General features: G+C 33.1%; 1 long non-coding RNA gene across 3 annotated transcripts; it reads left to right on the top strand.

Annotated features, from left to right (window-relative positions):
• Positions 1-66,321: 66,321 nt before the first annotated feature.
• On the top strand, positions 66,322-130,207 carry LOC139874242 (uncharacterized). 3 transcript variants are annotated; one of them, XR_011767853.1, is made up of 3 exons: positions 66,322-66,505; positions 69,416-69,577; positions 130,057-130,207. It is a non-coding gene; the product is annotated as an uncharacterized lncRNA (long non-coding RNA). The 3 variants fall into 3 exon arrangements; XR_011767855.1 differs by lacking the exon at positions 130,057-130,207 and adding an exon at positions 90,591-90,729; XR_011767854.1 differs by lacking the exon at positions 130,057-130,207 and adding an exon at positions 82,151-82,221.
• Positions 130,208-144,179: the final 13,972 nt, after the last annotated feature.

The raw sequence follows: 144,179 nt of genomic DNA, 5'->3' as shown, positions 1-144,179 counted from the left end.
TTCCAAAGAGCATCAAACAAGGGGTGATGTCATCCAAACCCGCTAACCTACAACAAGCTTTGAACATGGCCCGCCAATTGATCGAAACGGTTGACGAAATCGTAGTACCGGCGCCTAAAGCCGAGGACAAGTCGGGTAACAACAAAAGAAAATGGGAAGCCCCTCAATCAAGCAACAACTACAACAACAACTTCACCAAAAAGCCTTTCACCTCCGACGCCAAGAAAAGTTATGGCGGAAATAAACCCTTTTGCAACAAATGCCACAAACACCACTATGGTGAATGTAGCAATCTATTTTGCCACCGGTGCCAAAGGGGTGGTCATGTGGCCAATGATTGTAGAAGTGCCGCCCCCGTCGCTCAAAAGGTGCCCAATGCACCAAAATCGGGTACTTGTTATGAATGTGGCCAAACGGGTCATTTTAGAAATGCCTGTTCGAAGAAGAAAGCCAACCCCAACACAAGCGGCCGAGCTTTCAACATCAACACCGAGGAAGCCCGAGATGACAATGAATTAGTCACGGGTACGTTTCTCCTCAACAACACTTATGTTACTTGTTTATTCGATTCGGGTGCCGATAAGAGTTTTGTATCCAAGACTTTGACTCATTCTTTTAGCACTCCACCACTTCCACTAGATACCACTTATACCATTGAAGTGGCTAACGGGAAACTATTAAGTGCCGACACATATTACCGGTGGTGTACGTTAAACATTTTGGGTAAGGAATTTGAAATTGACTTGATACCCATGGAACTAGGAAGCTTTGATGTAATAATCGGTATGAATTGGTTAGTCAAAACGAAATCTCACATCCTTTGTGATCTTAACGCAATCCGAATTCCTATCGAGAATGGTGAACCTTTGATTGTTTATGGCGATAAGAGTTGCACCAGACTCAACCTCGTTTCGTGCCTTAAAGTTAGAAAACTACTCCGTAAGGGTTGTTTTGCGATCCTTGCCCACGTTAAGAAAGTCGAGTCCGATGAAAAGCATATCGATGATGTGCCTATTGTTAGTGACTTTTTCGATGTATTTCCCGACGAATTGCCGGGTCTTCCACCCTATCGACCGGTTGAATTCCAAATCGATCTTATTCCGGGAGCCGCACCCGTAGCACGTGCACCATATAGACTCGCTCCATCCGAAATGCAAGAATTGCAAAGTTAAATCCAAGAACTACTTGATCGTGGTTTTATCCAACCTAGCCATTCACCTTGGGGCGCTCCGATTTTGTTTGTTAAAAAGAAAGACGGATCCCTACGAATGTGCATTAATTATCGTGAACTAAACAAATTGACGGTTAAGAACCGATATCCTCTTCCTCGCATCGATGATCTCTTTGATCAATTACAAGGGTCTTGCGTATATTCAAAAATCGATCTCCGATCGGGTTATCATCAATTAAGGGTTAAGGGGGAAGATGTCTCCAAAACCGCTTTCCGAACTCGTTATGGTAGTTATGAATTTATTGTAATGCCATTTGGTCTCACTAACGCACCGGCGGTGTTCATGGATCTTATGAACCGCGTGTGCAAACCGTATCTTGACAAATTCGTTATCGTGTTCATCGATGATATTTTGGTCTATTCAAAAAGCGAAGAAGAACACGAGGAACACCTCCGACTTGTGCTTGAACTTTTAAGACAAGAAAGACTCTATGCCAAATTCTCCAAGTGTGAATTTTGGTTGAAGGAAGTTCAATTTCTTGGTCATGTTGTAAGTGACCAAGGTATTAAAGTCGATCCATCAAAAATCGAAGCCATTAGTAAATGGGAAACTCCTACTACTCCGACTCACATTCGTCAATTCTTGGGTCTCGCCGGGTACTATCGTAGATTCATCGAAAACTTCTCTTTGGTTGCACGTCCTCTAACCGCATTAACTCACAAGGGAAAGAAATTCATTTGGGCGACCGAGCAAGAATCCGCGTTCCAAATCTTGAAGACAAAGCTTACCACCGCTCCTATCTTGTCACTTCCTGAAGGCAACGATGATTTTGTTGTGTATTGCGACGCCTCGAAACATGGTTTTGGGTGTGTGTTGATGCAACGAACGAAAGTCATTTCTTATGCTTCTCGACAACTCAAAATTCATGAACGAAACTACACGACACATGATCTCGAACTCGGAGCCGTTGTATTTGCACTTAAAATGTGGAGACACTATCTTTATGGAACCAAGAGTACTATCTTTACCGATCACAAAAGTCTCCAACACATCTTCGATCAAAAGCAACTAAACATGAGACAACGAAGGTGGATTGAAACCTTAAACGATTACGATTGCGAACTTCGTTACCATCCCGGGAAGGCAAACGTAGTAGCCGATGCCTTAAGTCGCAAAGAAAGAGCGGTGCCTCTTCGTGTCCGAGCCTTAAACATCACCATCTACACCAACCTTAATAGCCAAATTCGGGTAGCCCAAGATGAGGCTCTCAAGGATGAAAACGTTTCACACGAGCTCTTGAACATTCTCGTCTCTCGATTTGAAACTAAGGAAACCGGACTCCGATATTTCGCCGGAAGGATTTGGGTGCCTAGTTATGGGAACCTACGAAGTCTCATTTTAGATGAAGCCCATAAGTCACGATACTCAATCCACCCCGGTGCCAATAAGATGTACCACGACCTTAAACAACAATATTGGTGGCCGAACATCAAAAGGGACGTAGCTACTTATGTTTCCAAGTGTTTGACATGTTCCAAAGTCAAAGCCGAACACCAAAGACCGTCCGGACTACTTCAACAACCCGAGATCCCGCAATGGAAGTGGGAAAGGATAACGATGGATTTTATCACCAAACTACCAAAAACGACGGGCGGTTATGATACCATTTGGGTTATTGTTGACCGTCTCACCAAATCCGCACACTTTCTTGCCATGAAGGAGACCGACAAAATGGAGAAACTTGCGCAACTTTACATTAAATAAATCGTAGCCCGACACGGTGTACCTTTATCGATTATCTCCGACCGAGATGGCCGTTTTGTTTCTAGATTTTGGCGTACCTTGCAAGAAGCGTTGGGAACGCGTTTAGACATGAGCACCGCATATCATCCTCAAACCGATGGACAAAGCGAACGTACAATTCAAACCTTGGAGGACATGTTACGAGCTTGCATGGTTGATTTTGGAAAAGCTTGGGACAAGCACTTACCTCTCGCCGAGTTCTCTTACAACAATAGTTATCACGCGAGTATTAAAGCCGCACCTTTTGAAGCGCTATACGGCCGAAAATGTCGTTCACCTCTTTGTTGGGCCGAGGTAGGCGACGTGCAAATCACCGGACCCGAACTCATTCACAAAACCACCGAGAAGATCGTACAAATCCGAGATAGGCTCCGGACGGCCCGGAGTCGTCAAAAGTGCTACACCGACAAAAGACGCAACGACCTCGAATTTCAAGTCGGTGACCGAGTAATGTTAAAAGTTGCACCTTGGAAAGGTGTAATCCGTTTTGGGAAACGCGGGAAGCTAAATCCGTGGTATATTGGTCCTTTCGAAATCTTGGAGCGTATTGGAAACGTTGCTTATCGTTTAGATCTTCCGCCTCAATTGAACTCCGTTCATCCTACCTTCCATGTATCTAACTTGAAAAAGTGTCTTGCCGAACCCGATATCGTCATCCCTCTCGAGGAACTTACTATTGATGACAAGCTTCATTTTGTGGAGGAACCGGTTGAAATTGTGGACACCTCCGTCAAGACATTGAAACAAAGCCGAATCCCGATTGTTAAAGTCCGTTGGAACGCAAAAAGAGGACCCGAGTTTACTTGGGAAAGGCAAGATCAAATGCAAAAGAAATACCCTCATTTATTCCCAATTCCGGAAATGCAGGATTCCGAGGAAGAAACAACGACTACTATGCCTACTTAAATTTCAGGACGAAATTTCTTTTAAGGAGTATGTAATGTAACATCCCGCCTTTTTTCCGTTTACTTTTCCGTTTAACTATTTAAATCCCGTTATATGTTTATAACATCTCCCGTTAATACGTGTTTTAAAAATATCTCGTCTAGGTAATTCACGCACCTACAACCGAACTTGAGGGACTAGTTTCGCCAAAATGCCAAAGAGGTGACTAGCCTTTGACTAGTCAACCCCCACCCCCACCCCCATCTTTTCTTTTTTATTTTCCCTTTTCTTCTTCTACTTCCATATTTTCTCTCAATTTCTCAAACAAGGAATCATCATCTAAATCCAAGCTAGCGGGTGTCTTGCAAAACAAATTACATATTTGAAATCCTTGCAACTTCCTCTTCGATTCCATACCGACTTCATCAAGTTTGGGTAACTTTCTAAAATCACTAGATTTTGTGTTCTTGATATTTTTGAACTTATAAAGTTGTTAATTAGTGTCTATGGCTCAAGTCTAACATGAATATATGATTTATATGCTCGATTTCATTATTTGAAGTAACTAGCTTGAGTATGAACTTTGGTGTGTTTGATTTGGTGATTTGGTTGTTTGAATGTTGTTAAATGTTATAAATGCATGTATTAAATGTGTTCCTAGTATCACTAGCTTGAAATTGATGTGTAGGTTGCTTGAGAAAACTCCATAAACTTGATTAGTGATTTTGGTGAATTCGGGTTAGGGTTTGATAAGCTTGAAATGAATATTTGATGCATTGAATGACATGAATTGTAGTTAGTAAGTAGTTAGTTGTATTGTATGCTCGATTACCTACAAAACGGCATGTTATATGTATGCATTAAATGCCCGAATCATAAATGTGCACTTATCAAATTTGTGTATTAAATGTGTGCATTAATTGATCATTTACTTTGGAAAGCCGATTGTTACAAATAACATTTTTGGTTGGTGAAATGTATTTAGTTGTGTTCTTTGTCAAATTACCTTTCTAACGATATAAGATACGAGTTCTAAGTATTAGCGGTTTGCGAGTTATGCTTGAAAGTGTTTGGAATTGAGACTTGGACATTTGAGACTGACCAGGTACCAGTTCCCGTGTATTGTCGCGGCGCGACAATTTGGGGCCGCGGCGCGGCCTAAGCCGTGTCCAGTTTCTGACCTCTTTGGTCAAAATACGAAAAATGTTTGGCACACTATGGACCTCCGATTCACATGAGACTTGTTCTAAGATGCTTATATATGAATAAAAACCTCAGAAAAATAGTTCGGGACCCGACCCGAACGTGTTGACTTTCATTGACTTTGACCGACCAAAGTTTGACTTTTTGTCAAACTTAACCAAATGATTATGCAACCTTCCTAACTTGTTTCTGTACTTGTATCTTGCATGATACTTGACAATTTGATTCACATGCTACATAATCGAGTCGTAACGAGCCATAGGACTAATTAAACATCTTTAACCTATCGTGTTTATCGTTATTGATACGACCTATTAGTTTAGGTCAAGACTAGCACTATCCTTCGCACACGTTACTTTGTGAAGTACTTTTCATACGTGCACTCAAGGTGAGATCATAGTCCCATCCTTCAAACAACTTTTATGCTTTAAACTATGGGATGAGAAACATATACGTATCATACTTTTACACTTTAAACACAAGTACGAAAACGAACATTCCACGTACGGGTTTGAACAAAAAGCCTCAATTTAATTATCATTAGTTACACTTGCAGGGTGTAAACGTGAACTTATATTATGTGATCACATGGGCTTGACGAGCCTCATTCGGACGGTTCGCTACCGTTAGCGGATGAAATATATTTTCGGGTCTAGTGTATGTTCTAACACTACGCGAAGGGTGCAAAACAGTTAAGTTTGATAATTGGGTGCCCGCGAAACAAATAACAACTTTGGAATGCAAATGATTTAGATAATCATATTATATTAAATCTTGTGGTTCAAATGCAACGTTTACTAAAACACCTATGATTTCACCAACTTTTTCGTTGACAGTTTTCTATATGTTTTCTCAGGTCCTTGAAAGCTACTTGATACATGCTTCCGCACTCTTTTTTTGATACTTGCTTGGATGTCGAGTATACATGCATAGATGGAGCGTCTTTTGACTACTTTAAATTGTGTCGCATAGGTTTCATTCGTACGTTAAACATTGTAATGTAACTAGTCTTTCGAACTACAATTGTAAACTTGAAACATCCTTTTTCTTATAAAATAAATGCGACATATTTTGGTCAAAAGTCATAATAAAGACTTATGACCACGCAACGGGACCGAAGTAGTCGGCGCCGTCAAACATGATTTGGTCGGGTCGCTACAATAGCTGCTTCTGATTGTTGTTGTTGTTGCGGTTATTATTATTGTTGGGATGATTGTTGTAGTTGCTGTTGTTATTGTTGTTGTTGTTATTGTTGTTGGGCCGTTTGTTGTAGTTGCGATTGATGTTGCGATTGTTGGGATAGTTGTTGCGATTATTGTTGTAATTGCTATTGTTGTTGTATTGGTGATTCTTATCACCGTTTTCCTCCCACTTTCTTTTGACTTGCTTCACATTGGCCTCTTCAGCAGTCTGTTCTTTAATTCTTTCTTCAATCTGGTTTACTAGTTTGTGAGCCATTCTACATGCCTGTTGTATGGAGGCGGGCTCATTTGAACTTATATCTTCTTGGATTCTTTCCGGTAATCCTTTCACAAACGCGTCGATCTTCTCTTCCTCATCTTCGAACGCTCCCGGACACAATAGGCACAATTCTGTGAATCGTCTTTCATACGTGGTAATATCAAATCCTTGGGTTCGTAACCCTCTAAGTTCTGTCTTGAGCTTATTGACCTCGGTTCTAGGACGGTACTTCTCGTTCATCAAGTGCTTGAATGCTGACCACGGTAGTGCGTACGCATCATCTTGTCCCACTTGCTCTAGATAGGTTATTCCACCATGTTAACGCAGAACCTGTGAAGGTATGTGTAGCGTACTTCACTTTGTCCTCTTCAGTACACTTACTTATGGCAAACACCGATTCGACCTTCTCGGTCCACCGTTTCAATCCGATCGGTCCTTCGGTTCCATCAAATTCCAAAGGTTTGCAGGCAGTGAATTCTTTGTAGGTGCATCCTACACGATTTCCTGTACTACTAGATCCAAGGTTATTATTGGTATGTAGCGCAGCCTGTACTGCGGCTATGTTTGAAGCTAGAAAAGTACGGAATTCCTCTTCATTCATATTCACGGTGTGTCGAGTAGTCGGTGCCATTTTCTTCAAAATAGTCAAATGGAACAAGTTAATCATACAGAATATTAAGAGTAGTTAATAGTATTTCGTAGCATAATATGAACTCATTTATAAAAGCTTTTTCTTCATATTAGCGTTTTATAAGTTTAAATTCGGGTAGTACCTACCCGTTAAGTTCATACTTAGTAGCTAATATACAATTCAACTACTACAATTCTATATGAAAAACTGATTATAATAATATTTCGCGTTCAAACTTTTATACAATATTTTACAAATTTACAATACCGCTTATTTTACATAAAGCATGAAATATAGCACACAATAACTTTGATACAAGATAGTTGTGAAGATAATTCTAGCTAGTACACAAGTCGTTCAGCAAAGGCAATAAAGACACGTAATTTATACGTCCAGAAACAAGTCATGCATTCTGGTTTTACTAGGACTACTTCCCATCCTTGGTCTTGTGGAACATAACCGTTATGGCCGTTGATAAGACAGCGTGTTGTAACGTCGTCAAAGGGACGAGGGTTACGTAATGATCAACAGTCTCGTAATAACCTAAAAACCTCATTTCTTACCCCAATTACCGACTCCGTCACTTGTGGGAACGTTTTGTTTAATAGTTGTAGCCCGTTGTTCTTTTTCTCACTTTGGTGAGAAGCGAACATTACTAACCCGTAAGCATAGCATGCTTCTTTATGTTGCATGTTAGCCGCTTTTTCTAAATCATGAAGTCCTATATTCGGATATATTGAGTCAAAATAATTTCTTAACCCGTTGCGTAAAATAGCATTTGGGTTCCCCGCAATATATGCGTCAAAGTAAACACATCGTAACTTATGGGTTTCCCAATGTGATATCCCCCATCTTTCAAACGAAAGTCTCTTATAAACCAAGACATTCTTGGAACGTTCTTCGAATGTCTTACAAGCTGATTTCGCCGTAAATAGTTGTGCCGAATAATTCTGACCGACTCTAGACAAGATTTCATCAATCATGTCTCCGGGTAGGTCTCTTAAAATATTGGGTTGTCTATCCATTTTGTGTTTTTATACTGTAAAATAGACAAGAGTTAGATATAAAAAAAATACTTATTAATACAAGCAATTTTTACATATATCATAAAGCATAAGCACACTATATTACATATATTACACCACACGAATACAACTATCTTATTCCGACTCGCTCGTTTCTTCTTCTTCGGTTTTGGTTCGTTTTGCCAAGTTTCTAGGGATATATGATGTTCCCCTAATACGAGCTGTCGTTTTCCACAACGGTTTAGAAAAACCTGGTGGTTTAGAGGTTCCCGGGTCATTGTTACAATTTAAGGGCTTCGGGGGTTGACGATCCATATAAAGTTCATCGGGGTTGGAATTAGATTTATCTATTTTTATGCCCTTTCCCTTATTATTTTCTTTTGCCTTTTTAAATTCAGTTGGGGTAATTTCTATAACATCATCGGAATTCTCGTCGGAATCCAATTCATCGGAGAATTGGTAATCCTCCCAATATTTTGCTTCCTTGGCGGAAACACCATTGACCATAATTAACCTTGGTCGGTTGGTTGAGGATTTTCTTTTACTTAACCGTTTTATTATTTCCCCCACCGGTTCTATTTCCTCCTCCGGTTCCTCCTCTTCCGGTTCTGATTCTTCTTCCGGTTCTGATTCTTCTTCCGGTTCTTCTTCGAGAACTTGTGAATCAGTCCAATATATATTCGACTCTTCGTTATTATTAGGTGAGTCAATGGGATTTGTGCTAGAGGTAGACATCTATCACATAATATCAAACATGTTAAGAGATCAATATATCACATAATATATACATGTTAATAATATATAGTTTCCAACAAAAATGTTAAGCAATCATTTTTAAAGAAAACACGGTCGAAGTCCAGACTCACTAATGCATCCTAACAAACTCGATAAGACACACTAATGCAAATTTTCTGGTTCTCTAAGACCAACGCTCGGATACCAACTGAAATGTCCCGTTCTTATTGATTAAAAACGTTCCATATTAATTGATTTCGTTGCGAGGTTTTGACCTCTATATGAGATGTTTTTCAAAGACTGCATTCATTTTTAAAACAAACCATAACCTTTATTTCATAAATAAAGGTTTAAAAAGCTTTACGTAGATTATCAAATAATGATAATCTAAAATATCCTGTTTACACACGACCATTACATAATGGTTTACAATACAAATATGTTACATCGAAATCAGTTTCTTGAATGCAGTTTTTACACAATATCATACAAACATGGACTCCAAATCTTGTCCTTATTTTAGTATGCAACAGCGGAAGCTCTTAGTATTCACCTGAGAATAAACATGCTTTAAACGTCAACAAAAATGTTGGTGAGTTATAGGTTTAACCTATATATATCAAATCGTAACAATAGACCACAAGATTTCATATTTCAATACACATCCCATACATAGAGATAAAAATCATTCATATGGTGAACACCTGGTAACTGACATTAACAAGATGCATATATAAGAATATCCCCATCATTCCGGGACACCCTTCGGATATGATATAAATTTCAAAGTACTAAAGCATCCGGTACTTTGGATGGGGTTTGTTAGGCCCAATAGATCTATCTTTAGGATTCGCGTCAATTAGGGTGTCTGTTCCCTAATTCTTAGATTACCAGACTTAATAAAAAGGGGCATATTTGATTTCGATAATTCAACCATAGAATGTAGTTTCACGTACTTGTGTCTATTTTGTAAATCATTTATAAAACCTGCATGTATTCTCATCCCAAAAATATTAGATTTTAAAAGTGGGACTATAACTCACTTTCACAGATTTTTACTTCGTCGGGAATTAAGACTTGGCCACTGGTTGATTCACGAACCTATAACAATATATACATATATATCAAAGTATGTTCAAAATATATTTACAACACTTTTAATATATTTTGATGTTTTAAGTTTATTAAGTCAGCTGTCCTCGTTAGTAACCTACAACTAGTTGTCCACAGTTAGATGTACAGAAATAAATCGATAAATATTATCTTGAATCAATCCACGACCCAGTGTATACGTATCTCAGTATTGATCACAACTCAAACTATATATATTTTGGAATCAACCTCAACCCTGTATAGCTAACTCCAACATTCACATATAGAGTGTCTATGGTTGTTCCGAAATATATATAGATGTGTCGACATGATAGGTCGAAACATTGTATACGTGTCTATGGTATCTCAAGATTACATAATATACAATACAAGCTGATTAAGTTATGGTTGGAATAGATTTGTTACCAATTTTCACGTAGCTAAAATGAGAAAAATTATCCAATCTTGTTTTACCCATAACTTCTTCATTTTAAATCCGTTTTGAGTGAATCAAATTGCTATGGTTTCATATTGAACTCTATTTTATGAATATAAACAGAAAAAGTATAGGTTTATAGTCGGAAAAATAAGTTACAAGTCATTTTTGTAAAGGTAGTCATTTCAGTCGAAAGAACGACGTCTAGATGACCATTTTAGAAAACATACTTCCACTTTGAGTTTAACCATAATTTTTGGATATAGTTTCATGTTCATAATAAAAATCATTTTCCCAGAATAACAACTTTTAAATCAAAGTTTATCATAGTTTTTAATTAACTAACCCAAAACAGCCCGCGGTGTTACTACGACGGCGTAAATCCGGTTTTACAGTGTTTTTCGTGTTTCCAGGTTTTAAATCATTAAGTTAGCATATCATATAGATATAGAACATGTTTTTAGTTGATTTTAAAAGTCAAGTTAGAAGGATTAACTTTTATTTGCGAACAAGTTTAGAATTAACTAAACTATGTTCTAGTGATTACAAGTTTAAACCTTCGAATAAGATAGCTTTATATGTATGAATCAAATGATGTTATGAACATCATTACTACCTCAAGTTCCTTGGATAAACCTACTGGAAATGAGAAAAATAGATCTAGCTTCAAAGGATCCTTGGATGGCTTGAAAGTTCTTGAAGCAGAATCATGACACGAAAACAATTTCAAGTAAGATTTCCACTCGAAATAAGATTGTTATAGTTATAGAAATTGAATTAAAGTTTGAATATGATTATTACCTTGTATTAGAAACATAACCTACTGTAAGTAACAAAGGTTTGTTGATCTTGGATGATTACTTGGAATGGATTTAGAAAACTTGGAAGTAAACTTGCAATCTTGGAAGTATTCTTGATTTTATGAAACTAGAACTTTTGGAATTTATGAAGAACACTTAGAACTTGAAGATAGAACTTGAGAGAGATCAATTAGATGAAGAAAATTGAAGAATGAAAGTGTTTGTAGGTGTTTTTGGTTGTTGGTGTATGGATTAGATATAAAGGATATGTAATTTTGTTTTCATGTAAATAAGTCATGAATGATTACTCATATTTTTGTAATTTTATGAGATATTTCATGCTAGTTGCCAAATGATGGTTCCCACACGTGTTAGGTGACTCACATGGACTGCTAAGAGCTGATCATTGGAGTGTATATACCAATAGTACATACATCTAAAAGCTGTGTATTGTACGAGTACGAATACGAATGCATACGAGTAGAATTGTTGATGAAACTGAACGAGGATGTAATTGTAAGCATTTTTGTTAAGTAGAAGTATTTTGATAAGTGTCTTGAAGTCTTTCAAAAGTGTATGAATATATATTAAAACACTACATGTATATACATTTTAACTGAGTCGTTAAGTCATCGTTAGCCGTTACATGTAAGTGTTATTTTGAAACCTTTAGGTTAACGATCTTGTTAAATGTTGTTAACCCAATGTTTATAATATCAAATGAGATTTTAAATTATTATATTATCATGATATTATGATGTACGAGTATCTCTTAATATGATATATATACATTAAATGTTGTTACAACGATAATCGTTACATATATGTCTCGTTTCAAAATCATTAAGTTAGTAGTCTTGTTTTTACATATGTAGTTCATTATTAATATACTTAATGATATGTTTACTTATTATAATATCATGTTAACTATATATATAACCATATATATGTCATCATATAGTTTTTACAAATTTTAACGTTCGTGAATCACCGGTCAACTTGGGTGGTCAATTGTCTATATGAAACCTATTTCAATTAATCAAGTCTTAACAAGTTTGATTGCTTAATATGTTGGAAACACTTAATCATGTAAATAACAATTTCATTTAATATATATATAAACATGGAAAAGTTCGGGTCACTACAATTTTGATCGAATAAATTAAGTGACAGGGGTTAATTTATCCAAGTACATAATAATGGTTCTTTTAATTAGGCTCAATGTTAAAAATACTTAAGTTACATTTTTACTTTTACAAAAGGTAACAATCCATTTCACTAGGGGCTCTACATCTAAGTGAACACTAGGGAAATTAGCTACTCATTATACTAGGGTAAACATAAAAATATAAATATACAAACATAATAATAATGATAAAAATTGATAACGATAATTTTAATGGAATCTACATCTAAGCGAACACTATTGGAATTTACTAACTAATCATGATAATGATACGGGAGTGAAAATAATAATACATAAACATAAACATAATAATAAGTAACAATTACAATAATAAAAATGAAAGTAACAAACTTACAAAAGGTCTTCAATTTAATGATTACAAATGGTAGAAAATGGAAATGACAGCACCCGTGCACACAAACAATAATACCCGTACAATATTGAAACTATCTTATTTGAACTTAGAAATTAATGTGAGATGGACCAAGAAAATAAATGATACGTAATACTCAATATAATAGATTGGAATTGATAATTGACTTAATTTCAACTAGTTCCTCATCCTAACTACTACCTCTATATGTACTTGTTTTCTTCCCAGTAGTACTCCGTATATATTCTGTAAATGAAGTAGTAGGTAGTAGTCTTTTAATTAAAAAGTTGGAATATCCAATCTTGATCTGTTTTTGCTGTACTTTTGGTGTAAAGGTAATAGTATTTAACTCAAAAGCAGCCGTCCCACTAACTTAAATCTGGATTTGGTCTAAAACGTACGCGTTTCGCGTAGATATGTACGCATTTCGCGTAAGGCTCCTTCTTGAAAGTTGTAGATTTTTGAGTTACGGACGTCTGGACACCTGATTCGCCTTTTTTCGAGTCCGTATGATTTAGTTATGATTTTTTTCGTGCAGGCGCACAGATTTCGTGATTTCGATCATTTTAACTTGTAGTCTTGAGGCGCGATGTTGTACTCTTTTGTTGCTCATTAGAAATCTTTATATCATTGAAAATCCATAATAACATTTCATTCGACGCTTTGGACATTTTAACTAAATACAAACCTGAAAACTACTCGAATACAATAAAATCATAACATTTGGGACTGATATTGCGACTAAAAATATGCATGAATTGAGCAATATCAAATTACCCCACACTTGAATGTTGCTTGTCCTCAAGCAATAAAAGTTTTTAATAGACTCGGGACACTACATATTTTTCCATATCAGTCATTCATCACACACACACCACACGAAATGAAAACACACGCTTTATGAAATAAATTGGAAACACTACACAATTTTTATTGAATCACACGCACACCACACGAAATGAAATTCTGACAACAGAAACAAACATGAAACTCGTGATTAAGGTTTAAAAATTTGGATCCTTAGGGAAAATTGGACCTTGTGAAAATGTTTTATGATTTTATAAAATGTCATGCTAGTTTTTACACTAGACACGTTTTCCGATTTTAACCTCAAATTCCGGTTGAGGGTAACTGAAAACCGTAGTCTCAGTCGGCGATTAGCAAGCTACTCGCCCCTATAATTGAAGTATCATGGAACTTGAAACCGAGTGTCCTAAAAATGGTTTTACACAATATAGTTCATAAAATAGCATAAGTTTTAGAAGAAACTTATATTGTGTCCAAATATCATTGGTGAACCATGAGTTTGCACACCTCAATCTGTTATGGCATATGTATGTTGACCGCGGTCAAACATAGATGCGTTTGATCTTTACGGAGATCATCCATCTGGGGATTAGATTCATTAGTCTTAAAAGCTAATTTGCATTGTGCCCCCCCCATTGTACAAGACAGATCCATCTCATGGTTAGGATAAGTCTGACCACCAAAAACCCTGTTTGATGCTGAGGTGAGGTGGATTTCCAGCCGATGATAGAGATGACTTTTCAAGATTTTTCGTCAACCTACAGCTGTTCTGGACTACATCTTCTAACATAAGTTAGCAAGTGTGTCATTTTAGAAGATTTTACTTCCTTAAAGGATGGACTTGATTCATCCTTTATTATTCACATTAATGGAATATTCAGGTTTATACATTCCAAAGCAATGATATCTGCAATAAACTTCATAGAAACACGTGAAAAATGGTTCTAAACATATGGGTTTATAAATTCCCTTATACATGGTTTTCATTTTATATGTTTTAATCAAATAACTGATGTATATTTGTTTAAAATTTTTCAAAATTTTTCGTAAAAATGACCAAATTCTAAGTTCTCTAGAATTTATATCCCCACCCCACAATTAAGATTTTGTAATGCCCTCATTGCAAAAAATCAGATAAAAAATATAAAATTGAGAGGACAAAAAAAATGTAAAGGTAGTTAGAACTTCCTTAGTTAAAAATTGGAGATCGTAAAATGCTTATCGTATGAACATATCCAATCCTTATATCACAATATAAATTTGGTGTTTCATTATGTTGAATGCATCATCATCGTAAGTACCTGTCAAACAACAATGTTAATCACACACAAGATGTGGTTGTACATTTATAGTACAAAATTTTTTACCCCACACTTAAAATTTTTGTGTCTTTGTTAAACAAAAGCATAATAAATTAAAAACACACCATAAAAAAATTTTATTATTATTATTATTATATAACTGTAAGTAATTAGAATTTTAAAATATCCTTTATAAAATTTATGTTTCTTTTAGGTAAAGGAAATTTCGGCTATTATGCCTAATCTTTATCCGTTCATAAATTTTAAAATTTAATTTTTAAAATTTAATGTATTAAATATTTATTTATTTTTTTTAGATTTTTTAAAAATCACACAAATTTAATAAGAATTAAATGCACTCTATTTTTTTTAATATTATAAATCACATAATGAATTTAAGGCACACAAAACATGATTTTTTCAACAAGTCGTTTTCTCGACTCGACCCCACACTTTATTGCCTAGCGGGGTCAAATTTTTCTATACTTATCGGACGACATGTAAAATCAGTGGAGAAACTTCCACGAATCAGAAGAGTGAGCCATTCATTTACATCTCGGGTGATATATAATATATCAAATAAATACTTTTTCAGTTGACCGAAAAAGGATGACTCAACCCGAGAGTCAACGCACAACTCTTCTCTAAGTGCGGCTTGCAATAAAAATTTTATTCTTCTAGGTGGATCCTGCCCAAATGGATCATCTTTAAAGGTATTCCAAGTGTTAATCTCTTGAGGATATACGAATTCAACATGAGAAGGTGACTCCTCAAGTGGTTTTAATATATTAAACTCCTCATCCTCAATGAACCCTGATGATTTCATCAACTCGACCTCCTCATTATCACAATTATACCCGAGTGAATTATTATAAACTGAAAAGTTCTCGGGTGTTTGAATAACCTGTTCTACCACTTCAACCTCGGAATTAGAATCCTCATCTTTATTCTTTCCATTCACTACATATTCATTTGAAATTATCCTATTTATATATTTCATAGAGGTTTCATATTCTTTTAATTCAAGAGGTTCCTGTGAATTTATTTTTACAATTTCAATTTGCACCTTGTCCTCCTGTTTAACTATTTGTTCAATTGGAACCTGTAAAATAGGGTTAGGATAACAATATGAAGACTCAATCGATGAATCATCCGATTGTCTTTCCGAAAGAATAGTAAACAAACGCTCCATTTCTCTTTCTAGATTTTGAATAGATGTTTGATTTTGTTGCCATTGTTGATTTAGTAATTCCCTAGTTTCGGTTTGACTTTCAATAAAACTCATCATAATATTTTGAAAATCATACGAGTAATTTTCTTCATTTTGAGTTTGTTGAAAATTTTGTGGCATTTGGTTAGAAAATTGGTATTGTTGATAATTTTGTGGGGAATCGTAATAAGGTTGGTTTGGATAACAAAAATCTGGATTCGAGTTATTCTCTTGATATTCATTCCATATATAGTTCATGGGTTCATAACTCTCCATTTGATCCATGGAAATATGATAATCACATTCCCCAGTCAAATGGTAACCTCCACAATTTTCACAAATATATATAGTTTTAACCCTATTAAACATAGATGAATCGCACCAATTATCTTCAAAACTTGTTTGAGAGTATTGATTAAATTGTTGGGCATTAAAAAGATTTTCCATGGTCATATTCTCAAAATCATCCATATTACAGTATGACTGGAACCTAGTTGAAATTTAAAAAGAACAAAGAGAAAAAATAAAACAGAACTTTCGTAGGAAAATAAATCCCGACGAAAGGATCAAATAACTAAAAGTAATTAAATTCCTAAATGAACAACTTCTCCCCGACAGCGGCGCCAAAAAGTTGATGTGTTGAAACTATACCTTTATTTATGAACGGATTTGAGTTATTTTATTACACAAATTGATTTATTGTATATGTGGTGTTTTAATGAATTCAGGTTGATTTCACACACATATAGGCAACTAGTCCTATCCGCGTAGTTTAGTTTGTTGGTAAATCCGGTTCGTTCCACAGGGAGAATGGAGTTCAAGAGATTAAATTACCGATAGTTAATCTAGTAGAAAAGGGGTTTGTTTTGGATTTTAATTAACTAAAACAATAATAATAATGGATTAAGAATTTATTATTATAACATAGAAATACAATTTAAATCAAATTAACTATAATTACCAACTAATAAAAATTACCGGATTTAAATTAATAAAAGGTGAATTAATGTACTACATACTATTATAAATATTATGACTTGAAATAAATTAATATTTAATATTAGTATTAAAGTAATTAATTAAAAATTAAATTTAAATAAAAATCAAAACAGTACTGGTACTTGTACTTACGCGTCTCACGTAATTATATACGCGTTTCGCGTATGTTTTTGAAGCTACGCGTTTCATGTGATTTTCTACACGATCCGCGTATGGTATAAGTAATGTGACAAAACAGTACTGGTAAATTGGTTATATTTTTTTGTTTTGATTTTATCAGTCTAATAATACGTAAATAAATAATAATAATAATAATAATAAATCGTAATATATAAATGGGAGTGTTTACTTAAATGTAACACCTCTAGATCCATGGATTGTTTTGAATTTAAGCTCTATTAAAATGTTTAGTATAAAACTTATATTTTTCTTTCGAATAATTGAAGTTTCAACTAGCTAAATTAAGTCTAATTTTCATTTGATCTTATTTAGATAGTTAATAGTCCCCAAGTATTTAAATTGAGACCCAACCCAGTTTTGACTTTCGCCAAAACCCATATCATAATGGTTTCCCTTTTTACAATTTCACTATTATATACCTAATGATATTACCCAAACCACCGAACTTTATTTCTAATTTAGTGTTAGTAAATTATTCATGAGTTTGTCTAAATCACTTTTAATGTTGAAGCTTAATTTGTATAAATAAAAATAACTTTCGTTATTTTTATCTAATAAATTAAGTGACAGGGATTAATTTATCCAAGTACATAATAATGGTTTTTTTAATTAGGCTCAATGTTAAAAATACTTAAGTTACATTTTTACTTTTACAAAAGGTAGCAATCCATTTCACTAGGGGCTCTACATCTAAGTGAACACTAGGGAAATTAGCTACTCATTATACTAGGGTAAACATAAAAATATAAATATACAAACATAATAATAATGATAAAAATTGATAACGATAATTTTAATGGAATCTACATCTAAGCGAACACTATTGGAATTTACTAACTAATCATGATAATGATACGGGAGTGAAAATAATAATACATAAACATAAACATAATAATAAGTAACAATTACAATAATAAAAATGAAAGTAACAAACTTACAAAAGGTCTTCAATTTAATGATTACAAATGGTAGAAAATGGAAATGACAGCACCCGTGCACATAAACAATAATACCCGTACAATATTGAAACTATCTTATTTGAACTTAGAAATTAATGTGAGATGGACCAAGAAAATAAATGATACGTAATACTCAATATAATAGATTGGAATTGATAATTGACTTAATTTCAACTAGTTCCTCATCCTAACTACTACCTCTATATGTACTTGTTTTCTTCCCAGTAGTACTCCGTATATATTCTGTAAATGAAGTAGTAGGTAGTAGTCTTTTAATTAAAAAGTTGGAATATCCAATCTTGATCTGTTTTTGCTGTACTTTTGGTGTAAAGGTAATAGTATTTAACTCAAAAGCAGCCGTCCCACTAACTTAAATCTAGATCTGGTCTAAAACGTATGCGTTTCGCGTAGATATGTACGCATTTAGCGTAAGGCTCCTTCTTGAAAGTTGTAGATTTTTGAGTTACGGACGTCTGGACACCTGATTCACCTTTTTTCGAGTCCGTATGATTTAGTTATGATTTTTTTCTTGCAGGCGCACAGATTTCGTGATTTCGATCATTTTAACTTGTAGTCTTGAGGCGCGATGTTGTACTCTTTTGTTGCTCATTAGAAATCTTCATTTTATCTTCATTTTAATCTTTATATCATTGAAAATCCATAATAACATTTCATTCGACGCTTTGGACATTTTAACTAATTACAAACCTGAAAACTACTCGAATACAATAAAATCATAACATTTGGGCCTGATATTGCGACTAAAAATATGCATGAATTGAGCAATATCACTCCTTAACCGTCAATGCAATCCACCTATTTCATTAACAGAAATCAACACACATCTAATAGAGCTTTCAACCTGCACAAATAGACACCTAGTGCAAATGTTCACCATTTGCACTCACGACGCCAAACTTAGGCCTAGACCACCAATTATCACTAAAACTAGTGACTATGGCTTTAAATCACCCGACTACACATCACTAGGTCATTAAATCCGTGCTAGTGTTCTTTTGAATCAAAACCCATTTTGACATAACAATGGGTCAAACACCAAACTTGCAAGTTTCACCCCCAAATCACTAGTTTGTCAATTCTATTAGTAAACCTTAACAAATGTTAACTCATAACACCACTAATTTCATCAACTAACTCTAAATTACTAATATTAGATTTCTTACTCTTTCACCCAAACCATAAACCCCCAATTTCACAAGTCTAGGGTTTAGTTACTTGCAAGACCCAAATATGAACACTAACACAATTAATTCACAAAATCTGAGTTAGAGACTTACCACAACACTTATAGAGGTGCTAGAAGGTAGAAACACGGAGGATTGGACTTGATCTAGCAAAAACCCAATTGGAAAGCTTCAAGATCTACTTTCTCTCACTACTCTCTCTATACTTGAAGGTGGAGGCGATAATGTTGATGGATGAGAAGTAATGAGCTCCATCAGCCTTCTAAGCCTAGCTTTGTTTCTTACAACAATACCATCTTTATCAACCTTATTCCTGTTGATGTCAAAGCTAAGGTATACGAAATAGTTTATATTTTACTAGGAAAAACTATTAAATACGATACAATTTTACACAAGATATTTATTTATTTATAGAATGGATATACTTAAACCTTGCTACAACACTTATAGGCAGTGTACCTAATCGTAAAGTAGTGTAGTTTTTAGTAAGTCCGGTTCGTTCCACAGGGAAATCTTTAAACAAAGCTTAACGCTATATTAATTTACTTTTATAAAAATACAAACATATATCTAAGTAATTTTATTATAAAGGGGGGTTTTTACCGTTTAATGACCGGTTTGTCGATTTTAAAACTTTAGTCGCAGTTAAAACCTAATGTAAAATATTAAATAAATAAAAGACTTAATTTAAAGCGTAAAGTAAATAACGATAATGAAATTGCGAATAATAAAAGTGCGATAAAATAAAATTGTGATAATTAAAAAGTACGATAATTAAAAGTGCGATTAAATAACAATAAATAAAAGTGCGATAATTAGAAGTGCAATTAAATATAAAATAAAGGAAATTAAATATGAAATAAAAGAATTATGCTTATTTAAACTTCCGTAATCATGATGTTCGACGTGTTGATTTTAGTTTTATGCCCATGGGTTAATTGTCCTTTGTCCTGGATTATTTAATATGTCCGTCTGGTTTTTGTCAATAACAGTCCATCAGTCATAAATATAAAGTGCGAGTGTCCTCATCAAATTATTCTTATACCCGAAGTTAAATATTCCAACTAATTGGGGATTCGAATTGTAACAAGGTTTTAATACTTTGTTTAATGAATACACCAGGTTATCGACTGCGTGTAAACCAAGATTTTACTACTTTGTTAACAATTACACCAATTACCCTTGAATGTAATTTCACCCCTGTTTTAATTATTCTAGTGGCTATTAATCCATTCCCGTGTCCGGTTAAATGAACGATTATTCGTACATATAAATACCCCGCTCATCGAGTCATCGTGTCCGATTGAGTGTATATGGTAATTTATAGGGACGCCCAATTGTAAATCTTTATATTAACATTAACAAACTTTAATTTAGTTAAACAAATATAAAGCCCATTAATAGCCCATAGTCTAATTTCCACAAGTGTCGTTCTTTTGTCCAAACCCCAATTATGGTACAAAGCCCAATTACCCAATTTTAGTAATTAGCCCAACATCATGATTACTTCATTTTAAATAAGCATAATAATAACTTAGCTACGAGACATTAATATAAAAAGGTTGAACATAACTTACAATGATTAAAAATAGCGTAGCGTTACACGGACAGAATTTCGACTTACACCCTTACAATATTCGCTAACATACCCTTATTATTAGAATTATAATTAAAATTAAAATATAAATTATAAATATATATATATATATTTTACGTATGAGAAGAAGAAGAAAAAGATGATGAAAATGATCAGATTTCGGTTTGCTTTACAGGGAGTTTCAAAACTGGGGGCTCCGTGACTCGCGGCCATTTTGGCCTTCAAACTCCGCGAGTCGCGGAGAATGAAATTACAGCTCAGTCCCTTGGAGTCTTTCTCTGCCGACGTTTTTTATTTATAAATATAATATATATATAATTAATATAATTAATTATATATTATATTATATTTATATACATAGTTAACTTGTAACTTTTAGTCCGTTGCGTCGAGCGTTAAGAGTTGACTCTGGTCCCGGTTCCGGATTTTTGAACGTCCTTGCGTACAATTTAATATCTTGTACTTTGCGTTTTGAATCTTGTACTCTTGTAATTTCGAGACGTTTCTTAACAATAATTGGAACCTTTTTTATTGTCTTTTGTACTTTTGAGCTTTTTGGTCGTTTGCGTCTTCAATTCGTTGAATCTGTCTTTTGTCTTCACCTTTTATTATTTAAACGAATATCACTTGTAAATAGAACAATTGCAACTAAAAGCTTGTCTTTCTTGAGGAATAATGCTATGAAATATATGTTCGTTTTTAGCATTATCAAATATTCCCACACTTGAGCGTTGCTTGTCCTCAAGCAATATTGTCTTGAAATACTAGAATCACTTCTTTATTCTTCACACTTTGTACATCAGTGATTTCTATACGGCGGTATAAACAATGGTAGTAACGATATGATTTACAGTCCCACATGACTATAAAAATTTAGATCCATTAAGGAAATTGGATCTTTATGAAAACATTTGATCTTTTGAAAATTAAATCTAGTTTTTACCCTAGATAAGTTTTCCGGAATAACCCTTTACCGGTGTTTGCAAAATATTTTTGTGGGTTTGGTGGGTTTCAGATTTGAAAATTTTAGCTCAAAACTTGCGGTTTTGTGTCACCCACTTGCTAACCTTGTATTTGGAAAGCAACACGTCCAGTTTAATTGTCCCGTATATTACCTTTCGGTAAACTACCGTCCGGTTGTAAAGGAAAGCGTTGAACAAGCAACTGTTAAGGCAATGTCCCCTGACATGCTTTTAATTATGGTCTATAACGTGTCGGACGCAATTACTATCCTTGGTAGGAGCAATAGTAAAGTTCACCCTTATGATTTTTCGGTATGGCACAAGGTCCTGTCTTTGACCACTATGCAACCACCGTTCTTACGGTTGACACCCGATTTAGTTCAGGTGACCTAATGAATTCCAGGTGAATTCCTAGGATTTTACGTTCAATGGTAATGAACGCATTGAAAATAGGTTTTCAGAAAACAAATCGGTTTATAATTTTGATCAAAATATTTTCTCGTTCAAGCTCGAGTTTAGATATCATTGAATTCCATGAGTTTGTAATTCTCAATCTTTAAGGTCAATCTCAAGGATTGAGTGATATCAGTCTTAAAAGCTGATTTTAAATCTTTAAGGAGATTATCCTTTCTGGGGATCTGATTCATTAGTCTTGTCCAGCTAATTTGTATGGTGCCCCCCCCATTGTACGAGATAAATCCTTCTCATGGTTAGGATAAATCTGACCACTTGGCGACCCTGTTTAATGCTGAGGTCCGTGGATTTCCTGCTGATTTTAGTGATGACTTTTCTAGATTTTTCGTCAACCTACAGCTGGTCTGGACGACAACTTCATGACCTAAATCAAGAAGCGCGTGTCTTTTTCGGAAGACTTTACTTCCTTTTAATGATGAAATTGATTCATCGTGTAGATCCATCTCTTCTTTTCTTTCATCGGGTAAAACAGTTTAGTTTAGCCCAAAGCAAAAGTATTTTCAGTTATTTGTTACAGAAATATGTGACATATGTTTAAGATAACTTGGTAAATTTTCCCACACTTGGCTTTTATTTTCCTTTTTATCGTCCTCTATTCCATTTTAAATGAATTTTAACATTTTGGTTTGTTTCTCAATTTATGTCCTTTCTGAGGTAACAATAATTTCGGTGTTAAAACCTAGTTTTATCGTTCATAAATATGTATAAACATGATTTCGAGTTCATTTAATTGAAAATTTTGAAAAATTTTACTAGAATTGGGTAGTTAGTATATAAGACTAGGGCTGTTCTTTTTTTATCAGAGAGCACTAGATTCTAATACAACTACTGCTTTACTAGTATTTTTAATGGTAACCAAGTGTTTAAGATAAAAATTTTAAAATCCGAAAGAATTTAACCCCTTCCCACACTTAAGATCTTGCAATGCCCTCATTTGCAAGAAATCAGTAACAATTTAAATTATTGAGGGTGATTAGTGTGATAATGATTAAATTTTTAACAAAGTTTCCAAATATATTGGCGTTTGTTTGCTGAATGATAAATGGTGCACATCATTTGTTCATTCCGTCATGTTGTTATTTCACATATATTTTGCATCTTGTCGTCAAAATTAGTTGCTTTTGCTGAACTTAATGCCAGTCTTTGAAAATGCGTTGTTTTACCCTGTTGTGTACATAAGATAAACTGCAAACATATATACATATTTTTGAAGTTTGGTATATTACCTCACATTCAAAAATTATTAAAATCTAAGAATAAAAGTTAGATAATTATAAAAATGATTACAATATTAACAAAAGTATTAAACGTATCAATAATTACAAATTACAAAATAAATAAAACTAAGTATACTAGGGATGATACTGGTACCAATAGGGGTTCCAGGCATAACCATAGGTGCTATAGAATGCTTCGGCAGGGTCATACGTAGGATACGGTGGCTGCATCTCTATAGACCAGGGAGGGAAGATGGGTTTCGGTGTAGGAATATAGTTTCTACCTATATGTTGGCAATGAGCTATGATTTGGTTCTGATGAACTTTCCAATCTTCAAATGCTCTCTGTCTAGCATTTTCGTATTCCTGAGAAGTTATAAACCTTTGCATTTCTTGCATCTCATTCCCCCCTCCTACATTACCTTGCTGTTGGTTTCTCTCCACCTGTGGATGTCTACCATGGTATCGTACTGCGGCGTTATTTCGCCTCTTCAAAACTTTCGCACCATGTTATACATTTAAACCTATAGTATCGCGGGGTTCTGGTTCTTCTACTAATAATCCCCCCCGACTTATATCCACACCGAGATATTCACCAATCAAAGTAATAAAAATACCACCTCCTATTATGCTATGCGGTCGCATCCCCCGAACCATAGCTGATAAATAATAACCCACACAATATGGTATACTTACAGCGCTTTGTGGGTCTCGAATACACATATGGTAAAACAAATCCTGTTCATTTACTTTTTCCTTGTTCTTACCCCTTTGTGTAATCGAATTAGCTAAAAACCAATGTATCACTCTTAATTCGGCTCTATCTATATCCAAATAAGAGTAATTTCCCCCTTTGAAACGGTGATGGCTTGTCATTTGACTCCACACACCATGTGTATCAAAATTTTCATCTATCTTTCTACCGTTTAGTATCAATCCTCTACAATCGGCAGACGCTAACTCCTCAGGCGTATATATACGTAAAGCCTGAGCCATGTCCAGTAAAGACATGTGGCGCATCGAACCGCCTAACAAAAATCTAATAAAAGAACGATCAGTTAAACTAGCTACCCGATCATTCAACTCTATACTACATAACAATTCTTCACACCATACTTTATATACAGGTCTACGCATGGTGAATAAACGTACCCAGTCATTAAAAGAAGAATTACCATACCTCTGTACAAGTAATTCCCTAATTGGCCCGGCCAATTCTACAGCTTCTAAGGGTCCCCATTCTATGACCCTCGGTACCTCAACAACCTTAGAATGAAGAGTATGCAAACCCCTTTGATATTTTGGATAATCTATCCAAAGTCTGTCAAATCTCAGGTTCGGGTGCAACTCTTCCAAGTGCATATCAGAAAAGGTCATGACTGGATGAGGTATATCCTGCTTGTAGTAGTTATCCACCTCCTGTTGTTCCGCATTCTCAGCAGGAGCATTGTTGGCTTGGCATGAAGATTCACCCCTTTCAGTCTGCAAAACACATCAAACACAAATTTTGTGCATTCAAATATGCATTAGTGTCAGCAAAATCATCAATCAAAATAATTACAATGACATTATCAATTTATATCAAACTTAAGCTCATTTTCATATTTTCATCAAATCTACACTTTTTCAAATAAGCATATACGAAAATGTTCGCCTAGTTCATAATCATTCAACTCAAATAACATGTCAAAATAATCATTACTAGCAATTAAACAAGTCTCAAATGGCATTATCTTTCAAAAATCAAGTTCATGAATTTTAGACTTGAAAAAGTCCACTTTAATTCTCAAAATCATGTTTAGGCTCAAAGTTTGGATCATTTAACTACCTAGACATGTTACACTACTCAATTTAGCAACAATTCATGACAAAAATCGACCATAACCTGTTTATATCAAAAAGCCCCAAATTTGCTCAAGAACACAAACCCTAGATTACTCAAAAATTGAAGTTTAAGGCTTCTAATCATGTTAAACAGCATCAATCTAGGTTATACAAGCATAATACATAAACAATTTAAGCATAATTACTCTAAAAAGCATCAAAATCAAATTGGGGAAAAAATTGCTCAAGAACACCAAATTTCGGATTAAATGGTGTTTAGGTGTAGAAATTTACCGTTTTTCTTGAGTAATTCCTAGATAGCATCCTTCTAAACATGATTTTAGTAAAAAATTTGGTGATTAACGGTTAAAAATTGTGATTTTGGGGGTGTTTTTGGGTGTATTTTCGGAGTGTTTTTCGCTGTGTTTTTGAGTTGGGGGTGTGTGGACTGAAACTGATCGTTCAGCTCTTTTTATTTTTTTTTTCTGATTTTCGGTCCTCCGCGACTCGCGGTGAAATACCCTTCAAACTTCGCGACTCGCGGAGTTTGGTATTTTTTTTTTATAATAACTTATTAAAACAATTAATTAATTAAATTTAAAATTTTGTTTCCTTTGTTATTTAGGACGAGGTCGTTTCGGATCGATGTCCTAGTCCGTCCTTCGACAAAATTTTAAAATTTGTCTTTTTGTAGCGATTGTTTTAAAAGCTAATATTTTTGGGTTTTTTAATGTTTTTGGCATACTTTAAATCAATAAGATTAAAAATAATGATAATAAAAGTTCTCGTCCCTCCCTTGGGTAAAGCAATTTCGGTTCAAAGACCTAGTCTTCAACTTACGACGAATTTTAAAAATCATATTTTTAACTTAATGAGATAAAGTAAATTTTTGTTTTTAAATTCACACAACTTAAATATAAAATTCAAAATTTATATTAAAAATTCACACCAAACTTAAAATTTGAAATGCATAAAATAAAAAATTTATATTTTTTTAAAAATTAAAAATTCACTCCAAACTTAATTTTAATTTTTCAAATATTTACAATTTTAAAAATATTGTTTTACAAAGTTTACAATATTAATTTAAGATTTAAATATTAATTTTAAAAACATGGTAAAAAAATTAAAATTAAAAATCTTTTTGTCTTTTTATCCCACTTTAATCAATCAAATATTATCAAAAATATGCGCCCCTCTTTTCGGTAAAGTAATTTCGGTTCCAAGACCTAATTTAACTCATGACGAATTTTTGAAATATTTTGGGTTGATTGATTAAAGATATTTATACCTTAAGAATAAACGTTAAATTTCGCAGTGATGTAATAAATTTTTGAATGATATCAATAATTTCGGTCGCCAAACCTAATTTTATTCAATACCAATTTAATACTTTTTAGCGAACAAATTAGCGTTTATTATCAAAAGGTTAAAAATAAAAATAAAAATAAAAACTGTACAGACATACCTGTGAAATAGATTTCTTAGTTATATGATCTATCCCATTCATAAGATAGTCGGTTTAATTGGTTTTCCATGGCTACATAGGCGTAACCTCGAGCATTCAGTGTCTTTTCTTCTAAACATATGAACGGTCCGTCTCTGCATAAAGTAACAAATTCGGTATTTGAATAGGTTTGATTATTTGAACATTTACCTCCATGTGACCATTTTCCGCATTTGTGACATCTTTCTAGGTGTCGTGCTCTTCTTTTCGCTGCGGATTTTGATTTTCCTTTACTAAATTGTAACTTATTATCTTCGCATCTGGATTCTTTTCTAACTCCGTCCATTCTTTCTCTGATTACTGATACTAATTCACTCGGTAGTATGTCATTATTTCTTTTAGTGATCAAAGCGTGTAGCATTAGACCATGGTTTAGTTCACAGGCAGTCTTCATTTTGTAAAAACCTAAAAAAAAAATAAAAATTCAGAATGGGGGAGAAGACTAGTTCTTTAGGGTCTGCTAGGGAAAGACCATTCGGGTTCCATTTTCGAGAACTACACGAAAACAGACAATCTAACTCTAACAGAAATACATATTATCCTTTAAAGACTTGATTCTCCCCACACTTAGTTAGCTGTGGTGTCGAAATTTGTGATTAACTTCGTTGTCGACTTCCATCGGACCATGTATGTAATGTTTAACTCTGTGACCATTAACTTTAAATTCAATCCCATTTGAATTTATCAATTCTATCGTTCCGTATGGGAAAACACTTTTGACTATGAATGGTCCAGACCATCTTGATTTCAATTTTCCAGGAAATAGCTTGAATCGTGAATTGAAAAGAAGAACTCTGTCTCCTTCTTTAAATTCTTTTGAACTTCTGATTCTTTTATCATGCCATTTCTTCGTTCTTTCTTTATAGATTAACGAATTATCGTATGCTTCATGTCTTAATTCTTCTAATTCGTTTAGTTGACTTAATCGTAGACGTCCGGCTTCATGTAAATCAAGATTACATGTCTTGAAAGCCCAAAATGATTTGTGTTCAATTTCTACTGGAAGATGACATGCTTTTTCATAAACAAGTCTAAAAGGTGTGGTTCCAATTGGAGTTTTGTAGGCTGTTCTAAAAGCCCAGAGTGCATCCTCCAATTTAATGGACCATTCCTTCGGATTTGATCCTACGGTTTTCTCTAGAATACGTTTTAAGGCTCGGTTGGTATTTTCAACTTGTCCACTTGTTTGTGGATGATATGCGGTGGAGATTTTATGAGTTACTCCATATCTTTTAAGAACTTTCTCAAGTTGATTATTACAGAAATGAGTACCCCGATCACTTATTAAAGCTTTCGGTGTTCCAAACCTTGCAAAAAGACGTTTTAAAAAGTTGACTACAACTCGTGCATCGTTAGTTGGGAGAGCTTGTGCTTCCGCCCATTTAGATACATAATCAATGGCTACGAGTATATATATATTATTATGAGATTTTGGAAATGGACCCATAAAGTCAATGCCCCAAATGTCAAATACTTCACATACTTGGATGATATTTTGTGGCATTTCATCACGTTGACTTATTTTTCCGGCCCTTTGACAAGCATCACAGGATTTGCAAAGAAGGTGTGCGTCTTTGTAAATTGTAGGCCAATAGAATCCAGCTTCATAAACTTTTCTTGCTGTTAGTTGAGGCCCATAATGCCCTCCTGTTGGTCCTGTGTGACAATGGTTTAAAATTTTACTTGCTTCATCTCCAAATACACATCGGCGTATTATTCCATCGGGACAACTTTTAAACAGATGTGGATCTTCCCAGAAATAGTGTTTTATATCACTGAAGAATTTCTTTCGTCTTTGGTACGATAATCCTTTTTCAAGGAATCCACAAACTAAGTAGTTTGCATAGTCTGCAAACCATGGGATTTCTTTATAATCTATCTTCAATAGATATTCATCAGGAAAGTTGTCTTGTATGGCTGATTCATTTAGAACTTCTAATTCGGGATTTTCAAGACGAGAAAGATGATCAGCGGCGAGATTTTCTGCTCCTCTTTTATCTCGGATTTCAATATCAAACTCTTGTAAGAGTAAGATCCAACGGATTAATCTTGGTTTAGCATCTTGTTTTGAAAATAGGTATCTAAGAGCAGAATGGTCGGTATAGACCACCGTTTTTGCTAGAACGAGATATGATCGAAATTTGTCAAAAGCAAAGACAATAGCAAGGAGTTCTTTTTCAGTAGTTGTATAGTTTGTTTGTGCTCCTTGTAACGTCTTACTAGCATAATATATAGGTTGAAATCGTTTTTCAATCCTTTGTCCTAAAACGGCTCCCATTGCAAAATCACTTGCATCGCACATTAGTTCAAATGGTAGATTCCAATTTGGTGTTATCATGATTGGTGCATTAGTGAGTTTCTCTTTAAGAATATTAAAAGATTTGATACACTCATCTAAAAAGATGAATGGCGCATCCTTTTCTAGGAGTTTATTCATAGGAGTGGCAATTTTAGAAAAATCTTTTATGAAACGTCGGTAAAAACCGGCATGCCCTAGAAAACTCCTAACTCCTCTAAAATTGGTGGGATGTGAAAGTTTAGCAATTACATCTACTTTAGCTCTATCCACTTCAATTCCTTCTTTTGAAATTTTATGTCCAAGAACGATGCCTTCTTTAACCATGAAATGGCATTTCTCCCAATTAAGTACTAGATTTGATTTTTCGCATCTAATTAGCATTCGTTCTAGATTAACTAGACATGATTTAAATGTATCACCGAAGACTGAAAAGTCATCCATGAAAACTTCCATGCATTCTTCTATCATGTCGTGAAAAATCGCCATCATACACCTTTGAAAGGTTGCAGGGGCGTTACAAAGTCCAAATGGCATGCGTTTGTAAGCAAAAGTACCATAAGGGCACGTGAATGTGGTTTTCTCTTGGTCTTCGGGTGCTATTGGAATTTGAAAATATCCGGAAAATCCATCTAGAAAACAATAGTAACTATTTCCGGCTAATCTTTCCAACATTTGATCAATGAAAGGTAAGGGAAAGTGATCTTTTCTGGTGGCGTCATTTAATTTTCTATAATCAATACATATACGCCATCCTGTTACAGTCCTAGTAGGAATAAGCTCATTTTTCTCATTTGTAATGACAGTCATGCCACCCTTCTTAGGCACGCATTGAACTGGGCTTACCCATGGACTATCAGAAATTGGATATATCAAACCTGCATCTAGCAGTTTAATAATCTCTTTCTTAACTACATCTTGCATATTAGGATTTAGTCTTCGTTGGTGTTGCACATACGTTTTATGACCTTCTTCCATAAGGATTTTATGTGTGCAATACGAAGGACTTATTCCTTTAATATCATGAATCTTCCATGCAATGGCTGGTTTATGAGCTTTCAACACAGAAATGAGTTGTGATTTCTCATTTTCAGTAAGAGAAGACGATATTATTACAGGTAATTCAGATTCACCATGTAAATAAGCGTATTCCAAATGGTTTGGAAGTGGCTTTAACTCTAATTTCGGAGGTTCTTCTATCGATGATTTATATCGATATCTGTCTTCTTCTTTTAGCATTTGAATTTCTTCTGTTGTTGGTTCATATCCATTAGCTATAAGTGTAGCTAACACTTCAGCTTCATCAATTGGTTCATTACCTTCTCCTAAAGAACATTCTCCTGTTCCTTGTAATTCTGGAAATTCTTCTAATAATTCTGCATGTGCATCTATAGTTTGAATATAATAACATGTATCATCTGCAGATTGTGGTTGTTGCATTGCTCTATCAACTGAAAAGGTAACACTCTCATCCTCTATACTTAGGGTCAGTTTCTTACCGAACACGTCTATCATTGCTTTAGCCGTGTTTAAGAATGGTCTTCTTAATATGAGAGGAACTTGAGAATCTTCTTCCATGTCCAGAACAACAAAATCTACTGGAAATACTAAAGTACCAACTTTAACTAGCATGTTCTCCATTATCCCTCTAGGATATTTTATTGATCTATCGGCTAGTTGTATGCTTATTCTGGTTGGTTTCAATTCTCCAAGGTCTAGTTTAGTGTATAGTGAATACGGCATTAGATTTATACTAGCACCTAAGTCTGCCAATGCTTCTATTGAACTAAGACTACCCAGAAAACATGGAATTGTGAAACTTCCTGGATCAGATAGTTTTTCTGGTATCTTATTCAACAGCACTGCTGAACAATTAGCATTCATAGTAACAGCCGAGAGTTCTTCCATTTTCTTTCTATTTGAGATTAGATCTTTCAAGAATTTAGCATATCTAGGCATTCCTGAAATCACATCAATGAAAGGAAGATTTACATTTATCTGTTTAAACATATCCAAGAATTTGGATTGCTCGGCTTCAAGTTTTTCTTTCTTCATTTTACTCGGATAAGGAAGTGGTGGTTGATATGGTTTAACATAAGGTTTATCCTTAGCTGTGTTATCTTCATTAATCTTTTCAACTACCGGTTCTTTTTCCTTATCTTGATCAGGTTGTGGTTCTTGTGGAGTAGGAATGGCTTCATCAGAAGTTACAGGTATTTCAGGTGGTTTAAGTGTTGTACCACTTCTTGTGGTAATGGCTTTAGCTGTTTCATTTCGGGGGTTAGCATTTGTATCGCTCGATAAACTTCCCGGTTTTCTTTCACCTATTAACCTTGCTAGGTTACTTACTTCTTGTTCTAGATTTTGAATAGAAGCTTGTTGATTTCTAAATGCTTGAGCATTTTGTTCATTGGTTTGTTTCTGAGATGTGAAAAACTGCGTTTGAGTTTCAACTAGCTTCGCCATCATATCTTCTAAATTCGGCTTTTTATCATCGGTTTGTTGTGGTGGTTTGTTTTGAAAATTAGGTCTTTGCTGATTATAAGTATTGTTGGATACTTGTTGATTGCTAGGACCTTGTTGGTTATTGTATGGAATATTTCGGTTATAATTCTGGTTTTGATTGTAAATTGGTCTTGGCGGTTGATAATTATTCTGATAATTATTTCCAGGCCTTTGGTTTATGTATGAAATATTCTCTCTTTGTTCCATTGTTAATTCAATACTGAGACAATCTTTTGTCAAATGTGGTCCTCCACACTGCTCACAACTAATTCGTATTGAGTGAATATCTTTAGTCATCTTTTCCATTCGTCTCTCCACAGCATCTATCTTTGCGGAAATGGAATCTAAGTCATGGCTAGAATCGGCTCTAGCTGCTTTAGATGATCTAATGATGTCTTTTTCTTGGTGCCACTCATGTGAGTGGGAAGCAGTGTTATCAATAATTTTGTAAGCATCAGTTTCGGTTTTCTTCATAATAGAACCACCAGCTGCTATATCTTTGTCTTTTCTTGTAGTGATGTCGCATCCTTGGTAGAATATTTGTACTATTTGACAGGTGTCTAAACCATGTTGCGGACATCCTCTTAATAACTTTCCATATCTTGTCCACGCCTCATATAGAGTTTCATTTGGTTTCTGTGTGAACGTAACAATTTCTGCTTGAAGTCTTACGGCTTTAGATGCAGGAAAGAATTGTTTAAGAAATTTGTCAACTAAAACGTCCCATGTATCGATCGCCCCTTCAGGTAACGATTCCAACCAATCTTTGGCTTCTCCCTTTAAAGTCCAGGGAAATAACATGAGATATATCTGTTCATCCTCCACTTCTCGGATTTTAAATAGTGTACAGATCCTATTAAAGGTACGTAGATGTTCATTTGGATCTTCCTTCGGCGCACCACTAAATTGGCATTGATTAGTCACCATGTGTAGAATTTGTCCTTTGATTTCATAATCTGGTGCATTAATGTCTGGATGAGTAATTGCGTGACCTTGACCAGTGCGTTTAGCTCTCATTCGGTCTTCCATACTTAAAGGTTCCAGATTTTCCATAATTGAATTTGTTGAATCGGTATCACTAGATGATTCTGATTTAATGGTTCGTTCCTCAACAATCTCTGTTTGAATGATTGGTGGCTCCGGAGGAAAGTTTAATGGTTCAGGATCTACGAACCGTTCCTGAATATTTTCCGGATTCTCAATTGTGAGGTTGGTTTCAAAAAATGGATTATCGGAAATTTGAACTGAAGTACTTGGTCTACTGGATGACGATTCTAAAGAAAAATCAACGGCGGTTATATTTGCTAAATGTCTTGATCTAGTTACAGGTGGTGAACGTACAAAAGGTAGTGATCGTCTTGCTCGGTGCATTCACTGAATATCCTATTAGTTTTAAAAAGGAAAGAAAAATTATAATAAGTTATCCAATTAATAGACTTTTCTGATTTTGCCCACGTTTCGAATAGCCAAAAGATGCAGCAGAGGGGCAGGATTCGTTTGGTCTCAATATAATTGAGGACTGTTTGGCTCCAATAACCCGGTCCACGTACAAATCCAACTATTACTACGAACCAGAAAATTTTGATGTCTATTAATTTAACCACTTAAAATAAATTTTCGTAATTTTAAGAAATTTAGATAAGAAGTAGAATAAAAATCTATGTCCTAAAACTAGAATAGCAAGAAATAAGAAAGAAAAAGAGTTCGTCGAAAAAGGTCGAAAAAGAAAAAATGGTTGAAAAATAAAAGGTGACGGAAAAATAAAAAAAACTTATAAAAACTTAAAAATACTTGACTAACCTAACCTTATTACTACAACTAACTTAAAATTATAATCGCAAATTGAAATTACTAATTGGAATGATAATTGATACATAGGTAAAAGTCGTCTAAAAATATTAAAACTTACAGGAAAAACTAAATCCCAAATGGAAATAACTTAAAAAGAAACTAAAACTTAAAAAGGCGTCGCAAAATTCTAAAGTACCTAAATCTTAGTCTAAAGAAAAAGCACTTAAGAAATTCTACGGCAAAGCCTAAAAATCTAGGAGTAAAAATGACTATAGCAAAAACTAAGTTTAAAACTAAATATGAGCTAAAAATACAAAAGTTATGCTACAACGATTAAAAAGTGACAAACTATAAAAATATACAAAAAGTTGTAAAAATTACAATTTTTATAAAAATATTATTTTTATATTATTTATTTTATTAAACTATTAATTTTACAATTTAATTAAACTTAATAAACTAAAATATAAATTAAATAAACTTAAATTAAAATAAAACTTAATGATAATATTAATAATAATTAGGGTTAATAATAATTATAATTAATAATAATCCGTAATAAATGCAGTTTAGGGTTTCTGTCGGTGTCAGAGAAACTCCGCGAGTTGCGGTAATTTATAAAGAAAACCCCGCGAGTCGCGGAGTTCAGAAATTCAGATGACAGCTTATTAAATTCGACGCGTTTTTCTTTATTTTTTTTTTATTTTCTGTTTTCTGTTTTTATATAAATAAAAGATATTTAAATAAAACTTATATTTTTATAAACTAAAATAAAAATAAAGAAACTTATAAAACTTAAATATTTAACAAAATCTTAAAAATACTTATATTTTTGTTTTTCTTTTTATATTTTTGAATAATTAAAACGTATTTTTACAAAAACGAATTTTAATAAAAGTTAACTAAAAATCTTTTTTTTTTATATTAGCGTTGCGCTTCCGGCGTTTTAAGAGTGTCCCCGGCAGCGGCGCCAAAAATACTTGATGTCGTAGGGGGTGTATACAAAATAGTATTATTTTTAGTGCGAAATACTATTAAATACGATACAATTTTACACAAGATATTTATTTATTTATAGAATGGATATACTTAAACCTTGCTACAACACTTATAGGCAGTGTACCTAATCGTAAAGTAGTGTAGTTTTTAGTAAGTCCGGTTCGTTCCACAGGGAAATCTTTAAACAAAGCTTAACGCTATATTAATTTACTTTTATAAAAATACAAACATATATCTAAGTAATTTTATTATAAAGGGGGGTTTTTACCGTTTAATGACCGGTTTGTCAATTTTAAAACTTTAGTCGCAGTTAAAACCTAATGTAAAATATTAAATAAATAAAAGACTTAATTTAAAGCGTAAAGTAAATAACGATAATGAAATTGCGAATAATAAAAGTGCGATAAAATAAAATTGCGATAATTAAAAAGTACGATAATTAAAAGTGCGATTAAATAACAATAAATAAAAGTGCGATAATTAGAAGTGCAATTAAATATAAAATAAAGAAAATTAAATATGAAATAAAAGAATTATGCTTATTTAAACTTCCGTAATCATGATGTTCGACGTGTTGATTTTAGTTTTATGCCCATGGGTTAATTGTCCTTTGTCCTGGATTATTTAATATGTCCGTCTGGTTTTTGTCCATAACAGTCCATCAGTCATAAATATAAAGTGTGAGTGTCCTCATCAAATTATTCTTATACCCGAAGTTAAATATTCCAACTAATTGGGGATTCGAATTGTAACAAGGTTTTAATACTTTGTTTAATGAATACACCAGGTTATCGACTGCGTGTAAACCAAGATTTTACTACTTTGTTAACAATTACACCAATTACCCTTGAATGTAATTTCACCCCTGTTTTAATTATTCTAGTGGCTATTAATCCATTCCCGTGTCCGGTTAAATGAACGATTATTCGTACATATAAATACCCCGCCCATCGTGTCCGATTGAGTGTATATGGTAATTTATAGGGACGCCCAATTGTAAATCTTTATATTAACATTAACAAACTTTCATTTAGTTAAACAAATATAAAGCCCATTAATAGCCCATAGTCTAATTTCCACAAGTGTCGTTCTTTTGTCCAAACCCCAATTATGGTACAAAGCCCAATTACCCAATTTTAGTAATTAGCCCAACATCATGATTACTTCGTTTTAAATAAGCATAATAATAACTTAGCTACGAGACATTAATATAAAAAGGTTGAACATAACTTACAATGATTAAAAATAGCGTAGCGTTACACGGACAGAATTTCGACTTACACCCTTACAATATTCGCTAACATACCCTTATTATTAGAATTATAATTAAAATTAAAATATAAATTATAAATATATATATATATATATATATATATATATATTTTACGTATGAGAAGAAGAAGAAAAAGATGATGAAAATGATCAGATTTCGGTTTGCTTTATAGGGAGTTTCAAAACTGGGGGCTCCACGACTCGCGGCCATTTTGGCCTTCAAACTCCGCGAGTCGCGGAGAATGAAATTACAGCTCAGTCCCTTGGAGTCTTTCTCTGCCGACGGTTTTTATTTATAAATATAATATATATATATAATTAATATAATTAATTATATATTATATTATATTTATATACATAGTTAACTTGTAATTTTTAGTCCGTTGCGTCGAGCGTTAAGAGTTGACTCTGGTCCCAGTTCCGGATTTTCGAACGTCCTTGCGTACAATTTAATATCTTGTACTTTGCGTTTTGAATCTTGTACTCTTGTAATTTCGAGACGTTTCTTATCAATAATTGGAACCTTTTTGATTGTCTTTTGTACTTTTGAGCTTTTTGGTCGTTTGCGTCTTCAATTCGTCGAATCTGTCTTTTGTCTTCACCTTTTATTATTTAAACGAATATCACTTGTAAATAGAACAATTGCAACTAAAAGCTTGTCTTTCTTGAGGAATAATGCTATGAAATATATGTTCGTTTTTAGCATTATCAAATATTCCCACACTTGAGCGTTGCTTGTCCTCAAGCAATATTGTCTTGAAATACTAGAATCACTTCTTTATTCTTCACACTTTGTACATCAGTGATTTCTATACGGCGGTATAAACAATGGTAGTAACGATATGGTTTACAGTCCCACATGACTATAAAAATTTAGATCCATTAAGGAAATTGGATCTTTATGAAAACATTTGATCTTTTGAAAATTAAATCTAGTTTTTACCCTAGATAAGTTTTCCGGAATAACCCTTTACCGGTGTTTGCAAAATATTTTTGTGGGTTTGGTGGGTTTCAGATTTGAAAATTTTAGCTCAAAACTTGCGGTTTTGTGTCACCCACTTGCTAACCTTGTATTTGGAAAGCAACACGTCCAGTTTAATTGTCCCGTATATTACCTTTCGGTAAACTACCGTCCGGTTGTAAAGGAAAGCGTTGAACAAGCAACTGTTAAGGCAATGTCCCCTGACATGCTTTTAATTATGGTCTATAACGTGTCGGACGCAATTACTATCCTTGGTAGGAGCAATAGTAAAGTTCACCCTTATGATTTTTCGGTATGGCACAAGGTCCTGTCTTTGACCACTATGCAACCACCGTTCTTACGGTTGACACCCGATTTAGTTCAGGTGACCTAATGAATTCCTGGTGAATTCCTAGGATTTTACGTTCAATGGTAATGAACGCATTGAAAATAGGTTTTCAGAAAACAAATCGGTTTATAATTTTGATCAAAATATTTTCTCGTTCAAGCTCGAGTTTAGATATCATTGAATTCCATGAGTTTGTAATTCTCAATCTTTAAGGTCAATCTCAAGGATTGAGTGATATCAGTCTTAAAAGCTGATTTTTAATCTTTAAGGAGATTATCCTTTCTGGGGATCTGATTCATTAGTCTTGTCCAGCTAATTTGCATGGTGCCCCCCCATTGTACGAGATAAATCCTTCTCATGGTTAGGATAAATCTAATCACTTGGCGACCCTGTTTAATGCTGAGGTCCATGGATTTCCTGCTGATTTTAGTGATGACTTTTCTAGATTTTTCGTCAACCTACAGCTGGTCTGGACGACAACTTCATGACCTAAATCAAGAAGCGCGTGTCTTTTTCGGAAGACTTTACTTCCTTTTAATGATGGAATTGATTCATCGTGTAGATCCATCTCTTCTTTTCTTTCATCGGGTAAAACAGTTTAGTTTAGCCCAAAGCAAAAGTATTTTCAGTTATTTGTTACAGAAATATGTGACATATGTTTAAGATAACTTGGTAAATTTTCCCACACTTGGCTTTTATTTTCCTTTTTATCGTCCTCTATTCCATTTTAAATGAATTTTAACATTTTGGTTTGTTTCTCAATTTATGTCCTTTCTGAGGTAACAATAATTTCGGTGTTAAAACCTAGTTTTATCGTTCATAAATATGTATAAACATGATTTCGAGTTCATTTAATTGAAAATTTTGAAAAATTTTACTAGAATTGGGTAGTTAGTATATAAGACTAGGGCTGTTCTTTTTTTTATCAGAGAGCACTAGATTCTAATACAACTACTGCTTTACTAGTATTTTTAATGGTAACCAAGTGTTTAAGATAAAAATTTTAAAATCCGAAAGAATTTAACCAAGTGAAAGCAGAGATCGTCTGTTACAAAAATGCAATTCGCATTATACGAGAAAAAGGAAAACCCTTAATGGTGTACGGAGAAAAGGGCAACACGAAGCTACATCTTATTAGTAATTTGAAGGCACAAAAACTAATAAGAAAAGGTTGCTATGCTGTTCTAGCACACGTCGAGAAAGTACAAACTGAAGAAAAGAACATCAATGATGTTCCCATTGCAAAAGAATTTCCCGATGTATTTCCGAAAGAATTACCGGGATTACCCCCACATCGATCCGTTGGATTTCAAATAGATCTTGTACCAGGAGCTGCACCAATAGCTCGTGCTCCTTATAGACTCGCACCCAGCGAAATGAAAGAACTGCAAAGCCAATTACAAGAACTTTTAGAACGTGGTTTCATTCGACCAAGCACATCACCGTGGGGAGCTCCTGTTTTGTTTGTCAAGAAGAAAGATGGTACATTCAGGTTGTGTATCGACTACCGAGAGTTGAACAAACTTACCATCAAGAATCGCTACCACTACCGAGAATCGATGACTTATTTGATCAACTACAAGGCTCGTCTGTTTATTCAAAGATTGACTTACGTTCCGGGTATCATCAAATGCGGGTGAAAGAAGATGATATTCCAAAGACTGCTTTCAGAACACGTTACGGTCATTACGAGTTTATGGTCATGCCGTTTGGTTTAACTAATGCACCAGCTGTGTTCATGGACCTTATGAACCGAGTGTGTGGACCATACCTTGACAAGTTTGTCATTGTTTTCATTGATGACATACATATTTACTCAAAGAATGACCAAGAACACGGTGAACATTTGAGAAAGGTGTTAGAAGTATTGAGGAAGGAATAATTGTACGCTAAGTTTTCAAAGTGTGCATTTTGGTTGGAAGAAGTTCAATTCCTCGGTCACATAGTGAACGAAGAAGGTATTAAAGTGGATCCGGCAAAGATAGAAACTGTTGAAAAGTGGGAAACCCCGAAAACTCCGAAACACATAAGCCAGTTTTTAGGACTAGCTGGTTACTACAGAAGGTTCATCCAAGACTTTTCCAGAATAGCAAAACCCTTGACTGCATTAACGCATAAAGGGAAGAAATTTGAATGGAATGATGAACAAGAGAAAGCGTTTCAGTTATTGAAGAAAAAGCTAACTACGGCACCTATATTGTCATTGCCTGAAGGGAATGATGATTTTGTGATTTATTGTGACGCATAAAAGCAAGGTCTCGGTTGTGTATTAATGCAACGAACGAAGGTGATTGCTTATGCGTCTAGACAATTGAAGATTCACGAACAAAATTATACGACGCATGATTTGGAATTAGGCGCGGTTGTTTTTGCATTAAAGACTTGGAGGCACTACTTATATGGGGTCAAAAGTATTATATATACCGACCACAAAAGTCTTCAACACATATTTAATCAGAAACAACTGAATATGAGGCAGCGTAGGTGGATTGAATTATTGAATGATTACGACTTTGAGATTCGTTACCACCCGGGGAAGGCAAATGTGGTAGCCGATGCCTTGAGCAGGAAGGACAGAGAACCCATTCGAGTAAAATCTATGAATATAATGATTCATAATAACCTTACTACTCAAATAAAGGAGGCGCAACAAGGAGTTTTACAAGAGGGAAATTTAAAGGATGAAATACCCAAAGGATCAGAGAAGCATCTTAATATTCGGAAAGACGGAACCCGGTATAGGGCTGAAAGGATTTGGGTACCAAAATTTGGAGATATGAGAGAAATGGTACTTAGAGAAGCTCATAAAACCAGATACTCAATACATCCTGGAACGGGGAAGATGTACAAGGATCTCAAGAAACATTTTTGGTGGCCGGGTATGAAAGCCGATGTTGCTAAATACGTAGGAGAATGTTTGACGTGTTCTAAGGTCAAAGCTGAGAATCAGAAACCATCAGGTCTACTTCAACAACCCGAAATCCTAGAATGGAAATGGGAAAACATTACCATGGATTTCATCACTAAATTGCCAAGGACTGCAAGTGGTTTTGATACTATTTGGGTAATAGTTGATCGTCTCACCAAATCAGCACACTTCCTGCCAATAAGAGAAGATGACAAGATGGAGAAGTTAGCACGACTGTATTTGAAGGAAGTCATCTCCAGACATGGAATACCAATCTCTATTATCTCTGATAGGGATGGCAGACTTATTTCAAGATTCTGGCAGACATTACAACAAGCATTAGGAACTCGTCTAGACATGAGTACTGCCTATCATCCACAAACTGATGGGCAGAGCGAAAGGACGATACAAACGCTTGAAGACATGCTACGAGCATGTGTTATTGATTTCGGAAACAGTTGGGATCGACATCTACCGTTAGCAGAATTTTCCTACAACAACAGCTACCATTCAAGCATTGAGATGGCGCCGTTTGAAGCACTTTATGGTAGAAAGTGCAGGTCTCCGATTTGTTAGAGTGAAGTGGGGGATAGACAGATTACGGGTCCGGAGATTATACAAGAAACTACCGAGAAGATCATCCAAATTCAACAACGGTTGAAAACCGCCCAAAGTCGACAAAAGAGCTACGCTGACATTAAAAGAAAAGATATAGAATTTGAAATTGGAGAGATGGTCATGCTTAAAGTTGCACCTTGGAAAGGCGTTGTTCGATTTGGTAAACGAGGGAAATTAAATCCAAGGTATATTGAACCATTCAAGATTATTGATCGTGTCGAACCAGTAGCTTACCGACTTGAGTTACCTCAACAACTCGCGGCTGTACATAACACTTTCCACGTCTCGAATTTTAAGAAATGTTTTGCTAAAGAAGATCTCACTATTCCGTTAGATGAAATCCAAATCAACAAAAAACTTCAATTCATCGAAGAACCCGTCGAAATAATGGATCGTGAGGTTAAAAGACTTAAGCAAAACAAGATACCAATTGTTAAGGTTCGATGGAATGCTCGTAGAGGACCCGAGTTCACCTGGGAGCATGAAGATCAGATGAAGAAGAAATACCCGCATCTCTTTCCAGAAGATTCGTCAACACCTTCAACAGCTTAAAATTTCGGGACGAAATTTATTTAACGGGTAGGTACTGTAGTGACCCGAACTTTTCCATGTTTATATATATTAATTGAGATTAATATTTACATGATTAAATGTTTCCAACATATTAAGCAATCAAACTTGTTAAGACTTGATTAATTGAAATAGGTTTCATATAGACAATTGACTACCCAAGTTGACCGGTGATTCACGAACGTTAAAACTTGTAAAAACTATATGATGACATATATATGGTTATATATATAGTTAACATGATATTATGATAAGTAAACATATCATTAAGTATATTAACAATGAACTACATATGTAAAAACAAGACTACTAACTTAATGATTTTGAAACGAGACATATATGTAACGATTATCGTTGTAACGACATTTAATGTATATATATCATATTAAGAGATATTCGTACATCATAATATCATGATAATATAATAATTTAAAATCTCTTTTGATATTATAAACATTGGGTTAACAACATTTAACAAGATCGTTAACCTAAAGGTTTCAAAACAACATTTACATGTAACGACTAACGATGACTTAACGACTCAGTTAAAATGTATATACATGTAGTGTTTTAATATGTATTCATACACTTATGAAAGACTTCAAGACACTTATAAAAATACTTCTACTTAACAAAAATGCTTACAATTACATCCTCGTTCAGTTTCATCAACAATTCTACTCGTATGCACCCGTATTCGTACTCGTACAATACACAGCTTTTAGATGTATGTACTATTGGTATATACACTCCAATGATCAGCTCTTAGCAGCCCATGTGAGTCACCTAACACATGTGGGAACCATCATTTGGCAACTAGCATGAAATATCTCATAAAATTACAAAAATATGAGTAATCATTCATGACTTATTTACATGACAACAAAATTACATATCCTTTATATCTAATCCATACACCTGTGATGACCCGGGAATTTCCGACCAAATTTAAACATAATCTTATATGATTCGACTCGATAAGCAAAGTCTATTAAACCGAGTCTCATTATGTTTGAACTATTTCATGATAACATTTGACCTTTAACTATTTCCGACGATTCACGAACCTTTAATTGTAACTAAGAATGTAAATATAAATAATTATATATAAAACTAATTATATTAGTATTAATGAACTATTAAGTAATTTTGTTATTATAAAAGATAACATTTAATAACTAAAGATTTTCATTTTGAATATATATAGTATATTGTATATAAATGATTCAAACATATTTTACCAACGTTATCAAAATATTAAATGTACAATGTTATACTTTGTAGTTAATTGTTTAATATACATAATTAATCATCTACTCAACATTTAAAACATGATTTTATATATATGGTAGTATACATATATACATAAATATAACTATATATATATGATTTTATACATAATTATTATATTATGTATATGTAGAAATTTATAATATATCTATGATGAAATAATGTACTATTTTAATAAATATATATATTACTTACATATATAAAACATTTATATTTTTCATAATTACATACATAAGTATAATATAATTAGTATGTAAATAAATATTATAATATATTTATATTAAAATGCATAAATATATAATATTCAGTATATGTTACAATACATATTACATAATTATTAAATATTACATAATAATAGATGATATTAATAAATTAAATTTAAATACAAATATAGTTGTTGTAGTAATGTTATTTGTATCGTCAAATATCAATATTTGTATTCATAATATCACTTTATATCATATAAAGATGAAATTGGATGTATAAATTAGATTATTATTACTAATATTATTATTATCGATAAAATATTAATATTATCATAATTAGTATGGTATTATTATTATTATTATTATTATTATTATTATCATTTTTACAATTATTATTATCATTAATATTATATTTATCATTATTATTAATTTTATTAATATTATTAGATATTAATAGTATTGTTATTATATATTATTATTATTAATTAAAAAAAACAGTAGGGATCTATATTATACGCTTGACCTCTGTATCCTTTATCTCTATTATTATTATTTTTTTTGTTTCTTTCCTGCTCCAAACTCGTGAACCTGTGTTGACATTTTCTCCATTTTTTATCAACCGATCTCTATTATTACAAAATGATTATGTATAATTGCAAATCAAATAAAAAGGAAATCCAATGGGATTAAAGAGCACAGCGATATTTTTTTTTTCTTCTTCTCTGCACGCTCCAATTTTTTTTCTCTTAATTCAATTTCGAATAAAGTTTCAAAATCTAAAAATGCAGAAAGGTTAGAAATCTTTCTTTGAATCTATCTGCAAAATCTCAACTCTCAAATCTTTATATCGATCTTGAATTTTGAAGTCAAAGTTTAGTTTAAAAAAAGTCAACAATTGTTCTTGAGACAAATTCGCGTTCGTGTATATGTTTCTGATCAAATTGACGATTCCAGTAGTTTTTATACATGTTTAGAAAACTATTTCGTGTTATAAACATTATCTATAATGTTATCTATTACGAAATCAATTTTTTTTGTTTTGTTCCAAGAACCGACACTGCAGTAGGCCTTTAGTGTTTTTTTTTTTTTATTTTAGAACCCAAATTATTTTTTTTTCTGTAATGTTTTGAAGCTTTAAAAGGAACCCTGATTTTTTTTTTTTTTTTTTTTGGTTATTGATGTTTTGTTGAATCCATGAGACTTGTGGAGAAGAAGAGGAATAGAAGAAAAACAGTTTATATATAAAATTTAAATTCGATATTAGTACAGAGAATCAGAATTGGTGGGATGGTCGAGAGTGTTTGCGTGTGAGCATGTGGTCACGAGATCGAGTCCAGAGGACGGTAGTTTCTTTTTTTTTTTGAAACTCTTTTCATGTGAGGTAGTTTTCTTTTCTAATTTTATTATTGTTATTATATATTAATTATTATTAGTATTATTATTATTATTATTGTGATTGTTTTGATTGTTATTGTTATTGTTATTATTAGTATCATACTTGTTATCATATTTGAAAGTATTATAGACATTACTATTATTATTATGATAGGTATTAATAATATTATTATTAGTAATAAACTTATCATTTTAGTATTTTATCATCATTAGGATTATGATTATGATTATCATTATTATTATTATTATGAAGGAAATAAAAATATATTATTATCATCAATATTAGAATTTGTACCGGTTTATAAATAATAGTATCATCAGTACATTTACAATTAATAATATCATATTTATCAGTATCATCATTAATATTTACTAGTATTATTATGATTATCATTTATCATTTTATAAATATTAGAACCCTTATTATTAACATAAGTATGGTATTAGTATTAATATTATTTTAGAGTTATTATTATTAGTATCATTAACAGTTATCATTTTCATTTTTTTTGCTATTAGTATTATCATTATTAATAAAATTATTATTATTATTAGTAAATCATTATTATCTAAATTATTATTTTAACAAATAAATCTTTTGTACACTATATATATACTTATGGTATATACTAGGATTGTATTAATAATTCACATAACAAACTAATAAAATTTCATAAATACAATACAAACCACAAATATATGTATATAAATATATTAATGTCACTATTTATATAAACGTAAATCATTATAGATATATATACATAAAATCGATATATATATAAAATATAACTTAAAATATAATATAAGTATACGTTTTAAAATAAAGGTTAGAATAAATTCTACAAAACTATAATATATAAATAATACATATTAATAAATGAAATTTTGTAACTTACATTATACGTATTAATATATACACAATTGATATAGGTTCGTGAATCCGAGGCCAACCCTGCATTGTTCAATGACGTCATATGTATTTTTACTACAAAATACAGTATCGTGAGTTTCATTTGCCTTTTTACCCTTTATATTTTTGGGCTGAGAATACATGCGCAACTTTTATAACTGTTTTACGAAATTGACACAAGTACGTGAAACTACATTTTATGGTTGGATTATCGAAGTCGAATATGCCCCTTTTTATTAAGTCTGGTAATCTAAGAATTAGGGAACAGACACCCTAATTGACGCGAATCCTAAAGATAGATCTATCGGGCCCAACAAGCCCCATCCAAAGTACCGGATGTTTTAGTACTTCGAAATTTATATCATGTCCGAAGGAGGATCCCGGAATGATGGGGATATTCTTATATATGCATATTGTTAATGTCGGTTACCAGGTGTTCAATCCATATGAATGATATTTTTGTCTCTATGCATGGGACGTATGTTTATGAGAAATGGAAATCTGAAATCTTGTGGTCTATTAAAATGATGGAAACGATTGTTTAAGTTAAACTAATGAACTCACCAACCTTTTGGTTGACACTTTAAAGCATGTTTATTCTCAGGTACGAAAGAAATCTTCCGCTGTGTATTTGCTCATTTTATAGATATTACTTGGAGTCATTCATGGCATATTTCAAAAGACGTTGCATTCGAGTCGTCGAGTTCATCAAGATTATTATCAAGTCAATTATAGTTGGATATATTATGAAATGGTATGCATGCCTGTCAACTTTCGATGTAATGAAAGTTTGTCTTTTCAAAAACGAATGCAATGTTTGTAAAATGTATCATATAGAGGTCAAGTATCTCGCGATGTAATCAACTGTTGTGAATCGTTTATAATCGATATGGACTTCGTCCGGATGGATTAGGACGGGTCTTCACAGTTGGTATCAGAGCGGTGGTCTTAGCGAACCAGGTCTTGCATTAGTATGTCTAACTGATAGTTGTTAGGATGCATTAGTGAGTCTGGACTTCGACCTGGTCTGCATGTCAAAAAGTATTGCTTATCATTTCTTGTCGAAAACCACTTGCTTATTATTCTTAGTCTAGACACGTTTTACTGCATTGACTGCATGAATAGTGTATAGACAAAATTCATATCTTAGCATATATGACAATTCATATCTTAGCGTATCTGTTACTGTAGACCTTTCCTGATATCTCTCGTAAATTTCTCCTTAATTTAAGGGATCCTGGTACTATATATATCTATGCAAATTATGCATTGAGAATACCATCCAACTATCAATTGCTGTCACTAAACTCTTCATACCAAAAGTCTTTCCTGAGATCGCGTAAGATGGCCTCTACGAATCGACCAAGTTCCTCTGACTCCGAAGACAGCGTGACAGGAGCACACCAACCAATTAACTACCGTGATTACTGGAGAAAATGGGGGTGGGTTCGCGACATACTCACCCTATGGAGAAGGGAAGAAGGTACTCCATATCATGAACCGAATCTACCACCTAACCTTGGAGTACTTGACCCGCTCACCGGCGAACCCGTTCGCAACACCGTTTATACCCTTTTTGCAAGAATTTTTCGTCTTGAGGCTACCATTTACGGAACTAGAGAAGATATCCGATCTCTACCTCACACTGATAACCAACCAGGGTTAGTAGAAGAAGTTAAAGAACTTCGAGCTCGAGTGTTAACTTTAGAGAGCATGGTACACAATTTGCAAGCACCATCAGTATCACCAACACCAGTAACATCACCAACCTTAGCACCAACAGCATTAGTACCACCAACAACAACATCCGCACCACCAGCTTCGACATCTCATTCTATACCTCAAGTATAATCATCGTTCTAAGTATCGTTCTATCTATTTTATTGTCGTTCGACATGGCGATTATGTAATCTCTAATGTTTTAGAAATTACATATTCTTGTTCTAATGATAAATCAAATGAGATTAATATCATTTTGACTCGTTAAATCTATAGTTACATCTGAAGAAAATATATATATATATATATATTTTCATGAAGATTGTAATTAAAAGCTCTTTTATATAAACGGTTAATGTTAAAAATATTTTAACGGGTAGGTATTACCCTAGAAATATTTAGATTTCGCATTAATATGTTACACTATACATTCTTCGAATTTGATTCAACGATCATTTACTATCCTATTTACAACCACTGATATACATATCCGTCAACACAGAGTAACCATTTTCAATCAATTTCATATTTGGATTTTGACCTATCAGAATCCAACAAGTGGCATAATGAAGAAAAACATTGGATAAAATAAAAATTGCTAGAAACAAATGAATTAACTAATTGAAATTTTGTTAAGAATTCACGCTAACTGTTCCTAGCTAACTGATTACATTTTATTTATCGTAATTTAATTATCGCAATTTACATTCTCGCAATTTTATTTATTGTCATTTAATTTCTGTTATTTACTTTACGCACTTTATTTATCGTTATTTAATTCCTGTTATTTATTTTACATACTTTAAATGTCGGGACACGTATACAAGGTTTTGACATATCATATCGACGCATCTATATATATTATTTGGAATCACCATAGACACTCTATATGCAGTAATGATCGAGTTCTCTATACAGGGTTGAGGTTGATTCTACAATAATATATATATACTTTGAGTTGTGATCGAGTCTGAGACAAATACGGGTCACGATACGTATTAATTAATTCGAATATTATATATTAAACTATATATGAATTATTGAATTGCTAACTGTGGACTATCAACTGTGGACTACCAACATTGGACAATTAAAATGAATTAAAATATTGACTATAACATATGAAACTAAACAATTCTTCAAGTTTGCCACTTGAATTCATCTTAAACCTCATTTGTATCTTCACGATTACATTCTGCGTTCAAACCTTTCATGATTCTTGAAAACACCTCAACCGAGAGGATGAATCAACCGCACTTCATCTACGGAAGGAAAGATTTGTGCATATAGTTATGCACCTGAGAAACTCTCGGCAACTGAGTAAAAGTTTAACACGTAGCCGCGTCAGATCCTTTGGTATTTATTAGCAAAAATAACTTTGCGATCCCTTTTCAAAGTAGCAAATTTTGTCACAGCTTCAGCAAATCAACTTCGACTTTTCGTTCGAAACAACCTCATTATCACCTTGACTAATATGTATGTTCATTTATTGTTACCGGGAACCTTTTATATTCCACCATATTAGCGTCAGCGTTTAAGCATCTAAAAACACAATTTTCTTGAAATCATCTCGGATCGATAACAAATGATTCAGATAGGGTAGCAGTAAATGTAGAGGAAACGGCAATCAGTACTTTGAAAACTCACAGCATATCTACATCAACAGTTATATGTATGACATTTATCTCTTAGAATTGTGATCTCTCATTCTGAAATTCTGAAAAACACTCAGTCACAAATCAATACTCTGAATGTTGAAAAATCTGAATGAAGCAGCAGAAACTGTAGATAACCGTAAACGACCATAATCATCAAAAGTTTGATGATAAAGATTAGTATGTTGGAAAAGCTCAGAAAAGTTAGAACTGGAAAACGGATTGAGCTAACCGTAAAGGAAACCAAGGAGAAATACAAGTAACATACCCTAAATTCATAGAACCCAGATAAATCTAGATCCGTTGAAATCTTTAGAGAATATCTTGCTCCGAAGTCATGTTAAAATCTTGCGGAAAATCTTTCTCCATTAACCATCGAACTTAGAAATTCCAAAATATCATCATCAATATCTTCGATATTTCTGAGGATAATTTCATAAATATTCTCGTCCGAAATTATATACCTCTTCGTGCGTCCTGTGTATCATTATGTTGGAAACATTCAATGGAAAATTTAGTATCGAAAAGCGGATTATGCGAAACTATGAAGGAAGCCGTGAACAAATCACAAAGAATAAGTTTGACTTCAAAGAATCCAAATGATTCCGTTTCTGATGAAATATTTAGCGAATACCTCGCTTCCGATTCTAAACCCTTACGGATAAATCTGCTTCATCATCCATCGATATTAGAAATTCCAAGATATCATCGTATCTTTCATTATAAATATCCTCCATATTTCTGGAGATATTTTTATAACTATTCTTATCTGAAATCATTAATCTTTTCGTGCTATCAGTATTACATCATATAGAAACTGTTAGTTTCTATATTCTGTAAATTTTCAAGCTTAAAATATGAATGTTATTGTAGTAATGATGGGAACTGATGCATGAGTTAGTATAATATAATGACACTTGATCAACGTGATTATATTACAGTAAGTCATGCTGAGTTTCTAAATGAAACGTGATGATTCACAGATCATAACGTCATCATGTGCCATGTTACATAACTCTTTCATCCTACTTAACTCCGTAACAAATCAAGAAAATGTATTCTTGATGGTTCTATCTTCCGTGATGTTGATAAATTTGAAAATCAAATCGTGCTATCACGTTCCTTCATGCTTAGAACATTATAATCATTCGAAACTCTATATCTATAAATTATGGACCATTATTCGCTTGACTTGAAGTCGGGAAGAGAAAACAAAAGCATAGAGCTTTGAAATATAAGGGAGAATATAAAGTCCGATAACAACACATAAATTACAAACCGTGTATATCAATGTTTATCGCAACATAAAGACACGGGAGAATTAAAAACATTATAATCCCGAGGGCGAAGTAGAAGAAAGCAGATTCCTCTGGTGGAAGTTGGAAAAGGAGAATGATTGTTGCGATAGTAAGGATGAGGACAAGGATCAGAACTGGATTAATCATTTTCAGAATCTTTTGGATGTATGAACTAAGAAAGAAAGTATAAGAATGGTGAGAATAATGGAAAGGAAGAGCTTAATTTATACTGGAAATATCAGACGTAGTAATCGGGGCAGATCACCGTATTTAATTAAAGAGATCTTAATTTCCATAAATCCCGAAGAATCAGATTTTATAGATCTTCAAGATTTTCTTTAAATCCCTTAAATTCCGGAATTCAACCAAGGCAATGTCAAAAGTTAAGACGCGCCTTATTTTCTAAATTCAAACCTGACTACGTCAAAAGTTAAAAACAAATCTTTGTTTCTCATTTCATCCTTTTGTGAATAGCTTCATTCGCACTCTTCGAATAATTGAATTATTTTTATCCATATTACTCAATGATGATAAAACTCAAGTTATCAACTCATATTCGTCAGGAAAACATATTTATTGTTAGCTATGACGACCTCACTCAAATTTCGGGACGAAATTTCTTTAACGGGTAGGTACAATGTAACACCCTAGGCAAATCCCACATCGCCCACGGGCATGAGTGATCATGGGATTATAAGGTAATACTCACGCTTAAATGGCACAACGCGTTTTGGGACCACAGGCTGAGCAGAAGTGTGAGTACATTGTAGTTAAGCGTGCTCGAGCGAGAACACTACCAGGATGGGTGACCTCCTGGGAAAGTGCTTCTCGTGTGTGGTCGCCAAGAAAAATCCGTGCGCCTGCGGGCAAAGCGGACAATATTGTGGTTATGTTAAGCTGGGGTGTTACAGAATGGTATCAGAGCCACTCATGTGTCGTTGGGGGTGGTGGGGCAAACCTCATCGAGGACGATGAGTCCCTGAGGGGGGTGAATGTAACACCCTAGGCAAATCCCACATCGCCCACGGGCATGAGTGATCATGGGATTATAAGGTAATACTCACGCTTAAATGGCACAACGCGTTTTGGGACCACAGGCTGAGCAGAAGTTTGAGTACATTGTAGTTAAGCGTGCTCGAGCGAGAACACTACCAGGATGGGTGACCTCCTGGGAAAGTGCTTCTCGTGTGTGGTCGCCAAGAAAAATCCGTGCGCCTGCGGGCAAAGCGGACAATATTGTGGTTATGTTAAGCTGGGGTGTTACAACACCAACGACCAAAAACACCTACAAACACTTTCATTCTTCAATTTTATTCATCTAATTGATCTCTCTCAAGTTCTATCTTCAAGTTCTAAGTGTTCTTCATAAATTCTAAAAGTTCTAGTTTCATAAAATCAAGAATACTTTCAAGTTTGCTAGCTCACTTCCAATCTTGTAAGGTGATCATCCAACCTCAAGAAATCTTTGTTTCTTACAGTAGGTTATCATTCTAATACAAGGTAATAATCATATTCAAACTTTGGTTCAATTTCTATAACTATAACAATCTTATTTCAAGTGATGATCTTACTTGAACTTGTTTTCGTGTCATGATTCTGCTTCAAGAACTTCGAGCCATCCAAGGATCCATTGAAGCTAGATCTATTTTTCTCTTTTCCAGTAGGTTTATCCAAGGAACTTAAGGTAGTAATGATGTTCATAACATCATTCGATTCATACATATAAAGCTATCTTATTCGAAGGTTTAAACTTGTAATCACTAGAACATAGTTTAGTTAATTCTAAACTTGTTCGCAAACAAAAGTTAATCCTTCTAACTTGACTTTTAAAATCAACTAAACACATGTTCTATATCTGTATGATATGCTAACTTAATGATTTAAAACCTGGAAACACGAAAAACACCGTAAAACCGGATTTACGCCGTCGTAGTAACACCGCGGGCTGTTTTGGGTTAGTTAATTAAAAACTATGATAAACTTTGATTTAAAAGTTGTTATTCTGAGAAAATGATTTTTATTATGAACATGAAACTATATACAAAAATTATGGTTAAACTCAAAGTGGAAGTATGTTTTCTAAAATGGTCATCTAGACGTCGTTCTTTCGACTGAAATGACTACCTTTACAAAAACGACTTGTAACTTATTTTTCCGACTATAAACCTATACTTTTTCTGTTTAGATTCATAAAATAGAGTTCAATATGAAACCATAGCAATTTGATTCACTCAAAACGGATTTAAAATGAAGAAGTTATAGGTAAAACAAGATTGGATAATTTTTCTCATTTTAGCTACGTGAAAATTGGTAACAAATCTATTCCAACCATAACTTAATCAACTTGTATTGTATATTATGTAATCTTGAGATACCATAGACACGTATACAATGTTTCGACCTATCATGTCGACACATCTATATATATTTCGGAACAACCATAGACACTCTATATGTGAATGTTGGAGTTAGCTATACAGGGTTGAGGTTGATTCCAAAATATATATAGTTTGAGTTGTGATCAATACTGAGATACGTATACACTGGGTCGTGGATTGATTCAAGATAATATTTATCGATTTATTTCTGTACATCTAACTGTGGACAACTAGTTGTAGGTTACTAACGAGGACAGCTGACTTAATAAACTTAAAACATCAAAATATATTAAAAGTGTTGTAAATATATTTTGAACATACTTTGATATATATGTATATATTGTTATAGGTTCGTGAATCAACCAGTGGCCAAGTCTTACTTCCCGACGAAGTAAAAATCTGTGAAAGTGAGTTATAGTCCCACTTTTAAAATCTAATATTTTTGGGATGAGAATACATGCAGGTTTTATAAATGATTTACAAAGTAGACACAAGTACGTGAAACTACATTCTATGGTTGAATTATCGAAATCGAATATGCCCCTTTTTATTAAGTCTGGTAATCTAAGAATTAGGGAACAGACACCCTAATTGACGCGAATCCTAAAGATAGATCTATTGGGCCTAACAAACCCCATCCAAAGAACCGGATGCTTTAGTACTTCGAAATTTATATCATATCCGAAGGGTGTCCCGGAATGATGGGGATATTCTTATATATGCATCTTGTTAATGTCGGTTACCAGGTGTTCACCATATGAATGATTTTTATCTCTATGTATGGGATGTGTATTGAAATATGAAATCTTGTGGTCTATTATTATGATTTGATATATATAGGTTAAACCTATAACTCACCAACATTTTTGTTGACGTTTTAAGCATGTTTATTCTCAGGTGATTATTAAGAGCTTCCGCTGTCGCATACTTAAATAAGGACGAGATTTGGAGTCCATGCTTGTATGATATTGTGTAAAAACTGCATTCAAGAAACTTATTTTGTTGTAACATATTTGTATTGTAAACCATTATGTAATGGTCGTGTGTAAACTGGATATTTTAGATTATCATTATTTGATAATCTACGTAAAGCTTTTTAAACCTTTATTGATGAAATAAAGGTTATGGTTTGTTTTAAAATTAATGAAGTCTTTGAAAAACGTCTCATATAGAGGTCAAAACCTCGCAATGAAATCAATTAATATGGAACGTTTTTAATCAATAAGAACGGGACATTTCAGTTTGTTAGGCCCAATAGATCTATCTTTAGGATTCGCGTCAATTAGGGTGTCTGTTCCCTAATTCTTAGATTACCAGACTTAATAAAAAGGGGCATATTCGATTTCGATAATTCAACCATAGAATGTAGTTTCACGTACTTGTGTCTACTTTGTAAATCATTTATAAAACTTGCATGTATTCTCATCCCAAAAATATTAGATTTTAAAAGTGGGACTATAACTCACTTTCACAGATTTTTACTTCGTCGGGAAGTAAGACTTGGCCACTGGTTGATTCACGAACCTATAACAATATATACATATATATCAAAGTATGTTCAAAATATATTTACAACACTTTTAATATATTTTGATGTTTTAAGTTTATTAAGTCAGCTGTCCTCGTTAGTAACCTACAACTAGTTGTCCACAGTTAGATGTACAGAAATAAATCGATAAATATTATCTTGAATCAATCCACGACCCAGTGTATACGTATCTCAGTATTGATCACAACTCAAACTATATATATTTTAGAATCAACCTCAACCCTGTATAGCTAACTCCAACATTCACATATAGAGTGTCTATGGTTGTTCCGAAATATATATAGATGTGTCGACATGATAGGTCAAAATATTGTATACGTGTCTATGGTATCTCAAGATTACATAATATACAATACAAGTTGATTAAGTTATGGTTGGAATAGATTTGTTACCAATTTTCACGTAGCTAAAATGAGAAAAATTATCCAATCTTGTTTTACCCATAACTTCTTCATTTTAAATCCGTTTTGAGTGAATCAAATTGCTATGGTTTCATATTGAACTCTATTTTATGAATCTAAACAGAAAAAGTATAGGTTTATAGTCGGAAAAATAAGTTACAAATCGTTTTTGTAAAGGTAGTCATTTCAGTCGAAAGAACGACGTCTAGATGACCATTTTAGAAAACATACTTCCACTTTGAGTTTAACCATAATTTTTGTATATAGTTTCATGTTCATAATAAAAATCATTTTCTCAGAATAACAACTTTTAAATCAAAGTTTATCATAGTTTTTAATTAACTAACCCAAAACAGCCCGCGGTGTTACTACGACGGCGTAAATTCGGTTTTACGGTGTTTTTCGTGTTTTCAGGTTTTAAATCATTAAGTTAGCATATCATACAGATATAGAATATGTGTTTAGTTGATTTTAAAAGTCAAGTTAGAAGGATTAACTTTTGTTTGCGAACAAGTTTAGAATTAACTAAACTATGTTCTAGTGATTACAAGTTTAAACCTTCGAATAAGATAGCTTTATATGTATGAATCAAATGATGTTATGAACATCATTACTACCTTAAGTTCCTTGGATAAACCTACTGGAAAAGAGAAAAATAGATCTAGCTTCAATGGATCCTTGGATGGCTCGAAGTTCTTGAAGCAGAATCATGACACGAAAACAAGTTCAAGTAAGATCATCACTTGAAATAAGATTGTTATAGTTATAGAAATTGAACCAAAGTTTGAATATGATTATTACCTTGTATTAGAATGATAACCTACTGTAAGAAACAAAGATTTCTTGAGGTTGGATGATCACCTTACAAGATTGGAAGTGAGCTAGCAAACATGAAAGTATTCTTGATTTTATGAAACTAGAACTTTTAGAATTTATGAAGAACACTTAGAACTTGAAGATAGAACTTGAGAGAGATCAATTAGATGAATAAAATTGAAGAATGAAAGTGTTTGTAGGTGTTTTTGGTCGTTGGTGTATGGATTAGATATAAAGGATATGTAATTTTGTTTTCATGTAAATAAGTCATGAATGATTACTCATATTTTTGTAATTTTATGAGATATTTCATGCTAGTTGCCAAATGATAGTTCCCACATGTGTTAGGTGACTCACATGGGCTGCTAAGAGCTGATCATTGGAGTGTATATACCAATAGTACATACATCTAAAAGCTGTGTATTGTACGAGTACGAATACGGGTGCATACGAGTAGAATTGTTGATGAAACATGATTTTTATTATGAACATGAAACTATATACAAAAATTATGGTTAAACTCAAAGTGGAAGTATGTTTTCTAAAATGGTCATCTAGACGTCGTTCTTTCGACTGAAATGACTACCTTTACAAAAACGACTTGTAACTTATTTTTTCGACTATAAACCTATACTTTTTCTGTTTAGATTCATAAAATAGAGTTCAATATGAAACCATAGCAATTTGGTTCACTCAAAACGGATTTAAAATGAAGAAGTTATGGGTAAAACAAGATTGGATAATTTTTCTCATTTTAGCTACGTGAAAATTGGTAACAAATTTATTCCAACCATAACTTAATCAACTTGTATTGTATATTATGTAATCTTGAGATACCATAGACACGTATACAATGTTTCGACCTATCATGTCGACACATCTATATATATTTCGGAACAACCATAGACACTCTATATGTGAATGTTGGAGTTAGCTATACAGGGTTGAGGTTGATTGCAAAATATATATAGTTTGAGTTGTGATCAATACTGAGATACGTATACACTGGGTCGTGGATTGATTCAAGATAATATTTATCGATTTATTTCTGTACATCTAACTGTGGACAACTAGTTGTAGGTTACTAACGAGGACAGCTGACTTAATAAACTTAAAACATCAAAATATATTAAAAGTGTTGTAAATATATTTTGAACATACTTTGATATATATGTATATATTGTTATAGGTTCGTGAATCAACCAGTGGCCAAGTCTTACTTCCCGACGAAGTAAAAATCTGTGAAAGTGAGTTATAGTCCCACTTTTAAAATCTAATATTTTTGGGATGAGAATACATGCAGGTTTTATAAATGATTTACAAAGTAGACACAAGTACGTGAAACTAAATTCTATGGTTGAATTATCGAAATCGAATATGCCCCTTTTTATTAAGTCTGGTAATCTAAGAATTAGGGAACAGACACCCTAATTGACGCGAATCCTAAAGATAGATCTATTGGGCCTAACAAACCCCATCCAAAGAACCGGATGCTTTAGTACTTCGAAATTTATATCATATCCGAAGGGTGTCCCGGAATGATGGGGATATTCTTATATATGCATCTTGTTAATGTCGGTTACCAGGTGTTCACCATATGAATGATTTTTATCTCTATGTATGGGATGTGTATTTCAGACAAACTGATCTCGCCTTAAATAGTTGTGCCGAGGAATTCTGGCCGACTCTAGACAAGATTTCATCAATCATGTCTCCGGGTAGGTCTCTTAAAATATTGGGTTGTCTATCCATTGCGAATAATAAAAGTGCGATAAAATAAAATTGCGATAATTAAAAAGTACGATAATTAAAAGTGCGATTAAATAACAATAAATAAAAGTGCGATAATTAGAAGTGTAATTAAATATAAAATAAAGGAAATTAAATATGAAATAAAAGAATTATGCTTATTTAAACTTCCGTAATCATGATGTTCGACGTGTTGATTTTAGTTTTATGCCCATGGGTTAATTGTCCTTTGTCATGGATTATTTAATATGTCCGTCTGGTTTTTGTCCATAACAGTCCATCAGTCATAAATATAAAGTGCGAGTGTCCTCATCAAATTATTCTTATACCCAAAGTTAAATATTCCAACTAATTGGGGATTCGAATTGTAACAAGGTTTTAATACTTTGTTTAATGAATACACCAGGTTATCGACTGCGTGTAAACCAAGATTTTACTACTTTGTTAACAATTACACCAATTACCCTTGAATGTAATTTCACCCCTGTTTTAATTATTCTAGTGGCTATTAATCCATTCCCGTGTCCGGTTAAATGAACGATTATTCGTACATATAAATACCCCGCCCATCGTGTCCGATTGAGTGTATATGGTAATTTATAGGGACGCCCAATTGTAAATCTTTATATTAACATTAACAAACTTTCATTTAGTTAAACAAATATAAAGCCCATTAATAGCCCATAGTCTAATTTCCACAAGTGTCGTTCTTTTGTCCAAACCCCAATTATGGTACAAAGCCCAATTACCCAATTTTAGTAATTAGCCCAACATCATGATTACTTCGTTTTAAATAAGCATAATAATAACTTAGCTACGAGACATTAATATAAAAAGGTTGAACATAACTTACAATGATTAAAAATAGCGTAGCGTTACACGGACAGAATTTCGACTTACACCCTTACAATATTCGCTAACATACCCTTATTATTAGAATTATAATTAAAATTAAAATATAAATTATAAATATATATATATATTTTACGTATGAGAAGAAGAAGAAAAAGATGATGAAAATGATCAGATTTCGGTTTGCTTTATAGGGAGTTTCAAAACTGGGGGCTCCGCGACTCGCGGCCATTTTGGCCTTCAAACTCCGCGAGTCGCGGAGAATGAAATTACAGCTCAGTCCCTTGGAGTCTTTCTCTGCCGACGGTTTTTATTTATAAATATAATATATATATAATTAATATAATTAATTATATATTATATTATATTTATATACATAGTTAACTTGTAATTTTTAGTCCGTTGCGTCGAGCGTTAAGAGTTGACTCTGGTCCCGGTTCCGGATTTTCGAACGTCCTTGCGTACAATTTAATATCTTGTACTTTGCGTTTTGAATCTTGTACTCTTGTAATTTCGAGACGTTTCTTATCAATAATTGGAACCTTTTTGATTGTCTTTTGTACTTTTGAGCTTTTTGGTCGTTTGCGTCTTCAATTCGTCGAATCTGTCTTTTGTCTTCACCTTTTATTATTTAAACGAATATCACTTGTAAATAGAACAATTGCAACTAAAAGCTTGTCTTTCTTGAGGAATAATGCTATGAAATATATGTTCGTTTTTAGCATTATCACCTGTACACCCATCTAGTTTCAATAGCAGTCTTCCCAGCAGGCTTGAGTACCAAAGTCCAAACTTCATTTCTTTCAAACTCCATTAATTCTTCTGTCATGGCTTCAATCTAGTCATCATCCTTCAAAGCTTCATCAATCTTTTTAGGCTCAATGAGAGACAGAAAACTTGTATACAAATAGTAATTAGCAATTTCATCATCAGACATAGGAATTTGTGAAGTAGAAGGCCCTTTTGGTAAACCTTTGGTGTTGATAACATAATCCTCAAGATATCTTGGAGGATTAATAGATCTTGTAGATCTTCTAGCACTTTCAGAACCATGAATCACAGGAACAACACCAACTTCTTCTTCATCAGAATTTCTTCAATAGAAACATCAGTGATTTCCACTTCAGTAGAAGAAGTTTCATTTGAAGTATTCAAAGAATCATTTACCTTCACACAACCATCTTCATCTTCAGAGTCATGTTCTGAAATGTAAGTCTGTAAGCCAGACTCATCATTCTTGGGAGAGAGTTCAAACAGAATGTTGGAATCTGTATTAGCAGAGACAACTGTAACAACATAATTCTCATCAAAAGTGATGTGAATAGATTCCTCAATCTTCTTTCTTCTAGAGTTGAAAGCTCTATAAGCTTTAGAAACAGATGAATATCCTAGGAAGATGCCTTCATTAGACTTAGGTTCCATTTTTGCCCAGCAAATCTCTTTGATTGAGAATATAACATTTACAGCCAAAAAATTAAAAATAGTGAACAGTAGGGACTTTCTTGTGATAAAGCTCATAAGGAGTCTTTCCATGCTTCTTGACAATAATAGATCTATTTTGAGTATAACAAGCAGTATTGACTACTTCTACCCAAAACCTGAGAGCAACATTTGCATGACATAACATAGTCCTTGCAGCTTCAATGAGAGTCCTATTTATTCTTTCATCAACACCATTTTGTTGTGTTGTCCTAACACTAGAGAAGTTTTGACCAATACCAACACTTTCACAAAACTCAACAAGAGTAGCATTCTTGTACTCTGTTCCATGATCACTTCTTAATTATTTAACCAGCTTGCCCTTTTGTACTTGCTCCTTCTTAATCAAGTTAATGATCTCTTCAGGTGCATCACTTTTAGCATACAAGAAAATTACCCATGTAAACCTGGAGTATTCATCAACAATTACCAGTGTATACTTCTTTCCACTCATACTTCCAATGTTCATAGGTCCAAAAAGGTCCATATGAAGCATGTGAAGAGGTTCATTAATGGAAGCTAGAGTCTTGGAGTGAAAATGAGATTTGGTTTGTTTACCCTTAACACAGGTAAAGCAAACTTTATCTTTCTTGTAAGAGAGCTGAGGTAGCCCTCTAACTAACTTCTTATTAGACAACTCATTTATGTTCTTGAAATTTAAATGAGAAAGTCGTCTATGCCACAACCAATTTAACTCAGGAACAGTATGTGAATAAAGACAAGTATTAATACCAGAATCTGCAGTATCAAGATCAATAACATATACATTTTGCTGTCTCCAAGCAACCAATATAGGTTTCCATTTTGGATCATAGATGATTCCAGCATTTCTTCTGATTCTTATCTCACAGTCTTCATCAGCAACTTGACTTACACTTAACAGATTATGCATTAACCCTTCTACTAGTGCAACTTTCTTCAAAGAAACACCACCAGCTTTAACAGAACCATACCCAATTGTTTTGCCAACAGAGTTGTCCCCATATTTTACAGAGGGACCTTTTTCTTCCACAAACCCTTCAAGATGCTCCTTGCATCCTGTCAAGTGTCTTGAGCATCCACTATCTAAAAACCATTTCTTTCATTCTGCATAAGACACAAAACAATAACCATCAGTAACCTTTAGGAACCCACTTTACAGTGGGTTCATATGAAGAGCTTTTTACTCTCCAGACAAATGGCTTATTTGCTATCCAAACAATTTTTTCTTTAAATTGATTCTGATTTTTTGAACATTGTTTGTCTGATTTCAGCCATATGTTGACCTTTTTCTAAACTTTTAGGTTTAACTGAATCAATTTTGACTTTAGGTTTATCTTTCAATCTTTTAAAAAGTTTTGAAATTCTCTTTTTCAGTTTAGTAATAGCTTTGACTTCAAATTACTTTTGTTTTTCACTTTTAGAATCATCATGTGTCATTTCTGATATCACAGTGTCACTTTCTTTGACTGAGTCTATATCTGAGTCTGATGATCCAGACTCTGAATTTGAGTATGCATTTCCTGATCCTGATCCAGGCTCAGTGCTATAGATGGATCTTGATTCTGGCCTAACAAAAGCATTTGTTAAGAATTGCTTATCACCATCAACCTTAAGAAAAGTATTATGTAAAATCACATGCTTAAATCTATTTGGATCCTTTTCTTTTTCCATTCCAATATCATTCTTAAGATCAAAACATACACCAAGCACATCCCTAATATCTGCAGGTATTTTCCTAGCTATAACATCTGAGTTTTTCTTAGATGATACACACCAAGATTTACAAATTTTTTCATACTTATTTGCTCTTTCTCTGATTTGTCTTTTCTCATCATCAGATCTATAATCTCCTTATTAAAACTAGATTTGTATGCTACTAATTCAATTCAACATTGCTCTGTCTCACTTATGTGTAAATCTTTCTCTCTAACTATGGCTTTACGATCATTTAGTTCAGATTTTAATCTTTTGTTCTCATCTAAATAGGATTTAAAGTCATTCAACAAATACTGAAACATGCTTATTTTTTCATTGTCAATATAGTGAACAAAATTTTGTACCTTATAGGCAGTAGATTTATCACTATTTGATTGACTATTAAGTTTCTCAGCAATTTTCAAGTCATCTTCAAATTGACTAGATGACTTCTCCTGTTCAATAACTGCCATCAAACACTTATCTTCCTCTTCATCAGATGATGAATCTTCATCATCCCAAGTTTCTGTGTAGAGAGCCTTCTCAGTCTTCTTTACCACTGGCTTCACTCATTCCTTCTTCAAGTTCTTGTACTTCTGCTTGTACTTCTTTGCTTTTTTCAAATACTTACCAGAGTCTGAACTAGAATCTACTTTAGACCAACATTCAGTAGCAATATGACCAATCTTTCCACACTTAAAACAAGTAGCCTTCTTGAGATCAAAGGAACTTTTTCCTTTCCTAGGTCCAAACTTTTTCTTTTCAATTCTTTGAGTAAGAAGAGCCATTTGTTCTTCAAACATTTGAACCTCTTCATCTTCTAAAGAGTCATCACCTTCTTCATCTGTCTCAGCCTTGGTAGAATAACTTGAGAATAGTTCTTTGTTTCTTTTGGTTGTTGCAACTAGAGCAGCATCTGGATCTTCAGATCTTTAGCTATCTTCTTAGCATTGATCTTCTTCTTCAATTTAGTTTCCTCAAAATTTGTGAGAATTCCAAATAAACCACTAAGATCATAATTATCCAACTTCTCACTTACTACCATTGAGGTGATGATAGCTTCAAAAGTTTCTCGAAGTGCATCAACAAATTTTTGACACAATTCAGCTTGTGTCTTTATCACTCCAGCACCTTCCAGATCATTGATCAAGACCTGAAATCTTGAATGAAGATCAAATAATGATTCCTTTGGTTCAGCAGTAAAATTTTCATACAGCCTTACAAAATTCTTCTTCTTTTGAGTTTTAACCACAGTAACCCCTTCAAAATCATTTAGCAAAATATCCCATATGGCTTTTTGCAGTTTTAGCATGTCCTACCTTTCTCAAGATATGAACAGAAATAGCATTGCCAATTATACTTCTGATTTTGCTATCTAATCTGTAAAAAATAGCATCTTGGTCTGTCCACTGAGTTCTTGGAGTTTGAATAAACTCAGCAGGTTTGACCACAGTGCCATCTGCATTGCTCACAGCTTCAGTCCATCTGCCTGGAATAATGGGTCATTCAGTTAGAACTCTTTCAATTTCATCATGAATGGAACCTAGATACCAAAATAACTTTGGTTTCCAGGTTGTAAAAATCAGTACAATCAAAGATGGGAACACCTTTTCCTGCCATAACCGGAGCAGTAATTGTAGCAGACATGATGATTGTGTGTTCTTGTTCTAGGTTTTAATAGATCGTTTAAAGAAAATCAAAAGAATTTATATTTTTAATCGCTCTAATACCATTTGGGTCCACAATCAACAACTAGAACGTTTATATAAGATCAATTGAACAGAATAGCAAACAAGTTATAAAGTACGGAATCAATTGAACTTTATCAATTAAATTGATATAAAGAGAATAAAACAATAGAGAAGATAATTGTTATTGAATTGGCGAATTGGATTGAATTACATGTTCCCTATTTATAGATTTGAGAAACATGCTTCTCAAATCTTATCAAATATATTTCAAAACAAACGTAGCTAAATAAAAGGAAACTAAATAATTCATATCTCTTCAATGATCTTCTCATAGAAATCAAAGATATTCGTTTAGATGGAATCTCTTCATTCTTATTTTCAATTATTTCACGCGTATTTGATTTGATCTTTATCTCTATTCAGCACCAATAGAATCTGTATTTCTTGTTGAGCAGAGTCTGTGTTCTTCAATTTTTCAGACTCTAAATATTACAAACTCTAAATATACAGATTCAAATAATACAGACTCAAAATACTTTTCAGCTAAGACTTCTTTGACTCATCAAATTTACAAAATTTCTAACAATAATAAAACGTGAATAAGTTACATATTATATGAAGCGTAGCATTACATGTATATAAATCTTTAGGTTGTTTGGATCCCTTTATTCACTTTCTTATTACGTCCTTACTGAAAATAAAAATCAAATAGTTAGTTATTAGCTGTAGCATATAGACACTTCTTTCAAGCACAAACACGATCTAAGAATGTTTGTATATATGACCCCAGAGGCGAAGCCATAATTTACAGATGGGGGTGGCTTTGTCGTTAATCGGATGATTACAAAGAAAACTACATTAACAATCCATAACATTATATTTGATATTTGGGCTTTGAGGGAGGCTTACAATTATTTGTGCATAATAATAATACAAATGAAACTTGAGTCTTGATTGAGCTTTTGGGAGGCTGAGCACCCCTCACTCCCCTTGTCTCCGCCCCTGTATGACCCTAACCTATGATTAACTCGTTGTATTATCATGAGTTACAACTTACAATAATTCGAGCAATATTGTTAATGGGATTATCATTAAAATGCCCATTTTTGTTCACCTACTTGCATTGGAGCCCAAAAAAAAAAAAAAAACTTTGCCAAATTGCCCGCGCAAGGCACAAGGTGCCTTGTGCCTTGCGTCCTTGCACCTGGGGGTGCCTATTGCGACCTTGCTTCTCGTGGACGCAAGGACGTAAGGTGCCTCCTGATCGTTTTCCTTCAGACATTTCATCGAACACCTTATGTGCATGCACAAAATGTAAAAAATGGCCCATGAATACTCTTCAAGACCGAAATCCAAAGTGCTTTTTGGATTTTTATATAGAAAATCATGAGCCAAATAGTTTGATCCTAACAAAGAAATGGGCTTTCAAAGACCAAGCTCGTTAACACTAATTGGTTGCTATGAACATTAATCAGTCCTTGTTTTCTCAAATACAAAAAGTACCCGATTTAGCATCTGATTTTATTTTTCTTTGTAAACTACATATTCTTAAGTATTACTTCTACAAGTACTTTTTAAAAAGTACGTGCTCATTTGCATAATGTAAAAGAACCTTTCCTGCTGGTAATCAATATCTTCCATTTGAATCACCAAACCTTTTACATTTTCGGTTTCAGGCTGTACCAAGGCAACTTGTACTTAGCCTCTTAGCTAGGCCAAAGTGTACGTTTCGAAACGGAACATAAATATGTTGTTATACACAAATTCCAAATTAATTTCGGTTTTGCATCAGTGTAGAACAATAAACTGCTACAATTATTTTTTACATTTTGTGCATGCACATAAGGTGTTCGATGAAATGTCTGAAGGAAAACGATCAGGCGGGAGCAAGAGGCACATTGCGTCCTTGCGTCCCCGGGAAGCAAGGTCGCAAAAGGCACCTTGCGTCTTTGCGTCCCCGGGAAGCAAGGTCGCAATAGGCACGCGCAAGGCACCTTGCGCCTTGCGCGGGCAATTTGGCAAAAAGAAAAAAAAAATTGGGCTCCAACGCAAGAAGGTGAACAAAAATGGACATTTTAGTGATAATCCCTATTGTTAATAGCGGTACAATTTTCCATCAGGCTTTATCATCTACTCCTCAACAATAATCTCAAAGACATTTGTATGATAGGGTTACATATTTTTTTTTGCACAAGAGGAGATAGGGTTGCATCTTTCCATGTGCCGATAGTTTTTATATATGAATATGAACTGAGTAAAAAATAATATATAGTTTTTTTAGTAGATTGAAGGGTATAAATGTCAAAGTGCATTGCGATGAACACATTATTAGCTCATATTCGAATGATATTTCTGCTTTTATTGATTCACTCATATCATACAATAACCACTTATACTATGTGCATAAATAGTTATGCATAATGAGTCTATTATTCGGGTAATGAGTCTATTATTCGGGTATGTTTTAAATTTTTAGATGGAGGAAAATAGCTAAAAACTATCACGGTATGTTTGAAAAAACTAGTTGGTAGCTATTAGCTGGTAGATTATAGCTGTTAGCTAATTGCTTATAGTTGGTAGTTGTAGCTGTGTCTGTTAGTTGTTAGTTGGTAGCTGATAGCTTGTAGATAATAGCTTTTAATTTGTAACTTTTAGTTTTTAGTTTTTTATATGTATTTAGTTGTTAACAGGGTAGCTGAAACTGCTAAAATAAAGAATAAAATGACAAAAAATTGAGATTTTCTCAAACGCTATAGTTCTATTAGCTTTTAGTGTCTTAACTTTTTCTCATGTCTAAAAGTTTTGATCTCTTTTAATCAAACAAATTTTTTACTCCGTATTAGATAAGAGAATTTTTCTAAAAGCTAGAAGTTAAAACTCATGAAATTCTAAAAAGCTTTAAAATGCTCATAATAAAACATACATTAGAACTAGCGTTTAAAAAAAAATCTCATAGTTTATTACTCCTCATTTTCTCTTTATTTTATCTATTCAACTACTCCAATTTATTTTTTTTGACACAAAACAATAATTTTATAACAAATTGAGAAACATAATCAAATTGATGAAGACTCCAAACACATACAACTAAACGGCAAACAAGGCAAAGAAATGCGAACTAACCAGCATACCCATGATCTAACTAAAAAACTAAAGGAAACAAACAACCAAGACCGTAACACAAACAAACAAGCCATGGAACCAAATACAACCCATCGAACAATTAAAAACAGAAAAAAGCGTACGAGCTTCACATACCCCCGACATTAAAGTTTTATAGCTCCTCTCCGTGGACCTTCCTTGTCTTAGGTTATTTTTCTTTTGCTTTAATTTAGGCACCATCTTCGAACCAATCAATTTACCTTCAACCCGACAATCTTTAAAATCAATAGTGCCCTCCTCAAAAAACCTAGATAACTTGCCCAACGAGGCGACGAAGGACCCCCATCATCGTCAATTTGACGATTAGCCGAATGTTAGCCACCGAAAGCTGTACGCCAGAGCCTTCATACCTTGCTTGTTGATGCGCCATTCCAACCACATCTGAATGGGCTTTCAAGCCCACACAATCGCCCAAGGTGGATTTTGGCCCATCAAACAATGGATCCAAAACAGAAGCTTCACTGGCCTTAACAACAACAGAAGAACTTGTTAGTTGTGAAAACTACTAGTTATTATTAACTACACTACAAAGTAGCTACTTTTCCTAAACATACGTTTGGTGTGAAAAACTCACATGTGATTGGTGGGGGTAGTCAAAACTCACAAGTATTTTGTGCAAGGGATTCTTTTATACCACGTGACCCCTGTGTAGTTTTTGTAACTACTTTTTATTCTCTCTCACACTTATCAATTACGGAGTACTTTCTTTCTTCTTCTTTATCTTTATATCTAATACATTTATCAGATTTAGGTCTGTTCGTTCTCTTTGTGAGCTGTTTTTGTTTTGATCCAGCTATAATTACTTTTTTTTTTTTGTTCAGATCCAGGTCCGCCTTAGACCGACTTGACCCGACATCGACCGACTTTTTATTCGATTTGGGCATAACGGTTCAAGACCGTCACCCGGCCAACTATTCACCACCATCCACCGCAACATTCACCACCACTACACCATAAATTTGCAGGTTATTTCTTTTTCTAACTTTTTCCTTCGATTTATTATTTCTAAGGTTTTATGTTTGAATTTTTTTTGTTTCCTTATGTTTTTGGAGTTTGTTATTGTTCGTGGTAAATGGTAATGATAGTAACATAGTTTTAATGCTTCGATCTAGTAGTAATATGAGTTTGATTTAGTTAATTGTGGTGTTTTTGAAATTAACAATAATGTTCTTGATGCTTCCACAGTTGCTGGGTTTTGCTAATGTAATAAATGTTCACTTAATAAATATTGGGTTTTGTTACTATAATAAAAATGGGAAATGGGAAATGATATTTCCAACACGTGTTTTAGATGTTCCACCATTCACGCCTTTTCCCTAAAATATCCGTTAATATATTATAACAAAAAGTTTTAAAATGTTTGTAAAAACCTATCATTAAAGACATTTTGAACATTTTAGGTGGAACAAGTAACAACCACGGTGGAAATATCAATTTCCAAAATAAAAATTGAATAAACATTCCTGTATTCTTGTTGTACTCTGTGGTAACTATTGCTGTGTTTTGTTACTATGGAAGTTGGTTTGGGGATTTTTTTTCTCCCCAAGTTTAGCACATGGACACTCAGTTTAAAATTAGGGTTAAAGCTATAAATAGTATATATACTTTCATTTTTGTTCCAATGTTTGCTATATACTCAGAAAAATACCAATGTAGGCTATATAATTTCAAAAAGTGTATTCATGTCAACAAAAATGACTTGCTACCGGCTAAACCGGTTAAAATGATTATGTGGACTTTTTTTCTCTTTTAAATATGACATGGTAAAAAAAAACCCGCAACTTGTTCTTCCATAAATAAGCTATATACTATCATTTTTGTTCCAATTAGGCTATATACTCCAAAAAATACCAATGTATGCTATATACTTTCAAAAAGTGTACTCTTGTCAACAAAACACAATTTTGGTGTTCTTCATGAAACCGCTCCTGTTCTTCATCGAATTGTGAAATCGTTGGGGATTTTGAATCTTAATACTTCACAAAAGCTGTTAGTCGAGGCTATTGGCATCATTTTCAAGTAATTTGAAGCTCCGATTAGATGATGATGTTAGCAGGTTTCTAAGTTTTGTTGGTATAAATCGATACACCTTTTAAGAGTATATAGCCTACTACATTGGAACAAAAATGAAATTATATAGCCTATTTATGACTTTAACCCTTAAAATTATAGTAGTAGTCTGTTTGTGTTTGTTTTTCTATTGCTTCTCGCAATTTGTTAAGTGTTTTTGTAATGGAGTGTTTCATATGATATTCAGGGGCGAGTTTATAGTAGTAGGAGTGGGGTCTTATGACCCCACTAGTGTAAATATTTTTTAGAGAATGTATGCTTCAAATTGTGTGGAACATCACTAAATTTAAGGATATGCCCCCATATATTTTCAAAATTTGTAGTTTTTTTTAGGTAAACAACCACTAAAGTGCCCTTAAAATATAACTCTCCTTGAAAAAAATTTCGGGGACTCAATTGAATTTTCATCCTGAATTCACCACTGGTGATATTTATGAATATATGTGTAAGTCAGAAGAGTTAGTTTATTGGCAACGGGTTTTGACAAAGTTGGCTTTTGCTCTTCACCGTTCGTTCCATCTTTCTCGATGACGATCTCCTTTAGGTGAAGCTGTTGATTTTTATTGCTTCTCTCAATTTGTTACGTGTTGTCCGTCTTGTGCAGCTATTTGTTGACTAGGACTCGTTTTGGTTAGTTGACCAAATTTGATTTCTGGATTTGTTTGAGGTTTTGTAACTCTCTTGATTTGTATGTTGATATTGATTTTGGAGTTATTGTTATGGTATGCCTAAATTATTTAGTTCCCATTTATGGTCCTTTGATATGTACCAAATTATTTAACTTTCTGGGTTTGTTTCTGGATAATAATTAATGCACACGTGGGATGGAATATGAATACTTGCTAATAAAAAAGTATTATAGATAGTTTAGCTCTACTGATGATATGCTATTTCAGTAGCGATTTAACTTGTAAGTCAGTGACGTACTATTAAGAACAGATTTTGTGTTAAGATTTTATGCGTACCAGATTATAAACACCAACTGTTCGTTTTTAGGTATATCCATTTTATAAACATCAACTGATGTAAATAACATGAATTGTAACTTAAGCATGGAATAATCGCAACTTATTCCGATTCTACTGTATTAATACTACTATTTTCATGTCTTTTTGGAATTTGGAATGCAATGTTATTGAGTTCATTAATGTCTATTAGTTGTTCTACCTGTTGAATGTATCGACTCTCTTCGATATTACTTTTACTTTAGTTCAACATAAGTTAGGGAGTGTCTTAGTTGTACAGGGGTTACCTTTTCTAAAATTTTCAGTAGGGATCTAACCGTTTGTATTTGTTCATCCGTGAATATCAATAAGTGTCTGATGTACTCTATGTGTGCGTGTTTGGGTAATAACAAATGATGATGTGCAAATATATATTAACGAAGGGTCATATTTAAAATTATATATTTTGTGTACACTTATGTTGTTAATAGCAATGGTATTAACAATTCTAATGTATAAGATAATATTAGGTTGGGTGATAACAAATGATGATTTGTAATCATATCAGTTAGTATTAGCAAATAGAAGTTTTTCACTATTTTAAAAAAATTGTAACATAAGTTCGTTGTATGCGTGTAAGTATTTATATATTGTCTTATGAATAGCTATTACGAGATGTGTTGTAGCATGTTTTGCTGTTTCATAGCATGTTTTGCTGTTTTAGTGTTTCCATTGAACATGAGGGCTTGTTTACTTACCACTTAATGGTCTGTTTCTATACATATCTTGATTCAATAAGTAAAATTGTTGTTTCTTTGTCACTTAATCTACCACTTAATCTGAAAATCGGTATGTTTTCAGGAGACATTGAATCAGACACCCCTCCAGAATAAGATGCAATGGAAAACGGAGGCAAATTCAGTAAATAAGTAAACATCCTAGTCAATATCGAAGAAAGGTTGCCAAAACCTACAATGCATTGTCTAGACGGAGCCAAGTCTGCAAGCAAGCGGTAGACTCAAGGTAACAAATACGCCCGACAATCAATGTTCATCAAAGTATTCACACACACACACACACACACACACACACACATACACATAAAACAACAACAAAATTCAATCCCACAAAAGTGGGGTATGAGGAGGTAAGATGTAGATAATCTTTTTCCTATTCTAAAATAAAGAGAAGTCATTTCTCTATCCAGAGTGAAACACCCCCAAGAGTAGAGAAAGTTCTCCCTCTCAATGTTCCATGAAAATGGTAGAATTAAATTTCTATGAGTTTTAAACCTACATGAAGTTCAAGTGAGAACGTTCTCATTATAACTTTTAATGAGAACAGATACGGACCACCAATTTATTTAAAATCTAATAAAATTAATTTAAATTGTACAAATGCTTTAAGGGTACGTATGGAATTTAGCATACTAACAGTTATCACCGATTTATTCTCCTAACCACCCATGATCTATGTAAATGTCTTTTTCATCATATTTCATATAACTTCACATGCTTTCTTTCAAAACTTCCGGTCAGATATAAATAGAAAAAACTTTGATGGTTTAAAAAAATATATAAATATTAATCTCTTTGCTCATGATTATGATATGAATCAAATATGGATGCGTCAACAATTACAAGTATAAATTGAGTTACTTTGGATGCATCATGTACATATGCATAACTTATTATCATGATTCTTATCCTAAAGTTTGGTGCATACCAAATTTCAACTAAGGCGTACGCATGCATCTTAACTTACCTAATGAAGCATACCTACTGATGACTATCGCATACACCCATATATTTTAGTGGATACCGAGTACTATTTTAATGCATCCTATATAGTTGGGTGATGTCATCCTTATTGATTTGATTAAGCATTCTTGTAAGTGAATGCATGTATAGAAAAAATCATATAGATATGTATCATGCATCCCTCTCTAATTATTGATATTCATTCATCCAAATTTATATCAATTGGAAGATGAGGAAAAATAAATTTAATTGTTCTGTTCATTTCACATATTTCAGCAAAAAAAATATTATTATCTAAACGTATTACCCTATATAAAATAACAAATCATAGATTTTGCCAGTAAATGGTGAACTAAAATTAACTTTCAAATAACAAATTATATCATCAAATATCATAATATTTATATCATAATTATAAAAGTTATAAACAGAATTTTGGATTTAACAAGCCTTAACTAGCTGTTATCCCTAAGTTCTATCTTACATTAACATTTTTCTGCTCAGAATCAAAATCACGCCTTAAATGTCAAAAATTATACTTCCTCCGTCCTAATTCTATTGTCCGGTACTCCTTTTTGAAATGTCTCGAATTAATTGTCCACTTCCATAAATGGTAAAGAATAATGTGGTAAAGTTCTGTTGTGCCCCTAGTTTATACATGTAAGACAATAATATATGCAAAAAGTAAGGAGTAAAACTTGAAAGTTAACAGAAAAGTAAAGTACATGTGTCAGGTAATTTTTATTAAACTGTTTGTTTTTTATCTGGGGACAATAGATTTGGGACGGAGGGAGTAATAATTAGTAGAAAATTGATCTGTTTACCCCAACATCTTTTTTGCCACGTTTGTTAACCACATTTTTCTCTCTTTTGCTTGCCTGAAATCTAGACAAACTCAAACTAAGTGTCAATTCTATTTTTAATTAAAATCAAATTTAAAATAAAATATAAACTAATCTTACATTCTAAGTGTGCACATGAGGATCTGCTTCGTACTTAGATTTGCACTCGATCACGTTCTAGCGTTTCGGCAACGAAACTTGTTTTTCCCTCGGTAATATGATGGTGTGGTTTGGAACCTGATTTTTATGTTTTTTACATTTATCTAGAGTATTAAAGTTCTTCCCCATTTTCGTAACTGTGCGTGTGTAAATTTTATTGACGTTACGGAGGAGAATGATATTAGCCTCATTTCGTAAGACCTGACTCCAATAAAGGGGAATATCCGAAATGGCGTTAATATTATTTTCCTTTGTAACATCAACAAAATTTACACACGTACACAAAGTTATGAAAATGTGGAAGAACTTTAAGAGACTGGATAAACGTGAAAAATATAACAATCGGGTTACAAATCACGTCGTAAAAGTTAACGGGGAAAAAAATAAGTTTTAGTGCCCGAAGTGCGAGAACGTGATCGATTGTAAATCTAGATATGGAGCAGATCATCACGTGCACACTTTTAATGTAAGATTAGTTTATACTTTTATTTAAAATTTTATTTTAGTTAAAAATAGAATTAACGCTTAGTGTGAGATTGTTTGGATTTTAGGCAAGCAAAATAATGAAAAATGCGGTTAAGAAATTTGCTAAATAGGATAAGTATATCACACTACATACACATCGATTTCTACTTATTATTATAATATTTGACATTTAATGCGTGATTTCAATTGAAAAATATTAATGTGAAGATCGAAGGTGGAACTTAGGGATAATAGTGAGCTTGGGCTTGGTAAATACAAAATTCTGTTTATAACTTATATTTTTTATAATTTCAATTTGATGTGAATATTATGATATATTAAGATATATTATTTGAAAGTTAATCTTAGTTCAACGTTTACAAACGAAATTTGTAATTTGTTATTTTAAATAGAGTAATAGTATGTTTAAGATGATAATATATTTTTTTTCTAAAATATGTGAAACACTTGTATTCTATTTGAAATTGTACTTGACTTGATAGTGGTAATAAAATGATTTGATAGTGATTATTTTTTAGAAAATCACCGTTGTTCTTGTCTGTCCTAACAAATAAAGTTGGTTCATAAGTACCGCGAAAGCTGATTTGGAAGACACTTAATGTTAGGGGTATCCCAAGTAGATATATTAGAGCTATTATGGATATGTATGATGGGGCGAAGTCCTGTGTCAGGACGCCTGTGGGAAACACAGAGTATTTCCCGATAGAAGTAGGCTTGCACCAGGGATCGGCCCTTAGTCCTTTCCTTTTCGCTTTGATTCTAGACGAGCTGTCTCGAGGAATACAAGAGAACATCCCTTGGTGTCTGATTTTTGCCGATGATATCGTGCTTGTATCAGAATCAAATGAGGAGCTTAACAGAAGACTAGAACAATGGAGGGAGGCCTTATAACAAAATGGGTTACGGATCAGCAGACAAAAGACAGAATATCTTAGGTGCGAATTCAGTAGGAGTGAGGATGAACTAAATGGTGGAGGGATTATCAACATTGGGGACCAGATCTTGCACCCACAAGAGTCGTTTAGATATCTAGGTTCGGTCCTCCACAAATCGGGGAGGATAGACGAAGACGTGACTCAACGTATTAAGGTAGGTTGGTTGAAGTGGAGAGCGGCGAAAGGGGTCTTGTGCGACAAGAAGATCCCACTCAAATTAAAAGGGAAATTCTTTAAAGTAGCTATTAGACCTGCCATGTTGTACGGATCAGAATGTTGGCCAATGACGAAGGCCCAAGAGAGAAGGATGGAAGTAGCAGAAATGAGGATGCTTAGGTGGACGTGTGGTAAAACCATGTTAGATAGGATCCCAAATGGTGTGTTTAGGGAAAACCTTGGAGTCTGTAGCATCATCGACAAGCTAAGGGAAGAACGGCTTCGATGGTTTGGGCATGTGATGAGGCGACCTCGTATTGCCCCGGTAAGGAGAGTCGAGGCACTCACGGTCGATGGCGTAAGGAGAAGGGGTAGACCTACACGTAGGTGGATGGATAGACTTAGGCTCGACATGAGGGAGCTTTCGCTGACTGAGGACATGACTTCTGATAGGGGTGCGTGGAGGGCTAGAATTAGAATAGTCGAGTAGGGTTACGTCCTTTTATGTTATTTTTTTATTTTTAATAGTATTTCTCATTAGGTTTCTTACTTTTGCTTTTTTTTGCTTTTTATTACTTTTTTTATTATTATTATTACTTTATTTATTATTATTATTATCTCTATATTATTATTGTTAGTTTTTATTATTATTATTATTTTTATTATTATTATTTTTATTATTACTATTATTTTTATTATTATTATTATTATTATTATTATTATTATTATTATTACTATTATTATTATTATTATTACTATTACTATTAGTATTATTTTTATTATTGTTACTACTACTATAATACTCTTGGTATTACTAGTACTGGTACTATTACGACTACTACTATTACTTTTATTATTATTATTTTTATTATTATTATTATTATTATTATTATTATTATTATTATTATTATTATTATTATTATTATTATTATTATTATTATTATTATTACTATTATTGTATTATGGGTGTGTTAATATTAATTATTAATATTATTTGTGGTATTAATATTAGTACTATTGCTTTTAACTATTTTTTACTAACACTAGTACTAGTATTAGTATTTTTATTTTTTAGCCGCTTAGAGCCATAATTGATTTTCAGGGAGACTTTTAAACCCATGAAATTTTGATTCTATCATTTTCATGGCGTCTCAATATATATATATATATATATATATATATATATATATATATATATTTTTTTTTTTTTTTTTTTTTTTTTTTTTTTTTTTTTTTACTATTTTTATAAATAAATAAAAAAAAAGGCCGGAGGTCCACTCGGAAGCAATCTCTTTATCCGCCGAATAAAGAGAGGGATGACTTTCTCTACTTTTCTGGGTGGAGAAATGACTTGTTTTTATTCTCGGATAAGGGAAGGATTGTCTACATCTCACCTCCCCCATACACCACTCAAGTGGTATTGGGTACTGTTGTTGTTGTTGTTGTTGTTGCATAAGTAGTGTTGCAGAAATCGGCCGAGAACTCGGGGAGTTCTCGGTTTTAAATCGGTGCCGAGTTCTCGGTCCCCGACTGAGACAAAAAATCGGTCAATGGCCGAGTCAACTCGATCAACGGCCAAAAAATTGGAAAAAATCAGACAAAATCGGTTAAGAAATCAAAAAATTGGGGATAAACTCGGTCAACAAAGACCCCTTGTACTTATCAAAATAACCCTCTACTCTATTTAAATATACACTTTTAACCATCTATTTTAATTTATTTTTTTTTGAAAAGCAAAAAGTATTATTATTATTACCCGAATTATAACAATACAAGTCCCTATACGCATCTATACAATGATATAAACATTATCATACAATCGGAAAAAGAATGGAGTTTAATCTATAATGTAATAATCGGGATCGACATAGACTAATCAACACTATGAGGGAAACGAACTTGTGAAAAAACAAGCAGGGAAAGAGGTGAAAACCGTGCCGATCAAGCGGCGACAAAGTTGTCAAACAACCAACCTTTTTAATCTAATCCACATAAGCTAATTTGAAAACAACGAACACTACCCGATTTATGATAATGCCGTGTTAACCGATACCCATGCGGTTTGGAGGCGATGCCACGTAAAAGGAAGTGTTGAGGAGACATTGATGCCATTCGATTGGTATTTTTTTCGCGAACGGTTTGAGATCCAGCTAAAACTTTGTGTTTGAATCTCGGAGATAATCATTGCGGGATTTCACACTTTACATGAAAAGACTTTTAGGTTCCTATGTTTCCATATAATGTAACACGCAATCCATTTAGTAGCTTGCCATTAGGAAGATCCAATGGAGTTATATGAGAAACCTTGGTCGGAGATGATGGCTTCATTGATGTTAGAGATTGTTGTGGTATTATGATTCCACCAATCAAGAGTTGTACCCAAATTGAAGACACTTTATGACAATTAACCAACGCATGTTCAATGGTATCGATATGTTGATCGCGTAAGGGACATAAGGTGGTATGGAGGTCAACTCCTTTTTTATTAAGTTCACTTCTAACCGGAATTTTTTGTTGAATGATTCTCTATGAGAATATGAAGACCTTTTGTGGAACGTATTTGTTGCGAGGTAATGATAGGTTTCTAGAGTGGACGCCGTATTTTAATGTATTGATCAGATTTGACATTGATGATGCAGTGAAAGTGCCTGATGTGTCAAGGGAGAATTTCCGTGAATTGGGGCAATCCAAAATACTTACGGATGATATTAGATTAGTGAGTTCCGTAAGTTCATCTATCGCACGACCACTAGGTGTCCGGGACCAAAACCAATTTCCGACCGAAATGGAGTTAACGTTCGATATTCTTTCGGCAACAGTTGCTTCTTTGTGGGATTCCAACATGAATAATCTATGAAATAATGATTTGAGACTTTCGGAACTGATCCATATGTCGTGCCAAAAACTGATCGATGTGCCATTGCCTATGCGCTTTGAAATCGAAGATGTGAAGATGGTTCCTAAGTTGTCTGCGACTTTTCCGGCTTTAATAATTTCTTTCCAAATGGATGTAGACTAAAGATAACAACAAAATAAGTGGGTCCCACGTAGTATCAATAATGTAACATTGTGTAACGTGACATTGTAATTATTGCATGTAAATACGTGTGTTTAGTGTGCTGGCCATGTGGGCCATAGGAACCAATAATGTAAGATAACTTGTATGGTTTATGTTTAAAGTTAAATAAGTGCGCGGGCCACAACAATAATGTAAACGATCAATAATGTAAACGATCGTAGTGCGTGGGTCCCGGAGCATCTGTAAATAGTGTCATGGCTCGCCTATAAAAGGAAGCCTTTGTTTTAGTTTGTTTTCAGGTTAAGTTTGATAATTAACCTCACTGGTTTCTTTCTGTTGAATCTTTTAGATTCTGAATAGCAGAGCCCCCGTCGTTGAGTCCTAACCGATTCTGAATAGCGACACCTATCTAAGCATTATATGTTCGTTGTTTAAAAGCACAGTCGAATATAACCCATCAAACATATATTCATTGTTTAAAAGCACATTGAATATAAACCTTTATATATCAGTCACTATAATAATCACTCATTCACGTATCAAGATTAACAAAGTTAGGCACATGTCAATAATAGAAGCAAAGTTAGGCAACCTTTGTTTTCATTATCCATTCATGAATTCATACGCATCTTCTATATTTAAATCTAGTAAAATCTAATCGGATCCTCACGATCTAGATTAAAACTAAACGTAACTTAATTCTGCACTAAGTTGAAACGTCGATTTGATCTTGGTATCAGAGCTATCAGCACGATTCAAGAAAAGCAGTTGCACCTTCAGAATTCTGCATCAAAAGCAATTAAGAAAAAACTCTCAGGTATACTTACAAACTTATTTTTAATAACAGAATAACTAAAACTCAAGAGGAAGTATCTAATGAAATAGAAGAAAGTATTACCACTATTAATAATATTGAAGATGAATCTGGTTTCATAGCTGATATCATGATAAACAGAGAAGCAATAAGAAGAACAAATTTTACATTATCTGAAAAACATAACTTCGATAATAATAGAAAAATTAAAGATATTTTCTCAAAGAAAAATATTACTTATTTTAGAAAAATGATTGGTGAAGAACCTGTACATATTGAACAAACAAAAGGAGATATATTAATTCCTATAATCAACAGGAAACAAATAAGCGATAGAATTAAACAAATGAATGAAAAAGATAGAACTAAAATAGCTTATGTACACATATCAACCATACAAATTATATTCAAAAGCACCTTCATGAGATGTAATACACCTATTGAACTAGAATTAAGAGATGATAGAATAATTGATAAGCATGAAAGTATAATAGCAAAAGAAAAAGAAAATTTAGCTGAAGGAAAAATTAAGTTCAATATAAACATTCAATTAGGTTTAAGTATGAAAGATAAAGATAAAGATCTAAATAAAAGCATTACAATAAGATATGAATTATTAAGAAGAAATTTTATGTATAAAGGAAATCACCTTTTAAAGTTACATATCAAATTAATTATGCATTAACAAATTCTCATCACAGTATTACTTTTAAAACTGATGATAGAATATATATAGATAAACTTTTTGAACCGCTATTAAGCCTAGAAACACCAAAAGTATTTACTAGCCAAAGATATATTGAAAAAGGGAAATCAACTTCAGAATTGCCATCTGTTTGGATACCACGAATAGAAAAATCAATTTCCATTACAACAGGCGAAACATCTAGTGAAAGTAATGAAATAAAAGATTTAAAACCAATAATACGAATTCTAAGTCAACGAATTTAATGAATAAACTTGGTAGTATAGTGAAACACTTGAATTAGAATTAGAAGTAATTAACCACGAGCATAAAACCTATCAACTAGAATATATAAGAGCTGAAAATTACGATAAAAATAAACTTGAAATATTATATTCTAAAATATCTGAAAAATTAAAAAGATGAATTATCCGTAGTTGATTATTATAACAACGAAGCAAGAAAAAGATTTCAGAAGAAAATATGGAACCAACAAATGAAATTAGACTTAAAAAATCATGAGTTCTAAATGACAAATTAATTGTTCATCAAAAAATTCAGTACTAAACTCCATTATATAAAATTACTGGAAAATGATTTCAAGCAAATACAAAGATATTAAAAGACTAGAAAATGTTTTAATCAAAGAAAAATCATATCAAGATTTCATTTCAAAATCTAAGATTCCAAAATTAGAAAAACTGATTTTTTTTTTCTACAAACAAATTATTAATTCTCATTATAAGAGCAATGGGAGTGGAGTATGTCACATGCCCCGTCCCCTACCTAGTCACAAGTGACACCACTCCCTCAGTCCGTCGCCAACATCCGTTCCAAGCAAGTCAGTCTCTTCCGCGACGTAAATTGAGGCATATTCATATACAAAAATAATATTATTTTAATAAGTGACATACCCCAACTGACATAGGTCACCACTCCTCATTTTTTCTGACTCAGCAAGTCATGCCTGACATGCCAAGTGACCTCAGTCACCACTCCCAGTGCTCTAAAGTAATAAAAGAAATTTCATCCGACTTATCTTATTCAACTTGTTAAAAATTCATGAATTTATCAAGTATAAAAATTGGAAAAGAAGGAATCGCATCTAACAAACCATTTATACCATTTAACCAAACACGTTTCGAAATACCAAAAAAATTACCCGACGAATCAATTTACAAGATTGATATAGAAAATAATTCAGAAAAACCTATAGGAGAAAAAATAGAAATATTAAACTCCACATTAAATAATATTATAGAAATCCTAAGTTTTCTAGCATTAAGAAAACTTCCAGAAATAAAAGGAACAATTCTAGAAAATATAAACAAAATAAAAATAGTAAAAACAAGACACTAATTATGAACATGCCAGTACAAGTGCTATAAAGTATGAAGATATATAAGAGTTTTATACAGATCAAGAAGAATCGAGTTCAAGAAAAAGTTATAAAATAATACCACCTCTTCGCATAACATAATAAAAAAGTTTTTATTTTTACCATGGATTCTAAAATTCAAATGAATAATTTTTCAAATGAACTTTGAAAGAATCTTATAAATGAAAGCTGGGAAAGAATTTCACAATTAATTAAAAATATTGAAGAATATGAAAAATATCTTGAAGAAGAAAAAGACGCTGAAGGCATAGAACTTTTATCGTCTATTATTAGCATACACAAACAATTAGTAAACAACGCTTAAAAAAGTATTAAAGAAATTTCAGCAAAGCTAGTAATCTGTTAAGCACAAATTGCTTTAGAAAAATATTCTATGCAAAATTTATCTTCAAGTAATATTCATTATGAATTATAAGCTCGATGAAGTCAAGATCATATTCATGAAAATAACTCTTTTGATTATATGAAAAGCAAACAACTCTTACGAGTACATGAATTAGCTTTTTAAAGCAAAAAAGCACCAAAAGCATACAAAATATTTCTGCAGGTATTTCAACAATGGAAGCAGTCATCAAGCAGATTCAAAACCAATTACAACAAAAAAGAGAACAAATTCAAGCACATCGATAACAACTCTCAAATTTTCAGAGGGAGGAGGAGGAATTACTAGAAACCTTAAAAATTTTAACCCAACAAAAAACAGCCAAAAAAGAAACCCAAAAAAAAATCAAGGAAGAATCACCTAAATTAACAACACCCTCATCATCCACATCAACACAAACAGCAAATTCACAAACACCACATAAACCAACTATCGTCAACTTTGAAGAACCAGAAACACCTAAGAAACAAAGCTGGTATGAAATGACTGAAGAAGAAGAACGATCTCAACAAACATCGTATACAGAGGAACCAAAGAAAAAATGGTATGTCATTTTCCAAAGGAATATACAACAACTAGGCAACAGCAAATCAGTTTATATTAGGTAGAAGCGTGACGCATAAAAGTTACACAACTCTAGAAGCAGCAAAGGCAGCATTCAATGTAGCATATAAAACAATAGCAACTCAACCATCTAATGAAGCAAAACGTTCAGGATCAGGAATGGTTAATCTTAACCATTATCTCTCTGGTCAAACAGCAAGTCTAAATGCCATAAATAGGATGAAAAGTATTCTCTCTACAACAGAATAAGAAGATAAGAAAAAACCGTCCACACACAGTTTTCAAAGGTTATGGGATAACTTTGTGAATTACAACGAAAACTATGCAACAATGATATTCTATCCCAAAAATAGAAAAACTGGCCCTAAAGCAGTTTTCTTACCATAAGCATCACCATTAACAGTATCAGAATTTCGTCCATGGATTAATCGATACCTTATATATCGATGGAAGAACACTTCATGAAATTAAGGAACTCCCACAAAGAATGCAAGAAGCAATAACCAGATACAGAGACAATTTTGCAAAAGAAAGAGAAATATTTCTTAGAATGCATTCAAGCTACCCAATATTTAACGAAGACCAATAGTTACTTGTCCCATCATTTACAATAGCATATCTCGGAGTAAGCAATGGTAACTATCTGTAACATCCGTGTTACATCCGTCCCACATCGGTTGGAGAGGGGAATGAAGCATGCCTTATATAGGGTGTGGAGACCTTTCCTAGCATGACGCGTTTTGGGACCACAAATGCAGCAGATCCCATGAGGACTCTGCAGCTAAGCGTGCTCGGGCGAGAGCACTACCATGATGGGTGACCTCCTGGAAAAGTGCTCGTCATGTGTGGTTGCCAAGAAAAATCCGTGCGCCTACTGGCAAAGCGGACAATATCATGCTACGGGGAACGTGTTACCTGGGATGTTATAGATGGTATCAGAGCCAGGCCCCGAACCAAACGTGCACAGCGAGGACGCTGTATCCCATTAGGGGGGAAGATTGTAACATCCGTGTTACATCCGTCTCACATCGGTTGGAGAGGGGAACGAAGCATGCATTATAAGGGTGTGGAGACCTTTCCTAGCATGACGCGTTTTGGGACCACAAATGCAGCAGATCTCATGAGAACTCTGCAGTTAAGCGTGCTCGGGCGAGAGCACTACCAGAATGGGTGACCTCCTGGGAAAGTGCTCGTCGTGTGTGGTTGCCAAGAAAAATTCGTGCGCCTACGGGCAAAGCGGACAATATCATGCTACGGGGAACGTGTTACCTGGAATGTTACACTATCCAACAAGAAACGAAGCATTAAAAATAACTCCAACAATCGATCATCTGGTGTCATCACTAGCAAGAGTTTATTTCGGATCCTCAAAGATAGGAAATGGCCAAGAACAGCAAGAAAATGTGAGAATCAATTATGTTCACAAAGATATCTTAATCTACTCAAGCACTATCGAAGAAATTGATGAAAAATGTCTCAATCTAATCAACAATTTCGAAGAACCCTTTGAAGCATTCACATGACAACTTTCTGCTCTCCCAAAAGACATAAAAAGACGTTTATGCAGACAAATATTCAGGACACCAAGGCACAGTTGCGAATACTGTCAAGAAGAACACATTCCCAGCATCATAATTTCCAACTCTTTTCATTTTCAGCGTGGTAGGGATGTAGACTAAAGATAACAACAAAATAAGTGGGTTCCACGTAACGTGACATTGTAATTATTGTATGTAAATACGTGTGTTTAGTGTGCTGGCCATGTGGGCCATAGGAACCAATAATGTAAGATAACGTGTATGGTTTACGTTTAAAGTTAAATAAGTGCGCGGGCCACATCAATAATGTAAATGATCAATAATGTAAACGATCGTAGTGCGTGGGTCCCAGAGCATCTGTAAATAGTGTCATGGCTCGCCTATAAAAGGAAGCCTTTGTTTTAGTTTGTTTTCATGTTAAGTTTGATAATAAACCTCACTGGTTTCTTTCTGTTGAATCTTTTAGATTCTGAATAGTAGAGCCCCCGTCGTTGAGTCCTAACCGATTCTGAATAGCGACACCTATCTAAGCATTATATATTCGTTGTTTAAAAGCACAGTCGAATATAACCCATCAAACATATATTCAATGTTCAAAAGCACATTGAATATAAACCTTTATATATCAGTCACTATAACAATCACTCATTCACGTATCAAGATTAACAAAGTTAGGCACATGTCAATAATAGAAGCAAAGTTAGGCAACCATCGTTTTCATTATTCATTCATGAATTCATACGCATCTTCTATATTTAAATCTAGTAAAATATAATCGGATCCTCACGATCTAGATTAAAACTAAACGTAACTTAATTCTGCACTAAGTTGAAACGTCGATTTGATCCTGGTATCAGAGCTAGCAGCACGATTCAAGAAAAACAGTTGCACCTTCAGAATTCTGCATCAAAAGCAATCAAGAAAAAACACGCAGGTATTCTTACAAACTCAAAACTTGAAATATGAGTAATATTGAAGAACAAGTTGAAACTTTAACCAAACTAATGGCAGCTTTAGATATACCTGAAACAAACGAAGAAGCAGATATAATATTTGATTATAGTTCAGAAGAAGAAAATCATTATACACAATATAATTTTGCTTAAAAATGGAAAAAATCTGATATTGAAGAAGAAAATTTAAGACAATTTGATTATAAGCCGCCATCACCAACTGAAAATTATTTATATCAACAAAATATGATAAGAAGTAAAATGAATAATGGGAACAAATACCACCACAGTACATACCTAAAGTACCTATAATAAAAACTAACGATGAAATTTTAAATATTGACTGTGAAATGAATATAGAAGAAAGAATACAAGATTGGTATAACAAAATGAGCGCACAAATTCAACTAACTATGAACTAAAAGAACTCTCACCCATAGAATTGCTAAACTTTATAATTCATAAAACTTCAGGAAATGTCTTTAGATATTTAGAATCATGGACTGTTGAAGAAAGAGATATGGTAGCATCAATCGATGCTATAACAACATTTGAAAGTATTGTAGGAAAAATTGTCCAAGAATTTACGGGAAGGAATCCCAAAGTTGAGGTTTCTAATGAATTATTTAGAGAAATAGCTTTTTGGCATATAACTAATTTAAAAATATGCAATATGTACTACCTTGAACCTTTCATATGTGAATTCTCTGAGTAATATTATAAATTAAATGCCTCACAAAAGAAAATAGCACTAGATATGTTTTTTTAACAAATTACCTGAATCAGTTGCCACAAGAATTAAAGATGACTACAACACTAGAGATAAGTCAAAAATTGAAGATAGTCTAGGAGCACGCATTACTAAAGTAAAAACCTGGATGAAAAGTGAATGTTTAAAAGAAAAGGCCAGAAGAGAAGCGCATGTAAAACTCTATTGTAAAATTCAAAGTAACCAAGTTGAAAGATATGGCTGTGAGAAGCTTAAAAAATGAAAAAAGAAACCATATAAATCTCGGTATAAGAAATCTTATAAAAATAATGAACAAAGGATTTTAGAAATAAAAATCAGCACAGACAAAAATATCCGAAACAAGAAGATTCTAAAGAGTAATATTGTCCATCTAAGAAAAAAGACTGCAGATGCTGGCTATGCCATGAAATAGGACATTACGCTAATAATTGTCCAAAAAGGGGAGAAAAAAGAGAAACAGAAATATTAAAAATCGCTTATGACCTAGGATACGAACCTTTAGAAGATTCTGAGATAGATTCTGATATAGAAATCTATGCATACACTAGTGACGATGAATAAAAAAGAAATAAATCCAAACGCCACTTTTATTACGGTCTTTGTTGATCAAAAACCATTATTAGCATATATAGACTCTGGATCTACGATGTGTTTTGGAAAGAAAAAATCTTTTAAAAATTGGGAAAAACTAAAAAAACCTTTAGAAATTATTGTTGCTGACAAATTCGTACACAATATTTGGTATGTCAGTAAAATGGTTTTTATTGTCATAGAAAAACATACATTTATTGCACCAACTATTTATATGCATGACTCTGGAGTAGATCTAATAATCGAAAATAACTTCTTAAAATTATATCAACCATTTATACAAACCACTGAAAGCATTAGCCTAAGGCATCCTAAAACAAAAAGAATGGTTTCCATACCAATCAAAAAGACAAAAGAAGTCATACGATCTATAGCACAAAATATAAAATTTCAAATAGAAATGATTTATCTTTTAACAAAAGAGAACCTTGAAGAAACCCTAAAAGATGTATGTAGCGAAAACCCTTTAGATATAAAAAATACTAACGATCAGTTAATCCCTATTAAATTAAAAAATCCACATGATGAAATAAACGTATCTAATAAAATTCCTTATAGCATAAAGGATGTTAAAAAATTCAAAGAAGAATGTCAACAACTTCTTAAAAAAGGAGTTATAAGAGAAAACAAAAGTCCTCATTCGGCACCCGCTTTTTATGTAGAAAATAAAAATGAAATAAAACGAGGCAAAAGAAGAATGGTTATAAATTATAAAAAAATGAATGATGCTACAATTGGTGATTCATATAAATTACCTCGAAAAGACTATATTTTAGAAAAAATAAAAGGAAGTACTTTTTAGCACTTTCGATGCAAAATCTGGTTATTGGCAATTAAGACTTGATGAAAGTACTAAACCTTTAACAGCTTTTTCTTATCCTCCGCAAAAACATTACGAATGGAATGTTTTACCTTTTGGGTTAAAACAAGCACCATCAATTTATCAAAGGTTTATGGATAACAGTTTACAGGGATTCGAAGACGTATGTCTTGTTTATATCGATGATATTATTGTTTTTACTAGTGGAAATAAACAGGTATACATTGATGCAGTTTTTAGAGTCCTACAAAGGATAAAAGAAAAAGGAATAATTTTATCTCAGACTAAATCAAAACTTTTACAAACAGAAGTTGAATATCTAGGATTAAATATTTCAAAAAATGGGAAAATCTCTCTAATTAATACCACACAAGAAAAGTTAAACCTTTTTTCAGATAAGTTAGAGAATCGAAAACAAATTCAAATATTTCTTGGATGTTTAAATTATATTGCTGAACAAGGCTTTCTGAAAAATTTAGCAAAAGATAGGAATATTTTGCCGAAAAAACTTTCTGAAAAAATTAAATGGAATTGGATACAATCTGACACAGAATTGGTCCAAAAAATTATAAAATCAGTACAATATCTTCCAGCATTATATAATCCGGAAACAAAAGATCTTTTGATCATAGAAACCGATGCATCAGATGATACATGGGCAGGATGTATGAAAGCAATTAAAAATGGCAAGCAACTACTTGGGCTAGACATTGATGGAAATCAAGTCAATCCCACTCATGCATTAGCTCAATCGAGCATTGGACAATCCTCTGTTTTTAAAACATATAAGCACGAACAAAAATTATGCATATATATTTCAGGAACATTCACAGCTGCAGAACAAAGATACAGCACTCATGAAAAAGAGACATTAGCTTGTCTTAACACTCTTAAAAAATGGAAAATCGATTCATTACAAACAAGATTCGAGTTACGAACAGACTCCAAATGCGTAACTGGATTTTGGCGATACAAATTACAAGCAGATCTTGGTAGAGGACGCCTAATACGTTGGCAACTACAATTACACCAGTATTATTCATATATTCGTTACATAAAAAGTGATAACAACATTATTGCAGACACTCACCAAAGAATGGAAGCCATCTTAGAACATGTCCTTCAGATACAGCAAAGACAAGTACAAATACAAGCACTTCAACAACATATGTCAATTTTTCAGGGGGAGGAGGAGGAGGAATTACAACAAATTTTTTCACTCCTTTCAGAAAAACTACAATTTAAAAATGAAACATCAAATATTACTTTTCAAGAAACCACGGCACCCTCAAAATCATTCAACAAACCTCAAGAAGAAACAGATGCCCAGGTTCTAAATTTTTTAAAACGATATAGTCAAGATTCGTATGTAGATAAAAGAGGCAATATATGGGCAGTTCATGCAGAATCAAACAATGGATTTAAATTCTGGGCAAATTACGGAACACAACATAAAGTCGACGATCCAACTCCAACTCCAACAGGATGGATATCAGAAGATGAACAAACAGCAAACAAATTACCAGAAGAATGGAAATATTTCGCGGATTCAGAAAGAGGCATTTAAATCTCCAACATTTGTCTTTTTCAGCGTGGGAGGGATGTAGACTAAAGATCAGGATCAAATCGACGTTTCAACTTAGTGCAGAATTAAGTTACGTTTAGTTTTAATCTAGATCGTGAGGATCCGATTAGATTTTACTAGATTTAAATATAGAAGATGCGTATGAATTCATGAATGAATAATGAAAACGATGGTTGCCTAACTTTGCTTCTATTATTGGCATGTGCCTAACTTTGTTAATCTTGATACGTGAATGAGTGATTGTTATAGTGACTGGTATATAAAGGTTTATATTCAATGTGCTTTTAAACAATGAATATATGTTTGATGGGTTATATTCGACTGTGCTTTTAAACAACGAATATATAATGCTTAAACATGTGTCGCTATTCAGAATCGGTTAAGACTCAACGACGGGGGCTCTGCTATTCAGAATCTAAAAGATTCAACAGAATGAAACCAGTGAGGTTTATTATCAAACTTAAACTGATTACAAACTAAAACAAAGGCTTCATTTTATAGGCGAGCCATGACACTATTTACATATGATCTGGGACCCACGCACTACGATCATTTACATTATTGATCGTTTACATTATTGCTGTGGCCCGTGCACTTTTTTAACTTTAAACGTAAACCATACACGTTATGTTACATTATTGGTTCCTATGGCCCACATGGCCAGCACACTAATCACACGTATTTACATACAATAATTACAATGACACATTACATAATGTTACATTATTGATCCTACGTGGGACCCACTTATTTTGTTGTTATCTTTAGTCTACATCCCTCCCACGCTGAAAATGACAAGAGTTGGAAATTATGATGCTGGGAATGTGTCTTCTTCTTGACAGTATTCGCAACTGTGCCTTGGTGCCCTGGATATTTGTCTGCATACACGTCTTTTTATGTCTTCTGGGAGAGCAGAAAGTTGTCCTGTGAATGCTTCAAAGGGTTCTTCGAAATTGTTGATTAGATTGAGACCTTTTTATCAATTTTTTCGATAGTGCTTGAGTAGATTAAGATATTTTTGTGAACATAATTGATTCTCACATTTTCTTGGTGTTCTTGGCCATTTCCTATCTTTGAGGATCCGAAATAAACTCCTGCTAGTGATGTCACCAGATGATCGATTGTTGGAGTTATTTTTAATGCTTCGTCTCTTGTTGGATAGTTACCATTGCTTACTCCGAGATATACTATTGTAAATGATGGGACAAGTAACTGTTGGTCTTCGTTAAATATTGGGTAGCTTGAATGCATTCTAAGAAATATTTCTCTTTCTTTTGCAAAATTGTCTCTGTATCTGGTTATTGCTTCTTGCATTCTTTGTGGGAGTTCCTTGATTTCATGAAGTGTTCTTCCATCGATATATAAGGTATCGATTAATCCATGGACGAAATATTTTGATACTGTTAATGGTGATGCTTCTGGTAAGAAAACTGCTTTAGGGTCAGTTTTCCTATTTTTGGGATAGAACATCATTGTTGCATAGTTTTCGTTATAATTCACAAGGTTATCCTATAACCTTTGAAAACTGTGTGTGGACGGTATCTTCTTATCTTCTTTTTCTGTTGTAGAGAGAATACTTTTCATCCTATTTATGGCATTTAGACTTGCTGTTTGACCATAGAGATAATGGTTAAGATTAACCATTCCTGATCCTGAACGTTTTGCTTCATTGAATGCTGCCTTTGCTTCTTCTAGAGTTGTGTAACTTTTATGCGCCACGCTTCTACTTAATATAAACTGATTTGCTGTTGCCCAGTTGTTGTATATTCCTTTGGAAAATGACATACCATTTTTTCTTTGGTTCCTCTGAATACGATGTTTGTTGAGATCGTTCTTCTTCTTCAGTCATTTCATACCAGCTTTGTTTCTTAGGTGTTTCTGGTTCTTCTAAGTTGATGATAGTTGGTTTATGTGAATTTGGTGTTTGTGTTAATGTGGATGATGAGGGTGTTGTTAATGTAGGTGATTCTTCCTTGATTTTTTCTGGGGTTTCTTTTTTGGCTGTTTTTTGTTGGGTTAAATTTTTTAAGGTTTCTAGTAATTCCTCCTCCTCCCTCTGAAAATTTGAGTTGTCGATGTGCTTGAATTTGTTCTCTTTTTTGTTGTAATTGGTTTTGAATCTACTTGATGACTGCTTCCATTGTTGAAATACCTGCAGAAATATTTTGTATACTTTTGGTGCTTTTTTGCTTTAAAAAGCTAATTAATGTACTCGTAAGAGTTGTTTGCTTTTCATATACTCAAAAGAGTTGTTTTCATGAATATGATCTTGACTTCATCGAGCTTATAATTCATATTCATAATGAATATTACTTGAAGATAAATTTTGCATAGAATATTTGCCCAAAGCAATTTGTGCTTAACAGATTACTAGCTTTGCTGAAATTTTTTTAATACTTTTTAAAGCGCGGTTTACTAATTGTTTGTGTATGCTAATAATATACGATAAAAGTTCTATGCCTTCAGCGTCTTTTTCTTCTTCAAGATATTTTTCATATTCTTCAATATTTTTAGTTAATTGTGAAATTCTTTCCCAGCTTTCATTTATAAGATTCTTCCAAAGTTCATTTAAAAAATTATTCATTTGAATTTTAGAATCCATGGTAAAAATAAAAACTTTTTTATTATGTTATGCGAAGAGGTGGTATTATTTTATACCTTTTTCTTGAACTCGATTCTTCTTGATTTGTATAAAATTCTTCTGTATCTTCATACTTTATAGCACTTGTACTGGCATGTTCATGATTAGTGTCTTGTTTTACTATTTTTATTTTGTTTATATTTTCTCGAATTGTTTCTTTTATTTCTGGAAGTTGTCTTAATGCTAGAAAACTTAGGATTTCTATAATATTATTTAATGTGGAGTTTAATATTTCTATTTTTTCTCCTATAGGTTTTTCTGAATTATTTTCTATATCAATTTTGTAAATTGATTCGTCGGGTAATTTTTTTGGTATTTCGAAACGTGTTTGATTAAATGGTATAAATGGTTTGTTGAATGTGATTCCTTCTTTTTCAATTTTAATACTTGATAAATCCATGAATTTTTAACAAGTTGAATAAGATAACTCGGATGAAATTTCTTTGATTACTTTATAGTGAGAATTAATAATTTGTTTGTAGAAAAAAAAAATCAGTTTTTCTAATTTTGGAATCTTAGATTTTGAAATGAAATCTTGATATGATTTTTCTTTAATTAAAACATTTTCTAGTCTTTTAATATCTTTGTATTTGCTTGAAATTATTTTCTAGTAATTTTTTATAATGGAGTTTAGTACTGAATTTTTTGATGAACAACTAATTTGTCTTTTAGAACTCATGATTTTTTAAGTCTAATTTTATTTGTTGGTTCCATATTTTCTTCTGAAATCTTTTTCTTGCTTCGTTGTTATAATAAGCAACTACGGATAATTCTTCATCTTTTTTAATTTTTTCAGATATTTTAAAATATAATATTTCAAGTTTATTTTTATCGTAATTTTCAGCTATTATATATTCTAGTTGATAGGTTTTATGTTCGTGGTTAATTACTTCTAATTCTAATTCAATTGTTTCACTATATATTATTTTAGGAGTTATGTTTCTTAATTTACTAATAACTATACTACCAAATTTATTAATTAAATTCGTTGACTTAGAGTTCGTATTATTTGTCTTAAATCTTTTATTTCATTACTTTCACTAGATGTTTCGCCTGTTGTAATGGAAATTGGTTTTTTCTATTCGTGGTATCCAAACAGATAGTAATTCTGAAGTTGATTTCCCTTTTTTCGATATATCTTTGGCTAGTAAATACTTTTGGTGTTTCTAGGCTTAATAGAGGTTCAAAAAGTTTATCTATATATATTATATCATCAGTTTTAAAAGTAATACTGTGATGAGAATTTGTTAATGCATAATTAATTTGATATGTAACTGTAAAAGGGTGATTTCCTTTGTACATAAAATTTCTTCTTAATAATTCATATCTTATTGTAATGCTTTTATTTATATCTATATCTTTCAGATTTAAACCTAATTGAATGTTTACATTGAACTTAATTTTTCCTTCAGCTAAATTTCCTTTTCCTTTTGCTATTATACTTTCATGTTTATCAATTATTCTGTCGTCTCTTAATTCTAGTTCAATAGGTGTATTACATTCCATGATGGTACTTTTGAATATAATTTGTATGGTTGATATGTGTACATAAGCTATTTTAGTTCTATCTTTTTTATTCATTTGTTTAATTCTATCGCTTATTTGTTTTTGGTGATTATAGGAATTAATATATCTCCTTTTGTTTGCTCAATAGGTACAGGTTCTTCTCCAATCATTTTTCCAAAATAAGTAATATTTTTTCTTGAGAAAATATCTTTAATTTTTTTATTATTATCAGAGTAATGTTTTTCAGATAATGTAAAATTTGTTCTTGTTATTGCTTTTCTGTTTATCATGATATCATCCATGAAACCAGATTCATCTTCTATATTATTAAAAGTGGTAATACCTTCTTCTATTTCATTAGATACTTCTTCTTGAGTTTTAGTCATTCTGTTATTAAAAATAAGTTTGTAAGTATACCTGAGTGTTTTTCCTTGATTGCTTTTGATGCAGAATTCTGTAGGTGCAACTGCTTTTCTTGAATCGTGATGCTAGCTCTGATACCAGGATCAAATCGACGTTTCAACTTAGTGCAAAATTTAGTTACGTTTAGTTTTAATCTAGATAGTGAGGATCCGATTAGATTTTACTAGATTTAAATATAGAAGGTGCGTATGAATTCATGAATGAATAATGAAAACGATGGTTGCCTAACTTTGCTTCTATTATTGGCATGTGCCTAACTTTGTTAATCTTGATACGTGAATGAGTGATTGTTATAGTGACTGATATATAAAGTTTTATATTCAATGTGCTTTTAAATAATGAATATATGTTTGATGGGTTATATTCGACTGTGCTTTTAAACAATGAATATATAATGCTTAGATAGGTGTCGCTATTCAGAATCGGTTATGATTCAACGACGGGGCTCTGCTATTCAGAATCTAAAAGATTCAACAGAAAGAAACCAGTGAGGTTTATTATCAAACTTAACCTGAAAACAAACTAAAACAAAGGCTTCCTTTTATAGGCGAGCCATGACACTATTTACAGATACTCCGGGACTCGCGCACTACGATCGTTTACATTATTGATCGTTTACATTATTGCTGTGGCTCGCGCACTTATTTAACTTTAAACGTAAATCATACACGTTATCTTACATTATTGGTTCCTATGGCCCACATGGCCAGCACACTAAACACACGTATTTACATACAATAATTACAATGTCACGTTACACAATGTTACATTATTAATCCTACGTGGGACCCACTTATTTTGTTGTTATCTTTTGTCTACATCCTCCCGGCCCATAAATACTTTTGATGATTCAATCACTTTAAGGATAGCGGATGGTGCATGGAATAAGGAGAAGTAGTATAATGGGATACTACTTAAGATGGATTTGATGATCGTAAGGTGACCCCCGAAAGAGATTGATTTGGTAGCCCAATCCGATAGCCTTTTGTCGAATTTTTCAACGATTGGCTGTCAAGAAGAGGCGTGTGATGTGGGTACACAAATAGGGAGACCGAGATAAGTAAACGGAGTAGATCCCGCAGAGCAGTTAATGTAACTGGCCATTTGTTCGGTTTCAATGGTGGATGTTCCAATACCATAAAGCTTACTTTTGCGAAAATTGACTTTGAGACCTAATATATTTTCGAAACACTTTAGGAGTTTGGAGATATATTTGGCGTTTCTTTTATTCCACTCACCGAAAAAATTGTATCGTCCGCGTATTACAGGTGTGTGATAACGAGATTGTCGTGTCCGATTTTTAATCCTTGCAAATGACCATTGGATAATGCTCTTTTGACAATTATGTTAAGACCTTCGGCAACGATGATGAATAGAAAGGGCGATATGGGATTACCTTGTCGAATTCCCCTTTCGGTAGTAAATTCTTTGGTGGGTGAGCCGTTGATTAATATGGAGATAGATGAAGAGGAAAGACTTGCTCGAATGAAGCTAATACATTTTGAACCAAAGCCCATGAATTGGATGGTTTTAAATAGAAAATCCCATTCGATGCAGTCAAATGCCTTTTCAAAGTCGACTTTGAAGATTAGGCCTTTTTGTTTTTTACGTTTTAATTCGTCAATTATTTCGTTTGCAATTAATACACTGTCTAGGATGTTACGGCCTTTGAGGAAAGCGGTTTGTTCAGAACCTATGACTTTATGGATGACTTTGGCAAGGCGATTGGAAAGTATTTTGGTGAGGATTTTGTAGTAGCTACCTATTAGGCAGATTGGGCGGTATTCGTTTAGACCGATAGGGTTAGGTTTTTTCGGGAATAAGGTGAAGAAAGAAGCGTTACACCCTTTGGAGATTTCCGAGTTGGCCCATAACTAATCAAGAGATTTAATGAGATCATTTTTGATCAATTTCCAGTATTTTTTAAAGAATTTCATATTGAAACCGTCCGGGCCAGGTGCTTTGGAGCTGTCGCAATTACATATATACACTTTATACCATATATTTTAAATTTTATTTTTTATATATTTAAAAGTCAACGTTAATCAACTTTCGAGTTCCCCGAGTTGCCGAGATCTGCATCAAAAGTTTCTGCCGAGTTCTTCCCGAGAAGCGATTTCTCTAACGTTGTTCATATGAACATATCGAATCCTTCCTAAAGAAAATAACATTCAAATCTCCCATAACCGGCCTGCTTCAAACCATATAGCGCCTTTTTCTAATCGATAGACGTTCTCTTCCTAACCTTGAACTTCAAGACCTCGGGGTTGTTCTACATAAACAGTTTCATCCAACATACCATACAAGAAAGCACTTTTTACATCTAAATGATAAATGATGAACTTTCATACCTCGTTGTGCAGCAAAAGCAACAATGGATCTGATTGTGTCCCAAAGAGCTACAAGAGCAAAGACTACTTCTGAGTAGTCCAACCCTTCCTTTTGAGCGCACCCCTTCACCACAAATCAAGCTTTATGCTTATCAATATTTGGATCCTTGTCTAACTTCGTCTTGAATACCCATTTAAGTCCAATAATTGTACTTCCCAGTCCAATAGTTGTACTTCCCGAGGGTAAATCACACAATTTCCAGGTGTTGTTTCTTTCAATTGCATCAATTTCTTGTTCATGGTATGTATCCAATATTTTTCTTGAGCTACATCATGGTAATTTGTGGGTCAGGTCACAAAGAGGAAAACATGGCGACATTCTTCTCCTAATTTTCATCAGAAGAAAATCTCTTCTCCACTAACGTAAGCGTGCATCCAAATGGGTGCCCTAGTTTTCCTTTTCTCTCGTTTATTAACAGTGGCAGCAAGTGCAGCAACCGTTCTTGTCAAGATTGTAAAACTCGTGACTCGGGGAGAACTCGGCAAGAGGTTTTTGAGGAGTTCTCGGGGAGAACTCGGGGGAGAACTCGGATGTTCATTGATGTTGATTTTTCTAATATAACTAAATATTTTTAACATATTATAGATATATAATATAATATATATATTAGCTATAAACAAACATTTTATAAATATATATGTTAAATATACAAGGTTTAGTTACATATAAATATTTATTTTAATTAGAGGGGTTAGATTGATATCTATTTGATAATGAAGCCGAAAGAAAAAATGAACTTGAGGTGTTAAAATCTATAATAATTACTCTAGGGGTTTAATGTAAATTAAAAATAATAAAATGAGTCTGATTTTAGAAACCCTACTTGAAATGTCCCGTTCTTATTGATTAAAAACGTTCCATATTAATTGATTTCGTTGCGAGGTTTTGACTTCTATATGAGACGTTTTTCAAAGACTGCATTCATTTTAAAACAAACCATAACCTTTATTTCATCAATAAAGGTTTAAAAAGTTTTACGTAGATTATCAAATAATGATAATCTAAAATATCCTGTTTACACACGACCATTACATAATAGTTTACAATACAAATATGTTACAACAAAATAAGTTTCTTGAATGCAGTTTTTACACAATATCATACACGCATGGACTCCAAATCTCGTCCTTATTTAAGTATGCGACAGCGGAAGCTCTTAATAATCACCTGAGAATAAACATGCTTAAAACGTCAACAAAAATGTTGGTGAGTTATAGGTTTAACATATATATATCAAATCATAATAATAGACCACAAGATTTCATATTTCAATACACATCCCATACATAGAGATAAAAATCATTCATATGGTGAACACCTGGTAACCGACATTAACAAGATGCATATATAAGAATATCTCCATCATTCCGGGACACCCTTCGGATATGATATAAATTTCGAAGTACTAAAGCATCCGGTACTTTGGATGGGGTTTGTTAGGCCCAATAGATCTATCTTTAGGATTCGCGTCAATTAGGGTGTCTGTTCTCTAATTCTTAGATTACCAGACTTAATAAAAAGGGGCATATTCGATTTCGATAATTCAACCATAGAATGTAGTTTCACGTACTTGTGTCTATTTTGTAAATCATTTATAAAACCTGCATGTATTCTCATACCAAAAATATTAGATTTTAAAAGTGGGACTATAACTCACTTTCACAGATTTTTACTTCGTCGGGAAGTAAGACTTGGCCACTGGTTGATTCACGAACCTATAACAATATATACATATATATCAAAGTATGTTCAAAATATATTTACAACACTTTTAATATATTTTGATGTTTTAAGTTTATTAAGTCAGCTGTCCTCGTTAGTAACCTACAGCTAGTTGTCCACAGTTAGATGTACAGAAATAAATCGATAAATATTATCTTGAATCAATCCACGACCCAGTGTATACGTATCTCAGTATTGATCACAACTCAAACTATATATATTTTGGAATCAACCTCAACCCTGTATAGCTAACTCCAACATTCACATATAGAGTGTCTATGGTTGTTCCGAAATATATATAGATGTGTCGACATGATAGGTCGAAACATTGTATACGTGTCTATGGATTTCGAGTGATAAAATCCATGGTAATGTTTTCCCATTTCCATTCCGGGATTTCGAGTTGTTGAAGTAGACCTGATGGTTTCTGATGCTCAGCTTTGACCTTAGAACACGTCAAACATTCTCCTACGTATTTAGCAACATCGGCTTTCATACCCGGCCACCAAAAATGTTTCTTGAGATCCTTGTACATCTTCCCCGTTCCAGGATGTATTGAGTATCTGGTTTTATGAGCTTCTCTAAGTACCATTTCTCTCATATCTCCAAATTTTGGTACCCAAATCCTTTCAGCCCTATACCGGGTTCCGTCTTCCCGAATATTAAGATGCTTCTCCGATCTTTTGGGTATTTCATCCTTTAAATTTTCCTCTTTTAAAACTCCTTGTTGCGCCTCCTTTATTTGAGTAGTAAGGTTATTATGAATCATTATATTCATAGATTTTACTCGATTGGGTTCTCTGTCCTTCCTGCTCAAGGCATCGGCTACCACATTTGCCTTCCCCGGGTGGTAACGAATCTCAAAGTCGTAATCATTCAATAATTCAATCCACCTACGCTGCCTCATATTCAGTTGTTTCTGATTAAATATGTGTTGAAGACTTTTGTGGTCGGTATATATAATACTTTTGACCCCATATAAGTAGTGCCTCCAAGTCTTTAATGCAAAAATAACCGCGCCTAATTCCAAATCATTCGTCGTATAATTTTGTTCGTGAATCTTCAATTGTCTAGACGCATAAGCAATCACCTTCGTTCGTTGCATTAATACACAACCGAGACCTTGCTTTGATGCGTCACAATAAATCACAAAATCATCATTCCCTTCAGGCAATGACAATATAGGTGCCGTAGTTAGCTTTTTCTTCAATAACTGAAACGCTTTCTCTTGTTCATCATTCCATTCAAATTTCTTCCCTTTATGCGTTAATGCAGTCAAGGGTTTTGCTATTCTGGAAAAGTCTTGGATGAACCTTCTGTAGTAACCAGCTAGTCCTAAAAACTGGCGTATGTGTTTCGGAGTTTTTGGGGTTTCCCACTTTTCAACAGTTTCTATCTTTGCCGGATCCACCTTAATACCTTCTTTGTTCACTATGTGACTGAGGAATTGAACTTCTTCCAACCAAAATGCACACTTTGAAAACTTAGCGTACAATTCTTCCTTCCTCAATACTTCTAACACCTTTCTCAAATGTTCACCGTGTTCTTGGTCATTCTTTGAGTAAATAAGTATGTCATCAATGAAAACAATGACAAACTTGTCAAGGTATGGTCCACACACTCGGTTCATAAGGTCCATGAACACAGCTGGTGCATTAGTTAAACCAAACGGCATGACCATAAACTCGTAATGACCGTAACGTGTTCTGAAAGCAGTCTTTGGAATATCATCTTCTTTCACCCGCATTTGATGATACCCGGAACGTAAGTCAATCTTTGAATAAACAGACGAGCTTTGTAGTTGATCAAATAAGTCGTCGATTCTCGGTAGTGGGTAGCGGTTCTTGATGGTAAGTTTGTTCAACTCTCGGTAGTCGATACACAACCTGAATGTACCATCTTTCTTCTTGACAAACAAAACAGGAGCTCCCCACGGTGATGTGCTTGGTCGAATGAAACCACGCTCTAAAAGTTCTTGTAATTGGCTTTGCAGTTCTTTCATCTCGCTGGGTGCGAGTCTGTAAGGAGCACGAGCTATTGGTGCAGTTCCTGGTACAAGATCTATTTGAAATTCAACGGATCGATGTGGGGGTAATCCCGGTAATTCTTTCGGAAATACATCGGGAAATTCTTTTGCAATGGGAACATCATTCATGCTCTTTTCTTCATTTTGTACTTTCTCGACGTGTGCTAGAACAGCATAGCAACCTTTTCTTATTAGTTTTTGTGCCTTCAAATTACTAAAAAGATGTAGCTTCATGTTGCCCTTTTCTCCGTACATCATTAAGGGTTTTCCTTTTTCTCGTATAATGCGAATTGCATTTTTGTAACAAACGATCTCTGCTTTCACTTCTTTCAACCAGTCCATACCGATTATCACATCAAAACTCCCTAACTCTACTGGTATCAAATCAATCTTAAATGTTTCGCTAACCAGTTTAATTTCTCGATTCCGACATATATTATCTGCTGAAATTAATTTACCATTTGCCAATTCGAGTAAAAATTTACTATCCAAAGGCGTCAATGGACAACTTAATTTAGCACAAAAATCTCTACTCATATAGCTTCTATCCGCACCCGAATCAAATAAAACGTAAGCAGATTTATTGTAAATAAGAAACGTACCCGTAACAAGCTCCGGGTCTTCCTGTGCCTCTGCCGCATTAATATTGAAAACTCTTCCGCGGCCTTGTCCATTCGTGTTCTCCTGGTTCGGGCAATTTCTAATAATGTGGCCCGGTTTTCCACATTTATAACAAACTACATTGGCATAACTTGCTCCGACACTACTTGCTCCGCCATTACTCGTTCCGATACCATTTGTTCCTTTCGTTCTATTAACCCCTGGTCCGTAGACCTCACACTTCGCCGCGCTATGACCATTTCTTTTACACTTGTTGCAAAATTTGGTGCAGAACCCCGAGTGATACTTTTCACACCTTTGGCATAGCTGCTTCTGATTGTTGTTATTGTTGCGGTTATTATTGTTGTTGGGATGCTTGTTGTAGTTGTTGTTGTTGTTGTTGGGCCGTTTGTTGTAGTTGCGATTGATGTTGCGATTGTTGGGATAATTGTTGCGATTATTGTTGTAATTGCTGTTGTTGTATTGGTGATTCTTATCACCGTTTTCCTCCCACTTTCTTTTGACTTGCTTCACATTGGCCTCTTCAGCAGTCTGTTCTTTAATTCTTTCTTCAATCTGGTTCACTAGTTTGTGAGCCATTCTACATGCCTGTTGTATGGAGGCGGGCTCGTGTGAACTTATATCTTCTTGGATTCTTTCCGGTAATCCTTTCACAAACGCGTCGATCTTCTCTTCCTCATCTTCGAATGCTCCCGGACACAATAGGCACAATTCCGTGAATCGTCTTTCGTACGTGGTAATATCAAATCCTTGGGTTCCTAACCCTCTAAGTTCTGTCTTGAGCTTATTGACCTCTGTTCTGGGACGGTACTTCTCGTTCATCAAGTGCTTGAATGCTGACCACGGTAGTGCGTACGCATCGTCTTGTCCCACTTGCTCTAGATAGGTATTCCACCATGTTAACGCAGAACCTGTGAAGGTATGCGTAGCGTACTTCACTTTGTCCTCTTCAGTACACTTACTTATGGCAAACACTGATTCAACCTTCTCGGTCCACCGTTTCAATCCGATCGGTCTTTCGGTTCCATCAAATTTCAAAGGTTTGCAGGCAGTGAATTCTTTGTAGGTGCATCCTACACGATTTCCTGTACTGCTAGATCCAAGGTTATTGTTGGTATGTAGCGCAACCTGTACTGCAGCTATGTTTGAAGCTAGAAAAGTACGGAATTCCTCTTCATTCATATTCACGGTGTGTCGAGTAGTCGGTGCCATTTCCTTCAAAATAGTCAAATGGAACAAGTTAATCATACAGAATATTAAGAGTAGTTAATAGTATTTCGTAGCATAATATGAACTCATTTATAAAAGTTTTTCTTCATATTAGCGTTTTATAAGTTTAAATTCGGGTAGTACCTACCCGTTAAGTTCATACTTAGTAGCTAATATACAATTCAACTACTACAATTCTATATGAAAAACTGATTATAATAATATTTCGCGTTCAAACTTTTACACAATATTTTACAAACTTACAATACCGCTTATTTTACATATAGCATGAAATATAGCACACAATAAATTTGATACAAGATGGTTGTGAAGATAATTCTAGCTAGTACACAAGTCGTTCAGCAAAGGCAATAAAGACACGTAATTCATACGTCCAGAAACAAGTCATGCATTCTGGTTTTACTAGGACTACTTCCCATCCTTGGTCTTGTGGAACATAACCGTTATGGCCGTTGATAAGACAGCGTGTTGTAACGTCGTCAAAGGAACGAGGGTTACGTAATGTCCAACAGTCCCGTAACAATCTAAAAACCTCATTTCTTACCCCAATTACCGACTCCGTCACTTGTGAGAATGTTTTGTTTAATAGTTGTAGCCCGATGTTCTTGTTCTCACTTTGGTGAGAAGCGAACATTACTAATCCGTAAGCATAACATGCTTCTTTATGTTGCATGTTAGCCGCTTTTTCTAAATCACGAAGTCCAATATTCGGATATATTGAGTCAAAATAATTTCTTAACCAATTGCGTAAAATAGCATTTGGGTTCCCCGCAATATATGCGTCAAAGTAAACACATCGTAACTTATGGATTTCCCAATGTGATATCCCCCATCTTTCGAACGAAAGCCTTTTATAAACCAAGGCATTCTTGGAACGTTCTTCGAATGTCTTACAAACTGATCTCGCCTTAAATAGCTGTGCCGAAGAATTCTGACCGACTCTAGACAAGATTTCATCAATCATGTCTCCGGGTAGGTCTCTTAAAATATTGGGTTGTCTATCCATTTTGTGTTTTTATACTGTAAAATAGACAAGAGTTAGATTCATAAAAAAAAATACTTATTAATACAAGCAATTTTTACATATATCATAAAGCATAAGCACACTATATTACATATATTACACCACACGAATACAACTATCTTATTCCGACTCGCTTGTTTCTTCTTCTTCAGTTTTGGTTCGTTTTGCCAAGTTTCTAGGGATATATGATGTTCCCCTAATACGAGCCGTCGTTTTCCACATTGGTTTAGAAAAACCTGGTGGCTTAGAGGTTCCCGGGTCATTGTTACAACTTAAGGACTTCGGGGGTTGACGATACATATAAAGTTCATCGGGGTTGGAATTAGATTTCTCTATTTTTATGCCCTTTCCCTTATTATTTTCTTTTGCCTTTTTAAATTCAGTTGGGGTAATTTCTATAACATCATCGGAATTCTCGTCGGAATCCGATTCATCGGGGAATTGGTAATCCTCCCAATATTTTGCTTCCTTGGCAGAAACACCATTGACCATAATTAACCTTGGTCGGTTGGTTGAGGATTTTCTTTTACTTAACCGTTTTATTATTTTCCCCACCGGTTCTATTTCTTCATCCGGTTCCGATTCTTCTTCCGGTTCCGATTCTTCTTCCGGTTCCGACTCTTCTTCCGGTTCCTCTTCGGGAACTTGTGAATCAGTCCACGAATCATTCCAATTTACATTTGACTCTTCATTATTATTAGGTGAGTCAATGAGACTTGTTCTAGAGGTAGACATCTATCACATAATATCAAACGCGTTAAGAGATTAATATATCACATAATATTCACATGTTAAAAATATATAGTTTCCAGCAAAATTTGTTAAGCAATCATTTTTCAAGTAAACACGGTCGAAGTCCACACTCACTAATGCATCCTAACAAACTCGATAAGACACACTAATGCAAAATTCTGGTTCTCTAATGAAAGGACCCGTTCATATACATTATAAATGATTCACAATAGTTGATTACATTGCGAGGTATTTGACCTCTATATGATACATTTTACAAACATTGCATTCGTTTTTAAAAGACAATATTTCTTTACATCGAAAATTGACAGGCATGCATACCATTTCATAATATCCACTATCCAACTATAAATTGATTTAATAATAATCTTTGATGAACTCAATGACACGAATGCAACGTTCTTCGAAATATGCTATGAAAGACTCCAAGTAATATCTTTAAAATGAGCAAATGCACAGCGGAAGATTTCTTTAACACCTGAGAATAAACATGCTTTAAAGTGTCAACCAAAAGGTTGGTGAGTTCATTAGTTTATCATAATCATTTATTTCCATCATTTTAATAGACCACAAGAATTTCATTTCCAGTTCTCATAAATATACGTCCCATGCATAGAGACAAAAATAATCATTCATATGGTGAACACCTGGTAACCAACATTAACAATATGCATATAAGAATATCCCCTATCATTCCGGGATCCTCCTTCGGACATGATATAAATTTCGAAGTACTAAAGCATCCGGTACTTTGGATGGGGTTTGTTAGGCCCAATAGATCTATCTTTAGGATTCGCGTCCATTAGGGTGTCTGTTCCCTAATTCTTAGATTACCAGACTTTAATAAAAAGGGGCATATTCAATTTCGATAATTCAACCATAGAATGTAGTTTCAATTACTTGTGTCTATTTCGTCAAACATTTATAAAAGCGCATGTATTCTCAGTCCCAAAAATATAAAGGGTAAAAAGGCAAATGAAACTCATCATACTGTATTTCGTAGTAAAAATACATATAACGTCATTGAACAAGTGCAAGGTTGGCCTCGGATTCACGAACCTATATTAATTATATATATTTATATGTTGGTCAATATTTGTATAGCAATTTAGGTCAGGTCATAGTGTAATCCTATCCTATAGCTCGAGTCTGACTCTACAGTATAGTAACATGTTATATTACTCATGCTCAATTAAGATTCTAGTAAAAGGTGACGTGTGAAACAACGTAACACAAATGGTTTCATAATCATAAAATAGTATTTTAGGTTTTTTTTTTTTTTTTAGAGAAAATCAACACAAAAAGTTAACTGAAAGTTAACAAGAAAAGTCAAAGTTCAAAGTCAAAAGTAAAGGTTAAAGTCAAAAGTCAAAGGTCAAAGTAAAAATGAGGTCGCATGCAAATATATAATAACTTATACAAAAATGATTTTCGGTCAAACATGACTAAACGGGCCACTTCAGCTATTTTTAGAAAAATTATCGGAACTCCGATTGATAAACGGCCAAAGATAAAAGTTACACATTACCAAAAAGATTAAGCATAAATATTACAGAAGTAAACTAAACCTAGACAACTCGTAGTTGCCAACGCGTTTTCGGCGTTTCAAAGTTAATTTTTCAGCTTTAATAAATTTACAAAAGTGACCGAGTAGCCTACTTTGGAGATTTTTAGAAAATTCCTCAAAACTCGTATTGACAAACGGTCAAAGCCTAAAAATTCTCGTTACCACAAAGATATAACATGATTTTTGGCAAGAGTAAACACATATCAGGCCGACCATGACAACTGATACAAAACTGACATTTTTAAATAAAAAAGTTTCAGCTCTTTTTAGAATTTTAAAATGTGACCAAACCGTCAACTTTGATGATTTTTAGAAAAATCGTCGAGACTCGAATTGACAAACGGCCAGAGTCTTTTGTTAGACCTTACAGCAAAGAATTCAGTGGTATTTTTTTTATATATGAAACAACGCAGATCAGCGAGAATTTCAGTTCCCGTTTCGACATTTCATCAAAATTTGCAAAACTTCTTTTGTCCATAACTTGACAACCGTTCAACGAAACGAGACGTGCTTTATATGAAAATTCATCTACTCGACGAGTAGAATCCGAATAACCACTTTTTATAACCCAAAAAATTAGTTCACTAATTATCATCAGCAATTTTAATTACGAAATTAATTATGCAATTTGTTTATTTCATAACTTTCTAACCGTTACTTGAATTCAAGTGATTCTTAAACCAAAATTCAACTATTTTTCGCTAGCTTTCCAACGACATGCATATCTTATACCTTATCTCAATCGTATATGTAACTAATTCAGGAATCAACATAACCTATCTAATGGCAATATCAAAAGTACAAGCATGCATAATCCTATATACTCGAGCACTAGTCAGGGATACACTATTAGTATGTAAAAATTAAATTATGAGTACTCACATATCAATATTGCAGGAAATGTATGTAAACGCAACGGAGATGATAAACACTATATTGACCTCACGAGCATACCCATGAACCATACTCAATCACCTCCATAGCTATAACTCATAATTTCCTTAATCCTATCCCACTCGAAAAAACAACTTCGAAATCACTCGGACAGCACTCCGTCGTAATATTTTATGTATACTAATAATATCTTGAGATAATACGGAGTAAATATATATATGTAAATCGATTGAGAGAGTTTAGAGAAAACTATTTTCAAGTTTCTATGAAATAATGAAACCTATTGAATTCTATTTATAATAGATTTTTGAATTATTAAAGTGAATTATTAAAGTATGAATTATTAAAGTGAATTATTAAAGTATGAATTATTAAAGTGAATTATTAAAGTTAAAGTAAAGTAAAAATAAAGTAAAGGTAAAGTTTAAGTATAGTAAAAGTATAAAACTATGTACGTATAATACACGTATAAATATATATAATATTAATTTAAATCGTTATATATATTTAATAAAATAAAATATAAATATCGTTATCTTTATCATACTAGTTAAGTAATGAGTTGTCAAAAGTGGTTCTAGATATTTATAAAAGTTATATATGTTTTAATAATAAAGTTCTTTTTAAACTGAAAACGTTTTTGTACGTTTGAAACTAAATAGATCAATCGAGTCTTTATGAGATTCAATCTTCTACTATCCTTTGTCTAGTTCTCAATGATTGATAATTTGTTCATATTTATAAATCACTTTACCATTTTCCGAATATTGTTAAAATGAAAAGATTTCTCAAATCAACGTGGGCCTTTCAACAGAGACTTGTAATCATAATTTAATATAGCTGATAATTCAATCATTTGATCTTATCTTCTAATTCCATTGATAAACATTTTGAAACAGATACAATCATATAAAGTATTTAATCTAATATTTTGTTTACGTTTCAAGTTATAATATATATACACATATACATATATAATCATATTCGTTTAATGGTTCGTGAATCGTTGGAACTTGGTCGAGGTTGAATGAATGTATGAACATAGTTTAAAATTCTTGAAATTTAACTTAACAAATATTGCTTATCGTGTCGGAATCATATAAATATTAAAGTTTAAATTTGGTTGGAAATTTTCGGGTTGTCACAGTACCTACCCGTTAAAGAAATTTCGTCCCGAAATTTGAGTGAAAATGTCGTGAATGATAATAAGTATGTTTTCATGATGCATACGGGTTGAAAATTATAGTTTTATCATCAACGAATAATTTGGATAAACAATCCATTTATATGAAGAGTACGAATGAAACTAACATAGAAGAGTGAAATGAGTAAGTGTAGATTCATCTTATCATTTGACCTAGATATGATTGATTCCTAGATTTTAAGGGATTTGAAGAAAATCTTCTTAATAAGATTTGACTCTCCGGTAATCAAGGGAATTAGGATCCGCTTTAAATGCGATCATCCATTTTAATTGTTCTGTCGGAGATTTTCTTATAAATTCACCTCCTTCGTTTCCTTACAACTCACACCATCTGTTGATGCATTTTATGCAAGTCCCTAGACATCTACCCACGTCCATTGCAGGTACAACAGTTTACAGGCCACCATGATTGCTCGTTATTATCCTATCCGTGTTTGTATGTGGTTACAGGAACTGCAGGAACGAGATTTAGATGTTTGACTATGTTAGACTTAGTCAGACGTACGAGTGAAGCCTCACTAGTACGGCTGACAGGCTCATACGCATGGTTGATGCTGAGCTAAGTCACAATTACAACCTAAATGATAAGACACGAGTGAGTGATCACCCGTACGGTTGATGAAGCCAACTCGTACGTGTGATGAATGAATCGTATGGGTGTGTCAACAGCAGGGGTATATAAAGTCTTATGTTCTTCATTTTAGGTTAAGCCTCTCATTTGTTACACACACTTAGATCTAGTGAGCCCCTTCGATTCTCTCTCAGTCCAAATCACCCAGGTGGTGAATAATAGCTTTAGGTGTTGATCTAATCACACTTGATTTAGTTGTGGTTTGACTAAATTAATCAAAAAAAAAATTAACCTATTCACTAGAGGGTTTGATTCACTTATTCTGCCATTGTGTGAGTTAAATCTGTTGATATCTAAGTTCCTAGTCATGTTTCATCACCTTCTATTCTTTCCCCCTCAACTCATATTTTAAAGTATTCATCAATATGCTCCATCCAGTTCTGATTCTCGATATACTTCTAACTTTCATATCGGTCATTCTTCTTTTTTTTTTCATCTACCGCCGGAAGAATCTATTTACTTCTACTATACTCTTGGGTTTATAGTGTTCCTAGTTCTCCCGTGTCTTTATATTGCTATATGCATCGATATATATGGTTTATAATTTCTGGTTTGTCGTTGGGCTTTATATGTTCCCTTATATTTCAAAGTCTCTGCTTCTGTCTTCTATAATCACTATCATTCACAGTTAATGCTCTCTTTTATTTGCTGCAATTTATACCCCAATTTCTATTTCGGAGTTTTGTCCTTTCGTTTCTTCTTCTTGCGATTAAGCACCGCTTGTAATGGTCCAGAATTCACAGATATGAATTTCGAAATGAACATTGTTAATGTTCTAGGAAGGAAATTGTGATGGCACGATCTTGACTTGTCAAATTACTAAAATACCTTGGAAAAGGCCGAATCATCAAGAAATATTTTCTTGATATTTTAGAGGTTAAATAGAATACAAGAGTCGTATAACATGGCACATGATGATGTTATGATCTGTGAATCATCACGTTTCATTTAGAAACTCAGCATGACTTACTGTAATATAATCACATTGATCAAGTGTCATTATATTATACTAATTCATGCTTCAGTTCCCAACACTACTTCAAAATATTCCTATTTTAAACTTGAATGTTTCAGAATTTAGAAACTAAAATAGTTTCTTTTATGATGTAATACAGATAGCGCGAAGAGGTAAATGATTTCAAATAAGAAAAATTAAGAAAATATCTTCAGAAATATGGAGGATATTTATAATGAAAAATATGATATTTTAGAATTTCTAATATCAGAGGATGATGAAGAATATTGTCCGCAGGGGTTTAGAGTCAGGAGCAAGGTATTCGTTAATGACTTCAGCAGATACTGAATTATTTGGATCCTTTGAAGTCAGGTTCAGTCTTTGTAATTTGTCCACAGCCTCCTTCTTACTTTGCTCAATCCGTTTTCCAGTTCCAAGACTTCTCTTTTTCTGCGCTTTGCCAGCACACCTATTCATTATCATCAAATTTTTACTGTTAAGGTCGTTTATAGTTTTTTTGCTGCTTCATCAGTATTTTTCCATTTTCGGAGAACCAATTCGTAGTTCGAAGTGTTTTTCAGAATCTTCACATTCAAATTAAGTCCAGAAGATATACGTTATATATACACATATAACTGTTGGCGTAGACATGCTGCGAGATTTCAAAATACTGATTGCTAATTCCCAATGATTCGTATGGAAATTCTCATTACAAGATGCGAATGAGTAAATGATGGGGTTTCAATGAATAATTATAATGACTTTTTGGAGAGGCTAAAGTCAAAGGGTAATGAAGTTGTTGATACATCTGTTAATAATGTGGTGGAAAGTAAAAGGTTCCCTGATAACGATGGTGTATATCTCAAGGTTATAATAAGGTTAGTCTGACTGAAAAGTCGAAGTTGACTTGCTGGAGCTGTGACAAAACTGGCTACTTTGAATAGGAGTCGCAAAGTTATTTTTGCTAATAAATGCTAAAGAATCTGACGCGGATACGTTGTTTAAACTTTTACTTTGGTTTCAAGAGTTTTTCGGGTACATAACTGTGGGTAACATGTGGTTGGATCATCATCTCGATTGCTCATCATTCGAAGTGTCTTCAGAAATTTTTGAAGGGTTTGAACACAGATTGTAATCGTTAACATACATTTGATGTTCTAACACAGTTTTGAAGTCAAAATATAGCTTGTGAAAGATGTAAGAATCTAAGAGTGATGATTTTGGTCATATCTCAAGTTGAATTTTGAGATTTCAAAATCAGAATATGTAATTAAATTTTGAATGAGTATGGTTGTTTTGATTTCTATAAAAGAATGTATATTGTTGTGAAAGTAGGGAGTATAATGGATGATTTGCTGAATCAGATTCGAATAATGTAATATATTAATTGTGAATTTATATATCTCTCGGGTATTACCTACCCGTTAAAAAAAAATTCACAATTAATATTTTGTACAAAAGAATTTTATTACAGTCTTTATGAAAATATATATATGTATATTTTCTTCAGATGTAACATAGATTTAATGAGTTAATGTTAAATTAAACTCATTTGATTTACGGTTGAAACTAGAATTGAATAATCCCTAAAGGCTTTAAAAAGTACATAACTTTTACGCAGTATTTCTTTAATGACATTGAAATTATGAATCAATACTTCGTTATTTGTTGATGTATGATGTTCGGTTCGTGGAATTCTTGTGAATTTCGCAAAGTACGAATGATGTTATCTGAAAAGTTTCGGGTACATCGATGATGAAAGTGTAAAATCAAATATATACTTGATTTATTATGAATTGGAATTTGTTGATTTGCGACAGAGATTGTAGTTAACGCTGGTTAAGTTGCGGCCGAAGGACGTACATTATTGCATATTTGTAATATGAATTAACCGAGTAGTTAAGATTCACACACAATAGCTTAGCACGGAAAGATTTATTTTTATTTCAAAATATATAAAATATACATATAATTTCTTCAAAGGGAATGAGTTAATTCTTCATAACTCGTTGATACAATATACGGGTTATTGATTCGTAATGATGTCCATAGTGATTCTTGAGCTGACGGAGTTTGTGATGTTATAGGTGTTGTTGATTCTGATGTTGACTGTACTGATGATGCTGGCGACGCTGACGGTACTGTTGATGCTGTTGGTAAAACAAGTTTAGCTTGTTAATCACACACCATTTTTGTCAGGGTTTCTACTATTCCTTCTATCATTTTGGTTCGCTTAACTGATTTATGGTTAGGGCTAGATTAGATAATCTCTATGACTTTAGAGATTACATAATCTGCGCGGAATGTTTCTCCAATGAAGTTATGAATTAATACTTCGTCGGTTATTGTTGTTGGTATTCCTTGGTATCTACAGGGCGTATGACATTGGTGCTCGTGGGACAGAGTGTAAAGTTGAGGTTTACGACGTGATTGTGGTTGGGGTGGTAATGGTACTATTGGCGTTGATGATGGTGTTACTGGTTATGCTGCTGATGCTGCTGCTGGTGTTTGTAATCTCTGCACCATATTCTCCAAAGCCACTACCCGAGCGCGAAGCTCGTTGACTTCTTCTATTACACCGGGGTGATTGTCGGTTCGGACGAGCGGATAAATAAAATCTAAAATTTGATGTAATATATAATCGTGACGAGATACTCTGGAAATGAGCGAGAAAATGGTGTTTCGAACAGGTTCGCCGGTAAGTGCTTCAGGTTCTTCATCAAGAGGGCAATGTGGTGGATGGAAGGGATCACCTTCTTCTTGTCTCCAATGATTGAGGAGGCTACGAACCCATCCCCAATTCATCCAGAATAGGTGATGACTGATTGGTTGATCTATTCCGGTCACACTGCTTTCGGAGCTGGAGTGGGATTCCATTTCGAAATCCGAGGAACTTGAATTAATGATGAATTCCATTTCGTACGATTGAATAAGGATTTTTATTTTATTTTTCGATATGAAATGATTTTCGGTTATCGGATGGTATTCTAATTACATAGAATATCCATATATATAGAACAAAAGATTTCGTAAATTACGGAGGAATTTACGGGATATATCAGGCAACGTTTACAGTAATAGATACGATAAGATATGATTTAGCAGATACGCTAAGATATGAATTTTTTGTCTATACACTATTAATGCAATCAATGCAGCAAGACGTGTCTTAGACTAAAAATGATAAGCAGGTAATTTCCTGAGGATGATAAATAGTTAATTTTTGACACAAAATGATAAGCAAAACTATTGACGTGCAGACACGGTCGAAGTCCAGACTCACTAATGCATCCTATCGACTTATCTGTTAGACACACTAATGCAGACCTGGTTCGCTAAGACCACCGCTCTGATACCAACTGAAAGGACCCGTTCATATACATTATAAACGATTCACAATAGTTGATTACATTGCGAGGTATTTGACCTCTATATGATACATTTTACAAACATTGCATTCGTTTTTAAAAGACAATATTTCTTTACATCGAAAATTGACAGGCATGCATACCATTTCATAATATCCACTATCCAACTATAAATTGATTTAATAATAATCTTTGATGAACTCAATGACTCGAATGCAACGTTCTTCGAAATATGCTATGAAAGACTCCAAGTAATATCTTTAAAATGAGCAAATGCACAGCGGAAGATTTCTTTAACACCTGAGAATAAACATGCTTTAAAGTGTCAACCAAAAGGTTGGTGAGTTCATTAGTTTATCATAATCATTTATTTCCATCATTTTAATATACCACAAGAATTTCATTTCCAGTTCTCATAAATATACGTCCCATGCATAGAGACAAAAATAATCATTCATATGGTGAACACCTGGTAACCAACATTAACAATATGCATATAAGAATATCCCCTATCATTCCGGGATCCTCCTTCGGACATGATATAAATTTCGAAGTACTAAAGCATCCGGTACTTTGGATGGGGTTTGTTAGGCCCAATAGATCTATCTTTAGGATTCGTGTCAATTAGGGTGTCTGTTCCCTAATTCTTAGATTACCAGACTTTAATAAAAAGGGGCATATTCGATTTCGATAATTCAACCATAGAATGTAGTTTCAATTACTTGTGTCTATTTCGTCAAACATTTATAAAAGCGCATGTATTCTCAGTCCCAAAAATATAAAGGGTAAAAAGGCAAATGAAACTCACCATACTGTATTTCGTAGTAAAAATACATATAACGTCATTGAACAAGTGCAAGGTTGGCCTCGGATTCACGAACCTATATTAATTATATATATTTATATGTTGGTCAATATTTGTATAGCAATTTAGGTCAGGTCATAGTGTAATCCTATCCTATAGCTCGAGTCTGACTCTACAGTATAGTAACATGTTATATTACTCATGCTCAATTAAGATTCTAGTAAAAGGTGACATGTGAAACAACGTAACACAAATGGTTTCATAATCATAAAATAGTATTTTAGGTTTTTTTTTTTTTTTTTAGAGAAAATCAACACAAAAAGTTAACTGAAAAGTTAACAGGAAAAGTCAAAGTTCAAAGTCAAAAGTCAAAGGTTAAAGTCAAAAGTCAAAGGTCAAAGTAAAAATGAGGTCGCATGCAAATATATAATAACTTATACAAAAATGATTTTCGGTCAAACATGACTAAACGGGCCACTTCAGCTATTTTTAGAAAAATTATCGGAACTCCGATTGATAAACGGCCAAAGATAAAAGTTACACATTACCAAAAAGATTAAGCATAAATATTACAGAAGTAAACTAAACCTAGACAACTCGTAGTTGCCAACGCGTTTTCGGCGTTTCAAAGTTAATTTTTCAGCTTTAATAAATTTGCAAAAGTGACCGAGTAGCCTATTTTGGAGATTTTTAGAAAATTCCTCAAAACTCGTATTGACAAACGGTCAAAGCCTAAAAATTCTCGTTACCACAAAGATATAACATGATTTTTGGCAAGAGTAAACACATATCAGGCCGACCATGACAACTGATACAAAACTGACATTTTTAAATAAAAAAGTTTCAGCTCTTTTTAGAATTTTAAAATGTGACCAAACCGTCAACTTTGATGATTTTTAGAAAAATCGTCGAGACTCGAATTGACAAACGGCCAGAGTCTTTTGTTAGACCTTACAGCAAAGAATTCAGTGGTATTTTTTTTTATATATGAAACAACGCAGATCAGCGAGAATTTCAGTTCCCGTTTCGACATTTCATCAAAATTTGCAAAACTTCTTTTGTCCATAACTTGACAACCGTTCAACGAAACGAGACGTGCTTTATATGAAAATTCATCTACTCGACGAGTAGAATCCGAATAACCACTTTTTATAACCCAAAAAATTAGTTCACTAATTATCATCAGCAATTTTAATTACGAAATTAATTATGCAATTTGTTTATTTCATAACTTTCTAACCGTTACTTGGATTCAAGTGATTCTTAAACCAAAATTCAACTATTTTTCGCTAGCTTTCCAACGACATGCATATCTTATACCTTATCTCAATCGTATATGTAACTAATTCAGGAATCAACATAACCTATCTAATGGCAATATCAAAAGTACAAGCATGCATAATCCTATATACTCGAGCACTAGTCAGGGATACACTATTAGTATGTAAAAATTAAATTATGAGTACTCACATATCAATATTGAGATTCAATATTGCAGGAAAGGTACGTAAACGCAACGGAGATGATAAACACTATATTGACCTCACGAGCATACCCATGAACCATACACAATCACCTCCATAGCTATAACCCATAATTTCCTTAATCCTATCCCACTCGAAAAAACAACTTCGAAATCACTCGGACAGCACTCCGTCGTAATATTTTATGTATACTAATAATATCTTGAGATAATACGGAGTAAATATATATATGTAAATCGATTGAGAGAGTTTAGAGAAAACTATTTTCAAGTTTCTATGAAATAATGAAACCTATTGAATTCTATTTATAATAGATTTTTGAATTATTAAAGTGAATTATTAAAGTATGAATTATTAAAGTGAATTATTAAAGTATGAATTATTAAAGTGAATTATTAAAGTATGAATTATTAAAGTATGAATTATTAAAGTTAAAGTAAAGTAAAAATAAAGTAAAGGTAAAGTTTAAGTATAGTAAAAGTATAAAACTATGTACGTATAATACGCGTATAAATATATATAATATTAATTTAAATCGTTATATATATTTAATAAAATAAAATATAAATATCGTTATCTTTATCATACTAGTTAAGTAATGAGTTGTCAAAAGTGGTTCTAGATATTTATAAAAGTTATATATGTTTTAATAATAAAGTTCTTTTTAAACTGAAAACGTTTTTGTACGTTTGAAACTAAATAGATCAATCGAGTCTTTATGAGATCCAATCTTCCACTATCCTTTGTCTAGTTCTCAATGATTGATAATTTGTTCATATTTATAAATCACTTTACCATTTTTCGAATATTGTTAAAATGAAAAGATTTCTCAAATCAACGTGGGCCTTTCAACAGAGACTTGTAATCATAATTTAATATAGCTGATAATTCAATCATTTGATCTTATCTTCTAATTCCATTGATAAACATTTTGAAACAGATACAATCATATAAAGTATTTAATCTAATATTTTGTTTACGTTTCAAGTTATAATATATATACACATATACATATATAATCATATTCGTTTAATGGTTCGTGAATCGTTGGAACTTGGTCGAGGTTGAATGAATGTATGAACATAGTTTAAAATTCTTGAAATTTAACTTAACAAATATTGATTATCGTGTCGAAATCATATAAAGATTAAAGTTTAAATTTGGTTGGAAATTTTCGGGTTGTCACATCTAAGACCAACGCTCGGATACCAACTGAAATGTCCCGTTCTTATTGATTAAAAACGTTCCATATTAATTGATTTCGTTGCGAGGTTTTGACCTCTATATGAGACGTTTTTCAAAGACTGCATTCATTTTAAAACAAACCATAACCTTTATTTCATCAATAAAGGTTTAAAAAGTTTTACGTAGATTATCAAATAATGATAATCTAAAATATCCTGTTTACACACGACCATTACATAATGGTTTACAATATACAAATATGTTACAACAAAATAAGTTTCTTGAATGCAGGTTTTACACAATATCATACAAGCATGGACTCCAAATCTCGTCCTTATTTAAGTATGCGACAGCGAAAGCTCTTAATAATCACCTGAGAATAAACATGCTTAAAACGTCAACAAAAATGTTGGTGAGTTATAGGTTTAACCTATATATATCAAATCATAATAATAGACCACAAGATTTCATATTTCAATACACATCCCATACATAGAGATAAAAATCATTCATATGGTGAACACCTGGTAACCGATATTAACAAGATGCATATATAAGAATATCCCCATCATTCCGGGACACCCTTCGGATATGATATAAATTTTGAAGTACTAAAGCATCCGGTACTTTGGATGGGGTTTGTTAGGCCCAATAGATCTATCTTTAGGATTCGCGTCAATTAGGGTCTGTTCCCTAATTCTTAGATTACCAGACTTAATAAAAAGGGGCATATTCGATTTCGATAATTCAACCATAGAATGTAGTTTTACGTACTTGTGTCTATTTTGTAAATCATTTATAAAACCTGCATGTATTCTCATCCCAAAAATATTAGATTTTAAAAGTGGGACTATAACTCACTTTCACAGATTTTTACTTCGTCGGGAAGTAAGACTTGGCCACTGGTTGATTCACGAACCTATAACAATATATACATATATATCAAAGTATGTTCAAAATATATTTACAACACTTTTAATATATTTTGATGTTTTAAATTTATTAAGTCAGCTGTCCTCGTTAGTAACCTACGGCTAGTTGTCCACAGTTAGATGTACAGAAATAAATCGATAAATATTATCTTGAATCAATCCACGACCCAGTGTATACGTATCTCAGTATTGATCACAACTCAAACTAATATATTTTGGAATCAACCTCAACCCTGTATAGCTAACTCCAACATTCACATATAGAGTGTCTATGGTTGTTCCGAAATATATATAGATGTGTCGACATGATAGGTCGAAACATTGTATAAGTGTCTATGGTATCTCAAGATTACATAATATACAATACAAGTTGATTAAGTTATGGTTGGAATAGATTTGTTACCAATTTTCACGTAGCTAAAATGAGAAAAATTATCCAATCTTGTTTTACCCATAACTTCTTCATTTTAAATCCGTTTTGAGTGAATCAAATTTCTATGGTTTCATATTGAACTCTATTTTATGAATCTAAACAGAAAAGGTATAGGTTTATAGTCGGAAAAATAAGTTACAAGTCGTTTTTGTAAAGGTAGTCATTTCAGTCGAAAGAACGACGTCTAGATGACCATTTTAGAAAACATACTTCCATTTTGAGTTTAACCATAATTTTTGGATATAGTTTCATGTTCATAATAAAAATCATTTTCTCAGAATAACAACTTTTAAATCAAAGTTTATCATAGTTTTTAATTAACTAACCCAAAACAGCCCGTGGTGTTACTACGACGGCGTAAATCCGGTTTTACAGTGTTTTTCGTGTTTCCAGGTTTTAAATCATTAAGTTAGCATATCATATAGATATAGAAAATGTGTTTATTTGATTTAGAAAGTCAAGTTAGAAGGATTAACTTTTGTTTGCGAACAAGTTTAGAATTAACTAAAACTATGTTCTAGTGATTACAAGTTTAAACCTTCGAATAAGATAGCTTTATATGTATGAATCGAATGATGTTATGAACATCATTACTACCTTAAGTTCCTTGGATAAACCTATTGGAAAAGAGAAAAAAGGATCTAGCTTCAACGGATCCTTGGATGGTTCGAAGTTCTTGAAGCAGAATCATGACACGAAAACAAGTTCAAGTAAGATCATCACTTGAAATAAGATTGTTATAGGTATAGAAATTGAACCAAAGTTTGAATATGATTATTACCTTGTATTAGAATGATAACCTACTATAAGAAACAAATATTTCTTGAGGTTGGATGATCACCTTACAAGATTGGAAGGGAGCTAGCAAACTTGAAAGTATTCTTGATTTTATGTAACTAGAACTTGTAGAATTTATGAAGAACACTTAGAACTTGAAGATAGAACTTGAGAGAGATCAATTAGATGAAGAAAATTGAAGAATGAAAGTGTTTGTAGGTGTTTTTGGTCATTGGTGTATGGATTAGATATAAAGGATATGTAATTTTGTTTTCATGTAAATAAGTCATGAATGATTACTCATATTTTTGTAATTTTATGAGATATTTCATGCTAGTTGCCAAATGATGGTTCCCACATGTGTTAGGTGACTCACATGGGCTGCTAAGAGCTGATCATTGGAGTGTATATACCAATAGTACATACATCTAAAAGCTGTGTATTGTACGAGTACGAATACGGGTGCATACGAGTAGAATTGTTGATGAAACTGAATGAGGATGTAATTGTAAGCATTTTTGTTAAGTAGAAGTATTTTGATAAGTGTATTGAAGTCTTTCAAAAGTGTATAAATACATATTAAAACACAACATGTATATACATTTTAACTGAGTCGTTAAGTCATCGTTAGTCGTTACATGTAAGTGTTGTTTTGAAACCTTTAGGTTAACGATCTTGTTAAATGTTGTTAACCCAATGTTTATAATATCAAATGAGATTTTAAATTATTATATTATCATGATATTATCATGCATGAATATCTATTAATATGATATATATACATTAAATGTCTTTACAACGATAATCGTTACATATATGTCTCGTTTAAAAATCATTAAGTTAGTAGTCTTGTTTTTACATATGTAGTTCATTGTTAATATACTTAATGATATGTTTACTTATCATAGTATAATGTTAACTATATATATATATATATATCCATATATATGTCATCATATAGTTTTTACAAGTTTTAACGTTCGTGAATCACCGGTCAACTTGGGTGGTCAATTGTCTATATGAAACATATTTCAATTAATCAAGTCTTAACAAGTTTGATTGCTTAACATGTTGGAAACATTTAATCATGTAAATATCAATATCAATTAATATATATAAACATGGAAAAGTTCGGGTCACTACACTACTCAGCCGCTACCTCTTCTTCTTCTTCAACCTTTGCTCATTCACCAAACCATACATTGTTTGTTCAAGACTCTTCATGGATGGAAAATGAGACATTACAGGTATGTTCTTCAATTAATTCTTTCTAAACAAACAAACACATCAACCTAAGACCTGGTTGATCATTGCAAGGTTTGATGAGTCACCTCCTGTTTTCCTAAATTGTTTGTTCAAGAGCTCAGATTAGTCGCCTCCTGTTTTCTTTCCTCATCTTTTCACGTTTCAGGCAAGATCTAAGTTTTCACATATTACTCTATTTAAAATAACAAATCACGGTTTTCGCTAGTAATTGTTAAACTAAAATTAACTTTCTAATAACAAATTATATCATCGTATATCAAATATCATAATTCATATCATAATTGAAATCATAACAAAATAAAAGATATAAACAGAATTTTAGATTTACCAAGCCCTACCTGTTATATATATCGGGGGTGTTAGTATTGCTTTCCTGCCTGAAACGATAATGACTACGGATTAATCTTTGAATCGTGTATTCACTTTCCTAATCGAATATTTTGACCCACTTAGCTACGGGTTGCAGGAAATTTCAATTGGGATAAGACAAATATGAATTGATGTCTTGGCTAAAAGAAATTAACTTCGCAATTGCAGAGAATATAGTTCTATTTGTTTGTGTTGAAAGTGTGCTAGAAAAGATTTAAATTTTTTGAACCTTTTCTCAACACATGAAGAATGCATTTATAATGGGTCAAAAGGTTTCATGAAGAGTCACAACCTTTGATTCATACCCATATATGACTTGGAAGTTAGAAATCATGTATTTGTGTCTAAAATGGTCCAAATACATGAAAAAATCGTATAGGAATGCCCTGGAACAACCCCAAAACGTTTGGGGATCAAATGCCCATTTTTGGTTGAAAAGACACCTTTTCAGCGTCCATGTGTTAACCCACGCCGCAGCTTAACAAAGAACCGAACACCCCAAATAAGCAAAACTCTCGGCCAGAATTTCACCCGTTAAGCCGCGCCGCGGCTTAAAGCTACTGCACACCAAAAATTAATTTTAAGCTTATTTTCAAGCATGTTTAGCCTTTCTAGTCGCGTTTCGCATTTCTAATGTTCCAAACATTATTTTCAAGCTCACTAACATAACCTCAAACCATTTTACACTTTACGAACGTGTACTCCACGCTCCCCAAATTCGTGTAGCGTTTCAATGGTCCGAGCACTTTCAACTTAGCAATCCAATCAACTAAAATGACGTTGGATCATGCTAAAATCACCAACACTACCTAGCTGTTATCTCTAAGTTCCATCTCCAATATTCACATTAAAATCATTCTGCTCAAACTCATAATCATGCCTTAAATGTCAAAAGTTATAATAATAAGTAAAAAAATTTATCTATATGTATTGTGATACTTACCCGAGCGTCCTTTTTAGCAAGTTTCTTAACCGCATTTTCTAACGACCCGTCCTAATCCATCAGGACGAATACATTACATTTGGTTACATCGCGAGGTACTTGACCTCTATATAATACAATTTTACAAACATTGCATTCGTTTTTAAAAGACAAACTTGTAGTGACCCGAACTTTTCCATGTTTATATATATTAATTGAGATTGATATTTACATGATTAAATGTTTCCAACATGTTAAGCAATCAAACTTGTTAAGACTTGATTAATTGAAATATGTTTCATATAGACAATTGACCACCCAAGTTGACCGGTGATTCACGAACGTTAAAACTTGTAAAAACTATATGATGACATATATATGGATATATATATATAGTTAACATGATACTATGATAAGTAAACATATCATTAAGTATATTAACAATGAACTACATATGTAAAAACAAGACTACTAACTTAATGATTTTTAAACGAGACATATATGTAACGATTATCGTTGTAAAGACATTTAATGTATATATATCATATTAAGAGATATTCATACATGATAATATCATGATAATATAATAATTTAAAATCTCATTTGATATTATAAACATTGGGTTAACAACATTTAACAAGATCGTTAACCTAAAGGTTTCAAAACAACACTTACATGTAACGACTAACGATGACTTAACGACTCAGTTAAAATGTATATACATGTTGTGTTTTAATATGTATTTATACACTTTTGAAAGACTTCAATACACTTATCAAAATACTTCTACTTAACAAAAATGCTTACAATTACATCCTCGTTCAGTTTCATCAACAATTCTACTCGTATGCACCCGTATTCGTACTCGTACAATACACAGCTTTTAGATGTATGTACTATTGGTATATACACTCCAATGATCAGCTCTTAGCAGCCCATGTGAGTCACCTAACACATGTGGGAACCATCATTTGGCAACTAGCATGAAATATCTCATAAAATTACAAAAATATGAGTAATCATTCATGACTTATTTACATGAAAACAAAATTACATATCCTTTATATCTAATCCATACACCAACGACCAAAAACACCTACAAACACTTTCATTCTTCAATTTTCTTCATCTAATTGATCTCTCTCAAGTTCTATCTTCAAGTTCTAAGTGTTCTTCATATATTCTACAAGTTCTAGTTACATAAAATCAAGAATACTTTCAAGTTTGCTAGCTCACTTCCAATCTTGTAAGGTGATCATCCAACCTCAAGAAATCTTTGTTTCTTATAGTAGGTTATCATTCTAATACAAGGTAATAATCATATTCAAACTTTGGTTCAAATTCTATAACTATAACAATCTTATTTCAAGTGATGATCTTACTTGAACTTGTTTTCGTGTCATGATTCTGCTTCAAGAACTTCGAGCCATCCAAGGATCCGTTGAAGCTAGATCCATTTTTCTCTTTTCCAGTAGGTTTATCCAAGGAACTTAAGGTAGTAATGATGTTCATAACATCATTCGATTCATACATATAAAGCTATCTTATTCGAAGGTTTAAACTTGTAATCACTAGAACATAGTTTAGTTAATTCTAAACTTGTTCGCAAACAAAAGTTAATCCTTCTAACTTGACTTTTAAAATCAACTAAACACATGTTCTATATCTATATGATATTCTAACTTAATGATTTAAAACCTGGAAACACGAAAAACACCGTAAAATCGGATTTACGCCGTCGTAGTAACACCGCGGGCTGTTTTGGGTTAGTTAATTAAAAACTATGATAAACTTTGATTTAAAAGTTGTTATTCTGAGAAAATGATTTTTATTATGAACATGAAACTATATCCAAAAATTATGGTTAAACTCAAAGTGGAAGTATGTTTTCTAAAATGGTCATCTAGACGTCGTTCTTTCGACTGAAATGACTACCTTTACAAAAATGACTTGTAACTTATTTTTCCGACTATAAACCTATACTTTTTCTGTTTAGATTCATAAAATAGAGTTCAATATGAAACCATAGCAATTTGATTCACTCAAAACGGATTTAAAATGAAGAAGTTATGGGTAAAACAAGATTGGATAATTTTTCTCATTTTAGCTACGTGAAAATTGGTAACAAATCTATTCCAACCATAACTTAATCAACTTGTATTGTATATTATGTAATCTTGAGATACCATAGACACGTATACAATGTTTCGACCTATCATGTCGACACATCTATATATATTTTGGAACAACCATAGACACTCTATATGTGAATGTTGGAGTTAGCTATACAGGGTTGAGGTTGATTCCAAAATATATATAGTTTGAGTTGTGATCAATACTGAGATACGTATACACTGGGTCGTGGATTGATTCAAGATAATATTTATCGATTTATTTCTGTACATCTAACTGTGGACAACTAGTTGTAGGTTACTAACGAGGACAGCTGACTTAATAAACTTAAAACATCAAAATATATTAAAAGTGTTGTAAATATATTTTGAACATACTTTGATATATATGTATATATTGTTATAGGTTCGTGAATCAACTAGTGGCCAAGTCTTACTTCCCGACGAAGTAAAAAATCTGTGAAAGTGAGTTATAGTCCCACTTTTAAAATCTAATATTTTTGGAATGAGAATACACGCAGGTTTTATAAATGATTTACAAAATAGACACAAGTACGTGAAATTACATTCTATGGTTGAATTATCGAAATCGAATATGCCCCTTTTTATTAAGTCTGGTAATCTAAGAATTAGGGAACAGACACCCTAATTGACGCGAATCCTAAAGATAGATCTATCGGGCCCAACAAGCCCCATCCAAAGTACCGGATGCTTTAGTACTTCGAAATTTATATCATATCCGAAGGGTGTCCCGGAATGATGGGGATATTCTTATATATGCATTTTGTTAATGTCGGTTACCAGGTGTTCACCATATGAATGATTTTTATCTCTATGTATGGGATGTGTATTGAAATATGAAATCTTGTGGTCTATTATTATGATTTGATATATATAGGTTAAACCTATAACTCACCAACATTTTTGTTGACGTTTTAAGCATGTTTATTCTCAGGTGATTATTAAGAGCTTCCGCTATCGCATACTTAAATAAGGACGAGATTTGGAGTCCATGCGTGTATGATATTGTGTAAAAACTGCATTCAAGAAACTTATTTTGTTGTAACATATTTGTATTGTAAACCATTATGTAATGGTCGTGTGTAAACAGGATATTTAAGATTATCATTATTTGATAATCTACGTAAAGCTTTTTAAACCTTTATTGATGAAATAAAGGTTATGGTTTGTTTTAAAATGAATGCAGTCTTTGAAAAACGTCTCATATAGAGGTCAAAACCTCGCAACGAAATCAATTAATATGGAACGTTTTTAATCAATAAGAACGGGACATTTCAGTTGGTATCCGAGCGTTGGTCTTAGAGAACCAGAATTTTGCATTAGTGTGTCTTATCGAGTTTGTTAGGATACATTAGTGAGTCTGGACTTCGACCGTGTTTACTTGAAAAATGATTGCTTAACAAATTTTGTTGGAAACTATATATTTTTAACATGTGAATATTATGTGATATATTAATCTCTTAACGCGTTTGATATTATGTGATAGATGTCTACCTCTAGAACAAGTCCCATTGACTCACCTAATAATAATGAAGAGTCAAATGTAAATTGGAATGATTTGTGGACTGATTCACAAGTTCCCGAAGAGGAACCGGAAGAAGAGTCGGAACCGGAAGAAGAGTCGGAACCGGAAGAAGAATCGGAACCGGATGAAGAAATAGAACCGGTGGGGGAAATAATAAAACGGTTAAGTAAAAGAAAATCCTCAACCAACCGACCAAGGTTAATTATGGTCAATGGTGTTTCCGCCAAGGAAGCAAAATATTGGGAGGATTACCAATTCTCCGATGAATCGGATTCCGACGAGAATTCCGATGATGTTATAGAAATTACCCCAACTGAATTTAAAAAGGCAAAAGAAAATAATAAGGGAAAGGGCATAAAAATAGAGAAATCTAATTCCAACCCCGATGAACTTTATATGTATCGTCAACCCCCGAAGTCCTTAAGGTGTAACAATGACCCAGGAACCTCTAAACCACCAGGTTTTTCTAAACCAATGTGGAAAACGACAGCTCGTATTAGGGGAACATCATATATCCCTAGAAACTTGGCAAAACGAACCAAAACCGAAGAAGAAGAAACAAGCGAGTCGGAATAAGATAGTTGTATTCGTGTGGTGTAATATATGTAATATAGTGTGCTTATGCTTTATGATATATGTAAAAATTGCTTGTATTAATAAGTATTTTTTTTATGAATCTAACTCTTGTCTATTTTACGGTATAAAAACACAAAATGGATAGGCAACCCAATATTTTAAGAGACCTACCCGGAGACATGATTGATGAAATCTTGTCTAGAGTCGGTCAGAATTCTTCGGCACAACTATTTAAGGCGAGATCAGTTTGTAAGACATTCGAAGAACGTTCCAAGAATGCCTTGGTTTATAAAAGGCTTTCGTTCGAAAGATGGGGGATATCACATTGGGAAATCCATAAGTTACGATGTGTTTACTTTGACGCATATATTGCGGGAAACCCAAATGCTATTTTACGCAATGGGTTAAGAAATTATTTTGACTCAATATATCCGAATATTGGACTTCGTGATTTAGAAAAAGCGGCTAACATGCAACATAAAGAAGCATGTTATGCTTACGGATTAGTAATGTTCGCTTCTCACCAAAGTGAGAACAAGAACATCGGCCTACAACTATTAAACAAAACGTTCTCACAAGTGACGGAGTCGGTAATTGGGGTAAGAAATGAGGTTTTTAGATTGTTACGGGACTGTTGGACATTACGTAACCCTCGTCCCTTTGACGACGTTACAACACGCTGTCTTATCAACGGCCATAACGGTTATGTTCCACAAGACCAAGGATGGGAAGTAGTCCTAGTAAAACCAGAATGCATGACTTGTTTCTGGACGTATGAATTACGTGTCTTTATTACCTTTGCTGAATGACTTGTGTACTAGCTAGAATTATCTTCACAACTATCTTGTATCAAAGTTATTGTGTGCTATATTTCATGCTTTATGTAAAATAAGCGGTATTGTAAGTTTGTAAAATATTGTATAAAAGTTTGAACGCGAAATATTATTATAATCAGTTTTTCATATAGAATTGTAGTAGTTGAATTGTATATTAGCTACTAAGTATGAACTTAACGGGTAGGTACTACCCGAATTTAAACTTATAAAACGCTAATATGAAGAAAAAGCTTTTATAAATGAGTTCATATTATGCTACGAAATACTATTAACTACTCTTAATATTCTGTATGATTAACTTGTTCCATTTGACTATTTTGAAGGAAATGGCACCGACTACTCGACACACAGTGAATATGAATGAAGAGGAATTCCGTAGTTTTCTAGCTTCAAACATAGCCGCAGTACAGGCTGCGCTACATACCAACAATAACCTTGGATCTAGCAGTACAGGAAATCGTGTAGGATGCACCTACAAAGAATTCACTGCCTGCAAACCTTTGGAATTTGATGGAACCGAAGGGCCGATCGGATTGAAACGGTGGACCGAGAAGGTCGAATCGGTGTTTGCCATAAGTAAGTGTACTGAAGAGGACAAAGTAAAGTACGCTACGCATACCTTCACAGGTTCTGCGTTAACATGGTGGAATACCTATCTAGAGCAAGTGGGACAAGACGATGCGTACGCACTACCGTGGTCAGCATTCAAGCACTTGATGAACGAGAAGTACCGTCCCAGAACCGAGGTCAATAAGCTCAAGACAGAACTTAGAGGGTTACGAACCCAAAGATTTGATATTACCACGTACGAAAGACGATTCACAGAATTGTGCCTATTGTGTCCAGGAGCATTCGAAGATGAGGAAGAGAAGATCGACGCGTTTGTGAAAGGATTACCGGAAAGAATCCAAGAAGATATAAGTTCACACGAGCCCGCCTCCATACAACAGGCATGTAGAATGGCTCACAAACTAGTGAACCAGATTGAAGAAAGAATTAAAGAACAGACTGCTGAAGAGACCAATGTGAAGCAAGTCAAAAGAAAGTGGGAGGAAAACGGTGATAAGAATCACCAATACAACAACAACAGCAATTACAACAATAATCGTAACAATTATCCCAACAATCGCAACATCAATCGCAACTACAACAAACGGCCCAACAACAACAACAACAACAACAGCAACTACAACAATCATCCCAACAACAATAATAACCGCAACAACAACAACAACAATCAGAAGCAGCTATGCCAAAGGTGTGAAAAGTATCACTCGGGGTTCTGCACCAAATTTTACAACAAGTGTAAAAGAAATGGTCATAGCGCGGCGAAGTGTGAGGTCTACGGACCAGGGGTTAATAGAACGAAAGGAATAAATTGTGTCGGAACGAGTAATGGCGGAGCAAGTAGTGTCGGAGCAAGTTATGCCAATGTAGTTTGTTATAAATGTGGAAAACCGGGCCACATTATTAGAAATTGCCCGAACCAGGAGAACACGAATGGACAAGGCCGCGGAAGAGTTTTCAATATTAATGCGGCAGAGGCACAGGAAGACCCGGAGCTTGTTACGGGTACGTTTCTTATTGACAATAAATCTTCTTACGTTTTATTTGATTCGGGTGCGGATAGAAGCTATATGAGTAGAGATTTTTGTGCTAAATTAAGTTGTCCATTGACGCCTTTGGATAGTAAATTTTTACTCGAATTAGCAAATGGTAAATTAATTTCAGCAGATAATATATGTCGGAATCGAGAAATTAAACTGGTTAGCGAAACATTTAAGATTGATTTGATACCAGTAGAGTTAGGGAGTTTTGATGTGATAATCGGTATGGACTGGTTGAAAGAAGTGAAAGCAGAGATCGTTTGTTACAAAAATGCAATTCGCATTATACGAGAAAAAGGAAAACCCTTAATGGTGTACGGAGAAAAGGGCAACACGAAGCTACATCTTATTAGTAATTTGAAGGCACAAAAACTAATAAGAAAAGGTTGCAATGCTGTTCTAGCACACGTCGAGAAAGTACAAACTGAAGAAAAGAGCATCAATAATGTTCCCATTGCAAAAGAATTTCCCGATGTATTTCCGAAAGAATTACCGGGATTACCCCCACATCGATCCGTTGAATTTCAAATAGATCTTGTACCAGGAGCTGCACCAATAGCTCGTGCTCCTTACAGACTCGCACCCAGCGAGATGAAAGAACTGCAAGGCCAATTACAAGAACTTTTAGAGCGTGGTTTCATTCGACCAAGCACATCACCGTGGGGAGCTCCTGTTTTGTTTGTCAAGAAGAAAGATGGTACATTCAGGTTGTGTATCGACTACCGAGAGTTGAACAAACTTACCATCAAGAACCGCTACCCACTACCGAGAATCGACGACTTATTTGATCAACTACAAGGCTCGTCTGTTTATTCAAAGATTGACTTACGTTCCGGGTATCATCGAATGCGGGTGAAAGAAGATGATATTCCAAAGACTGCTTTCAGAACACGTTACGGTCATTACGAGTTTATGGTCATGCCGTTTGGTTTAACTAATGCACCAGCTGTGTTCATGGACCTTATGAACCGAGTGTGTGGACCATACCTTAACAAGTTTGTCATTGTTTTCATTGATGACATACTTATTTACTCAAAGAATGACCAAGAACACGGTGAACATTTGAGAAAGGTGTTAGAAGTATTGGGGAAGGAAGAATTGTACGCTAAGTTTTCAAAGTGTGCATTTTGGTTGGAAGAAGTTCAATTCCTCGGTCACATAGTGAACAAAGAAGGTATTAAAGTGGATCCGGCAAAGATAGAAACTGTTGAAAAGTGGGAAACCTCGAAAACTCCGAAACACATACGCCAATTTTTAGGACTAGCTGGTTACTACAGAAGGTTCATCCAAGACTTTTCCAGAATAGCAAAACCCTTGACTGCATTAACGCATAAAGGGAAGAAATTTGAATGGAATGATGAACAAGAGAAAGCGTTTCAGTTATTGAAGAAAAAGCTAACTACGGCACCTATATTGTCATTGCCTGAAGGGAATGATGATTTTGTGATTTATTGTGATGCATCAAAGCAAGGTATCGGTTGTGTATTAATGCAACGAACGAAGGTGATTGCTTATGCGTCTAGACAATTGAAGATTCACGAACAAAATTATACGACGCATGATTTGGAATTAGGCGCGGTTGTTTTTGCATTAAATACTTGGAGGCACTACTTATATGGGGTCAAAAGTATTATATATACCGACCACAAAAGTCTTCAACACATATTTAATCAGAAACAACTGAATATGAGGCAGCGTAGGTGGATTGAATTATTGAATGATTACGACTTTGAGATTCGTTACCACCCGGGGAAGGCAAATGTGGTAGCCGATGCCTTGAGCAGGAAGGACAGAGAACCCATTCGAGTAAAATCTATGAATATAATGATTAATAATAACCTTACTACTCAAATAAAGGAGGCGCAACAAGGAGTTTTAAAAGAGAGAAATTTAAAGGATGAAATACCCAAAGGATCAGAGAAGCATCTTAATATTCGGGAAGACGGAACCCGGTATAGGGCTGAAAGGATTTGGGTACCAAAATTTGGAGATATGAGAGAAATGGTACTTAGAGAAGCTCATAAAACCAGATACTCAATACATCCTGGAACGGGAAAGATGTACAAGGATCTCAAGAAACATTTTTGGTGGCCGGGTATGAAAGCCGATGTTGCTAAATACGTAGGAGAATGTTTGACGTGTTCTAAGGTCAAAGCTGAGCATCAGAAACCATCAGGTCTACTTCAACAACCCGAAATCCCGGAATGGAAATGGGAAAACATTACCATGGATTTCATCACTAAATTGCCAAGGACTGCAAGTGGTTTTGATACTATTTGGGTAATAGTTGATCGTCTCACCAAATCAGCACACTTCCTGCCAATAAGAGAAGATGACAAGATGGAGAAGTTAGCACGACTGTATTTGAAGGAAGTCGTCTCCAGACATGGAATACCAATCTCTATTATCTCTGATAGGGATGGCAGATTTATTTCAAGATTCTGGCAGACATTACAGCAAGCATTAGGAACTCGTCTAGACATGAGTACTGCCTATCATCCACAAACTGATGGGCAGAGCGAAAGGACGATACAAACGCTTGAAGACATGCTACGAGCATGTGTTATTGATTTCGGAAACAGTTGGGATCGACATCTACCGTTTGCAGAATTTTCCTACAACAACAGCTACCATTCAAGCATTGAGATGGCGCCGTTTGAAGCACTTTATGGTAGAAAGTGCAGGTCTCCGATTTGTTGGAGTGAAGTGGGGGATAGACAGATTACGGGTCCGGAGATTATACAAGAAACTACCGAGAAGATCATCCAAATTCAACAACGGTTGAAAACCGCCCAAAGTCGACAAAAGAGCTACGCTGACATTAAAAGAAAAGATATAGAATTTGAAATTGGAGAGATGGTCATGCTTAAAGTTGCACCTTGGAAAGGCGTTGTTCGATTTGGTAAACGAGGGAAATTAAATCCAAGGTATATTGGACCATTCAAGATTATTGATCGTGTCGGACCAGTAGCTTACCGACTTGAGTTACCTCAACAACTCGCGGCTGTACATAACACTTTTCACGTCTCGAATTTGAAGAAATGTTTTGCTAAAGAAGATCTCACTATTCCGTTAGATGAAATCCAAATCAACGAAAAACTTCAATTCATCGAAGAACCCGTCGAAATAATGGATCGTGAGGTTAAAAGACTTAAGCAAAACAAGATACCAATTGTTAAGGTTCGATGAAATGCTCGTAGAGGACCCGAGTTCACCTGGGAGCGTGAAGATCAGATGAAGAAGAAATACCCGCATCTATTTCCAGAAGATTCGTCAACACCTTCAACAGCTTAAAATTTCGGGACGAAATTTATTTAACGGGTAGGTACTGTAGTGACCCGAACTTTTCCATGTTTATATATATTAATTGAGATTGATATTTACATGATTAAATGTTTCCAACATGTTAAGCAATCAAACTTGTTAAGACTTGATTAATTGAAATATGTTTCATATAGACAATTGACCACCCAAGTTGACCGGTGATTCACGAACGTTAAAACTTGTAAAAACTATATGATGACATATATATGGATATATATATAGTTAACATGATACTATGATAAGTAAACATATCATTAAGTATATTAACAATGAACTACATATGTAAAAACAAGACTACTAACTTAATGATTTTTAAACGAGACATATATGTAACGATTATCGTTGTAAAGACATTTAATGTATATATATCATATTAAGAGATATTCATACATGATAATATCATGATAATATAATAATTTAAAATCTCATTTGATATTATAAACATTGGGTTAACAACATTTAACAAGATCGTTAACCTAAAGGTTTCAAAACAACACTTACATGTAACGACTAACGATGACTTAACGACTCAGTTAAAATGTATATACATGTTGTGTTTTAATATGTATTTATACACTTTTGAAAGACTTCAATACACTTATCAAAATACTTCTACTTAACAAAAATGCTTACAATTACATCCTCGTTCAGTTTCATCAACAATTCTACTCGTATGCACCCGTATTCGTACTCGTACAATACACAGCTTTTAGATGTATGTACTATTGGTATATACACTCCAATGATCAGCTCTTAGCAGCCCATGTGAGTCACCTAACACATGTGGGAACCATCATTTGGCAACTAGCATGAAATATCTCATAAAATTACAAAAATATGAGTAATCATTCATGACTTATTTACATGAAAACAAAATTACATATCCTTTATATCTAATCCATACACCAACGACCAAAAACACCTACAAACACTTTCATTCTTCAATTTTCTTCATCTAATTGATCTCTCTCAAGTTCTATCTTCAAGTTCTAAGTGTTCTTCATATATTCTACTAGTTCTAGTTACATAAAATCAAGAATACTTTCAAGTTTGCTAGCTCACTTCCAATCTTGTAAGGTGATCATCCAACCTCAGGAAATCTTTGTTTCTTACAGTAGGTTATCATTCTAATACAAGGTAATAATCATATTCAAACTTTGGTTCAATTTCTATAACTATAACAATCTTATTTCAAGTGATGATCTTACTTGAACTTGTTTTCGTGTCATGATTCTGCTTCAAGAACTTCGAGCCATCCAAGGATCCGTTGAAGCTAGATCCATTTTTCTCTTTTCCAGTAGGTTTATCCAAGGAACTTAAGGTAGTAATGATGTTCATAACATCATTCGATTCATACATATAAAGCTATCTTATTCGAAGGTTTAAACATGTAATCACTAGAACATAGTTTAGTTAATTCTAAACTTGTTCGCAAACAAAAGTTAATCCTTCTAACTTGACTTTTAAAATCAACTAAACACATGTTCTATATCTATATGATATGCTAACTTAATGATTTAAAACCTGGAAACACGAAAAACACCGTAAAACCGGATTTACGCCGTCGTAGTAACACCGCGGGCTGTTTTGGGTTAGTTAATTAAAAACTATGATAAACTTTGATTTAAAAGTTGTTATTCTGAGAAAATGATTTTTATTATGAACATGAAACTATATCCAAAAATTATGGTTAAACTCAAAGTGGAAGTATGTTTTCTAAAATGGTCATCTAGACGTCGTTCTTTCGACTGAAATGACTACCTTTACAAAAATGACTTGTAACTTATTTTTCCGACTATAAACCTATACTTTTTCTGTTTAGATTCATAAAATAGAGTTCAATATGAAACCATAGCAATTTCATTCACTCAAAACGGATTTAAAATGAAGAAGTTATGGGCAAAACAAGATTGGATAATTTTTCTCATTTTAGCTACGTGAAAATTGGTAACAAATCTATTCCAACCATAACTTAATCAACTTGTATTGTATATTATGTAATCTTGAGATACCATAGACACGTATACAATGTTTCGACCTATCATGTCGACACATCTATATATGTTTTGGAACAACCATATACACTCTATATGTGAATGTTGGAGTTAGCTATACAGGGTTGAGGTTGATTCCAAAATATATATAGTTTGAGTTGTGATCAATACTGAGATACGTATACACTGGGTCGTGGATTGATTCAAGATAATATTTATCGATTTATTTCTGTACATCTAACTGTGGACAACTAGTTGTAGGTTACTAACGAGGACAGCTGACTTAATAAACTTAAAACATCAAAATATATTAAAAGTGTTGTAAATATATTTTGAACATACTTTGATATATATGTATATATTGTTATAGGTTCGTGAATCAACCAGTGGCCAAGTCTTACTTCCCGACGAAGTAAAAAATCTGTGAAAGTGAGTTATAGTCCCACTTTTAAAATCTAATATTTTTGGGATGAGAATAAATGCAGGTTTTATAAATGATTTACAAAATAGACACAAGTACGTGAAACTACATTCTATGGTTGAATTATCGAAATCGAATATGCCCCTTTTTATTAAGTCTGGTAATCTAAGAATTAGGGAACAGACACCCTAATTGACGTGAATCCTAAAGATAGATCTATCGGGCCCAACAAGCCCCATCCAAAGTACCGGATGCTTTAGTACTTCGAAATTTATATCATATCCGAAGGGTGTCCCGGAATGATGGGGATATTCTTATATATGCATTTTGTTAATGTCGGTTACCAGGTGTTCACCATATGAATGATTTTTATCTCTATGTATGGGATGTGTATTGAAATATGAAATCTTGTGGTCTATTATTATGATTTGATATATATAGGTTAAACCTAAAACTCACCAACATTTTTGTTGACGTTTTAAGCATGTTTATTCTCAGGTGATTATTAAGAGCTTCCGCTGTCGCATACTTAAATAAGGACGAGATTTGGAGTCCATGCGTGTATGATATTGTGTAAAAACTGCATTCAAGAAACTTATTTTGTTGTAACATATTTGTATTGTAAACCATTATGTAATGGTCGTGTGTAAACAGGATATTTTAGATTATCATTATTTGATAATCTACGTAAAGCTTTTTAAACCTTTATTGATGAAATAAAGGTTATGGTTTGTTTTAAAATGAATGCAGTCTTTGAAAAACGTCTCATATAGAGGTCAAAACCTCGCAACGAAATCAATTAATATGGAATGTTTTTAATCAATAAGAACGGGACATTTCAAAACTTTCATTACATTGAAAGTTGACGGCATGCATACCATTTCATAATATATCCAACTATAATTGACTTGAAAATAATCTTGATGAACTCAATGACTCGAATGCAACGTCTTTTGAAATATGTCATGAACGACTCCAAGTAATATCTCTAAAATGAGCAAATGCACAGCGGAAGATTTCTTTCATACCTGAGAATAAACGTGCTTTCAAGTGTCAACCAAAAGGTTGGTGAGTTCATTAGTTTATCATAATCAATCATTTTTCATCATTTTAATAGACCACGAGATTTTCATTTCCATTTCTCATAAATATACGTCCCATGCGTAGAGACAAAAATCATTCATATGGATTGAACACCTGGTAACCGACCTTAAAGAGATGCATATAGAATATCCCCATCATTCCGGGACTCCCTTCGGACATGATAAAATCGAAGTACTAAAGCATCCGGTACTTTGGATGGGGCTTGTTGGGCCCAATAGATCTATCTTTAGGATTCGCGTCAATTAGGGTGTCTGTTCCCTAATTCTTAGATTACCAGACTAAAAAAGGGCATATTCGGTTTAATAATCCAGCCATAGAATGTAGTTTTAAGTACTTGTGTCTATTTCATCAAACATTTATAAAGCAGCGCATGTATTCTCAGTTCCAAAAATATATATTGCAAAAGCATTTAAAAAGGGAGCAAATGAAACTCACGATCCAATATTTTGTAGTAAAAATATTCATACGACGAAATTGAACAATGCAGGGTTGGCCTTGGATTCACGAACCTATATCATTTGTATATAAATTAAAATATATAATCGTAATCGAACAAGATTATATATTATATCTTAAATTATATATTATACTTATTTAGTTTGTGTATATATATTCAAAATGTTTAATATCTATATATTTAGTTATATTAATATATCTATATATATATATATATATATATATATATATATATATGGTTAGTATTATATAAAAAAAATATCATTAGTTTGTTATATATAAGTATTTATATAAATAATGTTATTATGTTTGATATGTAAGTATATAAACTATTAATATAATTATAATATATGTATTAAATATATTTTAGGTACAAAATATTTATCTGTAACAAAAATGATAGTTTTGATAATAATGATTTACTAATAATAATAACTTATATTGTTTTTATAATAACAATAATAATAATCCTAATCCTAATCATAATCATAATAATAATAGTAGTACTAAAATGATAAATTATTAATGATAATAACATTAATAATACTTATAGTAATAATAATGATAATTGTTATAACACTTATTATGATACTAATACTAATTATAATTATAATACTTATAATTACAATAATAATAATAATAATAATAATAATAATAATAATAATAATAATAATAATAATAATAATAATAATAATAATAATAATAATAATAATAACCATAGTAATAATCACTAATAATAATAATAATAATATAATACTTTAATAATAACAATTACTAATAATAAACATAACAATAATATTCATAATAATAATAAAAATGATAATATTAATAATAATAGGGAGGCTACCTTAAGTGTTTTCCAAAAAGAATGGCAACAACCGAACTCGAACCCCCGACCTCTCGAATACCCACCATGAAAGGACCCGTTCATATACATTATAAACGATTCTCAATAGTTGATTACATCGCGAGGTATTTGACCTCTATATGATACATTTTTCAAACATTGCATTCGTTTTTAAAAGATAAACGCTCTTTACATCAAAAATTGACAGGCATGCATACCATTTCATAAGATTCAACTATAAATGACCTAATCTGTCATTTACTTAATAATAATCTCTATTGAACTCAACGACTTGAATGCAACGTCGTTTGAAATATGCCATGAATGACTCCAAGTAATATCTTTAAAATGAGCAAATGCACAGCGGAAGATTTCTTTAACACCTGAGAATAAACATGCTTTAAAGTGTCAACCAAAAGGTTGGTGAGTTCATAGTTTTATCATAAATAATGATTTTCAATAGTTGTAATAGACCACAAAATTTCAGTTTCATAAATAACCATACACTCGCAAGTGTATAAAAAGCATTCTATAAGTTGTAGGCACCTAGTAACAAGCCTTAACGTTCATGTTTTACCCTCTGAAAGTACACCGAATCAGGTGTGTTATATAAACCTCGAAGTACTAAAGCATCCCATAGTCAGGATGGGGTTTGTCAGGCCCAATAGATCTATCTTTAGGATTCGCGCCTACCAGTCATACACCAGTAGTTATAGTTACCAAGCTAAGGGGATATTTCTTTTTTAAACCCACGTAGAATTAGTTTTAGTACTTGTGCCTATTTCGTAAAACAGTTATAAAATATGCATGTATTCTCAGCCCAAAAATATATAATGCAAAAGCATTTAAAAGGGGAGCTATGAAAACTCACCATACTGTATTTCGTTGTAAAAATACATATAACATCATTGAACAAGTGCAAGGTTGGCCTCGGATTCACGAACGTATCAATATTGAGATTCAATATTGCAGGAAAAGTACGTAGACGTAACGGAGATGATAAACACTAGTTTGACTCACGAGCAATACTCCCGAACCATACCCATAACCTCCATAGCTATAACCCATAATTTCCTTAGCCTTATCCCGCTCGAAAAACAATTTCGAAATCACTCGGACAGCACTCCGTCGTAATATTTTATGTATACTAATAATATCTTGAAATAATACGGAGTAAATATATATATGTAAATCGATTGAGAGAGTTTAGAGAAAAATATTTTCAAGTTTCTATGAAATAATGAAACCTTTTGAATTCTATTTATAATAGATTTTTGAATTATTAAAGTGAATTATTAAAGTATGAATTATTAAAGTGAATTATTAAAGTATGAATTATTAAAGTGAATTATTAAAGTATGAATTATTAAAGTGAATTATTAAAGTATGAATTATTAAAGTGAATTATTAAAGTTAAAGTAAAGTAAAAATAAAGTAAAGGTAAAGTTTAAGTATAGTAAAAGTATAAAACTATGTACGTATAATACGCGTATATATATAATATTAATTTAAATCGTTATATATATTTAATAAAATAAAATATAAATATCGTTATCTTTATCATACTGGTTAAGTAATGAGTTGTCAAAAGTGGTTCTAGATGTTTATAAAAGTTATATACATTTTAATAATAAAGTTCTTTTTAAACTGAAAACGTTTTTATACGTTTGAAACTAAATCAAATAAATATGATAATTTTGTTTTTCAAAACTAAATATATTTAAGAATCATTTTGTTTAATGGTTAAAATAATGGAAATCGTTATATCATAAAACGTTTTAGAAAAGTAGAATCATATACATTCATAATAGGTTTCAAGTTTTTAAATTACAGTCTGTTGGTGAAGCATGAGATAAAGTTCAAAGGTTAAATAAACGTATGAAATCATTTTAATGAAAAATGTTGATACCCAATATCTAAGTTATTTACATTCCACATTTCAACTTTAAAATGATAGTCATAATAGTTATCTTATTAACATCACGAGAAAAATGTTGTAAGGTATGAATTGAAAATCAAATAGCAATCTTCACTAACTCTTGTCTAGTTCTCGTTAGTTGACACCTTGTTCTTATATGTAAAATTACTTTACCATTTTTCGAATATGGTTAAAAGGGAAAGGTTTCCTAAATCAAAGTGGACCTCCTAACAGGGACTCGTAGCCATAAATTCAATTTATCTAATAATTCAATCATTTGATATTATCTTCTAATTCCATCGATAAACATATTGAAACAAATACGTTCATATAAAGTATTATACATTTAATACTTTATTAATATTCTCAAGTTATAATATATATACATATTTATTTATATATAACGGTTCGTGAATCGTCGAAATTTGGTCGAGGTTATAATGAATGTATGAACACAATTTAAAATTCTTGAGATTTACTTAACAAACTTTGCTTATCGTGTCGGAATAATATAAAGATAAAGTTTAAATTTGGTTGGAAATTTTCGGGTTGTCACAGTACCTACCCGTTAAAGAAATTTCGTCCCGAAATTTGAATGGGATGGTCATGGCTGACAATAAGTATGTTTTCATGACGTATACGAGTTGGAAATTATAGTTTTATTATCATTAAGTAATATTGATAAAGCAATTTGATTTTTGTGAAGAGTACGAGTGAAGTTATCACAAAAGAATGAAATGGGTAAATGCACGTTCTTTTTAGCCAATGACATAGTCACGGTTGATTTCCGGAATTCAAGGAATTTAGAGAAAATCTTCGTAATAAGATTTGGTTCTTCGGTAATTAAGGAAGTTAGAATCCGCTTTGATTAAATGCGATAATCTATTTTGATTGCTCTGTCGGATATTTTACTATATATCCACCTCCTTCGTTTCCTTACAATTCACACCTTCTATTCTTTCTTCTTTAATTCATACTTTGAATTATTCGTCAATATGCTCCATCCGGTTCTAATTCTTGATATACTTCTAACTTTCATATCTGTCATTCTTCTTTTTCACCTGCCTCCGGAAGAATCTATTTACTTTTACTATACACTTGGTTTTATAGTGTTTTTAGTTCTCCCGTGTCTTTATATTGCTATATGCATCGATATATGGTTTATAGTTTCTGGGTTGTTGTTGGGTTTTATATGTTCCCTTATATTTTTATGTCCCTGTTTCTGTCTTCTATAATCATTGTCATCTCCAGTTAATGCTTTCTTTTATTTGCTGCGATTTATACCCCAATTTCTGTTTCGGAGTTTTTGTCATTTCGTTTCTTCTTCTTGTGAGTAAGTACCGCTTATAATGGTCCATAATTCGCAGATATGAATTTCAGAATGAACATTGTTAAAGTTGTAAGAAGGAAATTGTAATGGCACGATCTTGACTTGTCAAATTACTAGAATACCTCGAAAAAGACCGAATCATCAAGAAATATTTTCTTGATATTTTAGAGGTTAAAGAGAATATAAAAGTCATGTAACATGACACATGATGACGTTATGATCTGTGAATCATCACGTTCCATTTAGAAACTCAGCATGAATTACTGTAATATATTCACGTTGATCAAGTGTCATTATATTATACTAACTCATGCTTCAGCTCCCAACACTACTTCAAAAATATTCCTATTTTAAACTCGAATGTTTCAGAATTTAGAAACTAAAATAGTTTCTTTTATGATGTAATATAGATAGCGCGAAGAGATAAATGATTTCGGATAAGAATAATTATGAAAATATCTTCAGAAATATGGAGGATATTTATAATGAAAGATATGATGATATCTTAGGATTTCTAATATCAGAGGATGATGAAGAATATTGTCAGCAGGGGTTTAGAGTCAGGAGCAAGGTATTTGTTAATGAATTCAGCAGATACTGAATCATTTGGATTCTTTGAAGGCAGATTCAGTCTTTGTGATTTGTCCACAGCCTCCTTCATACTTTGCTCAATTCATTTTCCAGTTCCAAAACTTTTTTTTTCTGCGCTTTGCCAGCACACTATTTGTGACGACCCGGAAATTTCTGACCAAATTTAAACTTTAATCTTTATATTATTCTGACACGATAAGCAAAGTTTGTTAAGTTAAATCTCAAGAATTTTAAACTGTGTTCATACATTCATTATAACCTCGACCAAATTCTGACGATTCACGAACCGTTATATATAAATAGATATGTATATGTATATATATATATTATAACTTGAGAATATTAATAAAGTATTAAACGTATAATACTTTACACGAACGGATTTGTTTCAATATGATTTTCGACGAAATTAAAAAAAAATATTAAATGATTGAATTATCAGAAATATTGAATTATGATTACAAGTCTCTGTTGAGAGGTCCACTATGATTTGAGAAAATCTATTCCTCTTAACGATATTCACAATAATTTATAAATCTATTTATAAATAAAAACAAAAAGTGTCATTTATGAAAGTTAGTGGAGAATTGGTTTTCATAATATTCTATTAATCTATTTTCAAACGTACAAAGACGTTTTCAGTTTAAAAAGAACTTTATTATTAAAACGTATATAACTTTTATAAATATCTAGAATCACTTTTGACAACTCATTACTTAACCAGTATAATAAATATAACGATATTTATATTTTATCTCATTAAATATATATAACGATTTAAATTAATATTATATATATTTATATGCGTATTATACATACATAGTTTTTATACATTTATTATACTTTAACTTTACCTTTACTTTACTTTTACTTTACTTTAACTTTAATAATTCATACTTTAATAATTCACTTTAATAATTCACTTTAATAATTCAAAAATCTATTATAAATAGAATTCAATAGGTGTCATTATTTCATAGAAACTTGAAAATATATTTCTCTAAACTCTCTCAATCGATTTATAAATATTTGTATTATTTCAAGATATTATTAGTATACATAAAATATTACGACGGAGTGCTGTCCGAGTGATTTCAAAATAGTTTTTTTGAATGAGTCGAAGCTAAGGAAATTATGGGTTATAGCTATGGAGGTGATGGGTATGGTTCATGGGTATGCTCGTGAGGTCAATCTAGTGTTTATCATCTCCGTTGCATCTATGTACTTTCCTGCAATATTGAATATCAATATTGATACGTTCGTGAATCCGAGGCCAACCTTGCACTTGTTAAATGACGTTATATGTATTTTTACTACGAAATACAGTATTGTGAGTTTCATTTGCTCCATTTTTAATTGCTTTTGCAATATATATTTTTGGGCTGAGAATACATGCGCTGTTTTATAAATATTTTACGAAATAGGCACAAGTACTAAAACTAATTCTACGTGGGTTTAAACCAGAAATATACCCTTAGCTTGGTAACATTAAACTACTTGTCTATGTACGGTAGGCGCGAATCCTAAAGATAGATCTATTGGGCCTGACAAACCCCATCCTGACTATGGGATGCTTTAGTACTTCGAGGTTAGTTTAAACACACCTGATCTGGTGTACTTCAGAGGGTAAAACATGAACGTTAAGGCTTGTTACCGGGTGCCTACAACTTATAGAATACTTTTATACACTTGCGAGTGTACATATATTTATAAACGGAAATCTTGTGGTCTATTAATATATTGAAATGATTGTTATGATAAACCTATGAACTCACCAACCTTTTGGTTGACACTTTAAAGCATGTTTATTCTCAGGTATTAAAGAAATCTTCCGCTGTGCATTTGCTCATTTTAAGGATATTACTTGGAGTCATTCATGGCATATTTTGAAAGACGTTGCATTCGAGTCATTGAGTTCATCAAGATTATTATTAAGCCAATTATAGTTGGAAGTATTATGAAATGGTGTGTATGCCGTCAACTTTCGTTGTAAAGAAAGTTTGTCTTTTAAAAACGAATGCAATGTTTGTAAAATGTATCATATAGAGGTCAAATACCTCACGATGTAATCAACTATTGTGAATCGTTTATAATGTATATGAACGGGTCCTTTCAGTTGGTATCAGAGCGGTGGTCTTAGCGAACCAGGTCTGCATTAGTGTGTCTAACTGATAGTCGTTAGGATGCATTAATGAGTCTGGACTTCGACCGTGTCTGCATTTCAAAAGTTTTGCTCATCATTCTTGTCTTAAATTACCTGCTTATCATTCTTAGTCTAGACACATCTTATTGCATTGATTGCATGAATAGTGTATAGACAAAATTCATATATTAGCGTATCTGCTAATTCATATCTTAGCGTATCTGTTACTGTAAACTTTGCCTGACATATTCCGTAAATTCCTCCGTAATCTATGAAACCTTTTGCTCTATATAATTAGAATACCACCCGATAGCCGAAAAATCATTTCATATCGAAAAATTCTTTATTCAATCGTACGAAATGGAATTCGTCATTAGTTCAAGTCCCTCGGATTCCGAAATGGAATCCCACTCAAGTTCCGAAAGCAGTGTGACCGGAATGGATCAACCAATTAGTCATCATCTATTCTGGATGAATTGGGGATGGGTTCGTAGCCTCCTTAATCATTGGAGACAAGAAGAAGGTGATCCCTTCCATCCACCACATTGCCCTCTTGGCGAAGAACCTGAAGCACTTAACGGCGAACCTATCCGAAACACCATTTTCTCTCTTATTTCTAGAGTATCTCGTCACGATTACATACTACACCAAATTCTAGATTTTATTTATCCGCTCGTCCGAACCGACAATCACCCCGGTGTAATAGAAGAAGTCAACGAGCTTCGCGCTCGGGTAGTGGTTTTGGAGAATATGGTGCAAATGTTACAAACACCAGCAGCAGCAACAGCAGCATAAACAGTACCACCATCAGCAACACCAACAGTACCATCACCACCACCAACAACAACATCCACATCCCACACCGCAACATCACAATATGTATCTCAAACATCAACGTCATACGCCCTGTAAATATCCAGGAATATCAACAACAACAAACGATGAAGTATTAATTCATAAACTTCATTGAAGAGATATCTCTGCGGCAGTTATGTAATCTCCAAAATCTTAGAGATTATTTAATTCTGACCGTAAATCGGATGAGTGAACGGAGATGGTAGAGTAGAAACTTTGATCGAAAATGGTGTACGATTTACAAGCTAGAATTGTTTTACCAACAGCATCAACAGGACCGTAGCATCATCAACACAGTCAGTGCCGTCAGTATCGTCAGAATCAACAGCACCTGTAACATCACAAACTCTGTCAGTTCAAGAATCATTGTGGACATCATTACGAATCAACAACAAATATATTGTATCAACGAGTTATGAAGTATTAACTCATTTCCAATCGAAAGATTTATATGTATATTTTATATGTATAAATTTTTAAACCATAATAAATCTTCCCGTACTAAGCTATTATGTGTGAATCTTAACTACTCAGTTAATTCATATTACAAATATGCAATGATGTACGTCCTTCGTCCGCAACTTAACCATCGTTAATTACAATCTCTGTCTCAATTCAATAAAAAAATCCAATTTATAATAAATCAAGTGTATTATTCAAATATATGTTTGATTTTACGCTTTCATCATCGATGTACTCGAAACTTTTCAAATAACATCATTCGTACCTTGCGAAGTTCACAAGAATTTCACGAAAACCAACAAATAACAAAGTAATGATTCATAATTTCAATATTATTGAAGAAATACTTATGCAATTTATAAAGTTTTAGGGATTACTCAATTCTAGTTCCAACCATAAAACAAATGAGTTTAATTTAATATTAACTCATTAAATCTATATTACATCTAAAGAAAATATACACATATATTTTCATAAAGACTGTAATAAACTTCTTTTGTACAAAATATTAATTGTGAAATTTTTTTTAACGGGTAGGTAATACCCGAGAGATATATAAATTCACAATTAATATAATACATTTTTCGAAACTGATTCAGCAATCATCAACTATACTCCCTACTTTCACAACAATATCCATTCTTTCATATAAATCAAAACAATCATACTCATTCAAATTCAATTACATATTCTGATTTTGAAATCGCATAATTCAATTCAAAATATAACCTGTATCATCACTCTTAGATTCCTATATCTTTCAAAGCTATACTTTGACTTCAAAGCTGTGTTAGAACATCATATGTATTAACGATTACAATATGTGCTCAAACCCTTCGAAATTCCTGAAGACACTTCAACTAAGGAACAATCGAGATGATGATCCAACCACATGTTACCCACAGTTATACACCTGAAAAACTCTCAAAACCCAAGTCATAGTTCGACACGTATCCGTGTTAGACCCTTTGGCATTTACTAGCTAAAATAACTTTTCAATTCCGTTTCAAAATAGACAGTTTTGTCACAGCTCCAGCAAGTCATCTTCGACTTCTCAATCAAAACAGTCTTATTATAACCTCGATAGATACGTTGCCCTTTCGCCAACGTTACCGGAGAATCGTTTATATTCACCACATTAGCAATAAACTTACCAACAACTTCATTGATCTTTGACTTTCCAAAAAAAAAAATCATTATAATTATCGAAACCCTATCATATACTCATTCGTACCTTATAACAAGAATTGCCATACCAATTATTGAGAATCAGCAATCAGTATTTTGAAACCTCGCAGCATGTCTACATCAACAATTACATATACACACAACGTCTACCTCCAAGACTTACATTCTTTGAATGAGTAATTTCTGAAAAACACCCTAAACTGCGAACCAGTTCTCGAAATTTTGAAAAATGCTGATGAAGCAGCAAAAACTGTAAACGACCTTAACAGTAAAAAGTTGGATGATAAAGGATAGTATATTGGCAAAGCTCAGAAAAAGAGAAGCTTTGGAACTGGAAAACGGATTGAGCAAAGTATGAATGAGGCTGTGGACAAATCACAAAGGCTGAACCTGCCTTCAAAGAATCCAAATGATTCAGTACTTGCTGAAGTCATTAACGAATACCTTGCTCCTGACTCTAAACCCTTGCGGACAATATCCTTCATCATCCTCTGATATTAGACATTCTAAGATATCATCGTATCTTTCATTATAAATATCATCCATACTTCTGAAGATATTTTTATAATTATTCTTATCTGAAATCATTTACCTCTTCGCGCTATCTGTATTATATCATAAAAGAAACTATTTTAGTTTCTAAATTCTGAAACATTCGAGTTTAAAATAGGAATATTCTTGAAGAAGTATTGGGAGCTGAAGCATGAGTTAGTATAATATAATGACACTTGATCAACGTGATTATATTACAGTAATTCATGCTGAGTTTCTAAATGAAACATGATGATTCACAGATCATAACGTCATCATGTGCTATGTTACACGACTCTTGTATTCTCTTTGATCTCTAAATATCAAGAAAATATTTCTTGATGATTCGGCCTTTTCCGAGGTATTTTGGTAATTTGACAAGTCAAGATCGTGTCATTACAATTTCCTTCCTAGAACATTAACAATGTTCATTCCGAAATTTATATCTGCGAATTCTGGACCATTACAAGCGGTGCTTAATCGCAAGAAGAAGAAACGGAAGGACAAAGCTCCGAACTAGAAATGAGAGTATAAATCATAGCAAATAGAAGAGAGCATTAACTGTGGATGACAATGATTATAGAAGAAACAAGGACTTTGAAATATAAGGGAAGATATAAAACCCAACAACAACTCAGAAATCACAAACCGTATATATCAATGCATATAGCAATATAAAGACACGGGAGAACTAAAAACACTATAAAACCAAGAGTATAGTAGAAGTAAATAGATTCTTCTGGAGGTAGATGAAAAAGAAGAACAACAGATATGAAAGTGAGGAGTATATCGAGAATTAGCACTGGATGAAGCATATTGACGAATAATTTTAAAGTAAGAATTGAGGGAGAAAGAATAGAAGGTGTGAATTAAAAGGAAACGAAGGAGGTGGATTTATAGTGAAATATCCGATAGAAAAATCGAGATGAATCATTGCATTAAATCGAAGAGGATCATAATTTCCTTAATCACCGAAGAATCAAATCCTATATAGATTACAAAGATTTTCTTTAATTCGGAGATCAACCGGGATGACGTCAAAAGAGAAGATGAATCCCTATTTTCTCATTTCATTCATTTACGATAACTTCACTCACACGCTTCGAGTAATCGAATTATTTTATCCATGCTTCTTGAACATGATAAAACTCTATAATCATTATAATAACATTCTCATTGTTAGTCATGACGACCTCTATCAAATTTCGGGGACGAAATTTCTTTAACGGGTAGGTACTGTGACGACCCGGAAATTTCTGACCAAATTTAAACTTTAATCTTTATATTATTCTGACACGATAAGCAAAGTTTGTTAAGTTAAATCTCAAGAATTTTAAACTGTGTTCATACATTCATTATAACCTCGACCAAATTCTGACGATTCACGAACCGTTATATATAAATAGATATGTATATGTATATATATATTATAACTTGAGAATATTAATAAAGTATTAAACGTATAATACTTTACACGAACGGATTTGTTTCAATATGATTTTTGACGAAATTAAAAAAAAAATATTAAATGATTGAATTATCAGAAATATTGAATTATGATTACAAGTCTCTGTTGAGAGGTCCACTATGATTTGAGAAAATCTATTCCTCTTAACGATATTCAGAATAATTTATAAATCTATTTATAAATAAAAACAAAAAGTGTCATTTATGAAAGTTAGACAAAAGTTAGTGGAGAATTGGTTTTCATAATATTCTATTAATCTATTTTCAAACGTACAAAGACGTTTTCAGTTTAAAAAGAACTTTATTATTAAAACGTATATAACTTTTATAAATATCTAGAATCACTTTTGACAACTCATTACTTAACCAGTATAATAAATATAACGATATTTATATTTTATCTCATTAAATATATATAACGATTTAAATTAATATTATATATATTTATATGCGTATTATACATACATAGTTTTTATACTTTTACTATACTTTAACTTTACCTTTACTTTACTTTTACTTTACTTTAACTTTAATAATTCATACTTTAATAATTCACTTTAATAATTCATACTTTAATAATTCACTTTAATAATTCAAAAATCTATTATAAATAGAATTCAATAGGTGTCATTATTTCATAGAAACTTGAAAATATATTTCTCTAAACTCTCTCAATCGATTTATAAATATTTGTATTATTTCAAGATATTATTAGTATACATAAAATATTACGACGGAGTGCTGTCCGAGTGATTTCAAAATAGTTTTTTTGAATGAGTCGAAGCTAAGGAAATTATGGGTTATAGCTATGGAGGTGATGGGTATGGTTCATGGGTATGCTCGTGAGGTCAATCTAGTGTTTATCATCTCCGTTGCGTCTACGTACTTTCCTGCAATATTGAATCTCAATATTGATACGTTCGTGAATCCGAGGCCAACCTTGCACTTGTTAAATGACGTTATATGTATTTTTACTACGAAATACAGTATTGTGAGTTTCATTTGCTCCCTTTTTAATTGCTTTTGCAATATATATTTTTGGGCTGAGAATACATGCGCTGTTTTATAAATATTTTACGAAATAGGCACAAGTACTAAAACTAATTCTACATGGGTTTAAACCAGAAATATACCCTTAGCTTGGTAACATTAAACTACTTGTCTATGTACGGTAGGCGCGAATCCTAAAGATAGATCTATTGGGCCTGACAAACCCCATCCTGACTATGGGATGCTTTAGTACTTCGAGGTTAGTTTAAACACACCTGATCTGGTGTACTTCAGAGGGTAAAACATGAACGTTAAGGCTTGTTACCGGGTGCCTACAACTTATAGAATACTTTTATACACTTGCGAGTGTACATATATTTATAAACGGAAATCTTGTGGTCTATTAATATATTGAAATGATTGTTATGATAAACCTATGAACTCACCAACCTTTTGGTTGACACTTTAAAGCATGTTTATTCTCAGGTATTAAAGAAATCTTCCGCTGTGCATTTGCTCATTTTAAGGATATTACTTGGAGTCATTCATGGCATATTTTGAAAGACGTTGCATTCGAGTCATTGAGTTCATCAAGATTATTATTAAGCCAATTATAGTTGGATGTATTATGAAATGGTGTGTATGCCGTCAACTTTCGTTGTAAAGAAAGTTTGTCTTTTAAAAACGAATGCAATGTTTGTAAAATGTATCATATAGAGGTCAAATACCTCGCGATGTA

The sequence above is a fragment of the Rutidosis leptorrhynchoides genome, chromosome 11 (assembly GCF_046630445.1).
Source record: "Rutidosis leptorrhynchoides isolate AG116_Rl617_1_P2 chromosome 11, CSIRO_AGI_Rlap_v1, whole genome shotgun sequence".
NCBI lineage: Eukaryota > Viridiplantae > Streptophyta > Magnoliopsida > Asterales > Asteraceae > Rutidosis > Rutidosis leptorrhynchoides.
This window is presented reverse-complemented; position numbering and strand designations above follow the sequence as displayed.